Source organism: Caloenas nicobarica, chromosome 10 (genome assembly GCF_036013445.1).
Source record: "Caloenas nicobarica isolate bCalNic1 chromosome 10, bCalNic1.hap1, whole genome shotgun sequence".
In the NCBI taxonomy this organism is placed as follows: Eukaryota; Metazoa; Chordata; class Aves; order Columbiformes; family Columbidae; genus Caloenas; species Caloenas nicobarica.
In genome coordinates this window covers 15,314,060-15,451,464 of record NC_088254.1, presented here as the reverse complement: position 1 = coordinate 15,451,464, position 137,405 = coordinate 15,314,060, and the positions used below count along the sequence as shown (strand labels likewise).

The window sequence follows — 137,405 nt, the reverse complement described above, 5'->3', positions numbered from 1 at the left end:
GTATATACACATACACATGTGATCAGTCACACAAAGCCCCAGCAACAAAACCTCCGCCTGCTTCTCCAGAAGGAGAGTCAGATCCGCTGCCAGTTACAAAATGTGGGAGGGAAGTGAAGCATGTGGGTGCCAGCGGTGAAGCAGTGGAACAGGCAAATGGAAACACGGAACGGGAGTTGGGGAGACAGAGATAACATGCACTATAAAGGATTTATCAACATTTGCTCAGGATAGAGTTATTAATTACCAATGCAGAGAAATGTCTTTCTACATCTCCAGTGTATGGACCAGTACATAATGTGATTCCAAGAGTGCCGTTATTATCCATCCATCCATCGATCCATCCATCCTTCCATCCATCCCTCTGCATTCTGTAGGTTCATAGGAGAACTCTTTTTACATGTAGGGATGTAAACACCAGTTCACAACTAATTAATTTCTAATCTAAATTAATTTTGCATCCTTTCCCTTAAATCTGCAAGACTTAAGAGCCCACAAACATTTCTTGAGCAGACTGAGAAACTCTCAAATGGGCCAAGATGTCTTTTCTCCCCATGCTCCTGTCTGCCTCTGAGCAGCTGCTGGGTGCCAGAAGAGCAGACGCGAGGCTGCTCTGAAGTCAGGGTCATTTTGGGAAGTTTTGCTGCAGCACAGCATGTCTGCTGTGGCATTTGGTTGGACCCAGCTTCATGCTGACTCCCTTCTGCTTTGCCTTCTCTTCTTTGATGAAGTCCTGGTGGTGGTGGTGAAGGGATGGAGAGCAGGAGCAGACACCATGGTGTGGGGATGGTCCTGCAAGGAGCCTGAGTGGGAGATGGCTTAGTCAGAGCAGCAGAGTGTGGGGTTGTCTCTGGGTGGGCTGGCTGGAGGGGAAAAGGAAGGTCCTGATGAACAAGGTGAGGTGGCCATCAGGTGTACCTCCTCGTCAACCTGCATGGGGCATCTGTGAGGCTTATGGCCCCCAAAATCCTTACTGCCCTTCCAGCAGTAGGTTCAGTGGACAACTCATGAGAAATGTGCAGGAAAGAAGGGACTCCTGTGAAATGCAGGTCATCCAGTTGGAGAACAAAGGCAATTTCATGTGACTTATCAGCAGTGTCTAATTGCACAGGGTGAATAATGAGCAGCCGGGGAGGCAGCACTGCGGTCCCTCCTGGCAGGCTGCAGCCGGTGGCCAAGCCCCATGTCTGGAAACCCCAGGTCGGTGCCAGCAGATTGTGGGTGTCCTCAGAGAGGTCCAGCCCCAGCGCTTGGCATCTGTGCCCATTTTGGAGCCGTTTCAGCACCTCCATTTCAAAATAATTGTGTTAATCCCACATGGACATAAGAGGGGAACCTGTCGTTGGAGAAAGTCACTCTGCAGTTGCTCAGACTTTTTATTTGCTCACAGAGTGAATGAATTGTCCATGCCTGACCCAGATCCAAGGTGGCCTTTAATCACAAAGAACCAGGGACCCGCATCCTGCAAAGGGCTGGCAATTCTCTCCCTGGCCGGTGCCTCATCCCCAAGCAGGGGCCTTGCTGGGGACCCCTTCCCACTGATCTCCCACCCCTCTACCCTCCTCTCCTCTTTGCGCATCCCTGCCTCTCCTTAATTCTGCTCCCAAGCCCCAGGCAGGGCCATGGAAACCGCTTTGTCAGAGCTCCTCGACAGGTTGATCTGCAGAAGGGTTGTTTGTGGGTTTTTTTTCCCCATTGGGATGACTATTCCCACACAAGCAAAGCCTCTTAATGAATCCGTGGCAGCAAAGCAGGTAACATGCTCGCTCTGCCAAGGCTGCTTGGCACAGCTGGAGTCACGTAATCGGGCTGGGCTGCCAGCCGGGGACAGAGCGGGAAGAGTTAACCTGAGGACAGTGCTGGGACAACTAATCCCCAGCAGGAAGAGTAGCAGAGTCTGCCCTGTCCTTCATCATCCTCCCCCCCCATTTACACACTCTTCCTCCGTCTCCTCCACATACAATTTCTCTCTCCCACGTCCTCCCTTTACTTATTTTTTCTTCCGCCTTTCTCATCCTCCTCTTCTCCATCGCTTTCTTACTCCTTCCCCCGGTTTCCCTCTTGCACCCGCTCTCTCCAGCGTTGTCCCCACTCACATGCTCCGTCATGTCTCCAGAGCTGGTTTTCGAGTGGGACTGAGGGATGGTGTATTTTGGGCTGCGGTGGAGGTCACAGCTATATGGGGATTGTTTAAAAGAGATTTGCCCACATCCCAGCCCATGTGACCAGCCTCAGCTGCAGGTCTCTCTTTCTTAATCTGGAGATAAGCGTGATTATCCGAGGAAGGGCTGTTCGGAGCTTTGTAACTGTGACAGGGGAGCTTTCAAGTCGCACTTTGCTGGCAGAGCAGCGTTTAAAGCCGGGGAATCAGATTCCAAGCGTGGCTTTGCATCTCTTTTCTGCTGGGAGCATGGTGCAGGGCTGGTGGTGGGGATGGGAGCTTTATTAAGACTTTGCTTATGATGCGGAAAAGGAGTTAGGGGAGGGAAATGCGGGGAAGAGGGAGGTGAAAAAATCCCAATTTGCCATTTCCTCATCGGTGGTGGCAGAGGAGAGATGCACTGATTCAAGGGGACAGGCTAGACTGAGCCCTGGTGTAGAGCAATAAGGTCCAACAAACCTGGCTTGTTTTTAGCCTGGGGTCGTGTCTCCTTGTTCTGCACTCCCCCGGCTTGCTCCATCGAGCCCTTCACACAAGAGGTCTCCAGGGCCCTGTTTGGAAATGAAATGCTCTTCTAGCAGCTCCTGTGGCACAGCTTCTATGTGTGGGGTGGCAGAGCTGCCTGATAAGCCCATCGTGCCCCAGCGCTCGAGGCAGTCGGCTGCCTGTCCCCATGCAGAGAAGGTTTACTGGAGCTGCGCCTTCACGGACAGGAATGCAGGGACATATAGCAATTGTATAGTCTAATATCCTATCGGTGTCTTGTATTGCTTGAGGCTGAAATATTTAACATCTCAGACAAAGGGCATGGTCCCTGAAGGTTTCTTTCACTGGGACAGGCATCAAAATACGGTTTAGTGGAAATGTTCAGCTCTGCAGCAGGGGCTGCTTTGCTTCTATTTGTAGACTAGAAACTCAGAGCGGAGACTCATAACAGTGCTTCTTTTGATGGAGATGGGTCAAGGAGAAAGAAACCTGGATGCATGCCGGGGCGGGAATCTGGGGCGAGGTTGAATCAGGACGAAGTGCCAACTCTTTGGACCGTCACTTGGGCAGGACTCGCTGTTCTTGTTGTATCCTCCTTGGAAACAGTTCAGCTTCCAGCATGGCAGCTGAGGCCAGCCTGATCCAGAGGACACTCTGCATCCTTTGCACTCCTCTCCACCTCACGCCACCCATTTTTAGCAGGGGGGAATTTGCAGTGAGAACACCAAGCAGCCCCTTTGCCTGGGTTTGGTTGCGGAGGGGCCGTTGCTTGACTGTGTCAGGATATCAAGGGATAGAGGAGATCGCTCTTCTTCCTCTCCTATGAAGGCACATCTCATTTTTGCATCATTCTGCTACAGCTGCTAGCAAGCCTTAAAGCATCCCAGGACTTGTACCTGTACCCAAAGGTACGTGGATTGAAATGTGTGTCTGCAGGGCAGGTAACTTAGTTTATCTCCACCAGTTGAGAAGAGAAGCAGTTGAAAATGCATCATCTTGAGAGCAAGCTCTGAAACATCTCCCACGTTGCCTGCCTGTCCCCAGAGCCCCACACAGCTGCTCTGTGGGTGGAAGCTCTGTTTTCCTTGTGCCCCCATGAACTTTATTTTTCGCTGTTTCTCTTTGTGTGCTGCTTAGATGAATCCTCTTCAGTGCCTACAGCTTATTCCAGGGCTTTACTGAGGATCTGGCCAACACATGTAGCCTTACTCCAGAGCATGGCTCTTGAAGAAACTACAAAATGGACACAGCATCTTTTTCATTTAAGGACTGTAAGACCAAACAGCCCAAATCCCAGCCTGCAGCCGTGTTGCTCAGATAACACCCATGCCCTGGGGGAGAACAAGATTGCCCATCTAGATCCCACATCCTCAGAGCTGGCAGCAGGAGCGTGGGCAGGAACATGTAGGTGTTGGCATGTACAGGCAGGAACATGTGTACGCTGGGGCGAGCGTGCCCATCTCTGCAGGCACGGTCCCATGCCTGCCTGTGTACCAGCCCATCTCTGGGCACTTGCCATGTGTGACTCTGTCCCATACCTGCCCAAAATGTGGGTTTGAGGGTGTAGGGTGACCATGAGGGTTAACGGTAAATTTACCGATGTTAAATAGGTGGAAGAATGGTAGAAGGGATTAATGGAGCAATTCATTTGGGACAGAGTGAGGGAAGGTTTCTTGATGCAATGCACAGCAGAAGGAGCTAAAAAAGGGAGTGGTGTAGTAGGCTGCTCTGGGCCAAGAGGGAAAGAAGGTGGCAGCCAGGAGCAGTTTGTGCTCCTGGGTGTTGGGTGGTGCTGAGGACACTGAAGGAAAAGCACCGGCTGCTCTCAATGAAAGCCATCGAGAGGAGAGACGGGGAGATGGGGACGAGATGGAAGGGACCAAGCAGGGAGCTGTCACAGTGCCAGGGTGGGCAGTTTCCCAAGGGTGAGCTGAGCCCAGAAGCCAGGACGTGACTGAGGTTTCCAGGAGAGCAGGAAGGAGCTCCACAGTTGGATTGGTAAGGGCCAAGTCATTTTTCCAAACGCGCTGTGTTAGGCCAGATGCTGGAGTTTGAGCACGAGCTGGGCAATAACACACTGGAAAGTTAATTTTCCCTCCTGTGCCTGCACAGCCTCCCCAGCATCCGTGTGCCACACTGGGGCTGCAGCCTGCCCTGTGGTACCGGGACTGTCTGGGGGCCACGGAGAAGAGAAGAGCTCTGCCAGCTGCATTCGGATTCTCCTTAACTCACTCGAGTGTCCACCATCACCACACAGGCGGTGAGACCCAGGGGTGAATCAGGCCCTTGATACCGTTGCTGTTGTTCAGGGCCATTTCTTACAAGACCCCCGGCATCTCACTACGCGAGTTCAGTTTTTGTGATTGATTAAAAGCAAAAATCTTGACCAAAAAACCCCAGAATGTTTGCTCGCAACCTCATTGCCATAGTAACAGAGGTCCTGAGGACACCTCTGAAGTAGGTCACCGTGGGCCTTGTTTTGCTGCATCTCCCAGCATGGCACGGCTCTGGTTGGAGGGTGCACCTGCTGTGGTCCAGCCGGGCATCGCCCCGACACAGCTCAGAGCAGCTCGGGGATGGCCAGACTGGAGAGCTGCCCTCCGGTGACAGCACCCAAGGGTGCCAAAGGCTGTCCTGCACCCTGTCATGGGGAAACTTCTGTCCTTCCTGTTGCCCCCATGCCAGTTTGCTGGTGTCCCCCACATCAGGGCTCCCATCCCAGCCTACCCTGTCCCCATCCCCCACCACCTCGCTGCCTCCCTCCTCCCTTTCCCCCGCGCCTCTTCTCCTGCTTTGCATAATTTTCCATTTTCAGTGTCCCCTTTTCTTTTTCTCCTCTCCATATGGTGCGTCCCCCTCTCTGCCTGGCGCAGGAGCCGTCCTTAACAAGCTCGGCAAAGCCCTCTCTCTCAGAGACTGCACATGAAAGATGCTCTGTAAAAACAGAGGCTGGGATGGAGCCCCCCCGCTTTCTCCCCCTTGATTTATATGGGGCTGGGATGTGGGAACATTTCTGGGTCGCACTTTGGAGTCGCCGGGTGCTCGTGACTGTTTTCTCCAGCCATTCAGTGCAGACCCCTAAGGCCAGCTCGTCCGTTGTCTTTGATCTGCAATGCAGGAAGAGAGGCTGGAGCAAGTTCGTGTCCAGCCTGAGCCCTCATTTTGGCTGTCAGAGAGGGATGCCCTGTCCCCACTGCACCCGTGGCCTTTTCCATCCAGCTATTTCGTCTCCCTCCTACAACCCAGGCACCACCAGGACCTTCAGCTCCACCAGGTTCAAGGCGCTGGGTCCTGGCAAAGCAGCAGTAACTCGGCACGTCTGATCCACCACTGCCCCTCTCCTGCTCCACCACCCATCCTTGCCAGCCAGCACCCAGCCAGCTGAGCTGGGGACCGAGCAAAGGGTGGCCGGGGCTGATGACGCCTGCCCAGCATTTGATGGGTTAAGCCAGTCTCCAGCTAATTTCTCCCAGCCGCTCCCCTCCTCCTCCTCCACCTCCTCACACTTCTGTATGCAGCAGGCAGGGCCTCAGCGCAGGTTCCTGCACTGAGCTGTTGCCAGGGGAGTAGTTAGGCGAGTCTGAGCTATGCGGGGAAAAGGCCCGGGCTGTCAAAGTGTCTGAGATGAACCATAGCCCGGTCCCCCTGCAGCTGGGCCCAAGCATGCATCAGCCCTTGTTTGGAGCCTGGGAATGGCAAAGCCCAGGGAGGTTCAAGGGCAAACTTGCTATTCATTAGTCAGGGGTCCTTGACGTTCCCACTCTCTGTCTCCCTTCTTCTTCTTCTTCTCTTTTCTGTCCCTCTTTTGACAGATTCCTGGGTGCTTTTGGGGAAAACTCCCCTCCTCCTCCTCACCCCGGCAAAAGCCCTCCACATAAACTTCCCCAGCAGACAAGGCGGGAGGACAATAACAGCAGAGCCGCGATGCAAACTAGAGCCGGCGGAGCGGCTTCATCCCTCGGGTGTCCTTTCTCCCCGGTCCTCCCCGTGCTGCGGTGGGAGAGCCAGGCGACGCATTCATTTTGCTCAGCTTGCCCATCGCCGATGTTTTATTATCTTGATGCTTGCAGGAAATTGTAACTTGAGATAAGAAAAATGTCAGCCGCCTTCTCCTCTCTCCTATAGCCCAAAGCGCCAAGAAGTTCCTCAGTAGGAAATGTAAATGCTTGTCCAGGTGCACAGGACGAGCACGAGATGGAGGGAACCTTGAGAGACCATGTGAGCATCTCCACCAGGAGATAAAACTCGCAGTGTAGGCGTAACATGGAGCCTCCCCCCCACCCCGCCGAACAGAATATTTCATAGTTCTTAGAAGCCGAAGCTCCCTTGTAATTATCCAAAGCAAACAGCACGTGTTATTAGTTAAAAATGATTTTTTTCTCACCCCCTCCCCGGGCCCCTGGAGCAGAATGGAGGTGTAATTGTGCTAAGGAGTTAGCAGGGGAGAGCACAGCTTTTGGTCACATTCAAGTTGGAGGGCTTGAGCCAGGGAGGTGGTATGAAAGGCTGGTATTTGCATAAGCAGCGTGCATCCCTACAAAAAAAGAAAGATATAAGGGGCTTGCAAAATTCAATCAAGGCTGGGAGTGAAGAAAAAAAAAGGGGGGGGGAAGGAAGGGAGGGGAAAAAAAAATTGACAGTGAAAAAGGTTTTTCTAAGTAACACCCTGGCGAGATTAAATTGTCCAGAAAGTTTCTCTGTGTGAGCTGGTGAAGCGGAGGCTGGGCTGAGGGCAGGGGAGGAGCAGAGTCCCTCCTTCCCAGCCTCAATAGGGGATAGGAATCTGATTAGGCAGAGTGTCCTGCATCCATTTGCCATCATTTGAGGGTTTTTTTTCCCTTCCCACTGCCCACATTAGTTGTGGTGGGGCAGTTTGACAGTGTATAAACCCCAGCACTGGCTTTGTAAGGGCACAGGGAGGCACGGGAGCAAGCGCTGGGAAAGAGTCTGAGCTGTAATTGCAATTGTTTATGCATAGTTTTTAAAAAAGAGAGGGATAATGAATCCACTTGCTATGTTGGACAATGCTTTCCCCGTGCAGGGTGTGGGGCTGGGATTGGGACCTGGCGCAGCCCTATTTTTGCAGGCACCTGCAATGCTAGACTGAACTCTGCCTACCGAGAAACTGCATGCAGGAGGCTTGGGCTTTCCTGAAGCTTATGTCAAATCATCTGGGTCAGTCCAGCCCCCCCTGCCCCCAGTTACCAAGTGCTGGAAGGTGCAAACCCACCAGGCAAGCAGGGCATCATTTTCAGGGTGGACCGATGTCTTGTACCAATGAGCATCCTCTCTGTCTGCACCATGGATGAGTTTCTTTGTAGGTCACAACAAGCTCAGCTTGCCCAGGGCAGGGGTCTTCACCCTGCAAGGGTTTTGCCTGGCGAGCACAAGGGTTCAGCTTCCTCCTCTTCTGGGCTTGGGAAATCAGCCACCACCATTCAGATCTCATCTAACCTGACCTCAACATCCTTGCCAGCCTTGGAGGGACATTGGGGATGACTCCTAATGTAGGATAAAGCAGTGCTGAGCCCTGGCTTCTTACAGCCTGGGTTTTCCTACACACACACCAGTGTGGGGTCTGTCCTCTCGGCATGCTAATTCTCCAGAGACATGCTGTGGTCCTTCCCAAAACCCATGCAGACAGGGTGGGTTTGGCTTCTGCCTCTCTTTAAGTTTTAGGCTTGCTTCAAAGTTGCAAAAGGGAAGGGATTTTCCTCGGATTCCCATCAAGTGCTTTATGAATATTGCAATAAAGGGGTTACAGAAGATCTATTTTTAAGAGAGAGAAAAAATACCCATGAAAATTTCAGCCTGGACCCCAGAGTGTAGAGTATTTGCACAGTTCAAAGAGTTACAGTGGTTCATCCAGTCGCAGCCCAGGAACGTCGTGGTGCGACCTACAGCAGATCACATGCCAGCTGCTCCCAGGGCGGCTCATTAGAGAGCCACACAGAAGATTTATCTCTTAAAATGGGCTTGCAAATATTTTATAAAATTTGCAATATTTTATAAAATTACAATGTGGTGCAATAAAAAGAATAAATTAGCCAGCTGATGGTTCCTTTTGCAGTCTGGATCCTAGTGTATTCAAGAATTAGTTATATTAGTCTTTACTCCTTCCAGCATAACAGTTTATAAGCAGAGTAAAGGGATGATGGCAAAGGGATGGGACTGGATTTGGAGGCTGTGCTAGGGGATCTGCGCTCGCCATGGGGAAAGTGCAAAGGAAATAGAGAAAAAAATAATCAGGGAAAAGGAAGGAGAACTTGCTGCAAGGTGCAGGATGTGTGGGGCAAACCCCAGGAGGTGCAGGGAAAGCCGAGAATGGGACTTTCACTGAACGTCACAGCTTCAGCTGTATCTCTGTGGTTTGGTATCACTTTCTCCAGCCAGCCAAGGGCGCCGAGGGCAGGGAAAGTTAACATGAAGATTAAAACATCAGAGGGCTGTGCCTTTACTGGCTCTGACATGCAGAGTAATCCCATGCCCCAAAGCCTAGAGAGGAAGGACAAGCGGCAAGCCCTCCCCTGGCTGGCGGTGTGCAGGGCAGGCAGAGGTAGGGGATTGGAGCAGCCGCAGGGGAAGCTCAGTGTTTTGAGGACTGTGGCTTTGCCGATCGGGAAGGGGAGAAGGTGTCCAGGAGCTGTGGGAAATGTGTGGTGAGAAGGGAAAGAAGTCTGGAGCTTTGCTCCATCAGTGAGCCAAGTTGGTCTGTTCTCATCTGAGTCCTGCTGGATCGTTTCCCTGCTGGAGATTGTAACTGCTCCATTTTTTGGTTTGTTTTCTTCCTAGATCCCAAGGAGTGGAGAAGGGACTTTTCAAGCCTGGGAGTTCCTTCTTGCAGTTGTCTACCACCTGCCTGGACTTGCCATCTGACATCTCCGCATTTCTCCAGGAGGGTCCTGACCTGCTTCTCCGATGGTCCCAGGGAGGAGGCGACTTTGGCTCATGGACACAGAGGGTTTCTGCACCATGCTGGTTCAGCCATGGGGAGGGAGCCAGGGCAACACAGTGAGCCAGGGGATCATCCCACATCACTCCTGTACGTTGTCTTCGGTGCCCTGAATACCCCAGAGCAGGACCACAGTGCTTAGGCAGAGAGATTTGAGCAAGCCACCATCTCACTTGGCGAAATACTGGATGTGCGAAGGTTGGAGGGAGCTTTTAGCGCTGGGCTTTGCTCATGGAGCAGAGCTCAGCCCTCGCCATTCTTCATCCCTGGGTGTGCAGAGGGGCAGGAGCACAGCCATCCTGATGGTGCTGTGCTCGGGGCCCAGAGGACCATGAGTCTGCCCGGGCCAGGCAGCCCTGCTGCTGTTTTATTGCACCCTCTCTGTTCCTGTAAGAGAAACATACTGGCTGTAATTCTCTCCCATTAAAATCCACCCCACACCCCATGAACTGTTGAAAATAAACTCTCCCTTTTGCAAAAGTGAGCTGTGTGATTTGGTGCAGTCTCGGGATGGAGGAGGTAACGGGCACAAAATAAACTCAGGCAAATCAACAGGGAAGCAGGAGCAGCTGAAAGCCAAGCAGCCGGGCTGCACCATGCCCCGCATCAGGCACATTTCCCTGAAAGCCCAAGCGAATCCCTCGCCGCTAAATGATCTTTATTTGGTCTGAACCCCGTCTGGGAAGTAACCACTAAACCCAATGCAAACAGACCCCCGTGAAAGAATATAATGAATATGTCTCTCAAATGATTTGGAGCCCTTCTGCCTGCAGAGCAGGGTTCCCCATTGTGCCCGGCTCCCGGCGTGCTCGGGGCAGGCTGCGCGAGGTGGCCGCTTTCCCAGCTGAAATCCAAAAAAAAGCAAACAATGGGTCAAGGCCGGCATTGTGCGAGCCCAGGCAGGCAGAAGGAGCGCAGCCCGGCATGGCCAAGTTCAAGGCTGGGCAGGGGGCCGGGCGTGCAGGGATGCTAGTGGGGGCTGTGCGGGGGCTGCGGAGGCGCGGAGCAGTGGGGCCAGGGGCTCTGCGTGCCGTTATCCTGTGCGGCCGCCAGCACCCATAAAACACCTTATGGAAAGGCAATGGGACTTGATTGTCCGGTGCAGCAAGGGGTGCTGGGGGCACTGCTGGGACTGGGAGAGGTTGGGGTTGCTGGGGAGACTGATACTGCTTGGTGGGCTGGTATTACTGTGGGGGATCAGTATTACTTGTATGGGGAATGATGTTACTGGGGACAGACTGGTGCTATTAAGGTGTTACAGGGAAACAGGTGTTGCTAATGGATATTACTGGGGGAACTGGTGCTATGGGGGGGATGCAGAGGGAGATGATGGCACAGTGCAGGGCTCTGCTTGTGCAATGTACATCCTGCTTGGTGGGGGTCTCTGGATTTGGGAGCCCCGCAGGGGACACAGCCTCTCTGACTGTTACACACAGCTCTGCCCGGTGCTCCAGGCCCAAGCAGGGACCCCCCCACACCCACTCGTCTCCCTGCCGCTCCTCTTGGCGCAGCACATCTCCCCCCTCCCCGGATGAAGTGTGCGGAGACAGGCGGAGCGGCCCGTGGAAAAACACCATGGAGGGCCCTCACAAAGGGGGTTTTATTCAAATTTGTTTAGAGTTTAGCGGATTTGCATGAAAAATGTGTGAGAAAAGCCGGCTCCAATGACCTCATCCCCAGCTGCCATTAATGTTCAATTAAGTGCTGAATAGCAGCAAAGGGGGAACCGACCGGGACGTGCAGAGAATCCAGGCTCGGGCGCAGACTGTGAGAACCGGGCGGCCCCCCCGGCCGTCTGGCCCCGGCCAGCCCCAACGGGGTCCCCCCGCCGCTGCCCCCCTCCTCATCGGGAGGTGCGCTGAGTCCGTCGGGTCTCAGTCCGTCTGGGTTATCCCTCGGATCACTCGCATCCTAAAGAAAAGCGGACACCCCCCGCCCGGCCAAAGTGGGTGTTTGGGGGGGTAATGCCCCCTCTCTCTGCCACTGAGACTGTTGTCACCCCCCTTGCTACCCGGCTCGCCCGACTCGGAGCCACTCTCCGCCTGGCAGACGGTGTCGAAGCCCAAGTTCAAGTCCATGCCGAGGGGCTCTGCCCCGGGATTCCCAGCTCCTTTCTATCCCCGCCTTTTGTTCGCCTCTGACAATTGCTCTTTATTTCTTACACACCCCCAGCCTCCCCCCCCCGCACCCCTCCTCCCTCTCTGCCCGCACTTGGCACCGTTTAGCTGCCTGCCTGCAAACTTAACAACCCCGGTTCTTGGTATAAGCATTCAAATTACCCTTCTTTCTACATATAAACACGGCCCGGGGTGTGCGGCTCTCCCCGGCCGCGGGGTCCCCCCGGCGCAGCCCAGTTCCCCCGCACCGGCCCAGGCCGGAGGAAGTTGCTGCTGCGGGACACGGCCGGATCCAGCACCCTCCCTCTCCGGGGCTCCCCCGGGCCAGCTCTCAGGTAAGGGAAGAGTTCCCCAATTTGCTTTGGGGGGGCTGCTTCTGCTGCGGAGCGCGATGGCACGGCAGGTTTTAGGGGGTGACAGGGAAGGTCTCTCTGCAGGGGGTCCCGCATCCTCCCGCCAGACCAGCTCTGCCCTGGGCACGCTGATGCGGAGCCCCGACCCGGCCTCCCCCGGGGGTGCGGACCCCCCCCAGCAGGCGTGCGGGGGGGACTCTGCCTTGGCGGGAGCAGTCGGGAAGCCAGGGGAGGGGAGCCTTCCCAAACTTGCCTCTGCCCCGGCCTGCCTCTCTCCGCCCCTCTTTGGAGGGGAACACCCACCCGGGAGCCGGCCGGGGAGGACCCGACGGGCCGGCACCCCTGGGGCTCCCGGGGACCGACGCCGCCGGGCCCGCTATCCCCCGAGACAGGAAGGGGGGGCACGGGGCTTCAGGGGCAAATCCACCACCGTGGGGGGGCAACGGCAACATCCCTGCTGAGGGCACACCCACCTCTCCATAGGTGCGATACATGGGGTTGGGGAAGCCATAAGGATGCTCAGGAGGGCTGGCTGACTCGCCAATAAATCCCCTCCCAGCACCTGCGGCTGGGCAGTGCTGGGATAAACTGGCCGGGTCAGGGAGAGTCCGGTGGGCTATGTCTGCGCGGAGGCCTCGGGCACAGGCTGGCAGATTTGGGGTTTCGGCTAATTTTATTTTTTTCTGAGTGAATTTCGGGTGAAGGAAAGGGAATAAACCTTCCCCCTCACAACCTCGGGGTTAGACTAGCGATAAGGGACGGAGACAGAAAAAGCACCTTGACTGGCGAAAGGGAGCAAGATTTGGGGGAGGGGGAGAAAAAAAAAAGAGGATAAGAGGCTGAGAAGGGACGGAGAAGGGGTGGGATGCGGGTGGGGGGGCAGCAGTGGTCCGGTCCTGCGGGGGTGCTGCGACCTGGGGACACCGCGGGGACCGCGCCCCGGGTTCCGCGCTGCCACCCAGCACCGCGTCCTGCGGCAGCCGGTAGTATGGCACGGCGCCGTAAGTTATAGTGTGACGTATCATATACGTGTTTTATATATAGTATGGAATGTATATATCACTGTATTGCATTACAGCCGTGCGCCGTCCCCCGGGGTCTCCACCGTGTCCCCGCCGAGGGTGCGGTGGGGTCGCCGCATCCCCGCTCAGGCTGCGGGGACCCCTGACCCTCTCCCCAAAACAGAGCCCTGAGCTCCAACGGGCGTGTTTGAAAATAGCAGTGCGGGTGCACCTCAGCGCAGTGGGAGAGATCGCTTTATATCATTATTATCGTTATCATTCTTATAATATTTTGGGGAGTGGCTATTTTAAAACCCCACACGGGTACCACTGCCTCCAGTGTCCGTCCCATCCGTGGGCCCACACGTGTGAGTGTACACACGGTTGCTTCTCCTCACTAGTGCCCGTGGACACCCTCCATCCCCCTCAGCAGAAGAACCGAGGTCTGAGTCCCTCCGGGGCACCCACCCGAGGCTCCGCGCCCACCGGGAGCCACGCGCGGTGCTGGACGACCCACGGTGGTCACGAGTTGCCGGGCTCTGAGCGGCTAGGCCGGCGCCGGACCCCTCGGAAGCAGGGAGGAGACTTTTCTCCCGGTCGGTGGGAGATCAGAAATGCCTCCGCGCGTGGAAAAAGCGAAGATTCGAGGATTTGGCTCTGGGCGTGGGGAAGGCAGGATGGATTGGGGGAGAAGGAGCGATGGAGGATGGAAAAGGAGAGATGGAGGTGAAAAAGGGATGGAGGAGAGAAGGGTTGGAGCTGGGATGGAGGGATGGAAGGGGAGAAGGAAGGATGGAAGGACAGAGGGAAGGACAGATGGAGGAAAGGGCGGGTGGCGGGTGGAGAAGAAGGGATGGAGGGTGGAAAAGGAGGGATAGAGGTGGGATAAAGCGGGATGGAGGTGGGAGAAGGAAGGATGGAGAGGGAGAAGGAGGAATACAGGGTGGAAATGGTGGGGGAGAAGGAGGGAGGGGGGGAAGGGTGCCTAGCCCCCGATTGGCTGCTAAACACAAAATCCGGCTCTGTGTTTGAGGGGAGGGGGCGCGGGCGGGCCAGGGGCTGCTGGGGGGGCAGAGGTGGGCGCTCGGGCAGCTCGCAAGGCCCCCCCCGGCAGCCATTTTGTGGCAGTGCCTGCCGTCGTGCCAGGGCTGGGCGGTGGGGACAGAGGTGCGATCTGCCCTCCCCGGCCCGGCGGGGCGGTGAGGGGCGCGGGGTGGGGAGAGGCCTCCATGCCACGGTGGGAAACGTATTACCTCGCCCGCCACGCTTGCCCATTGACAGAGATAAACATGCAAATGAGTCGCTTTGCATGTCATTAGCATACAGGCAGATTGAGGGGGGAGGGGCCGCCTGTGTGCGCACTGCAGCGTGCTTTAATGCAACACCCAAACAGCCATTGCTGGTGTCTCCCGCAAGCAGCACCTGCGGCTCCCCAGGCCCCCCGCCGCGGGCAGCGGGACCCACATCACCTCCCCTGCACCCCCCCGGCCCGCGGAGCCGCCACCGGGGCTGCCCCGCCAGGTACCCGGCTCGTCCAGCCCGGCTCGGGGCTGAAGGGCGAGGGGACAGGCAAGAATAAATAAAGCCAGACCTCGGGCAGCGCTCTTTTGGTGCTATTTCTGTGTTTTCACCTATTTCTGTGTTCTTTCACCTTGTGCAGGGGAAGAGAGCGGGTGGAGGGGTCCTTACCGTTCCGCCGCCGCCTCTTGCAGCCCCGCTCCGCCGCCGGCTTCAATTGCGTGGGGTGGGGGGAATGAGGAGAGAAAGCTGGTGAATTTGGGGAGACGAGGTGCAGGGGGGGGAAGCACGGCCTGGCCTGGGGGGTCCCCAAGGCTCCCGGAGCTGGGGAGCGGCGGGGGTGCATTTGCAGACGGCGGGTGTGTATCTGGTGCCCGCGTCCGTGTGGAGACACGGGTGTGTGCACGACCTCTGCATGTACCGACCCCTGAGTGTCCACACACGCGTGTCGCATCCCCCTCGCCCCCTACGCGTGTACCCACTCGGGCGGGTGTGCAACTCGGCGGGTATCCGACCTGCTGGTGTGTGTATGGGACCTGTGCGTGTGTCCGCACACGCGTGTGTATACCCGACCCGACTGTGTCTGCACATACCGGCTGTACCCGCTCCCCGGGCACACGTCGGATGCATCCCGCCGCGGGCTGAGCACCGCACCCACGGCCGGGGGATGCGGAGAAGGCCGCCGCCCCCCGCCCGCTGCTGAGTCGGGGGCACCCCCCCGGCCAGGCTTCCCCTCCCCGCCGGCCGCCGTGCGGTGAGGGGGGGAACCACAGGGGTCCTGCCATCACCTCCCCGGGTTTTCGTTGAAGGGGGAGTAGGTCTGCCGTCCCTGCGAGAAAGGCAGGCGAAGCAGCCTGCCACGGGCCGCGGGGCGAGGAAAAAGCATCCGGGGGGAGAATCCATCCTCCGCGGGTGGGGAGGGCACTTCCCGGGTACCTTCTTCCACCCAAAATCCCCGCATGGCTGTGGTGAGACGGAGGGAGCGGGGGAAGCGCCCGGGCAGCACCGGATGCGGGTTTGGGGCAGGGCCCCGGCGGACCCCGCAGCGGCCGCTCTGCAGCCCGGGGAGACCTGCTGGGGCGTGAACCCCATTTAGAGGGCACTCAGCAGGGAAATCACCCCCTTTTCGTGCCTCCCCCAAACCACAGCACAACCCTTCGTCCTACAGCTCCCAAAGCAGCAGGTCCCCGTTCTCGCAAAACACCCCGGTGTTTATTCGTGTCAATAAACCCGCTTTTTATTTCTGTAAATAAACGCGCGTTTTATTCCTGTAAATAAAGCCGAATTTTATTCATGCAAAGAAACCCACTTTTTATTCTTGCAAAGAAACACGAGAATTTTTTTTTCCTTGCTAACAAACCTGATTTTATTCTAGCAGAGAAACCCATTTTTCTCCGCCTCGGCGGTTTATTTCTGGTCGGGAAGGACAGGGCGGGGAGAAGGTGCCGTGGCCGGACCGGGCTTTATTTTGGGAAGGGGAAAACCCAAACTGCGTCGGGCGTTGAGAAAAAAAATCGCGCCGGCTCGTTTCTGTGTCCCACAGCAGAGAAGATAAAAGCGCCGGCGAATTTGTTTTCCAAAACAATTTTAAAAATCTCGTGTATAGCTTTCCCCCGTGTTTCCTAGGGATAGCGAAAATTCACGCAGTAGCCCCGTAATGAATTATTTCTGCTGAAAATGATTCCCAAATCCAGTTAATAGATTACTATTACAAATAATGCTGCTTCTTTTTTTAGCGACTCAATTTACAACTGAATATTCGAAACACCGTGTTTTTTGTTTTACTTTGTTTTTTAAATGTGTGTGGAATTTTTTTTTGTAATGTACTTGAAATATTTTTTTTAAGCTTAGGCAGCGCTGCATAACAGCCCGCTGGGTAAAATCCGGAGATTCTGCCTTTAAAAACGACAAAAGTATTGGGTGAAGGGTCCAGGAGAAACACCGTGGCACAGACAACGCCGATGAATCTGTCCGGCGTGCACCACTTACGGGAATCATCCTTTTAATTTCAGTCTCGAGTGAGAAAATTTAGAGAGTAGGAAAAAGCGATTTATGGACACCATGAGACCTGCGGCCACGGAGGCGGCCCCGGCCCGCACCAGCCACCGGACCTGCTCTCCATCTCCCCGTGTCCGACTCCTGCGGGCGGCCGGTGGAATCCAGGTGGCAGGAACAGCCCTGGGCTGAAGCGCAAAGTTTGCAGCGCTTGGCAGAATTATTGCAAGAGCAATGTGGGGCGCAGGATCCGGCCCGGCTCTGTGGAGCCGGTCCCGGTCTCTGGATGCGGGGCTGGTACCGCCTTGTCCCGCCGGCCCCAGGCACAACCGTCACCGGGAGCACCTCTAGCTCCGGCTTTGGGGCCAGCCGCAGGCGAGGAGGAGGGCGAAGCGGCGGTTAACGAAAGAGGGGTGTTTTTCTGGCAGCAAGGCCGGCTTTTTGTCGCTGGGACGGGGCAAGGCGACCCCGGAACTTTGCCACCCGGTTTTGCCGTCAACACGGTCCCCAGGACCGGGAGCAGCCCCGCATGTCTGGCCGAGCCGCTCAATATTCATTAAAACAGCTCTTCAGCTGCATTTTCGTCCTCTATACACGATTTCTCCGCACAGGCGGGTGCATTTGCTTTGGGATGGGCTCCGACCCGCAGCCAAACCGTGGTCGGCGCCCACAGCACGGCCCCGCTGCTCGGTGGCCCCTGCGGGGTTTGATCTCAGCCCGGTAGCCTATGGAAAAGGGGGAGAGGGGCCAGGATCGGTCCCTCCTGGGGAGGAAACCCCCCCGCGGCGCGGCGGGACGCGGCCGGGGGACGCGCGGGGACCCAGCGGAACCGCGCCCCGACGGCGGCCCCGCCCCTGTCCAGGGTCCTGAAACCTCCCGCGGCCGCTGCGCCCACCGAGCCGCCAACGGGGCGGACCCCGGGTGGGAGGTGGCGGGAGCCTGCGGGGTGCAGGAGGGACCCATCGGGTTAGGGGTGGGACCCCTCGGGTGCGGAGTGGGAGTCGCCGGGGCTCGGGGCTGGAGACAGGCCTCTCACCGGGGAGCCGGTGGCTGGGATGGCAGAGAGAAGGGGCGGCAGCTGTAGGGCTGGCGAGCGGCCTCGACGGCGCATTTCCATGCGCTATTCTTCCCCGATTTACTGCTTGTCACCGGCAGCTCAATGGGGGTCCCCCCTCTCCGGGACCATCGCTGCCTCCCCCCACTACCCCGGCCCCGGGTCTGCGCAAAGCCGACCCTCCCTCTTCCCCCCGGCACACCGCGCTGGCGGCGGATCGCTCCCCTGCGCGGCTCCGGAGAAGTTCAAGAAGTTGGCTGGCGCAGCTCCTTGCGCGCAGAGCCAGCCAAAACACCAGCGCCTGCCCCGGAATATTTCAGTGCCGAGCAGAGGGAAGGGAGGGGGGAAACAGCTTAACCCCCCCCACCCCAACCCCTCGAGCTCTAATCTCCCATGCATCGTTACAACTGTCCGCAATGAGGCGGGGGAGGCCGGGCTGCAATTAGCTATAGAGCTGCTCGCCTTGCAAACAGAGGGGCTCGGATTATTGCAAATTCATTTCTATTTTCCAGGCCAGCGCTTGTATTCTCTGTTAGCATAAGAATAGAGCCAGGCCCTGTGAACTCCTCCGACCTACTGACCCTTCTCCCCAGAAATGAATAGCAGCACTTTCCGTCCCCCTCCTCACCAGCCTCTCCAGCAGACTCGAGCCACTGCCTAAATTCCTAATCAGGGTAATTTAATATATCTTAAGCCCCTGGCTGCTTTATTTTCGCTCCTTTTTTTTTAGTTTGTTTTAGGCATTCACTGGCTCTCACCCCGTCATTAGAGATCCTTATTTGACGGATATAAGAAGCTGTTATGAGACTACAAGTCTCTTTTTATCTTCTAAATAAGATGTGCTTCCCCGTAATTAGAATGGTGTTCCCAGCCTTTGAGGCCTTTCAGGGCCGCCTAACAAAAAACTTGCAGGAGATGAATAATCCCGAAGTACAAACTCCACGGCCCAAGCAAAGAGCCGGGACAGAAAAGCCGCACCGGGCTGAGGTTCGGGGGAGGGGCGGGTAGCGGCGGTGGCACCCACGCGTGGGCCACCATGGCCCCGCCCGCGCTTGTGGAGGGGCGGCTTTGCCCGCATCCTCCCGGCTACCGACGTGTTGGGCTTTCAGTGTGGTTGGGGCAAGCCCTCGCCTCTTGTTTGGGGCTCTGCCCCGCGCACCTTTAACCCTCCACTCCCCTGCGAGGGTCTCGCGTGATCACGGGGGCAGCGTGACCCAACCCCCCACGCGTACCCCTGGCGCTGCCCCAGCCCTGTGCCCCCCCACACCGGGGGATGCGGCCCCGGGGTGCCCGACGGAGCGGGGCGGGGTGGGGGGGGGTCCCGTCCCGCCCCACGTGCTCCTCGAGCCGTCGAGGGGATCCCGCCGGGGCCGCGCCGCTCGTCCCTCATTGGTCAGCGCGGTATGACGACATGCGACGAGGCCTTGCGGATTGGTTGGCAGGGAAGTCGGGATTGATGGCGTCACGGCTGCTCGACGGGGCTCCCCCCGCCCCTCCCGCCGCCTCCCGGCGCTGCTCTGCCCGCCAGGGCGGGGGGACACCACGGTGATGGGCGCGGAAGGCGCCGTCCCCCCTTCCCCGCCCGGTGCGTGTCCCTGCGGAGCGGCAGCCCCTGGTATTTCGGAAGAACATCATGTGTATATCCATAGATATATAAAATAGATGTGGAAATGCGGGGAAAGTGGCTTTGGGATAATTAGCCTTCTTGATGTGGTTGGAGAGTTATCTAATCCAGAGAAGCCTAAAGGCATCATTACGGAGACAATATTTCAGGAAATCCAATTCATTGGAGCAAAAATATGACATTCATTTTGCTGGTTATGTTATTACAAATATCCTTCAAAGCCGACATTTCACGCCCCCCCCCCAAAAAAAAAAAAAAAAAAAAAGAAATAAAATAAAATGACCAGACTAAAAGCCCCAAAGCTACGGACAAGAAAAAGGAGGATGAGTCCGGCGGCAGAGAGATCACCCCTCGCCTGGGTGTAGCGGGCTGGATGGCAGGGGTGTTCTTGATGCTGGAGAGAGCTCCGGGGGGAGCAGAGAGCTGGGAGGGGCGGTCAGACAGAAACAGCGGCAATCGCCTGGCCCTAAACGCCGGGCACCAACGCTGCGGCTGCCCGGGGGCTGGAGGATGCTGCCCCCGGCTCGGATTGCGCGGGGCTGCGCGCTATTTCCAGCGCTTCCGCGGGGGGATTGCAGTGCGAGCGGCAGTGGGTGGCGGGCAGCGGGCAGGGCGGCTCTGCCTCGCCGGCAGGGTGTCGGAACCGAGTGGTTCCCGTCCGATGCAGCACAAAACCACGGCCCGGCGGGCAGGAGTTCCCCGCTGCCCGGGCTGCCCGGCGCTCCGCTTCCCGGATATGACAAGTACAAGCGCCACTGGTGCTAGTGGAGGAGCACCTGGCCCGGAGATGCTCTGCCGGGGTTTCCCTGCCTGGATCGGGCCCTTCCCAAAGTCCTTTATTTGGGGTCGGGGCGGTGACAGCGGGGCTGGAGCCGGCGGCTGGGTAGGCGTGAGTCAGTCTCTTCGGCGCCCAGGCTCGCCGGAGCAGCACCTCCCAAAGCCCCTTCAACGAAATCCGCCCCCGGGAGCGTCCCCCGCTTCCCTCCTGCGCCGCACCTCGCCGGGCAGCCCCCCCGCTTCACGCCGGGGCAAGGACACGTGTGGGCCTTTCTCGCCGTGCGGCGCACCGTGCCTTTTTTTGCAAAGCGACAGGCAAAACGGGGAGGGAAAATGATGTTTCCCAGCCGTGGACGGCAGAGTTCGCGGGGAAGCCGGGCCCCCCAGCCGGCCTCGGCCTCCCGGGCCTCGGCGTGGCTCCGACCGGGGCCGGGGCTCGTCCCGGCGGGGCGGCGGCGGGTGTCGCTCCCAAACCGCGCCCAGCCCGGCTCCTCCAGCTGCCGCCACGTCCCCGCTCCAGCTCGCAGCCTGGTTGTTTTGTTTAATTAAACTCAATGTCAGTGTTAATTTTCCGCCTGGCCGGGCAGCCCTGCCTTTGCCGGAGCCGGCGTGTTGGTTACAGATGTCAACGCGCCCCGTCGGGGCTGCGCCGAGCCCGTGGAGACGCACCATTCCGGCCACGCGTGGCCGCGGGCTGCGGGGCCGGGAAGGACAGGGGCCGGGCTTCCCCGGTAAAACCCCCACCTCCCATCCAAGACCCGGTACTGCGTGGACGAGCAGGGTGGGCAAGCACCGTTGTGATGTGTGGCGTGGAAAGGGCTGTCCCTGAGCGTCTCGCGTGGATTTCCCCGGGGACGCGGGGTGATTGGTGGGATCTCTTTTAGCGGGTCTCTAGGGAAACCTGGAAGTGCATTTTGGGAGGGAGGAGTGGGCCCCGCCTCGGTGCTGTAGAAAAGAGGTGCCCTCCCGAGGTACATCCCTGGCTCTGGGGATGAGAGATGCTCCGGAGATGAGCAGAGGATATTGGGTCACTCCGAACCCATGGCAGCTCCAGAGTGGAGCCATCCCCTCCACAGAGGTGTCCCAGTCCAGGACAGGGGACAGGACAGTGCTCAGGAGGGAGGTGCCCTCCTGCCTGCCCTTACCCAGTATCTGCCTGGCTCCCAGCCCTTCCAGGAGCCAGGCACCTCTCTCCTCTTGATTTCTCAATTACTCTTCCAACCCCTCCAAACTTTCGGTCCCTGCAGCCCCCCAGGTGACTGCCCAAGCAGCTCCCTGTGCTGGGTGTTCAGCTGGTGCATCCAATGCCCTCTGCCTCTTCAACCAGTGAGTAGTAAGTGACCATTTACCTTCTCCCTGCCATTCATGCTCTCTCCGTCCTCCGTCTTCTCTTCCTTGGTCCCCTCTTTCTGCAGGCTGGAGTCCTACTCAGATGGCAGCTATTGCACACCTCCAACCTGGCTCCTTGTGCTTCCCTGATCTCTCCCCAGCCCCGTGAGATCCCCCTGTGGAAGCAGGGACCTGCATGGCACAGAGCGGATCCCTGCCCTCTCCTGACCCATCCCTGCCCCTTCCTCTGGTCTATCCTGAGGCATTCTGACTTGCTGTGCACCTCTTGCCCACTGCCAGCGACCAAGCTGATCTTTCCAAAGTCATATCCACAGCTTGGAGTGCTCATCCTCCTTGGATGTAGCTGTTTCATGGCTGTGTAGGCAATAGATTTGTTTTCTCTGTGCTCAGCATTGAATTCCTCCCTCATTTTAAGGCCAAGTTTTTCAGCACAGTGAGACCCTTCCAAACCCCTCTATACAGTGCTGGGTTTCATCGTGTTGGAGCAGCAGTCGATACTGTCCCATCACTGCTTCCTCCTTCCTCCCCAACACTTCCGAAGGCCTGTCCTCCCGCCTGCCGCGGGGGCTCCGGCATTGACCCCTCTGTGCTGGGAACCCCCTGGGTTTGTTACGCCACTTTGTCTCCTAACTCTTCACTGGTTATTCATTCCCCAGCTGCTTTTCAAACTTCACTTCTCAGCAACAGGCTCAGCCTTATTTACCAAACAATCAGGTTTATTGCTGTTTCTCCCAATTCTTTGTTACTATTTCTATCTGTTTTCCCCATTAAACTCAGGACGTTGTGATTTTCTGGACCCCCTGTAGAGCCCTTTTGGGGAAGTTGGCTATCCTCCATTCCTATTTACAAAGACCGATTCACACAGGAGGCTAAACTCCAGCTACTGAAATAGCCATTTCATATTTAAGTTCTTCTAAAAGCCTTGCCTAAATCCTGTCTTTTCTCACTACTTGTTTTCGTGCACTCAGCTGAGCTGTTTTGCAAGCTCTCCTACCGCTATCTGGGCCTTCAGTCATCCAGCTCCCCGGAAAGAAAACTTATTTTGGGGGAATATCTTTAAGATCACGTTAGCAGTCTACAGTGCCGAGGGGATTCATCCCATTTTCCTCTTCCTCCATTTTCTTCTCCTGCAGATGCTGAGCCCCCAGACATCCACCTCTGGGGCTTTATATTTTTTTTGCTGTCAGCAAATCATTTCTGAAAAATCCCTTTGTCCTGCTTTCTTGTTTTATACCAATATTGGGGAGTTCACCTCAGAGTGGAGCTGAGGATGGGGTTTGGGGGCTGGGCTTTGACACAGGTGACCAGTATAAACCAACCACCATATGCCCTCCCCATCCCAATGCAGGGGGGGATTTACTCTTACCACCTGTCCCTAAACAGATCCTTGTTCTGGGTGCTGCCAGGGTCCAAACACCACCACCCCAGCCCATTCTCCCAGAGGATGGGGAATGGTGGACCAAGGACAGGAGAGCCTGGGGGGCTGCAGAGCCATCCCCTTGGCACGCATCCAGCCCCCACCTTGCTGGAGGTGCAGGTGTGAAGGTGATAGAAGAGGAAAACGGGCCCTGCCTTATTGAAGCCGCTTGTAAACAAAGCCACTTGAGTGGAGAGGATTCAGAGAGCCCAACAGCCGCAGGAAACTATAATTACGTTTAAATATTGTTAGCATCATTATCTTTTATCCGCCATCAGATTAAAACAATTATGGCATTTTCAGGAATCGTCCTGGCATTCTCTTGACCGGCGTTATCTGTCAGGCAGGAAATGTGATTTTTGCTTGGAGAGGCGCCAGCCGTGGCGCGGCCGGTCCTGTGGCCCCTGTGATGCTCCGGTCCCGGGAGAAGCCAGCAGCCGGGGTGAATTCCCATTTTATGGAGAAATCCGTACTCAACCTATTCCCTGTGGTCAGGCATCAGTTGCTGCTTCATCCCTGTCCCTAAATTGCTTTGAGTTTCTACCCATTGGCTTCAGGGTTACCTGGCCTGGTGGTGGCAGGGGGAGGCAAAGGGGGGATGCTGGTCCGTGCCATCACCTCTGCCGGCGGCTGTGGCGGCACGCCGGAGCGGGTGGCCTTGGCAAACACGGCTCCGTGCCTGAAAGCCGCGGTGAGCAATTTACCCGAGGAACTCATTTCAGGAGATCTAGTCTAAGTTAATTAAAGATGGCTGGCTGGGGTCATCGCCTTGGCAACAATTAAGGGCAGGAAAGACGCCTCATTAGTAATAGTTTTTAACAAAAACCATAATTTTTCATATCAAGACAATCCCTGGCACACGAGGTGGAGGGGAGCAGGATACTTGCTTTCTGGCTTTCTCTCTTTCCCCATCCTGGCTGTGGGTTAGCCTGCAGGGTAGGACTGGGAGATGGGAAAATGGGATGGAAAGGAAAAGCCCCTTTGTGGATCCAAAGGCTGGTGAGGGTCCCGTGGCCAGTGCCCGGGCAGCAGTGCTGGAGCTGGCAGGGAAGGGGCCACACAGATAACAGGGGATATCCCTGGAGGGCAGAGGGTGGGATCTGGCTTCTCAGGAAGGGGAGAAGAAGCCAAGAACTGGCTGTTGCCACTGTGCGGGGGCTGCCTGCACATCACGTCCCAGGGAGCGCCATGCCAAGCTGTCACCCCCAACCACCAGTGATGGGGTTATTCCTCCAGCTGTGCCTTTGTTTTTTAATTTCCCCCCTTGTACTCCAGAATCTTAATGCCACTGCCTACTAATGCCAGGCTGGGCAGAGTAGCTTTATTTTCTACTTAATTAACTGTCATCCTATGATTGATCAATTAATGATGGAGCCATCATGGTAATGCTCCGGGAGTCGGTGTGCTGGGGCCAGGCTGAGTCACGCACTCACCTTCCCTCTCCTACCTGCTCTGGCACCCTGGAATGCTCCCCTCAGAGCCAGGGCTGCTCCAGATCCTCTCCTGACAGCAAAGGACAATGTGACAGATGGAAAATCCCTTGCTCCCAGCAAATTTGGCCATCTACAGGGAAGCCGCGGGAGAGACCAGGGACCTGGAGTGATGCTCCTGCCCTAACATCTCTGGCTGGGGTTGCAGAGAGGGCCACTTCCCTGCCGGACACGGTGTTTGCTGCTGTGTTGAGCTCTAGCCCAAGTATTTCTTCTGTTTCCCGCCTTGCAGTGACATTTTGGCTTGGGAGAAAGGACAAGGCTGATATTGCCCATTGGGGTGATGCTCTCACTGCTGAACTGAAGGGGTCAGGGCTCAGCAGAGCCAGCAGCTCTGACAGACCAGTTCTGCTCGTGGCCTCCTCCTCCTCCTCCAAAGTTGCACACATGGCTCAAACAGGAGGGATAAATATAAACTCCATTCAGATATCCATAGAAACAGAGCTGGAGATGGAAGACCCCATGCAGTTAAAACCTTCCTTCTCCTTCCCACGTGCTGCTGTTCCCAGTATTATTCCAGGCCATTTCATAAAACCAGTAGAGCTGGGCAGAGACCAACAGAAATAACCAGCAAGCTGTTGCCGGGAAAATCACAGAATGAGGGGAACACTCTTTCTGCTGAATAATTTATCCGTTAGCATTTAAAAATAAAAAAATCATGATTGTGTTTAAAAAGGGGTGAACCTCCACTTGGCGTGGCAGGGTGTGCTGGTGCGGAAGCAGTGGAAGTCCTGTCACTTAATTACTGTTTCCTTTCCGTGCCATGAAAAGTGCTGAGATACAGATTTGATGTGCTGAAAAGCGTCTGGCATCTTGTCATGCACCAGCCCGTCTCCAGTATTCAACAGCTGGTGAATATACTCCCAGACATATACCTGCCCTACAACATTGCCGCCTATTTATCTGTAAATCGGTCCAAACGAGAACGTGTTTATTCAGACAACTTTGCCAGCTGGTAGAAAAGAAACCACATTGGTACCAAAAGGAACCAGCCGCTTCTCAGGGCTGCTTGTGCAGCTCTTCCTCCCCACCAGCTCCAGATTGAGTTGTTTGTCTCATTGCATCCCTACACGCACACCCACACCCACAAACAGATACATATATAATCCCATGCGTACAGCCAGGATAAAACCTTATATAGTATTATAAACATTACGCTATTTTTTGAATTAAAGCTTAAAACTGTTCATTGGAGATGACACATGTAACACGTTCAAGCCCAAGAACAGGTCTGGAATCAACTCTGGAAAACATCAATAATCACCAGCATTTTCTTACATCCCAAACCAAATCCTACATAATTTCTGCTGTCAATAACACATGTTTACAGGGAAAAGACATCCCAGGAGGCCCACATCTGGAGCTCTGTCTCCCCTTAGGGGTGAGGTTTCTGCACCTCCCTGGGCTGAGGGAAAGATTATTTCTCCCATCCTCATGGCAAGGAGACTGTTTTCTGAATTAAACCCGCTGGGTGTTTTTTGGGTGGAGACTGATGCCTTTTCTCCACCTGCTCAGTGCCCAGAGCTGCACGATCGTGTTGGGTGTGATGTGACCAGTGATGCTTGGGCAGCCCCTGGGCTTGTGCTGACTGCCGAGCTCTCACATGTTGTAGCCATGTGGAGCCTAAAAATAAGCGGAGGCTCGGCTGGCAAGGCGGTTTTTGCAGTGTGCCAAGGTGGGGTGCAAAGTGAGGAGTGTGTGGCAAAGCAAATCTCCCCTGTAGTCATGCAGGAGAGAGCAGGGAGCTGGAGAAATTGTGCATATATCTCGAAAAGTAATGGCTGAGCATCCTCAGCATCTCCCTGGCTTCTCTCCTGCCGGCTGCCGTCATACCCTGGGCAGGAGCTCGGCGGGTCCAGGGGGTTTTGTAGGGCTGACCATGGGGTGGAGGAGGAGGAGAGGCGGGCTGGCCGCTTGCCCCAACAAAGGAGGCCGGGCCGGCGATGCCCAGCATGCCCTGACCCCGTGTGAGGCAGCTGGGACAGCACAGCCACATTGTGACCAGCTCATAAAGATGCTCTGAGACAGAGCTTGAGCCATTTAAAACCAATTAATAAGCTGTAAACTGCCCCGGCCCTTGCCGTTCATTAGGCAACCACAAAGAAACTTTATTTTAGAGTTGCAAGTCTTTTTTTTTTTTTTTTCCAGAGAGAAACTTCTAAAATGTGTAATTGGCTCTGGGAACCAGGACCCAAAGGGGTTGCAAAAGCAAGGGAAGCAATTGCCTTAATCAGTCCAAGATCCCTGATTTATTTATGTATTTATTTTGATTTCAAAGCAGTGACGCTCATCATATCAGGGCCTTTAGAAACACAATTATTCTCTCGACAGAAGACCTAACCTAGGCTGCGATTATTTGCCTTTCTGAAAGGCGGCGGTTCCCTGTCAGCTGTCCTCCCCACGAACGCGCTCCCACTCCCGCATCTCTCTGATCGATTTTAGCATCCAAGAAACATTCCCCTCAGCCTTCCCGTAGCCACAGCCTGAGCACCCAGCCCTTCTGCCGAGCTTCCCAGCTTCAAAGAGCTGGACAAGAGCTCGCTGAATAATGTTTCTTTATTCCTGTTCTTTGGCTGCTTTTCAAGTGGTGGTGGAGAAACGTGCTCATGTCCTTCTGGCTTGTAAAAGGCACCTGAGGTCACAGGTGGAATGACCTGGGCAGTCTCGGCCCTGGGTGGGTTTTGCACCATGGAGGTTTGCTTGTATTTCAGCCCTGATAAATGTTTTATTCTCGGGTTGCATCTGGGCTGGGGTTTGAGGGGGATCAGGGTGGGATTCGGAGGCGATGCTCTGCCGGCCTGCAGAAGCAGAGGGTGTTCCAGCGGTGGAAGGGAATGAGTGGAAAGGCAGGAAAAGAGGGAGCTGCTCTTTGAAAAGAAACCTCTCCACAGCTGTGGAGGGATGCCCAGGGTCAGGATGATACCTCGGCTGAGCCCAAGCCCTGCCTGCCCACCCTGCAGACACCCATCCCCAGGGTGCGCGGGCAGGTTGGGACCCGCAAGGCCAAAGTGGGCAGCAAATCCGAAGGGCTGGGGCAGATCCTGCTGGTGTTTCCCCCACCAGATGCAGATTTTGCTGCTGTAAAAGGACCAAACCCTTTTGCAGCAACAGCTCTGCAAGCACCCCTATCCAAGGGGGCTCAATCGCCCTGTCCCTAGGAGGTCCCCGTGGCTGGCAGCAGTGCCACATTGTGTCCCCAACCCCACCGTGCAGCTCCTCTGCGGAGGAACGAGCCACCCGTGGGCTTGCGAGAAATCCTCGCGTGTTGTGTCCCCCCCCATCCCCGCAATGCATATTTTGTGAAGGTTTAATTGGCTGCAATTATTAACTAGCACGGACACTGGAAACCTGCCAGTCAGGAAAATAATGAACCATTTTAATACACATTCAGCCCATAAACAAACGCGGCTGCTGGGAGAGGCAGTGCCGGTGATAAGTGGGGAGACCATGGGCAGCCCCACTGTCCCCTCAGCACTGGGTGAATGTCCGTGTCCTCGAAGTCACTCCATGTCCCCATGCAAAAGGCCTTGCCCCAAAGCTCTCCCATGGGACCATAATGCCACCCCCAAACAGTAGCACCAATAACAGAGCAGGGGACAAACCTGTGTAGATGTGAGATGCAGATTTGGGCTTTGGGGTAGTTTTGGGGGCATGCATGGCAGGGGAGGGCTGGCAGTGGGGTTGTGCATGGGGGAGCAGGTGCAGGGGGTGCCCCGGGCTGAGCCCCACCAGAGCATCCTTGCTCCCCACCTTGCCCTGCATCCCTTCCTGCTCTCACGGGCCCATCCTCGTACCTCCACCCTCGCTTGCGCGGTCATGGGTACCCATCACAAACCCACCCTCCCTTGGCAGACATCTCTGTCTGCCAACAGGAAAAGTATCTCCCACCCCAGGCTGCCCCAAAAAAGGGATTTAAGGGCATCGGACAAACACGCTCCTTCGCCTGCTGCAGGCAGGAGTGAGAAATTGTGCAACCCCTGAGCAACCCCCGGGCACCAGCATCCCCTGGTCCCCCCCAGCACCCTGGGTGAAAAGGCAGAGCCCCTCCAGCAAAGGATGTTTGTGGGACCCAGACTTGAGATCTTCCGCCCAGGGAAATATTTCTGTCAAGGAGTGGAGGGACTGCTTTTGGTTTATTCTAAAAAGGGCTACAGTTTTCAATGTTATTTTTAATCTTGTCTCCCTTTTTTTTTTTTTTTAAATAGTAAAAAGGGCTGATGGTTCTTTTAAGTTTTAGTAATTTGTGGAAATTAAAAAAAAAAAAAAAGAAACAAAACAATTTGCAATGTGACCCAGATTTTAATGGCACACTGAAATGGATGTCTCTGGGCTTTGTGGTTTGGGGTTTGTGGGTTTTTTTTTTTTTTTTGGATGAACTCGCTCCCTCAATGGTGAGAAATCTCTCAAATCTGGATCATGAAAGTGTTCTGAATTGTTTTCCTGATTTTTTAAGTATTCCTGACAAATTAATTGTTCCGTAGCTGGATGGAGATTAAAATCCTCTTCGTCTTACACATAGCTCGCAGGAGCATATTTTACCATTGGAAAATAAACTGAAATTTTATAAACCAGAGTGATTTAAAATATATAAATTAGTAAAAAGGTGGAACCGGCTCTTTCCTCAGGGCCTTGTGTGTAAAAAGGAATTTTTACATCTTGTCTGGTTTAAGACTGTTGCTGCTTCCCTTCAGAAGCGATTCCTTCCCTTGAATTAAGCACCAAGGTAGTAAAGATATGGTATTTATAAGCCAAAAAATAAAGCACTAACAGTTTATTAAACAGCTACAATGTGACAATAAATAATTTTAATGTCAATCAAAATTGGATTATTGTCAGTGAAATTTGGATTGAAAAGATAAAAGCCTGAAAGGGGGAATTGAAATCCAACCCCGGAGATGATTCCAATATCTCTGTTCCTCGTGGCAAATATTTTGGGTGAGAGTTTAAACAAGCTAATTCTTAATTTTTGGGGAAAAAGGTTGAGTAGGGTAGGCTTTTAAGAAATATAGTAAGAAAACATATTCGTGCTTGGTATTGGTGAGAAGAGGTTTGTTTGTTTGTTTTGTGAAAGCGAGAGAGAAAAAAATATTTTATTTTATTTTATTTTATTTTATTTTACTTGATTTTATTTTATTTTATATATATTTTTTTTTTTAATTTTATTTTTTAAAAACTGCTTGTTTTTAATTTTCTTTTCAGTGTCAGGCAGCAGTGGGAGAGGGATGCTTCTCCCTACCCAGCCAATATTCGTCTTCCTCCTATCTTAGGAAAACGCCAAACTAAGCCCCCTCAGAACGCATTGGCAAAGCTGCTGGTGCTTTGGGACGGGCACTGATCGGTGCAGCCAAAATTCAAATGCCCGGGGAGCCCCGGCTGCTGCGGGGCTGCTCCACTCCCGGCACCGGCCACGGCTCCAGCTCCACCCCTGCCACACCGGGGCCCGGGGGACCAGGGGTCCATCCGAAAACCCTGGCTGAAATGTTCCCCTTTGGTCCCTGAGACATTCAGAGGGGTGACGTGTGTATCTGGGGAGAAAACAGCGCTTTTTGGGGCTGGTAAACAAAAAATAATTCCCCTGGCAGGGAGCTAGATGTGTTGGAGAGCAGAGGCCAAAGACATGGCTCTGGAAGAAACATCCTCATCACCTGTTTTTTAACCCCAAAATAAGGATGACGAGGCTGGTGGGGTGTCATGGGGTGCAGACAGGGCTGCTGGGCTCTGCTTGATTCCCCTGGGGGCTGAGGTCCCCTGGGCGGGGGGGTCCCCTTCTCAACAGCTTCACCCCACTTCTCCTCCTGCACCTCAAGCAGCGGGTCTGCCTTGGCACCGGGTTCAAACGGAGCCTGATTTAGGTCCGTGACCGGCAAACATTGAACCGGAGTGGCTGTGGCAGAAACCCTCTGCGTGTCCCCGGGGCGATATTTTTTATCCTGCATCCCAGTAATGCCCAATTCCTCCTTGAGAGAGAGCTCTCAATGATTTTTTACAAGGATTTAGGGGCATGACATAACTAAATATACTTTTTTTTTTAATGTATGTGCATATCAAATTAACACCCAATATTGGCTTAAAACCCACGGCTCCAGAACATGCATTTATGGAGGTGTAGGCTGGAAGTGGAGTGTCTAAGTTTGTCCCCAAAGCAGCAGGATGGACAAGGAGGAACTAGCAGGGAATGAGAGAGATTTTAATCAGCATGTGTGTGTGTGTGACAATAGTGGGGTGAAGAAGGAGACCTGATACTGGCATCCTTGATTCGTTATAAATCACACCCATAAAAACAGAGAGGGAAAAAAAAAATCTGCAGAATTGTGGTGTTTTTAGTGCCAGCTCAGTCCCCAAGCTGGAACAAAGCTTTGCCAGCCCAGAAATAAATGATGCTGCACCGAATGGCTCTTATCCCTTCCCCGCTGCCGCCGACCAGGCAGCTTTAGGGTTTTAACGATGCTGACACGATGGGAAGCAGCATCTGGGCCTGATGCTGATTTTTACTGGCAAAGGTAGCCCCACCGGGTGGGGTGGAGGTCCCAGGGGACTCGTGGCGGAGGGAGGAGACTCATCCCCATGTCCCCAGGTCCCTGCTCGGCCATGGCTTTGCTGATACCCCACAGCTGCCAGGCTCCTCTCTCTGCTCAATTGCACAGTGCACAAATGGAATCGCTCTCCTCGCTGTGTTTGTGGCCACGGGAGTGGAAGAATTACATTGGGCTGAAAATAGTATTTACTTTTACTGATTGAAAAATAGATGTTGGAAAAAAAAAATAAAAAAAAATAAAAAAGCAGGAATCGAAACTATAATTACAACAAACCGTATGTAAACTCCCAGGTAAACACTGATTATATTGTGTCATTTCAGCCAGACTTTATTAGCGAAGGAAGAAGCGAATCTTCCTTTTCTCTCCACTTGTGGTGGATGCAGCATGAAGGATCCCACCGCCTGCCATTTGCCGAGCACTTTTCACCCTAAAAAAATCTCGTGTTTATGGCCTGATCCTGCATAGCTCTTGTCAGTTTGGCTTCCTAGGCTGAGCCGTGCCGTCACCCTCACGTGGGTGAAGAGTGGGGCTGCTGGGATGGTGCCGCAGGTGCAGGGCTGAGCCGCCCTGGAGCACCTCCTGACCTCTGGGGAGAGGCTGGGAAGGGGTCGGAGAGTGCCAGGGGGATGAGAAACTCGGGGTGTGGGACCTAGCCTGCTCGTTCCTACAGCGGTGTCTCCCTGGGATGGGATGGGATGGGATGGGACGGGACGGGATGGAATGGGATGGGGTGCTCAGCTGCAGCGTCTTTCTGGCAGACAGTTCACAGGCCTGGCTGGGGGAGGATGGGGCTGGCTGGATCCATCCTTGGGGAAAGGCTGGATCGAGTGAGCGGCTATGGGTGTCACCTCTAAGGCTCCAGCTGCAGCCTTACAAGGCTCCTTCTGTGCCCTCCATCAATGCCAGACCCTCTTTGTGGGGACCTGCGTCCCCAGTGCCCAGCACCCCAAATACAGAAGAGGAGCAGGGTTAGCAGGTTGTTCCTGGATCCCTGGGTTATGCAGCATCCCCCTCACTGGCTGGTATGGCACATGGTCTCACAGAGCCTTTGGATCTCTCGTCCCTGCCACGTCCAGCGGAGACAGAGCAATGCCATCGCACTGGTGACATGTTGGTCCCCACCGTCCTCCGTGTCACTCTCAGGACATCCCAGAGAGGATTGCAGCATCCATTCCTCTGCCATGAGGTGCAAGAACCACCTGGAAGCACCATTCCTTTCAGAAGAATACTTGGGGTGTTCTTTCTGCAGTTTTCTTGCGGGGGGCAAAGGGGGAAATGGGAGGGGAACAAGAAAACCACGGCTAACGTGGGTAACGCCAGGTATCGCTTATACAACAGGGCTGCAGGGCCCGTCCGACCTTACAGCTTTGCCATAGTGGCACCCTGTGGCAAAATGCATTACTACAGCTGGCAGGGGCTTCGGAGGGGGACACAAGGCCTGGGGGGACCCTCGTCCTGGAGCCTCGCAGCCCCACGGGGACACACAAGCCCCATGCAGGCAGGGAGAGGATGCCAAGGGCTGAAAAATGAGTGGTCTCCATTGCCACGACATCCCGGTCCCCTGTGGTGGGCACCACCCATCCCCGTGGATGCCCCGGGGGTCAGCTGGGACGCCCAACCAGCCCAGACACCCCCCTGGGTCAGTGCCGGGGTGCCGACAAGCTCACCAGCTGGTCCACGCTTGCTTAGCGCTCGCCGGTGGCACCCGCATGGCCGGGCAGCGTGGGGCTGCGTGGCAGCGTGGCGGGTGGGGGGGTGTGTGTCTGTATGTGTTGTGCTGGTTTTTCTCCTCCCGGAGCAGACCCGGAGTGACAGAGTGAGCTCTTTGTCTGCTCGCGCGCCTGCCTGTCACGGCTCCCGGCGTTTCCCAGCCACCTTGCATGGCGCGCAGCCACTTTGGCAGGAGCTGTCTTGGAATTTTAATGCAGCTGATTAACACACCACGATGCAATCACGGAGCCAGCCGTACCCCTTCCCCAGCCTTGCCTTTTAGGGGAAAAAATAACCAAATGCAACCAGGCAACCCCACTCACGGTGCATCACCCTGTCCCAAACTGAGCTGGGGAATGGGACCCAGCCGGAGACATGAGGTGATCCCAAAGGGAGAAAACCTGATGCTGGTCCTGCCTCAGCCCAGAGAGCTGTGGGGTGTAATGTGGACACCTCTGCCGTCCAGTCCAGGGGTGGCAGAGCTGGTTTTGAGGCTGACACAGGGCTGTGCCAAGGGATGTGGCACTGCGTGAAACAGTAAGGAGTTGCAGGAAGGGTCACCTCTCCCTCTGGGAACACAGGTGAGTGATGGAAAACTCCAGGCAGAAAGGAAAATGGTGAAGGAGAGAGAGTGGAGAGGCAGGAGAAAGCTGCCTGCCAAGCAGGGGGAGGAGATGGGTGAGCAGATAGCCCTGCAGCCCAGGAGAGGATGAGGGGGAGTTATTGACATAGAGGACACGGTGCTAAAAATTAAATCTGTCCCTTCCTCAGGCGGTGTTGACAGAAGAGGATGGGTAGGAGATATCAACGGCAGGCACACGTGTCCCAGGAGAGGGTGAGACATCGGCGGAGATGGAGCAAGAAATGAGCCTGTGTGAGGGTGCTGTGCCTGGGACAGCTGCAGAGAAAGGAGGGAGGCAGCAGCTGCGGTGACAAGGACCACAGCCTGGGCATCCCTGTGCTGGTGACCGGGAGCATGGTGGCATGGCGTGTCGCCTTACCGCACAGATGTGCAAGGGAGGATGCTCGCAGGGGTAGAATCAAGCAAAGGGGGAGAGGCTGGGAGACACTGCTCGGGACCCATCACGCTGCTGGGGTGTGACAATGGGTAGAGGGGGACACTTGAAGGGAACAACCAGATACCCAGGGAATATGATTGCTCCAGTAAAGGCCTGAACATTGAACATATGAACCAAAGGTGGTTTGGACTCAGATGAGAGAGAAAGCCCATCTCTGGAGCACCTGCTCCAGTGGGAGATGCCTTCAGAGAGGTCATGCAGATTTGAACTGGCTGAGGATTTGGGACAGCTTAGGCTGATGTTTCTAACTTGATTGCAACTGAGACAGCTCTTCCAGGGGTGGTTGTGATGTTTATTAATGGTAGTGAAGGAAGGCACCAGCAGATTTCTAGAGCCCCACAAGTGTAAGGAGGGGGAACACGCCCTTTCCTGGGTGTTGACCATGGACCATGACCACCCTGGGGCTTACCAGATGTCAGCCATGTGCCCAAAAATAAATGATGAAGAAAGGGAGAACAAACCCCAATGCAAGTAAGGCAGCACAAGCCCACCCTCTGTCTTTGGGCTGCTCTCGCTAGAGGCTCAATCGACCCCTCTTTGGAGACCGCGAGGCGAACCCCAAATGCAGATCAAATGCCACTTGGCTGAGGTCTCTCATTTTGCCTTCAGACCAGGGACGCCCTGGTTTCCACAGCTGCTGGGTGCAGACCCTCGTCCTACAATTTCACCTGTTTGTCCTGATTGAGAACTTCCTTTGGGAAGATGGTTTCACTCCCATATGCACCTTCCCTGGTTTTCTTTGGGATTGTGTCCTCCCTCCAGCCCCTTGAGCATCCCTCTCCTCGTACCTGCAGACAATATCTGGTCCCCAAGCACTTCCACCTCCCCCCCTTCTCAAAAGCTTCCCTCAGCTGTCTTTAAGTCGTAGCTGAAATCTGCGGTATGTAGGAGGAGAAATTCAGTCTGACAGCAGTTTAAAACACCGCACTACTTGGCAGATTTAAATGCTATTTTAAATATAAGCTATGACACAATGGACAAAAATAGCATTGAAAATACCCTGTCATGTTCCATATTGCGAGGAATAGAGAAGCAGACCAGGCTAGAAAGGAGCAGAGAGAGGGGCCAGATGGAGAGGAGAGGTTATTTTATTTGTTTTAAAGAAACTGGATGAATGTATTTCGTATGTGACTGGGTAAATGTGGTTTATGGAGCATGGAGAAAAAAAAATAAATAAACCTTCTCATGAAAAATCTACACATTTTATTCCATGTGGGATCTGCCAAAGCAGGTTTGCTGGTTAATAATTGGTGAGAGGATATGTGTGTTTCCAGGTTGTTTTGGTGATGCTCAACACCAGCAGCCACCAGCTATTGGAGAGTGCTTTTGAGCCTTTTTCTCCTTTTTATTTATCTATGATTTAACAGGAATTTGGTCTCCTCGAGAAAAAGAAAAAAGCCACTCTAAAATACAGTTCATTTGCGGCTCCTAGCGCAGTGACACTGTGGTGTGCTGGGCCAGGAGCAGGCGCTGCAGGAACTGACGTATCGCGGCTTTGGGCTGGGGGAGTCCCTGTGGGGTCAACCTGTGGGATGAGGAAGGGATGGAGGGATGGAGGGGTGGAGAGATGGAGGGATGAAGGGGTGGAGGGATAGAGGGGTGGAGGGATGCAGGTTGAGCCATCACCTATTTCTCAAGGTGCGTAGGTGTGTGGCTGGAAGATCCCTGGAGCTTGCCTGACCTCATAGCATGGTTACCCACCTGGTGTGGGTAAAAAGTGCCCAGAACATCTGGGTCCCCAGATTGCGGGATTGCAGAGAGAGGTTTCTTCTTCACCTCCTTCCCAAATAAAAGCGCTGCTCCAAGCTGCTCTCTCCTCATCTTCTTTGACATCCCTCGACATGTGCAGGGCAGGAAAAACATCCAGCCCTTCTTTGGGCTTGTCTCAGAGGAGCAGTTTTTGGCTCCTTCCAATCCTCCCAGTATAACCAGCAGCAAGTCTGATGGGAGAGGGTTGACCTGAGGACAGCCAGAGAGATTTGAGGACAGGTCAGAGTGCAAGCGAGCCTCAGGCTGCAGCACCACATGCTGCTCTGGAAAGTCCCAGAGATAAGGGCTGGTGTTCTCTGCCAGGCTGTCCCTGCCTGGGAACAGGTGCAGGGACTGGCACCCACGTCAGAGTGGGGATGGGCACCGTTTGAACTTCATAAAATGGGCTGGAGTGTGGGGTTCACTCCCAGTGCAGGATTTGAGCAGCTCTGGCTGCCTGACTACAATAGCAATTGCTCCTGCTTATGCTGGGGTAAGGATCCCATCGCTTTGCTGTGATACAGCCCAAGTAGCATCAGCACTGCCAAAGCTGGCACTGGGCACTGAGTGCTCCATTCACTGGGTGATTTTCATGCCCCATTCAGAAAAGCAGAACCACTGCTCTGTAAAAGCAGCCTTTTTTGTGCTTGATTTCTATTTTAGATGAAAATGAAAGCGTTTCTGTATCTTTTGATCTGCCTCGCTTCCTTACTGACACTTTCAAGATGCTTACAAGCATTTGGGGATGAAGGGTCCCCAGGACTCCCTGGGGAACCACAGCCATGCAGGTGCAACCCGTAGCAGTGAAGCCAAGCAAGGATGGGGTGCGACCCCAGCCTCTCTCAGCCTTTCCCCTGGCTGCCTTGCCCTCCAAAACATCACCCCCTGTTGCAGTATGAGCCTCGGGGTGTGGAGTTGCTGATGCTTGGGTACATAGCAGGCACAGCCATGGGTGTACGTGGGGCTCCTGCCCACCTGCAGCAGGTATTGCTGGGATGGAGATGCTCGTCAGAGCGGTGGCATTGCAGTCCTGCCTCCTCTTACCGCCCTGCCCAGCTGCGACGGCAGCTCAGCTCCCTCCCTCGCTCTTTGTTAACCACTGAATTCATCTGACAACTCAAAGAGAGAGAGAGAGGGGAGAGACCCTGCGGCCCGCCGTGGCCGGCGCGGTTCCCCGGCTCCCCCTCTGCCCTCATTTGCAATGCTTGAGTGGGGATTTCTCTATTTACTAAGCTAACAATGTGGGTTCCCAGGGCCTGGGCTGATGATGACATCCCGGTGCTGGTGGGTGGTGGGGCGGGGGGGGGGTGGCAAGGGCTTGGTGAGGGGGGGGATTGCATAATGCCGAGGCAGGCGTGGGAAACCACAGCATCTGTGAGAAAAGTCTCTGCCAGCCGCTTTGAGCGTGGCTCAAAGGGCTCCTGGGGAAGCCACGGGGCAGAGGGAGCCCAGGGAACCTGGTGGCAAGGGGAGATGCTCAAACCCACCTCCCACTACCCCAGACCTGCTGCCATGTCCCCACAGAGAGGACAACGGCCCCGCTGCCACTGTCTCCATCCCTGGAAGGGTTAACATGGGCCGCCACGGGTCTGCTCATTACAGGGTTAAGGGGGAGATGGCACTTGCAAATCCCTCAATTACCCGGGCCAGAAGGCTGCTCAGGAAGAGCTTTATTAACGTTGCCGTCTTCATTAACCGCTTCTCCACAGCTGCCTAATTACGGCCGCCATTAGGCTCGCTGGGTCTCCCCACCACCGCCCTGACCCCCCAGCCCTCTGATTAACCTTAATTACATCCCCATCCCCGGGAACCGGGTGCTCACCTGAGCGGGGCCGTGGTCGGGGGGCTGCAGGGCTGCCTATTTGTGGGCATCCCCGGCCGCGCGGGGAGGGGGCTGGAGGCGGCTGGTGGGCAGCCGCCCGCGGCACACCAGATGTTCGCTGCTGAAAAGCAGAGGGGCTGCCCTCGCACTGAGCTAAGCGGCGGCAATGAGATCGGTAGCAGGGCATTGAGGGAGGCGGTGAAAGGGTTTCGCACCTGAGCCGATGGGGCTCGGCCGGGAGGAGAGCGGGGCTTGCCAGCAAGGGAAGGCGAGGGATGAGGGATGAGGGACGGGAGATGCTGCGGGTGCTGCTGTTCCTGCTCCAGTGCCCAGCCCTGCCAGGACACTCAGGACGCTGCCGGGTGTCCCCCCCAGCCTTGTTCCTCTCCTCGGGTTAGGCTGTGCGGTGTTGCCCAGGCTGGATGCGGCAATGCAGGGACGTCCATCCCTGGGTATGGTGGATGCCCACACTCGATATTTCGGGCAAGGCCATGGGCACTATGGAAGGTGGCAGAGACCTTCCTGTCCTCCAGCTCTGCCATCGCCAGCGTGCCACCACTGCTGCAGGACAGCCTGATGTACCACACTGGCCTCCTTCCACAAAGAAGATGCTGCTGCTTTTCTTCTCTTCCTCTCTGAAGAGGGTGAAGCACGGCTCGGTGAGTGCAGGGAAAATGGAGCTTCTTTCTCCTTCTCCCATGCCAAGAGGTGCCCCCACTACCTTCTTCCCCCTCCTCAACACACACCTCCCTTTTGGGAGTAAAAGAAAAAAAAAAAAGAAAAAAAAAAAGAAAAAAAAAAAGAGATAATAAAGTTCTTATTTCCACCACATTTGCCATTTCCTGGTCTAAGTAAAGAGTGTCATAAGAGTGACAAGCTAAAAGCCACTGATTACTGTGGATTCATGGCATTTATTCTCTTCGTGAAAAGAGCAAACATCAGAAATAATGTGGTCCGGCCTGCCTTGGAGCCTAACCCTGCAATTAATCAGCATTCATGTGCAGAAGGTGCACAAGCATCTGATATGCAGAGAGGGAGTAATTAAAGGCAGATGCAATCTCTGCTTCCCGCAGGCCTGGGGAGGGCAACCGCACCCCCCTTCACTGGGGTGCAGCCACCCAAATTCACCACCATCTCCCCTTCCCTCCGGAGCAGCTGGTCATGTTCACCCCATTTGCCTTTGCCGGGTGTGTCAGGGATGGACTCTGCTCCTGTTGCTGGAGTGAGCGGGGTGACAGGGAACCCCTGTCCTTCGGATGTTCGGTGAAGCGAGCAGGAGGGTTTGGGGATGTGGAATTTAGACAAGCTTCCGATGCCTTGAACCCTGACACGGCGAGGTCCCCGGAGAGGGAGATTGCTGCGGGCTGGGGCTTGCCCGGGACTATCACTGGCCTCCTCCCGCCGGGGTCTGCCCTGCTGCTCCCGCTGATCCTGTCGAGACCTTTAATCCGTGGGGGATCAGCAAATTAATCCACTAAAGCATGAAGGGCCTGAGCTGTGTTTAATCGCTCCCTTTTGTGTCAGGGGACGGCTAAATGACCATACAAGAGAAAAACCCACAGAGGGGTCAGAGGGGAGGCGGTGGGTGATTAACCCCCGTCACCTCCCTCCAGGCTGCGGCGCGGGGCGAGACGGGGCCGAACCCGCAGCTGCCGAGGCATCGTGGGCATCATTCGCGCCAGTGTCCCCTTGTGTCCTGATGCCCTGTGTCCCCAGTCAGGGGTGGCATTGTGGCTCACGGCACTCTGCAGCCCCAGCATGGCCAGAGCTGCCCCAGCCATGGGCAAGACCAGTTGTGCGAGGTCTCAGCCCAGCTCCCAGCAGACAAGCTGTTATCACGGCAATTACCCCCCAATATGCCCTTTGGGAGCTATTTCGGCCGAGGGGTCAGCGGTGCTGACAGCGGCCGAATCCTCCCCTTGCCCCCGGGGAGGAGGAGCCGTGCCGGGGGAGGCTGAGCAGAAGCTGTCTGCCTGCTCCAGCACAGATTGTGCCAACGCGTGGATGAGCGTGGCGAACACTCGCAGCCAGCACTCTTCAAAAATATCACTCAGGGAACAAATGACACCACCTCCCCCTCGCCATCCTCACACACCAACGCCCTCGCCACGCCAGCCTGGGTGCTGTGACCCCCTGGTTCCCCCCCCCCCCATTTTCTTCAAAAGGAGAATAACCTGCAATATATATATATATTTCTTTTTTTTTCCTTTCTGGAAACTAATGGACTCCTTAAATAGCAAAAATTGCACCCTGTAATTAAGATCTTGCTTTTTAAATGATTAATCATTCTAACCCCTTCCAGCGGCATCCCACTTACTGCTGCTCTCATATTGAAATGCAGATCTGAGAGGGAGGGAGCCGAGCAGGTCTGCGGAGAGGAGCAATTAAATCTTCCAGCTGTCGCTGGTCCACCCCATCCTCCGTTTTGTGGGGTTTTTTTTCGGGAAGCCCTGGGCGTTGTCTGCCGGGCTGGCTCCGTGCCCTGATCCACATTTCCCCTTTTGATCCTCTCATCTCCGTCCTCCTCCCCACCTCCATCCCTTCTTTTTCTGTTGTCCCTTGGTTTCTGGGCTCAGCGAGACTTTCTCACCACAAGGTCTGACCTTCTTTTCCTTGGAAGTGCTCTCAGCTCCCCAAAAGGCTGCCTGTCCCCCTCTCCGCAGGTGAAAGAATATAACGCAGGGTTAATGTTAACATCAGCCAGGGGCTGCAGAGAACCAGTGATCCCAGTCCAGCCCATAACAACCAGCCTGTTTGGGGACTGGTGCTTTGCGTCTCTGCCTGCGCCAGTGTTTGCAGCCCTCTGCGGTCTCACCCTCCTGTCCTCCTTTTGGCTTTCCCCTGAACCACATCTCATTGTCAAAAATCAAATCCCGCAAAAGACACCCATGAACTTGGTCACCTCCCTGCAAGGGGTTCCCCACAGCCTTGGCGCGTCACCTCCCTCACTCACACTTCCCCAGGACCAAATACAGGTTTCTCAGGATGCTTCAGCAGGAAAAACGCTCAGCTGTGTAGAGGCCATAACCAAAAGAAGCTCCTCTGGCCTAAATGCCTCCTGTAAATCCTCTCCACGTTGGAGGGGATCCTTCAGGTGTTTTCTAGAAGCATGCAGTTGTTTTTTCAGTCCATTGCAGTGAAGCTATGAGTGGATGGAAGTCAGGCAGGGGAAAATACACCCAGTTTCAGTCCCCAGCAGTGTCAGGCTGATGACTTGGGAAGGGCAGGTTCCCTCCTGGTCACCATCCGATAGGGAAGGGCCTGGGATGTGTGTTTCTGTTTCAATTCTCTGCAATAAACCTCCCTTTTTGTCGCTGCCTCAAATCAGTCCCATGGCAGGTCTGCAAGATGGCCAGGAGTCCAGCCCCCATCTCCATCGGCCAAGGAGAACCCTGGTACCCCAGGTTTATTGAATTCAGCACAATAGACACAGAGTTTCTCCAAGGAACCAGAGAAAGGGGTCACTGGAGTTTCTATATCTGAGTGTCTTGTATCTCTCTGTCAGTCTGATTTTTCTGATATGGAAATAGAGAGGAGACAAGAAAATGTGTAACCATGTGAGACGGGGGAAAGGGAATGACAAAGGAGAAAAAAAGAGAGGCTAGGATGGGGAGAGGATGCTCCCCATAGAGTAGAAACGAGAGGAGAAAATGCTTTCTAGAGGTGGTGAGAATGAGAAGCAGGCTCCTGTGTTACTTTTATTCTAAAATGCTCCTGGATTGCACCTGTTTTCTCAAATGTTTCCAAAAAAAACCCCGAAGATTCCCAGAAGATCTGAGGAAGGGAGAGAGATTTGAGCTCCTCTGGACCATCCATCCTGCAGTCACTGCGCAGTGCATGGCACAGCGCTGAGCACCGGGGCAGAGCACAGGAAGGATGCTCCACGGGTCAGGGGAGCCAGGAGTGAGTCTCCTTTGTATTACAAGCAAGACTCTGTTAGCCCTCAGCATCAACACTGTTTCCACTTTGATTTTCAGGCTTATTCCTATATTCTGAGTTGTAATGTCTAGCTATGATGTGGCTGTAGGAGAGGACATTGTTCTCCTTCAGCAGGTACTGACCTCAGCTGGCCAGAGCATCCCAGGACAGAAGGCGATATTGCTGATGAGGCCAAGGGGAGCTCCAGCCCTCCACTTTCCTCCTCTCAACATGGGTATATCCAAGAGGGAAGAAGGTCAGTAGGTACTTCGTCCCTGCTGAAGAGTGCTCTGGTGTTCATGGTCACCAGGATGGCTTTTGATGGCATGGGAAACATTGACCTGGGACTTCATTCCCCCCACGGCTAGAGCTCAGAGGCCTTTTTCCCATGACAAAATGGAGACAATATCAACAGCCACATAACAAGCATCGGGGGACACGAGCTGCCCTCCCAAAGGGGTGACTTCTTGCAGTCCCCATGCTCCTCTGACACTGTCTCTTATACAGTCCAGATTCTCCAAAACAACTGGTGATCCTCCAGGATTTTAAGGTGTTAAATGTCTGGTTTGATGGTGTTTTGACCTTGTCTTTCTGGGAAAACCCCAGCAACCAGCCGTGGAAAGGCCATGCTCCTGGCTCGTACAGCCAGGAGCACCACAAGGGTTAACTGGTGGGAAGTGGAGGCGGGTAGAGAGGAGTCCTGATGGGACCAGATTCCCAGAGCACCAGGAGGAAAGTCGGCAAACCCCACCAAGCTCTCTATTTATGGATCCCTGCTCCTCTGCATGGCCCCTTTCTTCCTCCTCTTTGCTTCCCTCTTTCTACTCCCTGCCCTGAGCTGCAAGGCACAGGACCCCGTCCTGTCCCTGAGCCCTTTCCACACCGTCATTTGCATTTTCACCAGCCTTGATTAATGCCAGAGCTTGTTTATAGAGTTACAATCTCCAAATTAGGTTGCCGAAGGCATCCCGGGCCAGCCTTGGAAAAATCTTGGTGGCTGAAAGGAGCCATAACTAAGCCTCAAGCAGACGTCTTTATTCAGCTGTAATTGACGTTTAACAGACGTCTGTAACTTCGTCTGGACTTATAAAAAAAACACGAAAAAAAGTTCTCCCCTCTCTTTATATTCCCCCCTTTTATCCAGCAGTCAAAAGTGTAGGAGCCCACCACACTGGCCCCACTCGGTCAGTGTGCAGCAGGGGCCGTGACAATAGTGGGGCTGAGACAAAGCCGCAGCCCACGCTGCACACACTGGCGCCTTGTATGTCTATTTACCTCCTAGAGTGGTTTATGCTAATTTATTGGCGAGCAGCGACCACTTCTGCATACTGATGTGCTGCCACTTCTTTCTGAGCGGGGGCCCTCGTCTGCAGAAAGGCCCGTGGGGGGACCCCCTTCCCCACCGGCGGTACCCCAGAAAGGATGCTGCAATGCTCGAGGCTCCCCATGTGCCCCCCAACCCAACCAAGCTGCTGGTTTGATTGCATGACGGCTCTTTATTTCAGACCCCTATGGACACAGGGTGCTGATACTGTTCCTTTGCACTGGGATGTTCCAGGCGCTGGAACCAAACCAAACCCGTAGCCATAGGATAGAGCTAAGGGCGCAGAAACGCTATAGATAGCTGTGGAGACAGCCAGATTTTCATATAAATATATCTCCACTGTGTTCTGCTGACATGTGTGAGTATGGGAGGGTGCTCACAAGTCAGGAAGACACTAGAAATCAGGATAAAATTATTTTCTTCTTTCCTGAGTGCTTACATTGTGTACTATTCTTTGCTGCACAATGGTTTATTTCAGCATGAGGACATGAATTCTCAGATCAGGTTTTACTGACTAGTCCTCGAAGGCAAATTTTCCTTTCTTTCTTGAGAAGACATGGTGCCGCCCAGTCCCTGGGTGGGGAAGGGCCCCTGTGCTCTCCTGTGGGTGATCAGACCACCAGGAGGGCAGTCAGGTCTCTTTCTGCAGACCACATCCTTCCCAGAGGAGGGTTGTATAGAGCATTTTCAATGTAGACACTACCCAGATTTAAAGGGTAAATTGGTTTTAGTGGTTCAGGATTCCCTGGGGAAAAGTGAAGTTGAATGGGGGGCTGGTGCTCTCGCCCACAAAGCACCTTCCAGCATCTGCCAAGCACAAGTCAAGGCGAAGCCAATGTTTGCAGGCGAAGCCAAGGTTTGGAGGAAAAGCCAGTAGAAACAACCGAGGCAAAAGGAATAAAGTCAGGAGCAATTTGTTTTGACACTGACTTTCTGTTTGTAGCACATGAAGCTCCTAGAAACCTGGTCAGTGCCATAATGACGTGAAGGTTAGGGACAGTCAAACACGGGTCTTCATGACCATGGTGTGAGCATTGGATCAAGGTATTGCAAATGTTGAAGTGAATAAGCAGGGCAGTTTATCCAAGAGAAACAGGCTATTTGCAGGTTTAACCAAGAATTGGGCCAGGAAGCTTTAAGATGTCTGTCACAAGTCCTTTGGCCTCCCCAGGAGAGGATGAAGGTTGTGCTCCAGCCCCCCAGCTCTCCCATTGCTCCTCTGCACAGGACATTCCTTGCTGCAGAGCAAGGCAGGAGATCTGTCTGTGCAGCAGAGGATATGTCTCATGGCTAGCAGAGCCACCCAAAAAGAGTGGCCTGCACTACCAGAGGAGCGGTAAGGTCCCAAAGCCAGGAGCTTGTCCCTACTGGGGTGGCCAACAGCTGGGAAAAAAGGGTGACAGAGTTAGTTGGATGGGTGGGACTGTGAGACACAGCTCAGAGGTCAGCAGGTCTCGCCTGTGCTTTGCTGGCTCAAGTCTAGAGAGACATGAACATGCCCTTGAGAAGCTGCTGGCTGGGAGGGATTTATTTGGGGTGGGTGGCCACTGACAAGTGTGGCAAGAAGCCTGTGCAGCCACTGCTATCCATGGTGGGCACAAACTGATAGAACACCTGCACTGTAACACCACCTCCCCCAGAACGCCCAATGTAGGTACTCCTGCTCCTGGGAAGACTAGAGAAAGCCATCATGACTCTGATGTGACTTCAGACAACTTTGGGACACTGGAAATGCCCTGTTGCTGTCCGTGGAGCTGAAGGTGGCCATGGCATTGGCACTGACACTGCTCCTTTGGCTACCAAGGGACTCCCCAAACTGGAGAAGAGCCCAGCTCACCAGAGAAGCCAGTTTTTCAACTGCTTTGTGCTGCTAAAGCTACAGAAAGGGGCTGTATCGCAGCCACAGATCTGGCCTTTCGTGTTTCTAACCTGAAGGCTCAGGGTTTCTTTCCTATTTATGCTGCCTAAAGCAGTTACTTTTGCAGCCCCTCTAGCATCTTTCCCTGGGGCTTTCTGCACCAACCAGGTGCAGGGCATGGCTGTGGGGAGGAAGTAACTTGCAGTGCCATGCTGGAGTGATTCCCCATTCCCGTGGAAAGGGAAACAGCCTCCCCGCGGGACTCTTCCACAGTCCGCCTGCATGTCAGTGCAATGAGCCCTGGTCATCCCTGCCTGCCTTGAGATTAAGGGCTCGCAGGAGTCTGAGATCAAGAAAGTCTTCCCAGGCTGAGGTAGGGACAAAGGGGTTTCTCCAGGGTTCCTACAGCTGTGCAGAGGGTGGATTTCTTGCACTGGGCTGAGCACAGAGCTGCCATGCATCTGTAATACCCAGGGGTGTCTTTGCTTGGGGCCGCCAAGGGAGGTTCGGCAGTGGCTCTAGAGAGTCCCTGGAGGTTTCTATGCACGAAGGAGAGCCTCCAGCCTCCCCAAACAGTGCCCTGCCTTCCAGGGAGGGCAGACAGGGCAGGTAGGGCAATGGGAAGGTGCCAGCCCAGGGCCTGGCAGCCTGCAGCCCTGCCTGCACTGCTGCCTTGCAAGAGAGGCGAGAGATGTGAGCACCATGTCTTAGGCGAGGGCACCTCATGCTGGCAGCTCCAGAAATAGCCTGGAAAGCCTTTGTTTTAGCGATTTCCCTTCCTACTTGCAGGATGGTTGGCCCTGGCTAGGACTGGGTGGGGGCAGAGGTTGTGAGGTTGCAGGGACCAGAAAGCTGGCCCGAGCCTGGAGACCATCCTCCCATTTCCTCTGCCACATGTTGCCTTGCAAGGCCAAGCCCAGAGCCACCCCTGCATGAAGCCAAGCCAGGATTTTTTTTAAGCTACCAGCACCAAGCATCCTCCAAAGCCAAGGTCTTGCTGTACCCCAACCCAGCGGTACACGAGGGCTGTGGGTATGCGGGGGGGCGGGGGACACTGCTCTTCTGCAGCTCGGCTAGGGACACCCCTGTGCAAGGCAGCAAACCCCAAACATTTAGGGCTGAGCCCCAACTCCAACCCACCCTCAAAAGGCTTCTGCACCTTCCCTTTCCTCCCAGGATAAGCCACCTCAGCAGGGCCATCGCTGGGTCTCGCTGGTGAGCAGTTATCTGCCAGTCAAAGGTGGGTGAGAAAAGAAACACCCCCCCCCCCCACCCCAAACCAAGATGTCTGGTGTGAATCTCCTGGTCCTGCTAACCCAAGGGCTCTGCTGAAACCGGCTGCGTGCAAGTGTCAGCCCCGGGTCTCACTTAGCAACAGGGCACGGAGCAGCCAGCTGCTGGCGGGAGTAAAAAGGGTCTTTTCTTGTCAGTGAAAGATTCATCGTTGGGCTGAAAGTGGCCCCTCCCCTCTTTCAAATACTTGTCAGCAGGGAGAATACAGCTTAGATACTGGGCTGATCAGATCATGGCTAATCTGTTATTCCTGGCCGCGAAAACTGCCGGAAGACTTTCAAACAACTTCACTGGGAGCGTGTGCGGCAGGAGGGAGCGGGCAGGAGACACCGAGCTACTGGCAGCCCCGTGCCAGCAGCCCCAGGGCATCCCCTGCTCATGGGGTGCATGGCGTGGGCAGGACCGGTCCCCCACCCCATGCCGGCGTGGCCTGGTGGCATCCTCTGTGCCATGGGCAGGGGTGATGGAGGGGAAGGGGTCGGCACTGAGCAGTGGTGAATGGAGGAGATGGGCTGACCAAAGTGTCACCTGTGGTGAGAACCGGGCCCTCCTAGTTGCATGGCTTTTGTTTCCAAACTGGGTGGTTTGGAGAGGTTTGTCACCGTGGAAGGGCATTTGCCACCCACGTCTGGGAGCCTTGGCACTGTACCAATGACAAGGTGGCCAGCTCGGAGAAAGGTGCTTTTTTCCTGGTTACTCCCTCCCTCTGGGCTGAGATGTGTGCAAGAGAAAAACAGACCAGACAATTCATACTCAGTGGTTTGCAGGAATTTCACATGGTGGCCCAGATTCTGCTCCTGTATGTGGGGGGTATATTAAAGAGATGCCCATTATCAGGAGAGGCAGAAGCACACTCACAAATACCTCCTATGTGTCCTGCTATGCCCAGCACTTGGGCCAGTGCAGGCAGCCAGCCCAGGGGACAGTGGCAATGCATCCTTATGGCCAGGAGCCCACTTCTCCCTGTAAAACCAGGGTAGATGGAGCTGCTCTACCCATTGCCACTGCACACACAGGCAAGACCTGATCCCCAGGCCTGGCACATGCTGCTCTGCCTCTCCCCAAATGCTCTGCATGCCCATGCATCTTGCCCAGGCACCTTACCCTGCTCCCTAGCTCTCTCGCTGCCGCTGCCTTGCCCTACTGCATGCCACTGCCAGTCTGGATTTAGCTCTAAATCTACCACTTCTAGGCTCAACATTAACCATGATTATGGTGCAGGACCTGTCGTGGAGATGGACCCTTGGTGGGACAGCTCTGCCTGTGGTGGAAGGGAAAACTACCCCTAAGTGGCTCAAGTTGATGAAAGTCCATGACAGGAGGACAGATGCCCAGCAAACCTGTGGACTTGCCTGCACCCTGGCAGGCTTCTCTTACTCAGGAATAATTAATTGCCTTCTTGAGGATCTTAGCTTCAGCCCTTCCCTGCTCATGCTCCAACCCAGGAGAGGAGGGAGGGAGGAGACGGCAGTGAAGAGGGTAGAGAATTAATTGGACATTGTGTTAGGAATCGCCTCCTGGTCGCTGTCAATCTTGGGAGTGAACAGCCTCTTGTCTCACTCAATAGGAACTTTATATGCTCCTTTAATCCTTCAGTCCGTATTGTCAGAGCTTCCCCCCTCCTCCTGTCTCTCCTTCCCACCGCAGGACTTTTGATGACCCCAGCTGTCTGAGGCAATACAAAGAAGCCCCTTAACTAACACCCTGTGATCTATACAGGCAATAAGGAGCTCCCCTTGACAAGGATTTGAGGGCAGAATATATGCAAATGCTGGGAGGTGTGCGGGTGGGGAGGTGTGCCGAAAAAGGCGCCGCGCCGCAGGGCATGGCTCCTGGCCCTGGGCATGTGGTGGCCCAAGCGGGGATACAGTGCAGGTGAGGGATGGCTGGAATAAAACAGGTCTGGCTTGGGCTGGCCGAGCACTGCACATCCCATCACGGGCTAAAGCAAACAGGAGTGCTCCGTTCAGCTGGGCTGCAAGCCCAAAGCATCCATGGGCACATAAATGGGGGCTCCTGGCCCATGCCCCCCTGTGCTTTGCTCCTAAACGGCCACCTCCCAAAGTCAGGAGGCCAAGCTCCTTCCCACATTAGCACATGAATGGGGTTAGGGGTGGGGGGAGGCGGGAAGGGGGGCAAGTCCCCACTGTCCACTCAAGCAAACAATTTGGCTAGCAAATTGACATAATTACAAGGGACAGGGAGAAAAGAAAGGCAAGCCCCCTCCCCTGCGCTCCAGAGGGCCCGACCCCTGCCGAGTTACTTAGACCCTTTGTGGAACTCAATGCTGCGTACTGATGAGGGGACGTATGCCCTTTTCAAGGGCCCTAAGCGACCGGCTGCCCTAATCTGATTACAATTTACAGCGCTCCTTCAGAAGGGGCTGGAGCCGTGCTCACACAGGCATGGACACACCGGCTCCGACACGCACACGCTCACACCAGTGCAGAGATGGATGGACGTGCACAGCAAAGGTAGATGGATGCACAGCAAAGGTAGATGGACATGCACAGCAAAGGTAGATGGATGCACAGCAAAGGTAGATGGACATGCACAGTAAAGGTGGATGTATGTGCACAGTAAAGTAGATGGATGCACAGCAAAGGTAAACGGAGGTGCATAGCAAAGGTAAATGCATGTGTGCAGTGGTGTAGCAGCTGGAAGGCTGGCACAAGTGTGTGAGGGCACACCAACACTGCTGGCAACGTGGACAATGTGGTTTCCAGTGCACCATTTCCATGTGGTTAAGAAGGCTGAATGCATATGTGTGGGCACATCACTAGTGGGAGACCTGTCGTGGCTGGTGCCTCACCATGCCATGAGCCCATTTCAGTCCAGATTTGGAGCTTGCACCATGTACCTGCACCCACACACATCAACACACACATGGACGCAGATGCAAGCACACAACCCCGCTCCTGCCAGGCAGGCCTGCAGATGGGGACCCTCTGCAGAGGTGTCGGGGTCCCTGCCAGGGGTGGGGGATGGCAGAGACAAGCAAAGGCCTTTCCCCAAAATCTCTGCAGCAGCTTGCAGGAGTAGGGATGTGAGCAAAGCCTACCACCTACCTATTAAAAGCAGGATTAAATGATGCTGTTCCCCCTCCTTACCCCTTTCCCACTCTCTCTAACATCATCCTTTGGGCAAACCACCACCTTTACATGAGATTTTCCTTTTTTTTTTAACCTCTTTTCTGCTCTGTGCCCCATAGATCCCAGGGGATTAGCAGCCAGACTGGGCCTTCCAGCCTCCTTAAAGGCGGGTTGTTTCAGCCAGCCCCGCCATGGGAACCTGCCCCAGGATAACTCTGGTCAATGCCTCCGGTGCTTCCCAGCCAATTTGTACCACCTAATCCCCACGGGTATCGACAGCTCCTTTCTCACACATCCTCCTGCCTGCCGGAGCAGCCCAATTCTCTGCTCCCCGTGCTCCCCTGTTGAGAAACCCTCTGTCCACCGTTGGGGCCACGACCGCACTTCAAACACGCCAGCCCGACCGCGGTATTGTGTGCCAGGGAATTAAAACTGCGAGGGCAGCCCCAGCGAGTGATTTAGGTACTGAGACCAGACTGAGCCCTGCAAGAGCATGGGCAATAAAATGCTTCGCTGCCCAGCAGCCTGGGCGATTTAGGTGTCTTCCCACGAGGAGGAGGCAGAGCCTGGAGAAGCAGAGAGTGGGGTTGGGGCTCCTTCTGCCAGCACATGTGGTGCTCACAGACTCCACCAGAGATGTGGGCTGGCCACCTCGCTAAAGCAACGCAAGTTGCTCAGTCTCTGCTGTTACTGATTCCCGTGGTCCCTTTGCAAGCTGCTGGGAGGAAAGACCAGAGGCCACAGGTGCTGGACACTGTCTCCCCATGGTGGGACACTGCCTCCCCAGGGACTGACACGGCTGGACGCTGGCTTGTCAGGGACGTGGCCAGAGGCTTAAATGGGTGGGACAGAAGAGCAGCGGTCCGGTGAGGCAGTAGGAAATGCAGTGTCCAAGAGGTCTACCTCTGTTTGCAGGTGGTTTTGAAGGCCTGGGGCAAAAAGCTTAGGACTCCACTTTTGAAATGAGATTGTCTACAGCACCTGTCAGTAAATGTCCCTGTTTCTGACAGGGTCTGTGGACAAAGCTGTGAAAAAAAATGGTGGTTAACATCCTTTCCCCAGTGCAAAGAGGCTGGGAGGAGATCTCCTTCCTTCAGCATATCCCAGCACAGGGAAATGAGGAACTGCCCCCCATTTTCCAAACCCTGCCCTGGGCAAAGGGTGCAGCTCAACATACACTCAACCTCTGCAAGGATCATTCTCTGGAGACCATTTCTAACCCATCAGACATCTCCTTTGCCATCATAAAAGGATGCATAATATACCACAGTATTTCTGAATTTCCCCTTAGCCAACAAACCCTTTCCTTACATCCCACACTGCTGCTGTGCTTGAGACCTTGCCTCTGGAGGATTTTAGGCTTTTTCTTGTTTCGTTACTCTTATTTTTTTAATGGCGAGGTTGTCTCAGGCCAGAGGTAATGCCAGTTCAGAAGAGAGCATCTCCTGCGCCTGGCTGTCCCCATCCCCATGCTATGGTGGGGGAACACAGTGTTTTGGCGCCTCCTCCTCTGTCACAATGTTTTTCAGCTCCACCAAGCAAAGTGTCCAATTAGAGCAGAGCCTCTTACTTCCATCTTTGCCGACATTTAATTAATATGCTGTTGCTGGCAGCCGCTGACAAATTCCAGAAACATGTTGTAAAGGGTTTTTGTCTTTACCCAGCATGGAAAATGAGGGTGTCATATCCCAAGGGGATGTGAATAGCTACTTTTGACTCCCCCCATCAGGTGTAAGAATTACAGATAGACGCAGTGATGAGACCTATCAGCCCTCCTACCTCCTTCCCGCCCCCCTCCTCCCTGGCTTTTCTTCTCCTGTGTCTTGTATCATATCATCCTGGAAAACATGTGGATTTTGGGTCTGATTTTCACTCCTGTCTCCTCCAACTCTGGCTGGAACCTCATGGTCTGTCTAAAAGCCAGGGGCTGTGCTTCGGCTTTGCGCTCTGCCCATCAGGATAGCCCTGCTAAGTGGAAGCAGCGGTTTGATGACACTGGAAGAAATGGCTGAAACCAAAGAAGAGGAAAGGGTCTTGCCAGCCTGCGACGTACGGGCAAACAAGGTTCCTGAGGAACTGGTGGAGACCTCAGTAGAGCAGTTGAGAAGGTGATGGTGGAGGCATGTAAAAGTGCAGCCAGAGGCAAAGCTGACCCTTGGATGGCAGTGTGACATCACCCCCACAAAAAACCACACCAGCCCAGCCTGCGCTTCCCACACAGGCTCAGCCCCTGCCATGGACAGTCTGGTTGCTGCCTTTGGCTGCTGTATTTTAAGGTGCCAGGTCCTGAGCCAAGTGTCTGCTCCCCATTGCCATTGCTTGTGCATCCACTTCGGTCCCTGGGCACCGGGGGTGTCCCGGAGCCTCTGCTTTACCCCCAGCAGCCAAGATCTGTCCCAGCAGGTGCCCTGTGCCACTGGGGGTCTGGGTGACATCCCGTCCCGATCCACTACTCACACAAAAGAGCACAGCTCTGCAAAGAAGAGCACGTTTTTATTTTATTGATAACAGTTCGTTACAAAAGCTGTAGAGAAGGGCAGAGCCGGGTGCCTCGTCCCCACGGGGAGCAAACGAGCCTTCGCCCGCACGGAGCGGGGCCCGAAGTCCTGTGGTGGGGGCGCCCCGCCGCCCCCCGCCCCGAGCAGGCAGAGCCCTTGTCGGGGGGCGGCGGGGGGCAGTGGGCGGCTCAGGGCGAGGCGGGCTTGGCGGGGTCGTGCATGCGGTACACGTCGCTCTCCTCGTCCTCCGGCACCTGCGGCAGAGCCCCCTGAGCGCCGCGGCGCGACAGCGCCACCTTGTGCCCTCCGGCCTCCCCCCAAAACCTCCCCCCAAAACCTCCCCGCGGCGCCTCGGCCCGCGGCCGCCCCCCCCTCACCTCCCAGTAAACGTCGTCCTCGAAGCAGTTCTCGTCGGCGGGGTCGCCCCAGATGGGTAGCTTCAGGATGGCCCCTGGAAGCAGCCGGGCAGCGCGGTGGGCAGGGGACCATAATGCGTGTGGGTTGTAGGCAGGGAGCGGATGGCAGGAGTCCACCCGCCCCGGCAACAAAAGGGACAAACGCACCCTGGCACGGTGCTCGGTGCCCATCTCCCCTTTTCTCCAAACCCATCTGAGCTTGCTCCCTGGTTTCACCAGCTCCCGCGAGCTTTGGCGTGTCCTGCTACAGGGTGTCCAGACGGGAGCAAGCCAGGGGCTGCAGCCCTCGCCATGCAGGCGGGCAGGACACATCCAGCCACGGGCAGCAGTACATGGACACTTCCATTTTAGCAACAGGCTGGATTCAACCCTCCCCTGTCCGTGCTCCCCTCCTGCTTACCCACAAGGGCCCCTCCAGCTAAAGCCATCAGCAGGGACACAAAAATGCCGGCTGCCTGGAACCCTCCTTGGACGCTGGGTGTCCGCGTCGCGTATTGGCCAGTGAAGTCAAATGCCTTGATGAGCCTGCCGAGGGCAGAAATGGCGAGGATTGCTCCCAGCAGGAGATCTTCCCCAGCTCCGGAGGAGCCGTATTGCCCTGCTCCCTCGGGGCCCCCTCCGTCCCCCCATCCCTCTTCTGCAATGGACCAGGAGAGTGTCGCAATGACACAAAAACCTGCTCACTCTCTTCTCCTCTGGCCCCTGGCAAATGGGGGGCCCTGCCTACTATCCCAAAAAATAAACATTTCATTTGTCTTTCAGACATCCAAGCCCTACGTAACCCCGCAAAAACGATGCAAGGATGAAGGGGGGAACACTTCCCCACCCACTGTTCCCCAGAATAATGCCAAGCAGAAGGGTTGTTGCTCACTTTCTGAGGCCACCAGAATCTGCAAGAGATGAGTCTTTTACACTTCAGTAAGCCCGGCACAGTCAGTGCACCCCCCTGTTTTTGAGGGGGAAAGGGGCAACTCTGGACAGTTACCAAGGGCTGTTAATCACTCCTTGCTCCCGGCCCAAGGAGCCCCAGGTAAAATCTATTTTCATGGAAGAGTTTCAAGCTGTCTTACCCTTCCGTTCCATATACATCCTCTGTGGCTGCAGCTGCAGTGATGGCCCCCACAATGCCCCCAATAAGGCCTGGCATGGCGTGGAGGTTGTGTATGCCACACGTGTCCTGGATGTGCAACCTGGATTCCAAAAAAGGCTGAGAGGAAAGGAGGTAGAGAGAGATCAGGGAAATGAGCACAGCCCTGGAAAAGGATTAGTTCCTTCCATGGGGGACTGGAATACACAGAGAAGGAAGAGTTATTATCGTGTCCCATTAAAGAGCCAAGGGCTTTTAGACAAAGATGTAAGCCAAGCTCAAGATAAAACAACAACGTGTCTTCCAAACACTGTCCTGTTGGGAGACTGAACCTTCCTGAGCATTTTGGGGCTATAAATGGAGTCAGAAACGGATGATGGAAAGTAGGAACCCTTAAAGGGAAGTGAATCCATTTCTGGTCTCCTTAGCAGGACCAGGGCTGCAGACCTCTAGAGCAGCACTCACCGTGAGGTAGACATACCCCACCGTGGACACGATGCCACAGATGAACCCGACAATGAGGGAGCCATATGGAGTCAGCATCATCTCTGCGCTGGTGCCCACGGCCACGCCGCCCGCCAGCGTTGCGTTCTGGATGTGGACCTGTAGAAAAAAACGCCCTGTGTTGGCATCTCAGGGAGATTGCAATTACTCAGGGATGGTGCAAAAGACGAAGCGGGAAAATCTGAAAATGTTTCCAGAGGAAATATCAGGGCCCGTTTTTTCCTGCTTGTTGGTGAAAAACAAGAGAAGAACAGGCAGCCTCTGTCTGTAGCACAGGCGCACATAGACTCCCACTCCCCGTACCACACACATTCTTTGCATCCACAAATCTGGATGGGGAGTTGTGATGAGATAGAAATTGTCTCACCCATGTGTCATGCAAGCTCTGCTGTCACAGAGACATGTCACCCACACACATAACACGTACAAGTCAGCCCCCCGATTGCTCACGAGCTGCTGCGCAGCCCCTGCTCAGCCAAACATGGCTCTGCAACATGCCCATCAGTAGCTCTCTGGGCAAGTCCCGTCCCTGCTGTGACTGAGGTCCACCATGTGCGGGGCATCACCCTGCACCTCAGGCACTGCACGACTCACTCCCCACCTGCTTGTTCAATACAGCCTCTGGGTTTCTGGCTGGAGGCTGGTTGCATCATTGTGCCCTGAAACCCAGTATTTGTTCAGCAAAGGACAAGCACCAATTGCTTACTGGACCCTCAGTCAACCTCATTATATGTCCCCTGGGGAGCGCAGGGCTCTGCTCCCAGCTTACCATGTCAAGCTTGCCTTTCTTCTGCAGCATGCTGGAGAAGGCCACTGTGGTGAGGACGCAAGCAGCCAGCGAGCAGTAGGTGTTAATGGCAGCCCGGTGCTGGGCATCCCCGTGCTCAGAAATTGCTGAGTTAAAACTGGGCCAGTACATCCATAGATAGAGGGTACCTGGTGGGATGGAGAGGAGGGGACAAAGAAGAGAAAGGGAAAAGAGACAATACAAGGGGTGAAAAAAACTCTAAATAATATCTTTCTGCACAGGGGGAAATTAAATCCCACAGTCCTGCTGCCCTGGAGCGGCACACCCCATGATGGGACCAGCATCAGGAGAGGCTGGAAGAGAGGGGGAACCAAAATGCATCCTTGACTTCCAAGGTGCTATCTCAGGCCAGCCACTGATGGAAGGAGCTGAGGAGCTCTGAGAGGTAGAAGACTGGGACAGAGAGCTTCTCAGCCCCACATCCTCGTTTCAGTTTGGTTTTCCCAGAGACACAGGAGGGACCAGCCCTCTACAGGCGAGTGGTCTGCATGTACCAGTGCCCCTGAGGCAGGGGCTGACTCACCGATCATAGCGAAGAGGTCGGAGTGGTACACGGAGCCCTGCTTGTCCTTACTCTGCTCCAGGTTGGGTCTGTACAGGATACGTGTCACCATGAGGCCAAAGTAAGCTCCAAAGGTGTGAATGGTCATGGAGCCACCAGCATCCTTAACCTGCAGCCATGGGAAAAGAGAGGTTTGCTTCTGCAGTTGTCACTTGTTTAGGAGCTGAGGTCTGGTTTGCATCATGTCCATCTCATCTGCCCACCCGTTCATCCAGCCTGCACTCAGTCATGGGGAGAGAGAGAGACAAAAATGCTGCATAAAGCCTTACATGAAGCAGGTTGAGGAGGATGTACTCGTTCACTGCGAAGAGTGTGACTTGAAACAAAGTCAAGACAAGGAGCTGTATGGGGCTGGTTTTGCCCAGGATGGCCCCAAAGGCAATGCACACAGAGCCCACACAGAAATCAGCATTGATCAGGCTGGAAAAAGGAGAAGGATAATTGTGGTTAATGAGGGAATACTCTTCTGTAACTCACTCTCATCCACCCCCAGCTCTAGAGATTCCACCTGAAGACAAATGGGTGATTTGGAGCCAGCCCTGGATCTCCCACAGACCCTCCTCCCATTCTGACACACTGCCCAGGAAAGGTGCTTTCCCATAAATTATTTAAAGAATGTGGATTATGTATGTTTTCAGCACTGGCATGCATGGCGCTTGGCTTGGGACTAAGGGGTGACACTCATCTCACATTTCCCTTTGAGCGGTATCAGCACAACAGCAAGTACCTTTGGGCTCAAAGGTGGAAAGCAAGTGGAGGTATGCGGAGGGAAGACAACATTTTTGAGACTTGTTTGCAGGTAACAGAGGCACAGGTGCTGCCAACCGCTCCTGTCCCAGCTCTTCCACAGGCTGGTCAAGAGGTGGCATCCCAGAGCCCATCTCCTCCTTACTTCTCTATTCCAATGAGGATCTTCCCGTTCTCGAAGGAGTGGAACCAGCCTTGCATCAGGAGAGCCCACTGGATCCCAAAGGCAGCGAGGAGGAAATTGAATCCCACGGCTCCAAATCCATAACGCTTGAGGAACACCATGAGGAAGCCAAAACCCACAAAGATCATCACATGGACATCCTGGAAGGCTGTGCAGAGAGAAGGGACCATCAGCTCTGTGGGGAAGGCAGGGCTGCAAGTGCTGTTTGAAGTTGGTGGTGAAAGGAAACTAATCACATCAGTGGCAGCAGGGAGGAAATTCAAGAGAAAATGTGCGTTTGCCCCATGTCCCCACATTTCTAAGTCTGAGAATAGCTCAGCTTTCGGAAACTGGCTTTTGGTTGAATGGCTCAGTCTTGAAAGTAAAAATGTCTATTAAAAGCTGCATGCAAGAGAAGACCAGAAACAATGGAGTGTACAAAAGGTAACATTATCCTACTCAGATTGTTTTTTCCCCTTCTGTAAAAAACTCAGCAAATGTCATGTAAAATAAAAAGTGAAGTTTTGTTAAAAAGACACGAGTGATCATTTTGGGCAGGTCCATCCAATGCAGGGTCCTGGTGATGGCTCAGAGCAAGAAGGGAAGTTTACAAAAGCATTTTTAAATGATGCTGAAATCAGTGGCAAAACACCCTTGTGACCAGGATCCCACCTTGTGAGATTTTGAGTGTTTAAACCACAGAGACCCAGTTCTTCCCACGAATGCTCAGACCTGCTACCTCGAGCCCCTCAGATGCCCTTCCCCGGGGGAAACCAAACCTGCGTGAGCCTCTTGAAAGAACTTCTTGGTGCAGTAAACCTGCTGTACTTTTTAATGCTGCACATTTCTACCAGATAAGCATCACTTCGCAACTAAGTGAGCTGAAACGCTGTGTACTTACAAATTGAACCACACAAACCCTCACGCTGGAGGCCACTCTGCCCATGAAAAATGCAGGAGACCCAAGGCTGGGTTCCCCTGCCGGGAGGCTCTCACCCGCAAACCCGCTCTGTAGAACAGGCAAACACAGCATTGATGGAGCTACGGTGGCAAGTTCTGCATTATGCAGCACACAAACCATCACAGCCACTGTAACCGGCAGCATCTGTGCACCTCAGAGAAGGCATAAGCTCAGGGCAAAGGAAATTCAGTGACTGAGAATCTGCTCTACCCTGAACCTGTGCTGAAATCCAGCAGCCCCAGATCTGCTCCTGCAGTGACAGTGTGGTTGTGTCTGCTGCTTCCACTACGGGCTGGGCGAGGATCTGGGTGAGATGTAGCTCTGCAGAAGCCTTGGCTTTTGTCCTTTGGTGCTTTACAAGATTTTGAAACTTGTTTAAGGACAAGCATTTGGACAGGCTCCAGCAATGTAGTGCCATGTTGCAGACAGGTTAATCTGCTTGTTTTTAAAAATGTCCTCCATGCCTATGAAATCACTTGTTAAAAATGGAAGGAGACAAGATCTCCTTCAAATGCATGTCCTAAGAACCAGTCTTCCTAACTCTGGTTTTACCATACAATCCCACAGACTGTCCCTCTGCAGCTGTATGTGTTCTCCCAACCTCTCTTCTCCAATGTAAGCAGCACAAAACACAGCTAGAATTATCTGCTGCCATTTGCATTATATATTCCCACTTTCATCCTGAAAGCAGAAATACAGAGCTCAGAGTTAAAGCTGCGGACTGTGCGCCCTCTGAAAACCCAGAGGATCTTCACTGTGTGTTAGACCTGTAAAAAGCCAGGAGGAAGGGCAGGTCTTTCTTCAAACTGCACCCAGTCTAAAGCATTTTTCTAACTCTTGCATTTGTTTTCCCTTGAGAAGAATAGTGTTGGCATCGTTCAGAGGCAGCCCAAGTGCTGCCATGCCCTAAAGGTTTTGTAACCTTGCTTTTGTGGGAGGACAATTGTTGTCACTATTGAGAGGCAGTGTCTGGGCTTTGGGAATGCTACCTGTACTGAAGAATCTCATTTATTTTCCCTAGAGAGCGGTGGAGTGACCCATTAGGGAACATCACTGTGTGATTCAAAATGAGAAGGAATTGTCACAAAGACTGGACCTGGCAATGGACACCCATGACACAACCATGCACAGGCTTCCCTCTCCTGCCTTCCCAGTCAGCTCTGGGCTTGGAGGAGCTGTCAGTTTGTCACTCCTATCCCACTGCCATTGCAGACCCATCCTATGGACAACAGCAGTCACAGAAATGTTAATACAAATGATCCTTGAGTGTTCAACCATTGCACTGTCTTCTGCGTGCTGGATGGACACAGGGATCACAATGCCAGCATTTGGTCACCCTGCCATGTTTGTCCCTCTTTGCAGAGAGAGAATATTTCTGATTAGATAATGGAGAAAAACCATCTGTGCTTTTGGGCACATGAGCCCTTCCTCAGGTCTGAAACAGAAACATAATTCAAAGCTAAACTGAGCTAAGAAATTGCTCTTAGGTTGATTTAGTTATGTGATCCATGCAGCCATTTGCAGGGGAATATTTTGCGCTGCAGAGCAGGGGTGGGATATCAGTACAGAAGTCATGTCCTTAGCTCCTGAAGGCTCTTTCTTGGACCTTGCTGTCCTCCCAGCACACCAGTGACAAGAGCAGCCTTCAGGCATGACCTGTGTGGGATTAGTCCCAAGGGCAGATCCCAAGGGTCAGCCCAGGGCAGCCATGGCCATAGACTAAGAGGCTGGCTGAGCAGCAGGTTTCTGTAAGCAAATCCTTTTCTGAACTAGCTAATCCTCAGCAGCTACAGGTTTCTATAGCTCCTTTGATTTAGCAGGTGTTTTTAATGGAAATGTTCTAAATAGATGCATGACTCAGGCCTGTTGCTTCCTTGGAAACAATTGCCTACAGAAGCAGCCTGTTTCCAACGGCTCACAAAGATGACCAGCCCTGGAGATCAAAGCTGGCCAAAGGCACGGCCTGGCCAGAAGAGCTTTAACCACCTGAATAATCCCCCTGGCAATACAATGCAGCGAACCAAGAGCCCTGGGAAGCTGGCAGGTTAGGAGGGCTCTGGCAGCGAAAAGCCAGTAGCTAAAGGGTAATTTACTAGTGAGGGGGAGGACGTAGGAAGGGGAGGAAGATGTCACAGGATCTCGACAGCCGTTCCTCTGCATGCACAGAAAAGCCAGCTCTGATCCAGAGCTGAGGGAGGGGGCAGCAAGCTGAAACTTGCAGGATGCTGGGAACACGTCAGCTCTATTCCTGGAAAAAAAGCCATCACGTACTGGTGTCACAGTGCACTGCTGACAGAGCCCCAAGAGCACTGGAGGGTCATGAGGCTTTTCTCTTGCTCTTTGGTGTGCCCCACATCAGCCTCAAGTCAAGAGCCTCACTTCCCAGCAATGGGTGGAGAAGTCGCCTCTGACAGGCTATGAGATGGGATGGGAAGGGATGGGATGGGATGGGATGGGATAGGATGGGATGAGGACCAGCCCGCACCAGGACTAGGCTTCCCAAGTACTCACATGGGTATCTGAAGTAGAAATCATTCTCTATGTCGCTGGTCAGGTTCATCTTTTGCTTCTCTTCCTCCCAATGTGCATCGGATTCGGGGTTGAAGCGCACAAAGACCCCGAAGAGGACGATCATGGCCACCTCCCAGAGGAGGCACACGAGCGGCAGCCGCCAGCGCATGCATGTGTTCTTCGCCATCCCCTGATGCCTCGGCCGCTCCATCCGCAGGGATCCCTGCGGTCCTGGCAGACCGTGTGAGCCCGCGTCCCCCACACCCGGCCAAAGCAGGTGACATATATAGGTTGGAGAGGGCGAGGTGGGGCCCAGGGAGGTGCCTGCGGCAGGATCACATTTCAGAGCTCAGGAACTTGAGCAGGGTAGCTCCTCTCACCCTCCTTCCTCCCTGGGAGGAGGGACGGGTCTTTCCCCCGAGCTGCTCCGAGCACCTCTGAGCTCTGCCTCCCCGGGGACAAGTAGATGTGGAGGCCAGTGGGAGCGGGGAGTGGAGCCTGGGTGTCCTGCCCCCTGCTCTGCCTGGCCCCGCTCCCCTTCCCTTGCCCTTGCAGGAGCACCCTGACCACCACTATGCCCAGCACCCTCCCTTCCCACACTGGGTGCTCCCCTCACCACCCCCTGGCTCTGCAAGCACCCCTCCCCTGCCGGCACTGAGCAGGAAGGCAGGGTCCCCCTTGCTCTGGCTCTCAGCTGTCCCCCTGCCCACGTCCCTCAGGTCACAGCAGCAGCCCCAGGCAACTCTTTGCCTTGGGGTGAGACTGTCCTGCTCCCCAGCCTGCACCTGGACAGTCGACCACACCGTGTGAGCCAGGGTGGAGGTATGTGGTGACAGGCTTGCCAACCCATGCACAGCAAATCCCAGAGCCTCTTGGGCAACACCAAACTGTCACTAGGGCCCGTTTCCTCCCAAGAGCTTCTGTCCTGGGTGTGGAGATGGGGGGACACAGCCCTGCTGTAGCAGGGGTCTGCCTGGGGCTGCCCACGCCCTCCTCAGAGCAACCGGCTCTGACCCAGAGCAAACAGGGTGAGCTGTGGGGCCTCCCCACATCCCTGCCAAGGCAGCCTGAGTCATTGGGTGCAGGTCCTGCTGTAGGACAGTCCCAGAAGGAAGGTACGTGCTTCAAACCAAACACTCAGATCGTGCACACATGCACAGACAAGGCTACCATGTATCTATACGGATACAGAAGTGACACACGATCCATCATCTCCCAGAATGGTTTACCCAGTGCACCCTTCCATCGAGACAAGCCAGGCTGGGGCTGTGTGAACCAGGGCAGTTCTCTGAGATGGTGCTGGAGATGGCGCAGGAGACCTCAGAGCTGCAGCCTAAATGTCCCCTCCTCCGCTATGGGGCTTCCTTTAATTAATAAACACAATGCTCCTTTCTTCCCATGGTTTTGAACTGTGTGCTCTTTCCCCAAAGAGCCAGATGAGACCTCCAAGTGGATCCCTGCTCCTTCCTCTGCCTGCAGATCCCAGAGATGCCTGTCAGTCTTCAAGAGATGAAAGACTGCAGCCCAGGCAAGCTGCCCAAATTTGCTGATGGCATCTAATTGTGGCCTGCAGGCTGAGCAAGCAACACTGATTTCTGTGTTGATTAGGCAATAATTTGGGTTTATTATTTTTTTTCTTGTTTGCATTCTTCTCGAAATGACAGATGGCAGAAAAATGTTGTGGATGATCTTGAAGAGACTGAAGGCCACACAAAATCCTTCTTCAATCTCATTTGCATCCTGTGCAGGCAGCAGGGCAGAGGCAGCTTTGGGAAGAGCCAGGGAGCTGCAGCTCAGGAGCGCTTCTGTATGGCAGAGGAACCAGCCAGTGATCCAGACACAGCAGGGAGGGTCAGCTGCGAGTAAGAGAGCAAGTGAACACAGACAGCAAGTGAATGCTAGACCATGGGAGAACATCGGGGTGCAGGCTCCTTCCTGCAGCCCTGGGGGAGCACTGGGAGGTCAGGGCCACAAAACAGTAATACACTGGTCTCTGCAAGGGTCCAGACCAGCACCGCTCCCCTCCCATCCGTGCTGGTGCTGAGGAGAAGGGAGCTCCATCTGCCCAGCCCTTTATGTTGCAGGAGCAGAGCTTCAGCCGGCTTTGGCTGGGCCAGGGTCACTCGGTGGGAACACCTAAAACACGTGGATGTTGTTGCTGTCCTGAGGATGGGCACTCCCTTGAGTGATGCTGCTCAGGACCCACCCACTGTGTTTTTGAGTCTCCCATGACACATGGTCTCTGCAGGGCGTTCTCAGCTCTGTGCACCAGGAAAGAAGAGATCTCCAGCTAGAAAGAAGCCGAATTCTCTAAATAATACCTGAGCCCTAATCACTACAAGTACTGTTGATAGTTGCATGTTTTTCCACCTACGTGGTAGGACCAGTCTTCAGCCAGACCTTACAGCAGCTCTTAGACACCTTGAGAAAGAGAACATGGAGACACAGAGGAGCATTTTGTAACACAAGGGAACTTGCTATGACCTGGTAGCGTAGCCACCAGCAATTATGCTCTGTGATCACCCTTTAGCAGAAGAAACCAAACTGCAGGGATTTCCAAGCCAAGGTCTCACTGAAATGGCAGCGTCCCCAGAAAAGCAGCCTGTGAAGCCCTTGCAGAGCCCAGGAGGCAGCAGCTCTGTCCCACCTGCTGTCCCTGGCCCCTCTCCCCTGTGTCTGGAGGCTGAGGACAAAGGCTAACAGCTTTTCGGCTGGCCTGATAGTCTCACCTTGCTGCACCGCTTCGCGCTGACCCCCCTTATCGCCCTGCAGATCAGTTCTTTGCCACTGCAGTCCCATCCAGCTGGGCATGCTTCGCTGGCTGCCACACTGTGAGAACCCATTAAAGGACCAGATTCTCTCCAGGCTCCTTTGCAGGACCAGGGTAACGCTGGAAAGCCTGACAAGGCTGCCAGCAATGCAGGCAGAGCGCTTCCTGCAGTGGGTTACACCAAACCCTTTGTGTCCATCCTACAAGATACCTAACTGCGTGATGGGACGCACGGGGCAGATTTCACCATGCTCCAGTCACAAACGTCAACCTGCTTAAAAGCCCAGCTGGAAACTCCACACCAGTGTGAGCCAGCACAATGCGGGCTGGAAGCAACGCTTCTCTGGTCTACCACTGGATTGGGTACATCGTGTCCAGCACCCATAAGAGCAGCAAGGTTTCCCCAGAAAATCATCGGGATGACGCTGGGGGAAGAGGAGCAGGTACATTTGCCCTCCTGCTCTGGAGATGTGGGACCAGGCTGGCAGCACTCAGGTCTCAGTTGCCTTGGGAAGGCTCTGGGTGAGGGTTGTACAGTACTGGCCCCAGCTGTGTCTCTCTCAGTTTTTCACTTTTACAAGCACTAAAAATACTTGAGAGATGTAAAAACAAAATCTAAAGTGCACAGAAATCCCTCTCTCTTGCCTGGAGGGCTCAGGGCAGCTTCAGTCTGGAGAGGACGGCACAGGGGCTCCTTGGCTCACTGCGAACTGTCTTGGTAGATCTTATTGCAGCCAACACTGGGGTCAAGGCGCTGTACCAGCTCTGAGAGGTGACCCCAAAGCTGAGGACCCCAGAGGTCTGGAGGTGCCGGGGAAGGGCAGAGCTGGAAGCACCATCTCCACCATCTGCAGCATTGCAGGCACTGGCCTAACAGCTCTGCCTGCTCACCCTTGCCTTTCCCTTCTTTATCTCCTGGCAGCTCCAAGGATTCACTGGAGTGAGGAGAACTGGGTGAAACCAGGCAATTCCAGAACTTCTCCAGGGCAGGGATGTGAGGCTGGGCCAGCCCGCACGCAGCGGGCAGCGATCCTTGCTCCTGGCTGGATTTGCCCCAGAGCTCATGCGGGCTAGCCTAGCTCACTGGCGAGCAGAAGGGAAACAGATTGAGTTGTCTTCTGTCAAGACAGGGAACTGGGAAGATGCCTCCCCAGGAGGCACCAGTGGCATCCCACATCATGCTACACCCAGGCCAAAGCCACCTCTGAGAACTTTTAACGTCCAAGAAGCACAGCCAACCCTTCCAGCTTGCTCTCTTCCCCTCTGGCAGCTCCCTCTCTTCTCAGAAAACAGCCTGGAGATCCACCAAGGAGCCCTTTGCCCAGCTTGACTTGCTTTTCCAGAATTAGTGGGCAAATAAGCAGCAGCCACTACCAGTAGCCTTTGGGCACATGGGCACTGGAGGATGATCATATTGGTGGGGTCAGAAGCCTTCATGCAGCACAAGGGAGTCTCTGGGTGTTGCCCAGTATCAAAGGTGACTTGTTGCTTGTGCAGGTCCTCGAGGAGTGTCCTGACAGTAAATCACCTGAGTCAAGTTAAAACAAAGCCCTTTTTTTTGCTGGCTCAGCAGAACAGCAAACAAACTTTCCACCAGGGTGGGAGAGAGTGGTGGTAGAGTGGGATATCAAACAGTTCATGTAGGCCTGGGTTTTCTCAGCCCCCTTTTCAGCCCTCATCTTTAAATATCACTCAGAGAGAAATGTTAGAAAAAGGTCAAAATAAAGCAAAACTTTTTTAAGTTAAAAACCCCTATCTCAGTCAAAGTGCCAGCCAAATGCGAGCCAAATGTATAAATTGTTTTTCTTGTGTCTTCTCCTTCCTCCTGAGAAACTGCATTTGTCAGCAAGTAAATGATTGTCCAAGGGCTCTGTTTGAGACAGAAGCCTGTGTCCTTGGGGAGAAGGCGGAGAGGGCGAATGTCTCTGTAAGCAGCGCAAGTGCAGGGCTGCATGAGAAGCAGAGGCATGACTGTAGCTGGGAAACATGCAGGTCACTGGGGCTCAGCCAGCATCTCTGGTGGCTTTCCTGGGAGCTGGATGGACTTCAAGAGCAAATCCACTGGAGTGGGCAGGAAAGGAGAAGGGGTTTGAGCGGCCAGTGGCAACTTCTGGGTCAGGAGCTGCCAGGCTTTGCTGGGAAACTACCCAGTGCCCTGAGTTTGTTTCTGGTCCCAGGTGGACCGCGACAAGGCAGGTTTTGGTCACACTCTGCTAAGCGTCCTCAGCAAGCTGCTGGGACGGACACCAGTGCTGGGCAATGGCAGTGGGAGCATGACAGGGTTGGCTCTTCTTCAGGGCTTGTGCGGGCGAGTGATTTATTGCCAAGCAGCACGAGATGTCTCGCCAGGCCAAGAACAACTCCCAGCCAGGAGGAGAGACCCAGGACTCCCTGGGGAGCCCAAGTCCCCAAGCTGCCCGCCACCCTTTCAGCCAGGGAGACCCGGTGTCCTTCCCTTGCTCTTGGTGGCAGGTTTCTCCTCGTTCCAGCTCATTAACCCCACTTGCGTTTGCAGTCACCGACAAAGCCAATCAGGTGCTTTACTGCCCGCTTGCCTTTGTTGCTCTGTAAATGCGGCTGGCTGCTGGTGACACTGGTTCAGGCTGGGGCAGTCGAGCTCTAGAGACACGGCTGCGGGCACGGGGGTGGCTCTGAGCCGCACGGCCTCCTCCTCCCTGCGTGGCCCACCCGCGCCCCGACGGCTGACACCGCCCGGTCGGACGTGCCCCAGCAGCACTGACATCATCGTGGCGTCACGGCCCATAGGCCCAATGAGGGGAAGGGACAGAAATGACGTCATCACCACTACGCGCGCCCTGACGGCTTTAAATTTTAAATTGGCGGCGGCGGCCAATCGGCTCGCTCCGAGCGCTGGCCTCGCCCTCTGCGCTCGTCACGGGCGCTCCGCACGCACGTCGCGGCTGGCCAATCAGCGGAGAGCACCGCTCGAACGGCTGGCGCCGCTCCTCCCTTCCCTCCCCCGCCCACCGCCAGCGCGGGCGCCGCAGTGCGCAGGCGCACCACACGGCCTCTCAGCCGCGGCCCAATGAGGAGCGAGGATCGGAGGGGGCGGGCGCTCAGCGGCGGCCAATGAGGACGCGCGAGGCGAGGGCGCCAGAAGTGATCCCGGGCGATGGCGGCGGCCGCGCTCTGACGAGCCCGCGGGCGGAGCGGCCGTTGGGCTGTGCTGAGGCGGCGCGGCCATGGCGTGCTCCCACAGTGTGGTGTTCCTGCTGGACACGGCCAGCCCGGGCCGGCGGGCGCGGCTCCAGCGCGGCGCCCTGCGGCTCCTCAACCACCTGAGCTGCCGCTTCGGCCTGCCCCGCCTCCGCTGGGCCTTCAGGTTCTTTGACTCGCTCGGGGGCCGCGGCGGGGCCTCGCGGGGCGGCGGCTTCCGCTCGCCGGGGCCCCGCGCCTGGGCCCGCTTCGAGGAGGAGCTGGCGGAGCGGTTCGGGGCGCGGGGACCCGCCGCCGTCCTGCCCGGGCCGACTCCCCGCGTCGCCCTCACCCACAATGGCCTCAAGGAGACGCTCCTCGACTTTCAGTGGGACCGCCCGGAGATCGCGTCCCCCGCCAAGCCGCTCCGCAGGAGCCGGGGAACGGGACTGGCCGCCGGCGAGCCCCCCGAGAGCCAGGCTCCCCCCGAGGGCTTTGTGAACGCCGTCTTCCTCTTCTCCCCCTGCCCACACTCGCGGAGGGAGCTGCGGCAGTTCGTGTCTGGGAGCGACGCCCCTTCCTCCCCTTGTGACCCCCCCACGGCACAGGAGCTGGCGGAGAAACTCCTGCCCAAGAGTGTCCAGGAGCTGGTCGTGGACCAGAAAATCACGCTGTTCTGGGTGGACACTGCTGAGTGGTCTCAGGTAATGAGATTATACTGCACTGGTTTCAGCTGTGAGGACTAGCAGGCCATCTTCCACACAGCAGCTTTGTGCCATGGTCCCTGGGGTGGTAGGGAAAGGTCTTTGGTTACTGTCACGCAATCTTGTTCAGCAAGAGACTGAAAACTGGAATGGTAATTCTCCCCGTCGAGATGGAGATATATCAGCAATTAAGTAACTGTACAGTATTTACTAATGAGTCGTCTTGTGCTTTGAGTTAGGTGGGAGTTAAAGCTATTCAGAATTGCAAATAGTAGTCTGACAATTCAGGTGTCTAGATACATGCTCGAAAATATTGGCTACCTCTTAATTCAGTGGGAATTCTTTATTGGATTCTGGTATGGTTAATAAACTCCATAAAAACACATGGAAAGCACTGTGTTAAGATGCTCTGTCTGCATTTCCTATGCCAGTTTTTTATAAGCATGCAATCTCTGTTCAAATGTAAGTTATCTCACTGCCAACATTAACTTGAGACCTCTCTTATTTTATTTCAGCTGATTGAATCCCCAGATCATGTTGGATACTGGACAATGTTTGAACTGATCCGTCAGATGGGTGGCACCATTTTGCCGTCTGAAACCTTAGTGCAATGTTTGAGTCACCACAGGGCAGATCTTGCTCATGGTTTTCTTGGAGACTCAAGTTCCCCGGTGCCACAGACTGTGCCTTGGACCATGCACCTGCCCTTGGATGCAACTTTGAACTGCTTTTTCTCGAAGCCCTCTGTATTTCAAGCAGTATTCCCCCAGCAAGAAGGAACATTGGTTCTCAGCATGCCTGGTAATTAAAAAAAAAAAATGTTAGGTGTGCATAGTAATAACTGTCATCTTTCATGCAGGGTCCTTGATGAGTTTCCCTTGCAAACAGTATGTGTAGAAGTAACTTAAGATATTTAAGAGCCTAAGTCTTAAAAAAAAAAAAAGATAGTCCTGCATGTGCTTTAGTTCCTCTGATGTGAGGGCTATTAACCCATATTTTTGATTCAGTCTCTTCAGTTTTCTGTGGTTGCAGAAGTTTGGGTGTATGAAGAGCTCTTTGCTCGTCTCACCTTATGTAGCTGTATATTCTTATATGTGCTCTGTCTTAGCTTCAGTTTAGCTGAACTAAGAATGCAAACAAAAAGCCCCTTCAAAAGAAAAGAGATTAGCTTTAAAGCAACATGCAGTGTGCATTGGCTCTCTTTAGTTGTCCCTTTGTGCACTCAGCTCCTTTTTGAGGATACTTGTTCTGCAATACACTTACTGTAGAGCTGTTCCCAGTTTAATCTCAAAACTATTTTTTTTTGCATTGAAGTCTCTTCACCTAGATGAAAACCCCATGTTACTTGCTTCAGGACTTTTCCTTTATCTTATCCTTGCACAGGAGGAAAGAAGCAGGAAAGCTGTGCTGTGATCCTGGAACCCCTAGCCATGAGCCAAAGACAACTGCATTCTCCAGTCCATATTTTTCTGAAAGGTAGCTTGACGGGTTGGAGCTTGATGCAGGCTGGCCCCTTTCTCACAGAGAGCTGGGTATTGCAGAGCTCACGGACTGAGCAGGCAGAAGGTGACAGGTCACTGTTTCATCGGCTGTTAAAGAGTCTAGTGACTGAAGAACTCCACATGGTAAATCTTTCTCTTTGCTTTAAACTAATATTTGTTCTGAAATGAGCTGTTATCAAAGGGGTGACAGTGTATCACGTTGTAAAGACAATAATAGTCGTATTTGTTGCACTGCAAATTGGTCATTTGGAGCTAAATTCAGAACATTCTTTAGGAGAGCATGTCAGTCTATAAGCTGTCTGTAAAGTATCTGTACTCCCTAGGTGTCTGCATTTCTAGATAATGTAAACTTTTATCTTTTTTTAAAAAAATGTAGGTTGCTGAGGTATCTCCATCTAAAACTTGGTGCCCCTGCACTGCTGTTTTATCACCACTTTCTGAGTGTGCTGCAGTTCTGACTATACTTGGTACTGAGAAGACTGCTGAAGTTCAGTGGTGCAGCCTTGCAGGAGCTGTAGTGGACAACTCTTCGCAAGACTCTGCTCTTCACCTCCCAGAGATTGTGAATAGTATATTGAGTAAAATTAACACATCAGTGGAAGATTCTCTGGCCGGTATGGGTAGGTGTCAGGAAATGCAAAACTTACCATCTTTTGACCATCCCTAGATCTGATTTGGAATGGAGAAATCTAAAGCTAATGAATTTCTTCAGAGTATCTCATTTTTGGGACTTGTTAATTTTGTCTTGTCTTCTGTGGCTCAGGCCTTGTGATGTGATGCAGAAATCTGCACAGGTGTACCTTTCTGTTTTATTGACAGAGCATTAGTTTCCATTAGCTTGTAGATAAAGCACAGCTGCTTGTGCTTGTGGACAAGTTTCTAGAATGAGGTTTCCTAAAATGTGTCCCATAGGCCATCCCTGACCAGTAAAGCCTTTGTGTGTGGCTGCAAGGAGGCTGCCTTTAGCTCACCTGTTTTGTGTTAGAGTGAATCTTCTTATGAGTCTCCTCACCTGATATATTGGCTATTAAACTGTCCCCTCCTGCCAGGAGCAAAGGTTTGGAAACCCCTGCTTTAGAGTCTCTGAAGGCTGGCACCTTCTGCCACTTCATTTAGTTTCCTTCTGACTTTTTCTTTTTTCTGTGTCTGCTCACAGGAGAAGAAACTCCTGTGCCAGAGTGGGTCCAACGGGAGCTGTCCCATACAGGGGGCTGGCATCCCTCAATGCTTGACACATGGTATCCTGCATCGAATGCTTGTGGAGCAACCTCAGATCTGATGGAGTCATTCAGGTATTTCTCTGAAACACATCTGAGTAATAACCAGGGATTTCTGCCTTCTGTTAAGGGAGTATGGCAGTAGTGTTGCTTGGAGTTACAGAATTAAATGTTTCTCTTAGTCCTTGTATTTCTGTACTCAGTTTACTGTGTGCTTTTGCTTCATTGTGTCTTGGTGTATATGACAAAAGGAACTGGAAACAGGCTGCTTGGGTAGCAATTTGCATGGATTAAGATCTTGACAGTTTGAGGAGTTGCGGATGTGAATTAAAATGACCAAAGCTACTTGGAGAAATGCCAGACTTCACTGTCTTATGGTTCGATAAGATCCATTGCAAGATGCTGAAGACAGTGGTTGTATTGTCACAGTTGGTATTTAGTAGGAATGAATAAGTCTGCTTTTCTTTGAAGAGCTTGCTGAGTGAAACAAAAAATAAAAAGCCTAGTGCAGGATATGATACCTTAGCCCAAAGTTGCTCGTGTGGTTTTGTGGCATATCCATTGTACATCAGGCAACTCTTGTTATGCTTGTTTCCAACTTAGTGTGACCGCTTTAAGAGGGTGGCTTGGATTTTTTGTATCTTTTAAGTAAGAGTTTTGGGGAGCTGGCATTGGAAGAGTAGTAGCATGTGTTGCTTGCACTACAGTACTGTGGGCTGGTACCTAGAAAAACCTGTTTTCTGCACACTGAGAACAAGGGACATGCCTCCCACTTCCATCTTTTTTGATAACTGTACTGAATGGCTCTTTTATATAGGCTGCTGCAGGTTCCTTGTGCTAATGGGAAGGATGACACAGACCAATCTGAAGTTGAACTCTCAGAAAGTCTATCTGAGCTGTACCAGAGAAAATTCAGTGAAACATCTGCTGCAACTGGACCAGGAAATAACAAAAAAAGACGTATGTATACTTTAGGATCATATATGCATGTTGGCAATTAAAGATGACAAATACTTCTCAGCAGGCCTCCTTGAATGCCTGAACCCTAGAGATCTGTACTCTCCTGAGCATGCTTTAGAATTTTTTGAGAGATCCTAATTTACATATTAATATTAGGATTGTCCTTTAATACAACCCAGATAACTCTAATTCAAGGCTATGCAGCGACTGACAAAACTGTTAAAAAGCAGCATGCAGAGCTCTGCAGTTTAACTAGATGTTGAAATAGAGACCACTCCCAACTACTAGTAAATATTGCAACCTCTCAACTTTGTTCTAATTTGGACAAAGAAAACACTTCCTTCTAGAAGAACTTAATCATTGCATTTCAGTACACTAACTACAGTTGCATATATCCTGAGCTTATATATCCCTAAGTCTTGCTCTGTCAGCTGTTTCTGTGACATAAGATTGCTTCATGGATATGTAAATTCTGATTATACCTATATAAGCTCTTACAGAGAGCAAGAGTTTTCACCTGACTTTTACTTAGAGAAGCAGCTGCCTGTACAGTTATTTTGGGGAGAAATACAAACCTTCTGGGCCATGTTTTCCACTAGAAGGTTACTAATTTCATTTGACAGTAACACAAAATTCAGTATTTATTATGCTCTACCTTGGGCAGAGTTTATGCCCCAGTGTGTCTGATGGCAGAACTCCCTTTCTGTGGTGTTGCAGGTGGAATTCCCCGAACTCCAGTCAGGCAGAAGATGAAGACCATGTCCAGATCCCTGCAGATGCTCAATGTAGCAAGACTGAATGTAAAAGCTCAGAAGTTTCACCCTGATGGTGTGTCACTAGCAGTGAATGAGAAGGTTCCACAGAAGCTTTCAGCAAAAAGATTGGATGAAAAGGTGGAAGAAAAGGAAAAGGCACTTAAAATATCAATAGGTGTGTGTTACCAGTCCTGATATTAGTAGGAGGTCATATGGGGTTTTTATGGAAGGGAGAGGGAAGGATAATAATGAAGTATTAGGTGCTAGGGAGCAGATCAATGCTTGGGTTTCTGGATCTTCAGCTTGGCATGGAGTGTGGTTATTTTTTTTCATCTTTCTCCCAGTTTTAGTTTCTATAAATGTTCACAACCTAGTGTTACAACTGCTCCCAGGGTTAGTTTCCTGCCTTGTCTCTATCTGAGAAAAGCAATAAGGAACTCTCTTTTTTCCCTTTTTTTTTTAACCAAAAGAAGTAGAGTCCTATTTATTAATTATGCAGAAGTAAAGTGAATTTCTTGACTGCTGCAGTAATCTGAAAGCTTGCTGATCTACTTGGAACTAAGCTTATCATTTGTCATGAGTCTGAACCTTGGACTGCTTCTGTTGGTGTTCTGTGGTCTGGATGCCTCTTTGGAGAAAATCTATTTGATTCTGCTGGAATGAGTGTTTTATCAGTAAGGTGTGGTGATTGGGCGTTGAGTTAACTTAGACCATTTCCCTTGCAGACTTCAAAACTGAGGAGGAACTGCAGTCCCACTTAATTGCAAGCTACCAGAAGGCTGTTGCTGAGGGAGATATTTCATCTGTGTGTGCCCAGAATATGATCATGGCCATTAAAAAGTTCTTGAAAGTACAAGATGCCAGTGAGAAAGAGGTTGGTAAGAGCATGTGGGCACGGTTGTTACTGATCTGGAAATTAATGTTTTTTGCTATTCCATGCTACCTTTCCGTCATCTTACACGAAGTTTTTAGGGGCAGTTGCACGTAGTCAAAACCATAACCCACTAACTACTTCTGTCTGTGCCAACTCAATAGTGAAAACCTGTAGGTAGTTGCAAAGAGTGTAAGAAAATCCAGTTCAGTTATCAGTTTACACCTTTGCTAAAGATTGCAACAGATATCTTTATGTTGACTCCATTCTGAATTCTAATTTCACTTACTCAAAGACAGTATTTAAAAAAAATATTGCAAACCATGTTTTACAAAATGTGCATCTTCTGGTTTTGCTTTACATAATAAATCTAGACCTGCTACTTCTCCAGGAAAGATAAATAGTTCAAGGTATGTTTTACTTTAAGTCTACAAACAGTGTTAAAGATGGTAACTCACTGAAACCAAAATTGGTAAACTTGTGAACGATTGGAAAAAAAAATACTGTGAAAAGACAAATCCATAGTTCTATATCCATATATAAATCCATGGAAGGCAGCCTGAAGCTGCAAGTGACATTCTCTGCGATTTCAAGCTCTTAAGTTCTATGTCTCATGGAATTGTAACTTTGCTTCTGAAAGAAAAAGATAATTCCTTTCCTTGAAGGAGAAGGAAAAAAAAATGGGTCAAGATAGAAGGGGGAAAAAAAACCAACCTGTCCTGCAGACAGGGAACAGACTTGAAGTTTTTGCTGTAATTCTGTGTCTCTGCAGGTGGCCTGTGTGGAAAGAGTCAGAAACCATCTCCTGAAGACCAGCAAAGTGCTCAGACAACAGCATGGCTCACAGAAGGAGACCAAAGTCAGAGAGTATGAGACACTATTTACTTCAGCTTCTGAGACACTATAGAGTTGGTTGGCAGTTTTTAATGGTGGCTTTTTTATACAAGTGGAAAAGCATTTACATGGGGTAAATATTCTAAGGAGAATATCTGGTCATAGTAAAAACATTCATTACATGCAAATATACATAGGCTGTATGATAAGCATTGCAGCCTATATATAAAATGAGGTATCTCCCCTGCAACCAAAATTAAAAGCCAACCAAATTATGCTGTCAAAAGTAGCCATTTCCCCTCCCATTGCTTTTTTGAGTATACCTTCTGCAGTAAACGTGCTGATTCCACCAGAAAAAAAGGCAGTGAATGACTACTTGTTTTCTTAGGTGCCGACTTCAGGTGTTTTTGCGCCTTGAGTTATGTCTTCAGTGCCCTTCACTGCAAAGCAACACTGATGAAATGGAGCAGCTGTTAGAAGAGGTGAGTAAATTATAGACCAGATTGTGTTTCTGGATGGCCCTAGAAATGCACACCTTGAACCTGGAGTTTTTCCACTGATTTTACTGTAACCTTTTATATTCCTTGCTAAAAAAAAAATCTGGTGTTGCGACTGTTACCAGCTTAATCCGCTTTCCTGCCTGGCTTTCTTTTCCAGATGACAGATATGCTGCGAATTTTATGTCTGACTGAAGACCCAGGGTATCTTACAAAATTTCTAGAGGAAATACTAGAATTGTAAGTTCTTTAGGATGGTTTAAGGGTTACTGGGTACTGTGGTTTCGGTTGTATATCTTTGAGTAAACAGTAATCTACAGGTTTCATTTACTGCATCTTTATAACTTTCAGTTTAGATATGCTCTGCTTGTTCTGCTTGTATCTTGATCAAACAAAAGTAGATAAGGAAGTAAACTCATGAAAAAAGAGTTGATTTTCAGTTGTGGGGGTTTTTTAATTGACACTAGAGAACAAAATTTTCATTCAGACCTTGAGACTGGAACATTGACAGTTTTGTGGGTGATTGCATTTGATGTGGGCTCTCTCTGCTCTAGGTATATGAACTTTATACCAAAGACCCTTGGAGATATTTATTATGGTCTTGGTACACAAATACCCCCAAAGCTGGCATCTGTTCTGCCTTCGGACTTCTTCAGTGATGACTCTGTGACTCTAGATAGCAAATCTCCAGGCCTTCCACCGTCTTTATCATCTGTCTTGACTCCTGGTGCTGTTTGCGTAGGCACTGAGAGTGATCAGCTTGAGGAGCTGCGCACCCGCTCTGCCAAAAAAAGAAGGTAATAATTCCAAACGGGAGACAGCTTGTTGCAGCCTGGGCTGTGGCTGAGGAATTGTCTAAACTATAGCTCTGTCATTTTGTTTCTGTTGCTGGATAGCCGGCTGGGGCAAGCTGGCACTTGCTGACAGTTCTGCAAGCCTGAGAGAAATATTAAGGGCTCCCATTTTTCATTTTAACTTGCCATCGTTGACTATATGAAAGTTTAATCTTGATTCTGTGTGTGTATCTTATGCATAAGTAGAGTTTGTGAGTGTCTTCCATGAGAAGAAAAGGAACATACTGTAAACCTTTAGGCTGGGGATCCTGTGTATGTTTTAACAAATTGTGAAATGAGTTTTAATACCAACCGTAAAGTTAGGTGTAGCTATTTATATTGCAAATCAATTTTCAGTGTTGTAACTTAACTGAGGTACCACTGCAATTTGCAATGTGAATTTAGGTAAAGACTTCCTATGTCTAGAGTCAAGCCTAAGTTTAATTGTCATTAGGTTGATAACCATGCTTCTGACCTTATTTTAACTTAATCTTTGCCTGCTTTCTAAAGGAATAATGTATTAGCCAGACACAGGAGCATGACAGAAGCACCACAGAACTTGCGTCAGATTGAGATTCCCAAGATAGCCAAGAATCCCAGCAGAAAGGTAAAACTTCCAGAAGGATTGTGTGTGAACTTCTTCTGCAGGGGTGCAGCGAAGTTGTGAAGTGACACTTGAGTGCAGAAACTCTTGTGCTGTATTCACTTAGTAGGTATGTCCTGTTATCAGCTGTACAGAGATAAAAGTAGTTTTGAAGGAGAAATTGGAATAATGTGTGTGTGGTTCAGAGCTTACAGTTAATATTCATCATAGTTAAACATAACATTAAATTACTAGTGAGGCTAATTTCTTTTTTGTTTCAGGAGAGCTTGCGTTCTTACCTTGCCACTGAGAAGTCCCAACAGATGCCTTTGCAGAAAGAAGCAGTGCAAGGTATATTGACTTCTAGCTTTTCCATGGAAAGGTGTGTCTTCAGCACATGTTCTTGTAAATTTTAGTGAGCTGTGATGACATTATGCTGAAGCATGCTGGAAATCGAAAGGAAGTTTTGCTGAATTCTGCACAAACTTTGAGGAAAAAATAATCACTCTATTCTGTGTGCGCTAACACACAGAAAACTTAAATCATGTATCCCAAGAAGAAAACCATTCTGTTCTTCCTTGAATCTTGCAATTATTTCTATCTTCTCTTTCCTGAAAACAAGGACAAGAGTGAACTCTTATCTGGAAACAGGATATTTCTCTGCAAAATACTTAATAAAATGAAATCCCACATGCCTTCTCTGAACTAACACATGCTTCAGTTGAGATTTTGTAGCTCACTTAATGTTGGTCCATCTAGGACACTGGCTGCTTCTTCTGCTGTGGCATCTGCTTGTAGCTTATTGCTGAAATAATGCAAAGAATGCCAATTTGTAAGAGAAGTCCAGGATGGATTTAGAGGAGGATATTTCCAGTAGCAGAAAAACAATGCTTTGTGGCCTCTAAAAAGTTGTTTTTCCATGTTGGTGTGTGATATTCCCGTCTCCAGTGGCCAGAAAAAATAATCTTCCAGTGATTTCATCTTTTTTTTCCTTTTAATATGATTCTTTCTTTCTTTTTCTTGCCTCCCAGAGGTTACAAAGGTAAGGAGGAACCTCTTCAATGAAGAGATACTTTCACCATCCAAAAGGTCAATGAAGATGCCTAGAAGCCAGTCAGTGTCTGCTGTGGAAAGCTTAAGATACAAATGCACTGATGAAGGCACTAAAGGTAGAACATGACTTGCACATGTAGGATTGTTGTGGATGAGCTTTTGCTAAAATTCCTATTCTTGCATCTTCAGTTCTATGAAACAATTATTATACTCTTTTAATGAAGACATTTCAGATGATTGCTGTGGTGTTTGTAGGATGAATAAGATATTGAAACTGAAACCTATTTTTTACTGAACTCTGCATCTCATAAAGAAAACTCATGTTAAATGCTTGGTTAAAAAAGAATCTGTGAATGAAAGATGAAGAATGGAATTTACGTTTGTAGGTTAATTATGTCTGACACAAAGTCAGTACTATTAATGACATTGAGGGATTGAGAAGGAAAAGTCGACAATGGGCTCCGAAATGGTCACTTGTGTGCTGAGAGACTGCACAAAGATTCTATATTGGCTGTCATTCTTAAACTGAAGCCTATACAACACCGTATTTATTTATTTGTCCTAACTGCTTTATAACTGTGTGATGTTATAGCTCTTGCTTGATTTTTAGATCATCGGAAGTTGTTGACCAAGAGAGTTGCAGAAACACCACTACATAAGCAGGTCTCCAGGAGACTACTACATAAGCAGATCAAAGGCCGGTGAGTAAGTGCTTTCTTTCTGAATTTCTTCAATAAGTATTGGATGTCTAATTAATGGCTGTGAGCACAAGAACCAGGTATCTTCTTTGTGGTCAAAGTGTCATCCTCACCTATGTCAGCAAGAGAACCAGTGGACGCTAATTTCTGTTGTCAGAGTGAGGAGGAATACTGCTTGCTTCATTGTGTAAGTCAGGGTGCTTTAATTCCTGCAGCTAACTTCTGTTCAGGGTCAGTTGCTGTTTCAAGGGCTTCTGAAGGAAAGGCCTGAGCTGTGTTTTGTGGACTCCAGACTGAAATTTAGCATTTACTTCCATGTGAAACTGTTACCTGTACAGCTAGACAGTTTCTCATACTCAACCATGTGTTAATAGGAGGCAAAGTGCTTACTGATGACTTAGAGTAGCCAAAAAAGCGATGCATTGTAGAATAGACCACTGCTTTTCAGTCTATGTGGCAAGTTCTGTTTTTGTAAATGTGACCGGTATGTAAAGTCCAAAATGTCTGCTGTTTAAGGTCTTCTGATCCAGGTTGTGACACTGGTGTTGTAGAAGAATCTCCAGAGAAGGCCATAAATGGTAAGCACTGTTTTGGTGTGGGTTGTTGTTTTTTCTGATTAAAGGCGGTTTTGCTGTGTTGTATTTTGTAAGATGACCGTGCTTCAATTTAGGCAATTCATGAATGGTCAGTACAAAAGTATTGCACTATTCCGTTGGTGGGGCAGAGCCTCCTCTGACAGAACCACTTGCTGCTCATGACTTTGACAACCCTGTACAGTATAAGTTAAAGGCAGATAGTAACTCTTTTAAATAAAAATGCATGAAGAACTTTAAAGGTGAACAAGATTCTGAGCTGCTATGATTACTGTCAAACCAGTGGGTGCAAGGTGGGTTTTTTTAATGTAACTTCAACATGCTGTGCTGTGACCTGCTCTGATTTTGACTGTAACAGACTCTGTGGAGTGTCTCCATGTTATGTTGACTACTGCTGTTTCTTATCCCCAGGAAGTAGAAAAAGGCATAGTTGGGCAAACAGGAAGATAAAATTGCTAATAAAAAGAGACAGGAGAAGGAATTAATCATTTAACCTGGATATAACTTGAGTTGAACATGGCTTTTCTAGCATTCCTTTCTATGTAATTGCTAGAGAGGGATGAGAGTAATCATGACTTAGAGGAGGGGGCATCATGATTTGGAAGATTTGTATCCATTAATATTCCAAACCCCAAGAAAGCTGAAGCTTTCTTCTTCACACACTTGCCTCCCTACATGAGATAGTTAGGCATATGGAAGTTTTTTAGAGTGTGTTCTTTTCAGTTAGGAACTGTTCCTGAAGATTTCCCCGTTGTTGAGGGAGAAAGAAGGCTCAATCTCCTATGTCTTTACCTTTTCAGAAGTAGGTTTGAGAAGAAGCCCACGCATCAAGCAGCTGTCTTTGAATAGGACCTGTTCTGGTGTTTTCTATTCCACTACACAGCCCAGCTCACGAAATTCACAGCGAGTCCATCAGGGACAAGAAGGGAAGAGCTGTATGCTGCAGGATGTTGAAGGTACTGAATGGGATTTGAGCACGCTGATATCGCTGATTTGAAAAGCTGACACAGATCAAAGTCTGATTTGATTAGTCTCTACAAGAGACTGTAAGAAGCCAAGAGCTATCATGTAATATCTTCTGTAGACAAAAATTCATCCCCAGTAATTATTTTTTGAATTGGGAATCTGAATGTGGAGGATGGTAAGGCAACTATTTCTATGATGATGCACTGCCAACTTAAACGAGTCAGGCCCATCTAATGGAATACCACTGATTGTCAGTCTGCATTCCTTAAATGCAGTGAAATCCCTGTAAAATATGGGACAGAAATTCTAAAGCTTACTTTCAGTCTACTCTGTGGCAGCATAAAGCAATGACTGATGGGATCTTCTTTGCTGGCTGTCTCAGTAGGATTATCAGCTACAAATGGTGACACTTAGTTCTTAGTATTGTACTTACTAGAATCCTTAGTCATGAACCAGAACTTTAAGCTACAAGCTATAAATAGAATAAGAGGCTGAGCTATTTTGTACTTTTTGTCCTGCTAGAGCACTCTTTCTACAGATGGATATTAGTTTCATATTGGGAAATAACAGTAATTCTGGTGAAGCTTTAGCCCTGGCATGTTCTTTTCTAACCAAATGTTATAGGCTTTGTACACTACTTGTCCATACATCTGAAGTGATTGAGACAGTTGTTCGTGGCAGGTTACTTCCTGTTAGTTGAATTGTACTGTTCCACTTTACAGGCATTAAGCAGCATTTAGAGAGCCCCACTGTCCAGACTCCCAAGAGGTTTTTCTTTGGTGCAGTCATTGACATGTGTAGTCCTGCAGTGAAGCCTTCACCTGGAAGGAGGAGAACAAGAAAAGATTCCTTACACTTAGAGGAGCTGACTGCATGTCAGGTAGCAACACTCCCTCTCTTCCCATCCTCTTTTTCTATTCATATTTAGTGAAACCTGTGCATCTTAAATTTAGTGTTTCTGTTAAGTCTAATCAAATGGTTTCTGTGTTTTGACTATTGAGAAGTAAATTGCCAGAGGGATATATAATACCTCTGGAAAGAACAAGCATGATTCTTTAATTTATTTCTCTCCCTCTTCAGACTCCTAGAAAAACTCCTCATAAATTTGCCCAGAAGCTACCAAATTCTGCCAGTAAGCTACCAAGGAGATCACCTCGCATTCTCCACAAGACACCACAGAAGCTGGAGAAGACTCCTTGCAGAAGTCCAGCTGCTAAGCAGACTGCAGCGAAGTGTTTGGGAAAATACTTTTCTCCTCCTGTACAAAGGGTCAAGTCACCATCTGTGTTAAGTGAAAATAAGAGGGTTCACTTGTTGCAAGGAACTTCTAAGGATGGTTCTCCAGCAGAAAGACTTTCCCCTCCTTGCAAAGAGACTGGCTTACAAGTGCCAGAACTTGAAGGGCTCACAGTGCTCAGTGCCTCATTGTTACCTCTGACAGATTCAAATCCAGCTGCCTCTCCCTGCTCTGCTGTCCAGGAAAGATGTTTTGCAGAGCAGCAGACTCCAAGACGTTCCTTGAGATACCTCTCAAAATTAGCATCTCCAGTTGGTACTCGGAGACGAATCCTCCCAAAGGAAATTCAAGTGCAGTCAGATTCATTACCTCAAGCAACTAAAAGTACTCCCAGGAAACCTGAAGATCCAGGTTCAAAACTATATACCAGCCCACTGAGTGCAGAAGTGTCGCCACTTGCTGTGAGGCTAGAGCCTCCCTTCAGTTCTCCTCTCCGTGAAAGTCCCACGAACGCCGTGGCAATCTGCTCTCCTTCCCACATGCAAGCTATGCAGTCTGACTGGGAACCATCTCTTCAAAAGTCTCCAGTTATTACTGGCACTTCACAGAGGTCCCTGCTTCACACATCCAAGGAGGCCAAACGTGAACCAAATTCTGGAGCAGAGAACCTCACACTTGCATGTGCAACACCTTCAAAAAATAAGGACAATCATCAGGATAGTGTTGGTAACTCTTGTGTAGAAAGCCTGCAGCTTTGTCAGTCCCAAGTTACTGAAAATGCCCCTGTATTGGAGAAGAATAAACAGATGGATGTAGCATCTCAAAAGTCTTCTCCAAGAGAGGACTTGGAAAACTTGGAAAAGCAGTTGTCTCCCAAGCCTTCTTCTGGAGGGCAGGTCCATGCACAGAATGCTGAGATAGAGTGTGAGCAATTGATTACAGAGGGGGACTCCAGTGCAAGCACCTCTGTGTCCTTCCTAAGTGGTTCTCAAACAATTAGTGATGACTTGGAACCAAGAACCGGGCTGAGAGAAAAATATGTGGGGCTGAAGGCTGCAAGCCTTAAGAGACACTCCAGATTTGCCCTGAATACTTCACCTCCTGTGCCAAAATCTGCTCCTGCCTATTCTTTACGCTGCACTGCAGACAGGAGACAGAGGGAGGCTGCAGCACGGATGGGAAATCCTCAACTTATAGACAAGTTCTCTACTCCTAAAAGTCGTTGCAAACTGCCTTTGGTTAGCCCACCCACTTACGAAGTTGAACTTGAAATGCAAGCTTCAGGCCTGCCCAAGCTTCGCATTAAGAAAATTGGCTCTTGCTCATCATTGGAAGTTCAACCTGAAGCAAGCGCCAGCAAACCCAAGGGAGGAGAAAGCCCCTTTGGTGATCTTGCTATGACTTGGTGTAGCAAGCACCCAGGAAAACCAGCAGCTGCCTGTGTTTCACCATCCTGCTTTCGCTCTTTCCACAGTACGCCCGGGAAAGGCGGAGGACAGACCTACATATGCCAGTCGTACACCCCAACAAGTTGTGCTTCTAACACCACCTCCCCATCCCCCTTGGAAGCAGGAGTTCCCTGGACACCTTCTCCTAAGCAGAAGGGAAAGACTACCCCTGATGCCATCAATGATTGGCCTCGGAGAAAGAGAGCAGCAGGCAGGACTGCGAATGCTAGCTGTGGTCAGACCGAGAAGAATACTGATGAACAGAAGAGAATGTCCACAGGCGGAGAAGGAGAGGTGAAGGTCTTGGAGCGCTGCAGCAGCAAAGTGACAAATACTCTTGGGGAGTTTGGACTAGAAGGGATTTACAGGCTTCAGGATCAGGCATCTCCTAGTGACTCCGGATTGAGAGCTGTTGAGGATTTTGCCATGGGAGCTTTTGGCTTGAAATCTCGGAAGCGAGTCTTGACTTATCTATCACCACAAAAGGAGGACAATCGTGATCCCAAGAGATCTTGCACTGATAGGTGCAACTTGGATCTCACTGGCTTTTCCACAGATGAAAGCAACAGAAGCAAATCAAGGATGGACTCTGTACCTCCTGAGGAACCAGGAGCATGTGCGCTTATAACTCCTGAGCAGCACGGTTGTGTAGTGGATGACGATGTCTTCCTTTTGTCAGGTAATTAAGTGGCATGAATGACACTCCATTGAAATGAGAGATGGTTAAAAATGTATGGGAGACAAAAACAACAAAAAAACTTTTCTGAAGGAGAATGAGATGGAGGGAGTGAGTAGGTTTTAATTGACATAGAAGTTAATTATGTGGAGAGGCAGATTAGATGTGCAGAGTTCATCAATGGAGTATTAATGATGGGAGAGAGATCAGAGAAATATGAAAGAGCAGGAAGCTGGAGGAATCAAAAGGAAAACTTGAGAACTTGAGAAGGGAGGATCACAATTACATCCACCTGTCTTATAGTCACAACTCAAGAGTCAAAGGTGGTGTAAGGTCACTACAGTACACAGACTGGAACATGAACTGCGACTTGAGGGAAGTGATAGCTCTTCTATTGCAATACATGTTGAAATCAGACCAGGTGATTTATTTGGGTTTGTGGTGATGCTGCCAGCTGTTTCTGCCCAGCATCCAGCACTGAAGTTAACTGTCTTAAGTGTAAAGCTGCTTCAATACAGGCTGGAGCCTTGGGGGAGTTAGTCCTGGGGATGTTGGTATTTACTGGTGCCCCAGTTCCATCTGCCTGTGGGTGTGGGGCCATTCAAAGTGGGTGTCAGAAATTATTGCCTTGCTAGCAGTAATGTTGTGGCAGTAGGTATTTAAGTTTAAACTACCTATTTGCTTTTGCTGTGGGTACAGATGATTCAGCTGACTTTGAAACAGGATGTCTCAGCTCTGTAATCAAGGCCTTGTGAATTGCAAATACTTAATGTACAATTGTTCCAGAAATAACAGAAGTTACAGGGGACTATGGCAGATGTTGTTCTATAGTCACTGCATGCCCTGAAGCTAAGCCTCACTGTCTGTTTCCCCTTGCAAGGAAAGGTTTGTATATAGAGGTGGTGTCTTACTCATTCAACAGGTATCACTGAGAAAAATGGACAAACTTTAAAGCAGCATTAGTCTGTATTCAGGGCATGAAGAATAACAGTATTTAGTCTTAAGCTGGTTCTGTAAGAGATTTTCTGTACCTACAGACGTTGTTTTTGTACACCAGACCATCATAGTTGTAACAACAGTTTTCTTCCAGGACACATAAGTTAACTGAAGAGTAAGTTTAATGAGTGAAGTATTTTTCTACAAAACCACCTAAAAAATTAGCTCTAAGAGCTAAATCCAGACTGCCATTTACCTTTCCTGATGCTAGAAACCCACTGTGCCAGCCTGGATTTTGATTCAGATAAACTCAAAGTATCACTTGTACTGATGGAAGTTTCAAACTAGAATAAAGGCTGTGTATGGGCACTTTTGAGTTGTCAGTTTGCTGCAGCATCTCACTGTGCTTTTCCAGGCTCGACTCCACCACTGAAGAGCACGCTCTCTGCTAACAGCCTTCTAGCGCTGACCCAGTCGCCGCTGCTGTGCCAGGGACAGACACCACCATCTCGGAGAAAGCGTCTTCAAGGTAACCACCTGTGCTGGAAGAAAAGCCTGGGCTTGAGCAGACCAGGTTTCCACTCCACTTGCCTCCCGCTAAATGAGAACAAAAGCATCCTGTGCTAGGGATTGGTCTTTGTGTAGAAAGTGGCTGTATCTGCCACTTCTGTGTGCAGTGTCTCCATCGCACAGGCTTCCAAGAAACTTGCTGTGAATTGGGAAGTTTGGAAGGGAGGGGAGGTAGCAATGAAGAAAGCAGCTAAGTAGGAAGTTACTGTTCTTGTTGTTTCCAGTTGGTATCTTGCTTCTTGGAGTCACCAGTAAACTTTAGCAAACTGTAGCTTAATTTATTCTTTCTGTTTTGTAGGAGAGGAATCTGATGCCTTCCAAATTACTGCTGACAAGGAGCTGTCTCCATTCCACATCATGGCTGCCAGAAAGCATCCCCTTAGCAGGACTTACTCACGGAAAAAGCTGCTCAGCTGAAGTTTGGAGCCAGAACGATATGGAAAACTTTGCATTATTCCAGCTGTACAAGATGCTTTTTAACCAGGACCTTATGTTTGGTGCTGGACTGGAGCTATCTTGTGTTGGTAGGAAACTGGATGCAAGCATATGACAGTGGAAATGAGGACAACTCTAAAAGGGTTTGGTTTTAACCTCAATTGCAGCACCTCTCCATATGTTCAAAGCCTAGCTCCGTCTTTCTGGCACTTCTCCTGCATGTGGTAGCAGAGTTCTGCAGTGAAGGTTCAATTCTGCTAGGTGAAGAGGGACAAATGTCACTTTTCTACAGCTTTTGTGTAAAATAAACTGATGTGAATTTTCATTGTGTCACTTAATGAGAATGATGAGCGAGGGCTTCAGGCTACAGGAAGAAGGATGCTGGAGGTGCATGGGTACAAAACAAGCTGTGTGCTCCTGCTGTGGATCTCATCCTGAAACTAAATAAATTTTGGATGAGTAATTACTCAAAAATACTTAAATGCTAAAAGACTACAGAGGACGGAAAGATAACTTAGTTGGGAACAGGGAAGGAGAGGAGTTTGAGTCTTCTGCTGTAGATCACAAATGGTTTGGTGTATTTGCTCTTGGCCACTTCTGGGTAAGCAGAAGCTGATGGAGTAACTTTGTCCTTTTTTTGCAAACTTCCCATGAGCCAGAGAGGATGGGGTGGGTAAACTTCCTCAAGAGGTAAAACTTGATGGAATAACTGGAGATGACAGTTCAAAGATTACCGGAGTCACTGCTTAAATAGTGACTTAGTAGCCTTTGAAATGTGCTTGCATTCTAACCTCATGAAGGCAGCAGGAGCTGTGACTTGGTGCCTGGGATACAGCCTACAAGGGGTTAAAATTGTGCATTATCTTGGAAGGGCTGGGTTTTTCCTTTAGGACAGCGATCTGTGCACAGCAGGGTATTGGAAGTCACCCAGCTGTGCCCAGTGAATGCACAGGAAGCAGAGCTGTGAGGATGGTGTGAGGTCATCCTGAAACCAGGCATGGCAATGTGCAAGTTTGTTACATGGTATTGAACAGAATTTATTTCCTGGCAATGCTATTTATTGTAGGAAAGTTCACTCTCCCTCTGCCAAGAGAGGAGGAGTACAATCTATACCAGTATGTAGTGACAGGACAAGGGTAATGGCTTTAAACTGGAAAGAGAGGAGGTTTACATTAGATATTAGGAAGAAATTCTTCCCCATGAGGGTGGTGAGACACTGGAACAGGCTGCCCGGAGAAACAGTGGATGCCCCATCCCTGGGAGTGTTTAAGGCCAGGTTGGATGGAGCTTTGAGCAATCTGGTCTAGTGGAAGGTGTCCCTGCCCATGGCAGGGGGGTTGGAACTAGATGATCTTTAAGGTCCCTTCCAACCCCAAACCTTCTGTGATTGTTTTGCTTGTGGGAGAGGTGACACCCACTTCACAGATGTGGATTGATACACAAGCGTGGAGCTCCAACGCTACTACTTACTTTCCAAGTAGCATGGATTATTCTTGTCTCTGCTGAAGAACTCTTTTAGCAGCAGAAAATAAAGGCTCTGAACTTAAATCTTGTGCAGCTCAGCCACACCCAGAGCCCTCAGCAATGTCCCACCTCAAAGGCACACACCTACAGGCAAGATCAAGTATGTAAGAGGAAGATCAGGTGGTTCCTATTTCAGATGGCAGCTTTCAACTTGGTGTATGTTATTCCTCAAGTGGTACTTGTGGTAGCTGTGCTCCTCATGATTTCAGACTGAAGCAGGGGCTTGTTTTTGGGGTCAGGTAGCCAAGCTGCTTTTTCCCCTTGTTCTTAAAGCAGGGAGCTGGGCTTTCATTTTTAGCTCTGCCAGAATTAAACTTATGTCCCCCTTCCCGAGGTGGATGGCGTCAGTGTTAAGTTGCAGGATTTTATTTAACCTCCCTTACATCCAGACTGGAAGTTTTCCCAATAAGAAAATGCTGCTTAAAGCAGCTTGTAAGCTGGAACAGAAAATGGCACTGAACCAGGGTTGCTTTTATCCTGGATGCTACAGACAATTCTGCTGCTGTCTGGAGGTGCTTTTCCTGCAGCAACTCAATGTAGGAAGCCTACCAGCTCTGTGAGCACTTAAAAAGCAGTTACTTAAACATTAAGGCAACACTGTGACAGTAGCCAAGCTCCCATGCAGTGAGGTTTAAACAGAACTCCTTTCTACATATGACGAGTAAATGACTAGAGCCTCTGACAAGCGACTGCTTCATAAAAATCACTCTGCTTTATTAGAAAAGTTACAGTAAAAAACCCACGAAGTTACTACAAAAACCTATGTACAAGTTCTGCAGGACTGCAGAGCATCTCCCTCCAGGGCTGTTAGGGCTGAGCAAGACCTGCAGCAGAGGTTTCTGAACTGTAAACAGGTTTTTAGTGTTTAGAGGCCAGGGTGGGAAGTATCTCCCACTTCCCAGTGTTGATGCTGCTGAGGGTGCAGAAGCAAAGGTGTCCAGGCAGCACTTTTTAGACTGGCAGCAACATGGGCAATGTAGGCTGATGGTTATTTCCCTTATGATGAAAACTCATGTCTTTTTCTTCCTCAGGCCTCTGAAATATAACAGGTTTGTAGCCAGGCTGGCTTATGGGGCACAAAGGCTCTTAAACTCACATCATGACTATCTGCTACTCCCTGCCCTGTGCCAGGTAAGTGCTAAGCCTGCATTTAGACTGGGTTTCTCCTCACATCGATCGTTGCCGGGTGGTGAAGCACTGGGGTGACGCTCAGGCTGGCTCTGCGCAGCTCCCGCCGGGGCTTGGCGGCAGGAGCCAGGCTCCGCGGTGGGTGCACCTCCAAGGTCTGCCCCGCTCTCGGCAAGTGCTCGGCGTCCCTCTGCCGAAGGTCTGCGGGGCTGTCGTTGGGCAGGGACGAACGCCGCCACGTCGATGGTAAAGGTGCGTGCACCAGGTCCCTGCTCTCGTCCCTCACCCGAGGGCTTTCTTCCAGGGGCACGGGTTGTTCCCCAAGACTGGGCTCCTCGCAGGTCCTGAGCACAGGAGGAGCTCTGTCCCCAGCCCCGTGAATGCTTCTTTCCATGCCTGCTGGGAAAGATTTGGGGTACAGTGAGATGAGGAAGAATATTTTACAATGAGAGTGGTAGAACACTGGCACAGGTTGCCCAGACAGGTGGTGGATGCCCCATCCCTGGAAACATTTAAGGCCAGGCTGGATGGGGCTCTGAGCAACCTGATCTGGTTGAAGATGTTCCTGTTCGTTGTAGGGGGTTGGACCGGATGAGCTTTGAAGGTCCCTTCCAAACTATTCTATGAGCATCAGGATCTCTTCTCATCAAAATCAGTGCCTGTGGAGCACTTGCTCAAGGCCAACAAAGTCCCACACCACTCCTCACTCTGCTCCAGGCTCTTGCCACCAGGGAAAGGAATTTAAACTCCTTTTAACTCAGTAGGATCAGTAAAGCCCCAGCCCGGGTTTCCTCTCACCTTTGGTCTGGAGGTTCATGTTACTCAGCCTCTGGTTCAGCTCCTGGTTTGCCCACATATAACGGCTCAGTTCCTTCTCCAGCACCTGAATCCTCACCTCGTACTGTAGCTTGCTGCTGGCTAGCCCCTCATCCATGTGCTCTACAAAGAAAAATGAGGTCATTTCAAGCTGTGAGCCCTGTGAAGGACAAAAGCTGTGCCACTGCTGCCCGTTTCGGAGCTGGGTGGTTACCGCGGCTCTGCTGGAGCAGTAACTGCATGTTCTGCTCGTGCTCCTTCTGCTGCAGGGTGAGCTGCCGGTCCATCTCCAGCCGCTGGCGTTCCACAGCTGCCTCCAGCCAGTACACCAGCTGCTGCTGCTCCTCCAGCTGCATCTCCAGCTCCGAGAAGGCAATGTGCTGCCTGTGCTGATCCTCTCGCAGCGTCACCACCTGGCCAGGGCCCAAGAGCAAGAAACATCTCGGCTCCTTCAGAGCCTGGAAGCTTTCCTGCACCACTGAGCCTCATCAAGTTTGATTTTTCGGTACAGCGTACAAAGGTTTGTAGTTCTGGGATGCCACAGGTGCCTCGCAGAGGGAAGAGCAACATGTGGCTGCACTGCCATGGCAGAGCCACTGCAGGGATCCATGCATCCTACCACTAGTTAGGCTTCTCTCCCAGATGTTGGGGACAGGTGGGGATCATGGTGCTGTGGCTTTGTGACCTGACTTTACAGAGTAAAAGTACAGTAGGAGGCAGGCAGAAAGCTTGAAACTGAGGAAAATGAGAATTTGGTCAGATACTAGAACTCCCACCAGCCCAGAGGGCAGTTGTCTCCTACCTTGTCAAAGTACTTGCAGAGCAGAGCTCGAGTCTCAGAGGAGGACAGGTAGCTGAGCTTGGCCATGAGGTTCATCTCGCACTGGGACAGCAGGCTGGCCGAGGCCCGCAGGACTCGTTGCCTGCATGTGATGGACTCATTCTTGTACTCAATGGCTGCATCCAGAGCCTCGATTGCCTCGTCCAGCTGGAACAAGATCCGTTCTTCCTGCCAGGGCAGAGCTGCAGTTACTAGAGAGCAAAGGGTTGGCTCTGTCTCACTTTGCCCTGACCTCCCTTGTCACCTCAGTAGTGCTGGCAAGAAGTTGGGGTATGCACAGTTCGGGGATGTTAGGGAATATCTGCTAACAACCCCATGCTCAGGTTTTTACTTAGAATCATTTAGGTTGGAAAAGACCTTTAAGATAAAGTCCCACCATTAAGCTAGCACTGCCAAGTCCACCACTAAACCACGTTCCTAAGCACAACTACACGGCTTTTAAATTACTTCAGGGGTGGTGATTCCACCACTTCCCTGGGCAGCCTGTTTCAATGCCTGACAACCCTTTTGGTGAAGAAATTTTTCCTAACATCCAATCTAAACCTGCCCTGGTGCATCTTGAGGCTATTTCCTCTCTCCTATCACTTGCTGAGAGAAGAGACAGACACCCACCTCCCTACAACCTCCTTTCAGGTACTTCTTTCTTACTACCTCCTGCTCTTGCAAACAGAGGAGCCCAGCCCAAGAAAAGGTACCTCTGGGGACAGCAGGGTGCCCTGACGCAGCTTGTTGTCGAGTTCCAACCTCTGTTTGAGCAGCTGGTCCTTCTCCTGGCGCAGGCTGTTGATCTCCTGGCGGATCTGCTGCTGGTCGTGGGCACTGCTGTGACGCAGCTGCCCGTTCTTCTCAGTCAGTTCCTTCTCCAGGTGCTCCAGGCGGCTGGACACACGCACTATGTCATCTGTCAGGGCCTGAAGCAGAAGATGCTCAAGGGGATCTGCTCCAAAGACAAGTCAGACCCCCAGTCCCTTTCCATTCCCACCTCTGCTGGAAATCAAGCAAGGGGCTGAGGTGTCATGCTCTTGTCCTACCTGGCTGGAACGCAGCCGTTTGCTCTCCAGGCCGTTCTTCTCCTGCAGCAGGGCTTCCTTTTTGGCCACGATAGCTTCCCGCTTCCGCAGCTCATCTTCCAGCTCATCCAGGGCCCGGCGCTGCTCGAGAACTTTATCCATCTCTGTATCCAGCCACTTCTTCTGTTCCTCGATTTTCTGATGGAAGGAGAGGCAAAAGGCATGTGTGTGCGTGCAGACAGCAGCAGCAACGCCTGCCAGACTGAGGAGCAATGGAGTTGAGAATCTTGAGTCCATCTCTGCTAACACTGGTTTTATCCTTCCAGCTGCTCTGAGAGGCAGAGCTGAGCTACAACCACAGCTGCCAAGGAATCCTTGGGGGCTGCATCTCTCACCACCCTTCTGCTAATAGACAAGATTTCACAGCTTCTCTACCAATGCTAGTATTTAGAAGAGAATCCTGGTCCTTGGGGTAATGTAAGATCTAAGTCCTCTGCTACTAGACACAAGTGACATTCTGGACTGTCCTCAAGGGCATCTCCCACCTCAAGTTAAAGCCCCTGCTTCCCCCCCATCAACCAGCATTCTGCCACAGCCATCCCCTTGGAAATGGAAGGAAGTGGCAGGTTTGCTCTGCCTGTACCTGCTGCTGCTCCAGGCTGATCACAGAGCCGTTGCTGCCACTCCGCCGCTTCCTCTGGAAAGCTGCTATTTCCTCTGTTTTGATGCGCAGGATTTTCTGGTGCTGCTCGTGCTTCAGTTCCAGTTCCTGTAAGGGAAGGAGTAGCTGTGAGCCTTGAGAGGCAGGTTCTGTTCTCTGCTAGCTCTTTGGATACTCCTAAAAAAAAATCCTCTCTCCATCCCCATGCTCTCCAAGACAATCACAGACCCCATCAGAGCTACCCATCTGCCCAGCAGCCTGCAGAGCCCACCCATCATCGTCCTCACAAATACGGTGGTAGCACAACTGCTCCTGCCTGTTCCTACCTTGACTTGGTGCTGCCTCTTATTCACCTCCGTCTCCAGCCGCCGTTTCTGCTCGCTCTCCTCCCGCAGCCGGCGCTGCAGCTGACCCTGCTGCCGCCGCATCAGCTGAATGTTCCTCTCCAGCTCCTGCACTCGCTTCTCGCTCTGGGCTGAGAGTGACACCAGCCTCTCCGTTGCCTGCTTCTTCTTGCACAGAACCTGCCAGAGGGCAAAAGCTGCCCTTGGGCTCGGTGTCCTTTGCAGAGATGTCCCCAGCTCTGCCCCTGCCCACCTCCCTGCGCAGACAGAGCCCTTCCCACTCACCTGTGCCTTGTTCTGTGCGGCGGCCACACGCGTGCGGTACTCCTGCAGCTTGCGCTTCTCCCCGGGGTCCCACGGCTCTTTGTTCTCCAGCTCCTGGAGCTGCTTCTGGCTGTCGCTCAGCTCTGCCCGCACCTGCTCTGCCTCCTGCTCCAGATCACTGATCTTCTGGCAGTACTGCCTGTTCAGAGCCTGCGCGTCCTTGCCTGCAACACATCCCCCCTCTGCTGTGACCTCCAGGCCCCCTTCCCTCACAGGCAGGATCCTGCCAAGCGATGGATCTTTCCTCTCTCTCTCCCCAACTATTTTTGGCTATTGAATGCTCCCCTTCCTTCAGCTACTCCAGGGAAGGGAGAAACCAATGGGAAGGGTCTCAGTTGGAGGGATGGAGACACAGGGCTCTGCTGCCTACAGAAGAAGGGATTGAGCACAAGCAATGCAGACATGGAAGGTGAGGATGGGAGTAGAGATGAAGCACCCCAATTAGGAGATTTCACGGGGAATGGGTGCACATTCCTGCCAGCAGCTCTGCACCTGTCTTAATGAGCTCCGTGATCAGCTCCTCCTTCATGCGGATGTTGATTGCCAGCTCTCGGATCTTCTGCTGCGCTTGCACCAGCCTCCACTCAGAATCCTTCCCTGGCAGGCGCTCCCGCCTCCTGCAGACCTCTGCAACACAGATTCCCGGGTGAGGAAGGTCTTGTCTTAGCAGCCAGTTGACAGAAGAACAATCCGATCTGTAGCCAAGATCTGGCACAGCATTGCTGGGAGTCACCCGCAGCTTTCACCAAAACACACAGCTCTTGCCTGAGCCCCAGCAGTTCAAGTTTCTCCTTAAGAAAAGCAGCTGCTAGACTGTCATCTGCTCCATTTTTGTCCTCTGGGCTCATCCGGGTGAGACATGCTGCCTTCCTATCAACAGTACCCAACGAAGCACCACCAGCCCTAGGAAGACTGTCCAATAACCTACAGCTGGCACTTGCCTTTTGACAGGTCCAGCTGCTCCTCCTGAACTGAGTGGGCATTGCCTCCACTCGGCTCCTCGCTCAACTTGCAGATCTCCTTCTTGCTCCAGCTTCGGATCCCGTTTCTAGAAGGAGCAGCAAATGAATTAGTAGGGTCTGGGTACTGCCAGAGCTGTTCCCAGTAAGATCCACAAGATTCAGAAGGAGACAGAAACAGTAGCTGTGGTCAGGAAAGAAGGTAATTAGCTCCCCAGCAAGCAGGCAGCTGTCTTGGCAGAATTACTGACCCCAGAGGCAGTGTTTGCTTCTACATCCTATGTGAGGGATGGGTCACACGACTGCGAGGGCACCGCACAGTGCTGGGACAGTCTCAACTCACCGGCGCTGGGACAGGGACCGTTTCTGTTCCCACTCCTCCTCCTCTCCCGAGGACAGCTCTGCCGGCTTCTCCGGGTCCTGGCTGAGCTCCCTCCTCAGCACTGCGTCTTTTATCTCTGGATTGCCCGTCGGGCACTGCGTGTGTTTTGGGTGCCAGCTGGCTGGGTCCTCCTCCTGGAAGGAGGGGTTGCTGTCGAGCTGCTGGGGCAGAGAATCAAAAAGAGAGGGAACACGCTGTGTGAGAGCGGGTGGTAGGAAAAGCAGCTGGCTACGACTGCTAGACACAAAGAAAAGCAACACAATGGAGTTGAACGTGTTTTCAGGAGGAATGGTGTGTTGCTAGACCCAGCTGCCTGCCCTCTCGCCTTCTGCTGCTCAGAAGCTGATCAAATCTGAGACCTGCCTGTAACAACCAAGTAAAAGCTTCAGTTTTGAAGCTGGGCTGTTTTTGCCAGAGTTGTGAATTTCTTTGGATGTGAACACTGAGCACAGTCCTCTAGACTACGCCTCTGGCAAGGTTCACATTCAGAGTCAGGGGAAAAAAGCAGTTCCTGTGGTGGAGAGCATCTGAAAAGGCAGCAACTCCTCAATGGCACAGACCTGCACCCTCACCTTCTTGCAAAGGGCTTTTCCACCCTGCTCTGTGGGAAGCAGCCCTGAGGGAGCCCCGCTGAGGCTGTGGGATGGGGCAGCATCCAGTGGGGCCGTGTGAGGTCTCTGGCCAGCAGTCACCAGGTGAAGGTTTTCCAGCAGTTCTGGCACACACAGGTTTGGCATTGCCATCTCCAAGCGCACGTGCAGCTCTGAGATCTGATCCTGCTGTTCCTGTAGCTTGTCACTCTAGGAGGCAACAAGAAAAATGTGGTTTTGTACATGTAGATCCTGGACCTGCTGCAGCGGAACCTGAAAGCTGGGCTGTGCTTTCCTGGGGAGGAAAGGGAGGAGTGGGGCAGGTCCCTACAAAGAGAACAGAGCCCAGAAATACCTGCAGCTTGTACTGCTCCATGGCATCTTCCAGGGCAGCCAAGAAATCCCGGTTCTCTTCCTCCAGGCGCTCCACTTGCCTCTGCAGTTTGGCCACCTGCTCATCTTTGATGGACTCACACCCCTTCTCGCTGTTCACCTGCCCCCCAAAACACAAGAGGGGCAGCATCAGCATTCACCTTTGTTTTTCTCTTCCCATGCTGGACTCCGCAGGGGCACAGCAGGTCTGGAGACCCAGATTTTTCCTGTGAATGAAATCTCTCTGCTACAGCTGAATCCAGCTCTCCCTGCCTGCTCCGAGGACCATGACATTCTGCCTCCCTACTGCCTCTTGGCCAGGCTGCTTCTCCTCTCCTGACCCTTCCACTGGGCTGTACTGAGGCCGCTGTATTCAGTGACCACCAGATGAACCCCATCTTGGAGCTAAACCACCCCAACCCTTACCTGGGCTTTTGCCAGCTTGGAGCCTTGTGCTTCAGGGCTCTGGTCTTCTGCCGAGGTGCTCTCGATGCCGCTATCCAGCCCAGCTGAGGTCAGCTCGCTCCTCTCGCTCTCCACTGCACACAACCACTCCTTAACCCGCAGGATCTGCTCCACCGTCAGGTTACTGTCCTCCTGCAGCTCCATCAGCAGTCGGTACGCGGTGTCGGTGCAGGTCCGGTAATGCGCGCACTCGGCCAGCAGCCGAGCCGTGGGGTCGGGCGCGCAGCGTTTGGCGGTGGCCGCGCGGTTGATGATACGGGTCTCGGAGCGGTGCCGCTGTTCCAGCGCCTTCTGCAGGTTCTTTATCTGACGGTGAAGATCTTCGATGTGCTCTGTCTCCTTGCGGCAGTTCACCACAGCTTTGTTCTGGATGTTTTGAGCCCGGCTGGCGTAGTTCAGAGTATTGAGGCTTTCATCGAAGTCAGCGGAGGATGGGCTGACACAGGCTATCATCACAGTCTGGGCATTCCCCCCCAGAGAGTCTTTCAGGATCCTACGGAAGAGCACAGCAATTCAAATAGCTGAAATACAATATAATACAATATAGGAACCAGAAAGTTTCCAACCCTTTTCAGAATTTAAGCCCAAGGAAAAGGATATTCTCACTCTGCGGGCAGCTCAGCACCAATAAAGTGAGCAGAATGATTATGCAGAGGAATAACAGTTCGGACTGTGGCAAGTTTCTGTCTGCATAATTCCTGAGGCTGGGAGCTCTCCAACTCTGCGATCACCGCTAGGCACACGCTACAAGGGAACCTGTTGGAGATTGCAAAGACCACCTGCTCAAGCTAAAAACTAACTGCAGACCACCAAACAAGCCTACTAGGAGCCTTTCTTATTCACTGCCAGGCAGGAAGGGGCAGGATAACCCACACCGACAACCCATCTCGGCTTCAGCAGCATGACTTGTGCAAGCCTTGTCTTCTGCAGCACCGTGATGAGCTAGTCTGGCATTTCTATCCTGGCCTCATTGCTCCTAAGGCTTCCCAACATGAAAACCTGCAGGGAGGACAGACCTGTAAATTGCTCTGAGGCACCGCAGGTCACCTGGCTCTGTACTGTGAAGCCATCAGTCTGAGAGCCCTGGTATGAATGCAGAAGGGACAAGTGGCCCTGCAAGCTCCTCTCAGCTAGCCTGGGGACTTTGCCACCACCCAACCTGGCAGGCTGGACATGAGAAAAGCAGGGAGAAGCATCACCTCCCTCCTGCTAGGCCAAGAGCCTGTAAGATGTGTGGAGCATGGGGGACCCGGTCCCAGCTGTACCTGGTGATTTTGGAGTCCCTGTAGGGAATGTGGCTGCTCTTCCTGCGAGGGTCTCCCAAAGCACTGATGACGTTGCCCAAGGCCAGGAGGCCACTGTTGATCTGAATACTCTCCTTCAGCCTCTCCCCTGTGTTTCCTGTCTTCACAATTCGCTCCGAGCCTGCCAGATCCACAAAGTGAAACTTGGAAACCAGGACCTGGCCCGAGGCGGGGACGGAGGCAGGGGGGTAGTGGAGGAGCAGGCGGCCGGCCCCGCGCCGCTGTTCCATGGTCACCGTGAAGATGGTGTGCGAGCGGCTCGACTGCCTGTTGACGTGGGTCGCTCCCGTGTGCTTGGCAGTGTTCCCCATCTCCAGCAGGCTCAGCACCTCGTCCAGCCCTTCTACTTCTGCCTCCTTCACACCGCAGAGCACTGCAACAGCAAACAGAGATGTGGCTATGCCCAAGGATGCAGATACTCTGCACAGCCTGGTGCCATCACCCTGCCCATACAGACCAGCTTTTCAACACTGAGCAGGACTAAGCACAGCAACCTGCTGCAGGGGAGGGATGGAGGGAGAAGACCTGGCTCTGCCTTCAGGGACAGATAACCCAACACTGGCCTTAGGCGTGGGGTGAAAAGGGTGCTCGTGAGAAGCCACACATACCAACGTTCCCCTTGTCATCCTCACGGATCTGGATGTCTTTGCTGGCTGTATCCACCTGCAGTAGGTCCCGAAACTCCTCCTTGTACACCTCCAGATAGGACACTCGGACCATGTAGTCGATCAGGTCATTCTCATCGATGAGCCTGAAGGTCTCAGCCATGGCTCGCGGGATGATGCCCTGCTCGTCTTCATTGATGGAAGCTGCCAGAGAGATGCATGCGGTCATGGGGGACAGCGAATGCCCAGGGTGCCCTTGCTGGCCGGGGCCAGAGCCGTGGGCAGGAGCCTGCCCGAGCACACGTCAGCTGGACAGGAGCAGCCTCACAGCCCTCCCACCGCTCAGCCCTCACAGCCTGGATTAAACATCCCCGTGAGTGTTTCTAAGCAAATCCTATCCCACTCCTGTGCTGGATTCCAGCAGTGCTGCTTGTTTCCAGTCCTTCCTCAAGAAGGAAAAAGCATGTTAGCATTTCAGCAGGTAGCAAACAGCACACCTGCAGCTACACCACACTGTCCTTCGAAGCCAGCATGACTCCACAACCTCTCCCAGCTCTGAGAAGTTGTGGGGTTTTTGTGTGTGGTGGGGTTTTTGTTTGTTTGTTTGTTTCGAGCTTGCAGCCTGCTTGTATCTGGCCACAGCACTCTGCTGTCTGAATTGTAAATGGTTTTGCTTTTGTGTCCAACAGTCACGTAAAAAGGCAACCTCCAAATGTGATGTAATGACAGTCTGAACTGGGAAACTGAAAACAGAGGTAAACTGAAAGTATGGAAACAATTTAGTGTTTACAAATTGTGCAATTAACTAAGGCTGACCAAAACATTTACAGTACATCCTGGTAAGATACCAACAATACCACTAAACCAGCACTTACGCTAGGGAAAGGTTTCCTCTTTCCTTCTCTCCTTCACATAAACAAACTAACACGAATACCCCCACACAGTTCCCCCTCTCCTTAGGGCATATTTCAGGACAAAGCTGATAGATTCCAGCCAGGTGAAGGCAGTGGTGCCCTAGGAAGATCACCACCACCTCCAGAACAGCCATGGTCTCTGCAGGTCTTCTCTGCAGTGGCAGAGAAGAAAACCTACACACTGTGATCTCAAAGAAGGTGTTGTCCATAGGGCGCTGGTTACAGCAGTGTGGGTGGTGGGAGGAGAAGCTGTTGGGGTGGGCAGGATGGAGGTGGGTGGTGGTTGGGTTGGGCTATGGGGGCTGGCAGGGTCAAGAGGGAGGGCAAGGTAGAAGGAGCATTTGGGATGGTGATGTTGGAAGTGATGGAGATGGTGATGTTGGTGGGTTTGGATGGAGAGAGCAAAGCTGGTGAGATGGGTGCGGATGGCAGCATTGGTGAGGCTGGTGGGTTGGAAGTGATGGCTGGGATGGTGGCGGTGGTGGCATGAAATGGAAGGATATGGTGATGTGGCAGTGGTGGGTTGCTGGGGAGAGCAGAGGAGGGTGGAGATGCTGATGGGACAGGGATGTTGGTGGAATGCTGGTGGGACTGGGATGCAGGTGGGACTGGGATGCAGACAGGATGCTGGTGGGACTGGGATGCAGGGGGGATGCTGGTGGGACTGGGATGCAGGGGGGATGCTGGTGGGATGCTGGTGGGATGCTGGTGGGACTGGGATGCAGACGGGATGCTGGTGGGACTGGGATGCTGGTGGGATGCTGGCGGGACTGGGATGCAGGCGGGATGCTGGTGGGACTGGGATGCTGGTGGGACTGGGATGCTAGTGGGACCGGGACGCAGATGGGATGCTGGTGGGACCGGGATGCTGGTGGGACCGGGATGCTAGTGGGACTGGGATGCAGGTGGGATGCTGGTGGGACTGGGATGCTGGTGGGATGCTGGTGGGACTGGGATGCAGGCGGGATGCTGGTGGGACTGGGATGCAGGCGGGATGCTGGTGGGACTGGGATGCTGGTGGGACTGGGATGCAGGCGGGATGCTGGTGGGACTGGGATGCTGGCGGGATGCTGGTGGGACTGGAATGCTAGTGGGACCGGGACGCAGACGGGATGCTGGTGGGACTGGGACGCAGGTGGGATGCTGGTGGGACTGGGATGCAGGCGGGATGCTGGTGGGACTGGGATGCAGACGGGATGCTGGTGGGACCGGGATGCAGGCGGGACCGGGATGCAGGCAGGATGCTGGTGGGACTGGGATGCTGGTGGGACTGGGATGCAGGCGGGACCGGGATGCAGGCGGGCACGGTGCCGCGACTCACCGACGCTGGCCTCCCCGATGGTGTAGGTCTTGCCGGAGCCGGTCTGCCCGTAGGCGAAGACAGTGGCGTTGATGCCGCGGAAGAAGGCCCGCAGCAGCGGCTGCACGCAGGCCCGGTACACAGCCGCCTGCCCCGCCGCCTCGGGCAGCACGGCGGCGAAGCGGAAGCGGCGGCGGCCCAGCGCCACCTCGCCGGTGGCGGCGTCGCCCCGCAGGCAGGGCCGGTGTCCCCGCAGCGCCTCCCGGGGCAGCAGCGGCCGCACCCGCACCGCCACCCGCACCGCCGCCCCCTCCGCCGCCATGGCGGGGCGGCCCCGGGCAGCGGGACGGGCCCGGGCAGCGGGACGGGCCCGGGCCGGCGCGCAGCGATGGCGTCAGGCGGCTCCGCCCGGCGCCGCGGAGGGGGAGCGGCCAGCGCAGCCCCGCCGCGCCCGGGGAGCGGAGCTGGGAGGGGAGCGCTCGGCCGAGCGGCGGCCGCGGGCCCTTGGGCAGAAAGGAAACAGCCCGGGAGGGAGCGGGCGGAGTGCGCGGCGGGGCTGGGGCGGCGGCCGCGGACACGGGTGGGCTGCGGGGGTTAAGGGGTGGGGTGCTGCCGTGCTGCTCCATCATTCGTGAGACAACGCTCGGTCGCTGGTGACATGCTCCATCATTTCTGAGGTTCTCCATCACTTGTCAGACAACACCCTGTTGCTCTTGAGATGCTCCATCACTCGTGAGACAATGCTCCGTTGCTTTTCAGATACTCCATCACTTGTGAGATTCTCCCTCACTTGCGTGACAATGTTCCATCACTCATAGAACGCTCCATCACTTGTCAGACAATGCTCCCTTGCTCTTGAGATGCTCCATCACTCGTGGAATGCTCCATCACTTGTCAGATAATGCTCTATTGCTCTTGAGATGCTCCATCACTTGTGAAACAACGCTCGGTCACTAATGACACACTCCATCGCTCCTGAGATGCTCCATCGCTTGTTTGACAACACTCCATCACTTGCACGATGCTCCATCACTCGTGAGACAACGCTCCGCCACTTGTGAGACGCTCCATCCCTTGTGAGATAACACTGCGTCACTCGTGAGATGCTCCACCACCCCTCGCAGACAGCCCTGCAGTTGCCACAGGAAAGGGACAAGGGGTGCGTGGCCCTGCCAAGGGACAATGCTCCTGATGTGAAGATGTGGCCAACCTGCTGGGACATGGTTTGCAGAGCAGCTGGTGCAGACAACCGGTGCTTCCCGGCTGCCTACCACGCTGGGGGATGGTGGGGCCTGCTGACGTATATTTGGGATGATCTGAGTGATAACAGAGTTTTTCATCTGGCCGCCTGCAGCTCCCACTGCGCCGCCCCTGCAGCCGCGGGGAGGGGGATGGCCCTCGCGGGTCCCCTGGGTGCCGTGGGAAGCGCTGGCTCCTCGGCTGCGCGGAGAGGAGCCGCACACGCCGCTGGGACCACTGGCAAGTCATGGCTGCGCTCGGCATGGGGCTCCGGCTCCCGCTGCGCCGCAGTGCCAGCTTCACCCCTGACCACCCTGCCCTCGTGGAGATGCCTGGTCCCGCCACTCTGAAGATGGAAGCAAATGTCCTCATTATGGGAGCGGACAACGTGGGGAAATCAGGTAAGAACCGACTGTGGGCTGGGAGCAAGGGGTTCCCAGGCAGGGAGACCTGTTTTCCACCCCCCCCAAAAAAGGCTGAAAACTGCAGCAGTGTTTGGAGAACAAACTGCAGAGAACAGCCCCATGGAGCGAGCTGGTGAGATGAGGCTGAGCTTTCTGGTAGGATGGTGATTCGAGGTGGGGAAGCTCAGCACAACCTCGCGGGCAGCAGGCGAGCAGCTGGGGAAGGTACTTTCTGCTGAGCTGTGGTTTGCTGGTGCTCTGGTTTGTGCTGTGCCTCTGCCCTGCTCACAGACAGGGAGTTAACAGGGAGATAGTGCCTGACTCTGCTCTGGATTAAAAAATGTAAATCCTTCAGGTTTAGGGTTATTCTGATGATGCTTATTCTCCCCTCTGCAGCTCTGACTGTGCGTTTCCTCACCCGGCGCTTTATCGGGGAGTACGGAGACATGGGTGAGTGCCAGGCCAGGGCCAGGTGGTTCCCATTAGGGATGGGGGTCAGGAGGCGAGCTGGCTCCTGCCTGCGAGATTTCAGTACTTTCCATCCTTTCCTGCCTTTTTCCAGAGCCTTTGCTTGCTCCTGGGGAGCTCGATGGTTGTATTTGTTCAGTGACTCATCTCTTTGGGGTGCAAAAGGTCCTGGGTGGCAGCTGGTGTCACTAGTGTGCCTGGGGACTACACGCTGGGGTGGTGACAGCCCTGGAGGCCACCATGCGCTGCATAGGTGTTGCTGTGTGAAAAGAGTCTGCAGACCTTGCCTTGTAGAGCATGGTCTACCAGGGTGGACATGACAGGTTTGTCCCCATGAGGAGAAGACCTGGGTTGAACGAGCTCTCTTTTGGGTCCGTGAAGATGATGATTTTTCTCATTTTCTTGGCAGAATTCATTTACAGCCACAACCTGACTGTGGATGGCCGTGAGATTCTCTTCCACATCTGGGATGTCCCCAGTTCCCAGGTGAGAGGGCTCCTCTTCCATCCCTTGTCTTCACTCTGGGGAGAAAAAAGAGGTCTACTAAAAGTTGCATAGGGGGGGACCATAGACATAGGCAAAACTCTCATGTCAGGTGGTCTGCAGGTAACTAAACGCTTGCCTGCAGCAGCCTTGCTGACAGGGTAGCAAGAGCCACCATAGCACGTGGTCCTCTGACTGAGGACGTTGGGGCTGAAGCACGAATGTTGTCAGCCTGGATTGAAGATCACGGCACCCTGTCCTAGCAGGCAGGTATGAAAGGAGGGAGTCAGATAAAAAAACCTTCCTTTTCTCCGTCCCCAGGAGCAGGCAGAGGAGGGTTCCTCGGAGGAGAAGCGAATCCAGTGGGCAGACTGCTTTGTCCTGGTCTACAGCATCTGCGACCGCGCAAGCTTCAACATCCTGCCTCTCAAAATCCAGTTCATCAAGGCAGCCAAGGAGGGGCAGAGCCAGGAGAAGGTGCCTATTGTCATTGTGGGCAACAAACGGGACCTGCACCACCAACGGGTGGTGTCCAGCGAGGAGGGTCGGCTCCTGGCCCTCTCTTTAGACTGTGGTTTCTACGAGGTCTCTGCAGCTGAAGCTTATCATGGGGCCCTCATGGTCTTCCACGGACTGGCTGAGCGCATCCCTGACACCAAACTGGCGCTGAAAAAGGAGACGGGGATTCGTGGCATTGTCAAGACCATGTCGGCTGTGTTTGCCCGTAAGCGAATGGATTCACTCTGAGCTATGGCATGGGTGTTGCTTGTCTCTGCAGTGACTGGCTGGACCAAGCCTCCTCCCTGGATGCCCGTGGAGATGGTGTGTATTTCCATAAGTACAATGGGTTCCTTGTTGTCCTCCTAACGTCAGGATCTGGGTCTTCTGCCATACACAGCCAGTGCAGCTGAGGACTGTAGTGCCTTCCTCTTGGCTCCATGATAGGACAGAGTCTCTACTCTTTGCTGTACCAGCTTTTTAATTGCCTTCTGCTTTCTCCTTTTATCCTCCAGCGCTGGAAACCATCAGGTGATTTTTGCCACTGCTCCAGGCAGCATCATCCTCAGCTCCTTTGGTGGGAATTGCCTGGCTTGTCAATGAGCAGGGAGGACATGCTGCTTCTGCTCAGTCACCTGGCTCCCTGTGCCCCTGCTCCTACCCTGGGATCCTTATTCCTGTCTTCTTGCTGGTAACCCTGGAGCACCCATGAGCTGGCAAGGTGGGAGTTTCTCCACCAGGGAGCCGCACCAGCTGACTTGAGAGGACCTTGGTGAGGGCTGACGCCTCCCATCCCACCCACTTCGCTTTTGAACTGCCCTGCTCATGGTTCTTTCGCCCACAGCCTTTCAGCAATCACAGCAGTTTCCTTTGTGCAAGTGTCATACGGGCCCTGCCTGGGAAAATCCAGGCGCATGGCTGGTTCCCAGGATGGGGATTGCACCATCCACCTTCACAAGCTGCTCCTTCTGCAGGGCTGCCTGTCCCCGGGGAGGAGATGAGGTGGGGAAGGGGTTGCCAGGCTCACCGCTGAACCCTTGTGCTGCTGGGAGGATTTTCCCTGCCTGTCTCCAAACCCTTCCCCTGATTTGCCTGGGAAAGCAGCATGTTGGGCATGTGTGTGCAGTACAGTGATTGCTCTGCTCTGTTCTGGAAATGCAATAAATCATCTTTGGCAGGAGGTCCCCAGCTCCTCACAGCTGTGAATTTGTACTCAGAGCGTGGGAAAAGACACGTATTGTGCTGGCACAAGCCCCCGCCATCCCTGCAGCAGCGACCTGAGGATATGTTTCCCATAGCCACTTCCTTGGCCCTGGTTTGGGTGTCTTGCCTCACTCTGCTCCCTCCTTTTGGTCCTAAAGCAGCCAAGCAGACCAGGTGAGTAGCAGGATGGGAAGGTTTATTTATTATTGCAGCAGTTACAACAAGGTGCTGCGGGAAGCCAGGCTGTCCTGTGGGAGAGAGGGGCTCCAGGAGCTCCACTTATTCTCACCGGTCTTCTTCCTGACCTCACCACCCGTCCCACCATCAGCTGGGGGTGGGTGCCCAGGGCTTTCCAACTTGTGAGCCCTGCTGCTCGATGGGGACCTTCAGCTCGTCCACGGGAGAGCAGTCTGTGGCCAGGGATGGGCCCTGCGAGGGGGGATGGACAGAGGAAGGATGGGGAACCGGGCTTGCCGTGGTGATGTCTGGTGGCTTTGCTGTCCTCCCTGCTCTGTCTCAGCATGAAGCCCATCTAAGTCCAGGCTATCTGTTCAAGAGGGACCAGGATAGCCTAGTACCAGGCCTGGTTGATCCCTTTTTCTCTTTTCTGGTCTCACCATTCTTTCCACATCTCCTTTGCCTCTGTAGTCACTTCTGGTCCCACCTCCCTCTACCTTCTCCTTCCACCAACAGGGTTTTTGGCTGCCTTTATTCCCCCATCCTGGCCCTGATGCACTCCAGAAGAAGACATCCCATGGCAAGTCTACCACTTTGAGCTCCTGTCCTGGTACAGGGGTGCGTGTGGGTGGCTGGTGGGGGCCCGAGCAAAGCGTGCTGAGGGGGCTTAGAGGGGGACTGGGATGTGCTCATCCTCCCCGTGGCTTAGTCCTTCTTGAAGGCTGGGCTGTAGAGGTTGGTGTAGTAAGCCCGGCTGTACATGGCCTCAGGGCTGAAGCGGTAGGAGCCCTCGCTCACCCGCCTGTTGTAGGGGGTGAAGGCGGATTTCCGCGGGAGGGGGCACTCGGGCTCGAAGGCTGGGCTGCGGTAGAGGTTGTGCCGCAGGAAAAGGGGTTCCTCGAGCCCCAGGAAGGAGAGGGGGTGATGGCCGCGGTACAGCCGCCAATCACCCCTCAGCTGGGATTTGTCCTCGGTGGAGGGGCTGTCAGGCTTGGTGTCCTCCTCCTTCTGCTCTGTCTCCGGGCTGGGTTTGCTGTTCCCAGCGGCCTCCTCTTCCTTCACCGACTGCCTGCGGAGCTGAGGGCTGGGGTGAGCACCCGGCCGGGCTCTGCTCTCCCTCTGCTGCACAGCCCCCCTAAAACTGCAGAGACTGCAGGACAAGCCAGTGTGGTCCCCAGTGGAGGGACTCTTGGGCAGCTGCAGTGGAGAAATGGTCCTGGGGGAGCAGTGGGGTGAGGGGAAGGAAAGTGTGCAGAAGGAAGGTCTCATCCTGAACTTTCGCTTTCCCAGGAATTTGTGGTTGCATCCCAGCTTAGTCATGAACCATATGGAGATGCCACCACCGGCTGACCTGCCAGCTCTATGGGGAGCACTTGCTGTCACGGCTTGGGGGATGCTCAGGAGGAGGGTGGGACTAAGGCGTCCCAAGAGCACCACACCTCTGCGCTCTGGTACCTCCTGGCACCACCTCGCTCATAGAAGAAGGTTGGGTAAAGTGGGGTTTGTTGGAGGTGGATGGGACCTGGCTGGGGACAAACTCACCGGCACATAGCTGTACAGGGTGCCCAGGAGATGCTTGGGGGCACTGACGAGGGTGCCCCCGAGGGCATCCACTGTCTCCATGGCCTTGGACAGCCTGCGGGGGGTGAAGAGGATCAACCCCTCTGCTGCATCCCAGGCCACAGCCGGGACCTTCTTCACGCTGGAGATGCCGGAGGCACAGGCGCTTTGCAGGTTATGAGCCACACTGCCCACCAGCCCGGGGCTGTCCTCTGCCTGTCGAGAGACACCATGAGCTGGACCTGGCCCTGCCACCCCCTCCAGGCAGGATGGGGCTGGCACTGGGCTCCCCATCCCCTCTGCAACCCAAAGCCTGAACACTTTCAGCTCACTGCTTGCAAAAGCCACCGTGGCAGGGTCGCTCCCTGTCCCCCTTCTCCATCTGCCCCCTACTCCCAGGCCTCCGGGGAACCCCCATCCCCAGCTGTGCTTCCGCTGCACGCAGAGGCGAAGGGCAGCGACCCTGACCTGCTGCTTCCCGTCCCCGTGTCCCAACGGAGCTGCTGCTGGGGACAGTTCCCAGCCCCGCCAGCTCCCACCGCTTTTTGCTGCTAGGACCATGGAGGGAGGATTTTTCAGGGGCGTTCAGGGGCTATGTGGGGCGTGCAGTGCTGAAATCCCACAGCAGCAAAGGAGTCTGGAATATACAAGCCAGGGTGACTGTGCCTGGCACAGAGGCTGCCAACAGCCCCCAGTTTTAGGGGATCAGGGAATGGGATTGTGCACACTTCCCCTGCCACCCCCCCTCACCTCCTCCAAGATTCAGAAGGGATGGGAGCCTGGTCCCCAAGGGTGTGGTGGAACATCCCCTATGCCAACATGGTACGTGGGCAGGAGTATGCTTTGGGGCACCCCCAGCTCACTGCCCCCGTTTTTCTCCATACCTCCTTTGAGTGGTTGTCATCTTTCTTCCCTGCCTTCTCCTGCTTCTGCTCCTGCACCTTGCTCTGCCGCCGGCTCATCCAGCCGGCCCTGGTGCTCTCCCCATCACCGTGGCCCCGCGGTGCCTCGGGCATGCTTGGCTTGGCCAGGTTGCCCTGGGAGGGAAACAAAAAGCCACTGCTTAGGGGAGCTGGCAGGTCCCATCTGCCCCATCCTGCTCATCCTGGGTGTTTCACAGGGGCCCTGGGGTGCCCAGGGAGCAGAGGGGTTTGCTGCTTTGCACGTGGGAAGAAATCCCGAGGGCAGCTGGGAGCTCTGGGATTTTGGCACAGGCCAGGGACGGGGTTCCCACCGCAGTGCTGGGTGGGAGAGGAGAGGTGCCTCCTTCTCCCCATTCCCTCCGGGCCCCTGGAGAGTCTTTCTGTTTCAGGGAGGATGTTATGGTAAGGCCATAAATCAACAATATACATCGGGAGACGGCTAAAAATAACTCATCCTTCTAACATGGTACAAGGCTGTGTGTGAACGTGCCACGGGAACTGCCAGCCCCGGCTTGTCCTGCTGAGCGGGTACAGCAGCATTGCCCACCACTCTGCTCTCAGATGTGCTCCAAGGAGCCTGAAATATCTCATCCAAAAGCAAAATTGGCCCAAAAGAGGGAGGGAGCAGGGACCCGGGGGGGCAGGTTTTGTCACTCACCACGATGGGGATCCAGATGGCCAGCTCCTGCCCTTTGGCTTTGGCGCGCTGGAGGCCGTGGGTGGTTTGCTGGTAAGCGCGGTGGGAAGCAGTGCTAACCAGGGTACTTATGCGGTCCAGGGTGCTGGGAGCACTGGGAGTGCTGGGAGCACTGGGCTGTTGCTGGGAGACCTTGGCTGCTGACGCACGCTTCTCTTTGGGCTTCTGATCTAAAGGCAGAACAGCACAGACAGAAGAGCAGTGGGGGATTATGTCCCAGTGGGACAACCCTCCTAAGCAGCCCTGTGCCAAAATCCAGGGGCTTCCTCCTGCCATGTGCACCCCATGAGCGAGGTTCCACCCCACATGTGGCCAGCCCTCCCCAGACACCTTCAGATGGGATTTGGGTGTCAGGACTACCTGCTTCTTCATCCTCCTCCGGCAGCAGGTACTCCACCAGCTTCTCCAGCCCTCCCAGGGCCGTGTCGACCCCTGCAGCTGCCATCTGGCTCACCGAGTTCCTCCTCGTGTACTTTGCTGTTGTTTCCACAGTGTTCTTGGTGGCCTCATAGCCTTCTGCCGCCAGCTCCTTGATCTTATCCACGGAGCTGCCAATGGTGCTTTTGGCAGTTTGGAGCGGGGAGGAGATGGTGTCCTTCAGTTCAGATGCGAGCTGTGGATGAAGAGATGGAGAATAAGGCTGCCACTGTGCTTGGGGCAGAATGGGACAACCGGAGGGATCGCGGGGACACCGGCCATGGCCATGCTAGCAGACAGCCAGAAGAGGTGGCTGGAGTTAGCTGGCAGGCATGGGACATAGGATGCTGTTGACCTATATTTGGGAGCACCCCAACCATCCCCTGGATTGCAGGAGGCCCTGGAGGAGCCTCTGCTTGGAGGTGCTGCTCATCACCATCAGAAACAAGCCCAGAGAAGATGTGCTGTGGGCTCTGCAGAGGGGTCAGGGGGTCCCAGACTGTCCCACCTGTGACTTACCTTGTCGACAGGGTACTGGAGGGCAGGGATCTTCTCCTCCAGGTGGTCTAAGCCCCGGCACGCCAGGTTGTTAGCCACGGCAACTGCCTTGGGCAAAAGCATGGAGGTGGGTTGGTGAGAAAAGCTCCTGGGCTGTGCCAGGGGGTCCCACCAAGGGAGGCTCTGGTGGATGGACTCACACTGGGGCTCCAGCCTGCGCACCACGGGCTCCACGCTCCACATGGCCAAGGCACCGGCACCCTGCACCCCCCGCTCGTAGACCTCGCACACCGAGGCCATGAGCGGGTGGGCTTCCTTGGTGCTGGTGTAGGTCCGCTGGAGGCTTTCACAGGTCGAGCTCACCACCGGGAGCTGCAGGACCCTCTGCAGCACGTTCTCCTGCACATGGCAGATGGACATTGATTAGCCAACAGCCTTTCCTCAAGGAATACCCCATCACCCACACACTGGTGGCATTTGGTGTGTTGCAGCTACCACAGAGGACCTCAGCTCATGCTGGAGGAGGAGGAAGGCATTTCTCAAACCCAACTGAGCATCTCTCAGCTACATTGCATATGGCACAGCCATGGACAACCAGGCTGGCTGCTGCCACTGCAGAAGCAGGGACACCACAGGCAATGTTGGAGAAGTGATGGTCCCCACTACCCCCATCTCGCAAGCCCGACTGTCCAGGTTCTCCCTCTGGCTTTCCACCCTGCTCTGCTGCCTCTTCCGTCTGCCCCAGCCCTTGCTCCTGGCCTGGGACCAGCAAAGTCCATTTTCCCTATGTGGCACTCTGTCCTGTCACCACTGTGACAAGCAAGGGACACAGACCTCATAAAGGATTCCCCTGCTAGAGCCTGTACAGGCTACCTGGCCCCCTGGGCACACCTCTGCCCTCCCCTCTCTCCCTCTCCCCGCACCCACCTTGGCACTTCCATTCTGCAGAGACTGAGTCTGCTTTGCTGTCATCGCGACACGTCCTCCTGCAAAGAAAAGTTGGGAGCTGCAGACCCCACTGCGAAGGCAGCACTGGGCTCGGGCTCCCCCCTCACTCCTGCACCCCCTGAGCACGGCGGGGCCGGGAGCTGGGCTGAGACACACACCTCCTGTGGGTGCAATGGATGTGGCATTGCCTAACGCTTGACTTTTTACCAGTTAAGCTGTAAAACCAACGACTCCACACAGCCCCCCCCGCAAGTGTGTCTTAACACCCAAAAATGCAAAGAATTAACTGAGAGGCATCTATTAATAGTTTGGAGGAGCTACAGTGCAAAGCAGGATAAAGAGCACTGGCAGAGCTGTACAGCAAACTCGGAGTAACCAGGATACTATAGATGTGCATGGGAGCCGGGCTGAGAGATGCAGGATGGGAGGTGCAGGATGAGAGTACAGGATGAGAGGTGCAGGATGAGAAGGGCTACAAAGGCAGGACAGGAGCAGAGAGAGGAGCTGTGGGTAGGGATGTGGTGAGCTGCGCAGCCGTGGTCTGCATCCCCTCCCCGCAGCTGTGCCGCTCACAACGCCAGTGCCCATGCCGGTGCAGCCCCAGCTGGATGCGAGCACCACAGCACACCTGTTTCCACCAGTCCCAGCTGGGTGACACCTGAAAGCACAGATCCAGCTCCCAGCCCTGGCACACATCCCCTTTTCTTAGCCACAGATGAAATTCAGGAGATTTAGAGAAAGCAGGTGATCCCTGCTCTCATACCCCCAAAGTCCCCGGAGCACCAGTGGGGACAGGCTACTCACCGAGGGGCAGCTTGTCCCCAGCAGAGCAGGAGCAGAGGGTGGTGGCTGCTCTGTCCCTTTGCCCAGGTCCTCTGTGAGCGATGCCCGGTGCCTTGGCCACTACCACCACGAGGTCCCGCCTCCCAGTTGCGCAGGTTTGGGAGCTGGTGGGTTGTGGTGGAAACTGGCCAAGAAGCCACTGTAACTTGGAACAGATGACGGCAGAAATTCCCCTTCGTTTTCTGCCCTGCTGAGGCCAGGGATGCACCAGGGTTTAATCTTCTGCATGAGGAGAAGATGAAAATAAGCTGCCCTTGGACCTCACCACCTCAAAAGCAACAGATCACAGGCAGCCAGGGAGAAGGTGAAGGGTCAGGCAGGGTTTCCCAAGAGACTAAAACTTTCCTGCATTTCTGTAGCCCCTGTGATCCCCTGTGCTGGACCAGGACCCTATCTTGTTGGGAAACGCAACACCAGGAACATAGTTTCTCCCCAGGAGAAACTTGCTAAGCACAAGGAGCAGAAGGCAGACATGGAGGACACATCCTGCATAGAATAATTTAGTTTGGCCAGGTCTGCAATTTCTAGGAGAATTCACTGAGGATTTTGGTGAGGAGGCTCTTAGCTGAGGGTCAGGGCACACACTGTATTAGGAAAGCTCCAGGCATTTGGAGGAGACAGAAATGGAGGAAAAAGGCTGGAAGTGATCTGGATGTCACCGCATCTGACTCTTGCTCGAAGCAGGGCTACCCTCAAAGCTAGATCAGGCTGCTCAAGGTCTTGTCCAGTCTATCTCCAAGGATAGATTCCCATCTCTCTGGGGCACAGCTCCAGCACTAATCATGCTCAAGGTAAACCACTTTTTCCTTACATCTGACTGGAATTTCCTCTGTTGCAATTTGTGCTCGCCATCTCTTAGCCCCGCTCTGTGCACCTCTGAGCAGAGTTTGTGCCCCAGTCGGTGCTGGTACAGCGTTTCCTCCGTGCCCCAAAATGTCTTACCCTCTTAACAAGCCTCTGCTGGACTCTAGTCAAGATCTCACCTGTGCTGGTGGGGCCAAAACAGGACACAGGTCCCCAAATGTGGCCTCACAAGTGGTCAAGGAAGAGCCACACTGATCAGATGAGGACAACATAGTGACAAGAGGACAAATGTCAGAGGATAAAGGAATAACTGAGGGGATGGGGGCAGAGGAGGGAGGCAGGCAGCCTGCTGGCACAGGGCTGCTGGTGTCCTGGACCCCCCGACATGGGGCAGGGAGACCCTCGGCTACAGCTCAGCATCGGGGAGGCCCAAGCAGCAGAGCCGAGTCCTTGAACACCCACAACTGCCTGATGTCCCCATGCAGGACGTGGAGGTGTGCACCCAGTGTGTCTGCATGGCGCCCCGCTCCTGGCTGCGCTGCTCATACGTGGGGGTGGGAGACATCCCAGGGGTGTGGGAAAGGCACACACAGGAGGAAAATACCCCCTTTCCTCCCCAAAATCCTGGAGTTCACTTCCAGCCCCAGGCTCTGCAAAGCTCCCAGACCCACCTCACTAGCTGGGTACAGCAGCACGTGGATGTCCTGGGCTGGCTCCAGCCCGCGGTGGGGTGGGTCACTGCTCTCCAGACAGCAGGACAAAGGGCAGCAGCCTGCTCTAAAGTTTGCTCTCTTGGCACCCAGACTTTTTCCAGCCCCGCTGGCCGTGCTGAAGTGCAGGGGGCATGCCAACCTTCCCTCTGCCTTGGCAGGAGTTGGGATCGACAGAAAACAGAGCCTTTGCCCTACTGTTGCCTCCGCTCATCCCCCCCTTCCCCCTGGGGCAAGGGCTGTGCCAGCCCCCGGCTCTGCAGTGCAAAGGTACCACCGCCTCCACCCCACACCAGAAATACTTTCTGTGTCTCTGCAGACAACACTTAGAGCTCACTGGGTCAGCTGGGTACAGGGAAGCACTTTTACACCCTTGTCTCTGCAGTCTGCTCCACAGCCATTAATACACCACGCTGAGGGCATGAGCCAGATCCCCAAAGCCCTGCATGGTACCTTTACACTCAGGTCTGGGAGGGAGCTGGAGAGATAACTAATTCATTTCTGTGGCCTGTGGCAGGATCAGCACTCCATAAACCACTGCTGGCAGATTTCTGTCCAGTTTCTTTTTAAGGACTGCCTTCCTGGGCAGTCCGCTCAGTCTTTTATTTTACTTACAGTTCAAAAAACGTCACTTGTGTGACTTTATTCTCCTTTGCTGCAATATAAAAGTATTACCTCTCGGATGGGTTTAGAGACCGATTTATTGCCTTCCTCTCAGCAGTCAACCTTTTAGACACTGGGAGATGTCTCACCCTCCCCCAGGCACCTTTCCTCTACAGAACCGGTTCATTCAGTCCCTCCCTGGAGATGTTGGTTTTTAGACCTTTTATTGTTCTTGCCACTCACCTGGGAATCCCAAATGGCTCACGCACTTCTTGAAATATCATGCCAAGCATGTTATTAACATTAGGAAGGCCTCGTCTGTAAGCAGAGTAGAAGATTACTTTGCATATCTCACACAGACCACTCTCCTGTTAATTGTTTCCATTACGAAATGTGCATGAGACCAGTAATTCAGAAGGAAACCCTTGCTAAATCATTGCTGAATGCAATGCTTTATGTATTGTTCAGGAACTGACATTTTGGAGCTTCCAAGTTCGCAAGGCTCTTACTGCAGTGGATAGGAGCTAACAGTAAGCTCGGTTTTAATCGTTATCCTGACTCCATTCCTCCCTTCAGAAAAGCCAGAGATGGGAGGGAGGATTCCTCCTTCTGCATCTCTTTTTCTCACCTTCTAAGTTACACAGACACAGTGTCACGCTCATCTCAGTTTATTTCTTCTGTTCAAACAACTGTATTCCAACCGCTGTACTAGAAACAGATACAAAAAAAAAAAAATAAGGCACTAAAAGGATTTTCTCCATTTGATCAGGATTCTATGGCTTCGGTCATTACGTTACAGAACGTTAAATTGCTAGCCTCCAGCTGGGGAGCAGAAGGCAAACATTAGTGCTTAACATCCAGTAAAGAGAGCTACTCCTGTATGCTCCAACCCAAGTCATGTAGAAAGGGACAGGTAAGGCTGAGACAAGGTGAAAATTCACTGCCCCATCTCCCAGGTTAAGTCTGTACTTGTTAATCCACACCAGGAGAAACATCAAAGCCTGGCTCACGGCTTTGCACGGTGTTTGCCTGGCACAAGGGTAAAAAACACCCTTCTCCCTCCGCAGCGCACAGGGAGGTATATCTGGCTAGAGGCCACATCAGTGTGTTAATGCATTTCCCTTTACTTACAAACTACAAGGGAAAAAGATAAATTAGCTCACAAACCAGTGAAAAAAGTATGTTGTATCTGAGAGCACTCCTGAGAGGAACTAAAAATGTGTATTTTTTGCAAGAAGATGAAATTCTGTAGACAAAGGGTGGCCAAACCTCTGCTGCCAGATCATCAAGACTCCTGTTCCTTCCTTACAGGTGTTGCTACACACAGGGATAATGACCAAATATGACCAAGGGAGGGATGGGCCCCACATTTCCAGGAGCTTAAAGGCAAATGGAGTAAAGAAATAAAAAACCTCCATTGTTAAAGAGGAGAGTAAGCCCCTGAAGACAACACACCCCATATGTAATGCTCCACCACAGTCTGAACTGCCAGTATGCTCTACTTTTAATGGTATTTATTTCTGCATTAAAAAGAAGAGCTGCTGCAGGCCACATCTGGTCTTCAAGCACACTTACTCAGCCTGCCCAGCAACATCTTTTTTTCAAACACTTCACTGGCAGGTGAACACTTCAGATTTAAACTGGAAACAATTCCAAGCCTGACCACAATGACTTAAGGTAAACTGGGGCACTGCCTTACTGTGCCTACTCAGTTCCACAGCCTTCTCCTTTTAATAATGGAGAGCAGCACCTTTTAACTTTTTTTGTTTTCAGACGCTATCAGAAATAATAAGAGAGTACCTTGGTCCAGGTTAGAGCAGTCTCTGCTCATACCTTCTGACAGATTAAACAAGGAGCCCTTGCACCAGAAAGTAGCAGAATACACAGGCCTAACTCTGATGAAGAAAAATTATAATTTTAACCCTCATATAATGTGCAAATTTTTCTCAGATGGTGTCAGAACTGGTACTCTGCAAAGTCAGGAGCAAGAAAGACTGCATGCCATGTAACTGTTCGACAGCTGGACACAGCATTTCTCCTTTAAGCTAGATTACACTGCCAGGCAGTCATTCCCAGCGAGGTAAGTGATGAGCAATAATGCAGTTGCAGGGCAAACACAAGGCATTTTCAAATGGTAGAACCCACTCAGCCAGCGAGGGAACACACAAGAAATCTCGTGGTCATGGGAGGGAAGGATGGGCAGGACCAGGTAAGAAAATCTAAACCATGAATGCCCAAGTCCAGTAATAAGCTTTTCTTCTCACAAGGGATTCTGATATTATCATGATCAACTCCATTCCCTTCTCTCCGGAGCTTACACAACTAGAAACACACCTTTTTCTGACCTGACGAGCTCTGAGCCAGGCTTCTCTCCTTAACTGCAGGTTCCAAAGCTCCTTATTATACTGGAATTTTTCACGTAAAATTAAAACAGCAAAATACGCTCCTTGTCACAATACGATTAATGGAAAATTGTTGCACTTGGAATCACAGGGGTTTGGGAGTTAAGATGCGTGTGAAATGGGAAATTTAGTGCTTGTGAGTGGTTCCAGATTCACAGCTTTGGAAACTCAGTTCCCTACAAATCACAGCATCATCAGCACCCAGACAAGCTCCTCCCACGCTCTGTCCTTCACCAAAACCCTCAGCCATGGCTTGCTGGAGAAGTCAGAGTGGGTGGCAAACAGTCCTTGGCTCACATTATCGAAGGAAAAAAGGAAAGTGCTGATTTCCCGGGACACGAGTTGGCACTCACTAGACTACAGGTCCAGCGTCACCAGTGCTGGTTACAGAGTTCATCGGAAGGTTAAGTCACACCACTCTTCACTTATCATCACGCTGCATTCAAACCACTGCCTACAGATAACAGGATCCAGTGACCCAAACCCATCGGAACACTCGTTCAGTCCATTTTAACCACAGCTCCTAACCTGCCTGAGCCCACTATAGAAAATCTGACTGTAGGAACCTTTGATTGGTGAATTCCAGCTTTCCAGTGTAAATACAATTAGTTATGAGTCATACACCTATTACAGTTGCTTATGCAGCTATTTCACAACCCTGTATTAAAACACAGGAACATCAATATTTCCTTATCTTGCATGTTCCAAGTCTCGTTTCTGTTTGTGAAATATTATTCTGCCTTGTCCCATCTCTGCTCCATCAAGGAGTGTGTCATGGCACCAAACTCATCTGCAAAGACACAGGGAAGGAAAAGGGTAGAATTCACTTATTCAGAGGACAAAATTAACCTTGAGGTTAGTGTGAGACATGTTCATTTTGAAAGTGCTGTATGGAAGATAAAAACCTATCAGAGGATCAAAGCTGTTGGCTCACTGCACACTATGCAGCTCTTCTTATGTCACTGTTTCAGCTTCAGATGTGGGCTTGCTAATGTGAGGATCCCCACCAGGGAGGAGAGGACACCACAGAAACCAATCACTCCTGGGTTGGTCTTGTAGATCCCTAGCGTGTCCAAAGGACCTGAGAGATCACAGAGGTTCTTCACCAAGTCCAGCACCAAAGGAGGATGCCTTCTCAGTATCTGAAAGAGGAGGAGGAGAAAACCGTGCAAACCATCACATTTCACAGAGTTTAGTTCCTGATCGTGTTTGTCGCAGAAGAACTTCTCCTTCATCTTTTCTTCCTGTACAGCTTGTTCCAGCCTCCAGGAGATCTCGTACCAGTCCCTGGCTAGATTCAACAGGAGGGAAAAGTAGTAACACTTGGTAGCCCAATTCCGCCACTTTGGCTTATCGATGTCAGGCTGGAGCCCGACGCTATTCAGCCACAGGACCGCATCGCAGACGAAGTAGAGGGCACGGGTCAGGTTGGAGGCTGTAAGGCAGAAGCGAGGAACCACATCTGGCAGCTCTGTAGTTCTCCTGGCTGCTACCAAGGCGTGTACCATGTTGCCCAGTCTGAGCACTGCAAGAAACCCCACAAAGGTTAGCGTGGCTTGGTGTTTACCGCAGAGACAGCTCTACGCAGGACAACTTGGCATGCCACTGTCCACACGTACTTTTCAAAACCTTACCAGGCTTTGGGCATTTGTATGTTCATGCATTTTCTTCTCACAGTGTGAGAAGCTTGTATTAGCAAGGAAAGGTGTAAAGATCTCAGCTCTGTCCTGCAGCAGCCCAGGACCTACACATGAATTTTGTCAATAGCCAGGACTTTCAGCCTTCTCCTGCTGTTCTCCTCTCAGCATGTGGGTGTCCTCTGGACCGGTATCACCCATGGCCCTGAACGAGTCAGTGTCAGCAAAAAAGTGACACAAACAGAGCCTCCAATTTCAGCTTTATGCTACTCTGGGTTTCACTTAACTGGAGAGCAGATGTTACTGCACTAACCCCACTGCAACCAGGAGCTACATTTTTCCTAAGCCTCTGTGAGAGCTGGTGATTCATATGCCCAGCACACAGAGACCCAAGTCCCTCCTCAGCCATCAATTTGTCAGAGGTACGTGTAGCCTCCTGCAAAAAGAAACAGTATATTCTGTTTCAAGCTATAATATATGGCAAGCCTGATTTCATCTGCTGCATTGTTTAGGTTTCACCCCGCGAATGTTAACACAATATTATGCAAAATACTTTTCAGAACCTGCTGCACTGTCACAGTGACAGATGTTGGCAGCAGCCAAGCTTAGTGGAACTGCAGGAGTCCTGAAATTAGGCCTGACGTCTATTAGAGATTCGTTTAGCAGAAGCAAGAGAATTATGGCTATGCTGATAAACCAGCTGGCCACTTTGCTAGAAATTACCATACTCAGGAGCTAACTGGAATAATAAAACAAACCCATGGTAACACATTAAATTAGAATCTTTGCCTCATATATTGAAGTTATTCCAGGATTGAGCAATTGATAAGTAGGTGTAAGATCAACCCGAAAGCAAGCAATACAACCACAGCAATGGCGTAGCCATAGTGGATGCAGCTGTGACACGGAATGAAGTGATGCATATGGTTAGACTGTGAGAAGGGTATGGAAGGGTATATGACTTAGTAGAGTAGAAATGCTAAAGAAAATTAATATGCAAAGTAGGATATAAAAAGCCATATTGAAGGATGGTCCTTCAGAGGTGATTTTATTGGGATGAAGATCTTTAACGTTAGGCCGTCTCAACCCATTAGCTGGAAAGACTAATGAGAGCACAGCAAGCCAGCCTGGCGTCCTAACTTTGTGGTCTGTCCCTGGACGGAGACGACAACATGATCGCTGCAGCAACAGCTGACTCTCAACTTATTTCTCTTGTTTTCCCAGCAATAATTCAGATTGCCTGACTGGAGAGAAGGCTGAGGAAGCCATAAATGTCTATTTGTCCCTGTCTAGCCTGGCAAGGCAAGGTCTATTGACAATTTTGTGAATATACCAAAAGAGGTTTTGTGGCTCAAGGTAAGTTAACCACAGAAAATGTGAGGCCAGGAACTGTTCTGCTGGAAGGAGCAAGTGAAGAAGGACTCATCCCTCTAGACACCAGGTACTTACTTTTCCGGCCAGAGCTCATGCTAGATTCCAACTGCTTGAGTTTCATTACCAGCTTCTCTTTACCAGCCTTACGCTCTATTAAATACCTAAGCAACATGCATGTGTACTGAGTGGCTCTGCAATGGAAAAAAAACGAGGAAAACGATACACGGGTGAAACACGGGCAGTCCGCAGGAACGGCAGCAGCAGGACAGCGTGTCTTTAAGGTCACGCCGGCAGTGCCGGGGCCGGTGACACCCGGGGAAGGGGCACAAGCGCAGACGGGGCGGCCGAGGCCGGGCGAAGCGGGAGCAGCGAGGGGAGGTGCTGGTGCCCGCCGGGGTCCCGGGCAGCGTTCCTAAAGCGGCTGGGGGCTGCGTGAGGGAGCCGCTGCGGGCCCCATCGCCCCACGGGGGTCCCCCAGGAGCCGGCACCCAGGCACGGGGAGGCCGCTTGGCCCCCGCACTCACCGGAAGAGCTGGTCGCGGCCCTGGCTGCGGTTGGTGAAGTCCACGAAGCCCTCCATGGCGGCGGCGGAGGGGCGGCAGCGGCGGGAGGTGTGCGGGGACCGCGGCCGCTCCGCCCCGCCCGGGCCCCGCCCCGCCGCCGGAACCCTCCGCTCCGGTGCGCGGTTCCGGCCGGGCCGCGCCGCCCCGCGCCGTTGCCACGGCGACCGTCAACAACCGGGCGGGTGTCCCCGCTAAAGGCTCCCCCGGCCGCGGCGCCCCGGACCCGCCGGCAGCGGCTGCGGCCGTTCGGCTCGGGGAGGCCGGAGGGGAGCGGGCCGCTCCCGTCCCGTCCCGTCCCGTCCCGTCCCGTCCCGTCCCGTCCCGTCCCGTCCCGTCCCGTCCCACGGCTCCGCTCGGAGGTGGGTCCGCCGTGTGGCGGTGGGTCCGCCGGGAGCTGCCCCGGCGAGAAGGGGGAGGCTGAGAAAGGGACTCGGTGATTTGGAAATGAAGTTTATAACTCCCAGTGAAATCACCTGCTTTGCAAATTATTTGTTGGGATTTTAGCCAGGCCGAGTAAGGTGTTTTGTCGTTGTTGTTGTTTTTTGGGTTTTTTTTTTACTGAAGAACAAGCTAATATTTTTTTGAATACTTTTCCTAATTCTTATACAAACTCATGCCAAAGCCTTTACGCTCCCTTTTTCTGTAGGCAGCCTACAGGTGTCTGTGTGGCTAATATTCCCAGAGCAGGACAAAACCCCTGAGTAACAGAAGCAATGCAGAAAGTAGGAATGAGCTATGTAGAACAGAATTGCTCTGGCTATTTATACTGAAAGGTACCGCCCTTCCCTTTTAGAAATCATTAATCATCTTTTTCTTTTCACTTATTACCTCATGAAAGCAGATATCTCATGATTCTTCGTTCTTCTGCTTCTACCGTGGTTCCTGCATCTGGGGTGTGTTCTGCAGCTGGAAAGGCAGGACCATGGCCGTGCATATCCTGAAGCATCCCCTGGAGATTCCTCCACCATCTGAAAAGGACTGGCTAAAGGATGACAAGGAAGATTTCTTCCTGCAGGATCCCGATCGAGAGCATGATGCGTTGCCTCAGCCCTTCAGGATGGTCAACAAACTGGTCACGCTGGTTTTTGAGAATGCTATGGAAATCATTGAAAGAAGGGAGATGCTCCAAGAAGCGGAGAAACTAAAGGTCCAGCCCACAAACTGCTTTCCTACAGCCGAATTCCAGGTACAGAGCCCCTCACAGTAGAGATAGTTTTTGATGATCCTACGGATCTCTTCCAACTGAAATGATTCTATAAGCAGCACAGCAGTTTTTCTAGGGAATATCCATTCAATTGATTTTACATTCTTCTGTTCATCCCCTTCCTCAGAATCCACCACCATGTCACTGATTCACTTGAAAAAGCTGCAGCTTCGAAGCTTGTCTGACAGGTTCTGCTTCCCACCCATCTATCACACCTCTCTGAAAAGAGAGAAGCAGAATTTAAACAACACTAAGCTCACCTTCTTCTCCTCAGGCTGCTCCACCCTTGTCTGTCAAGGAGAGGTTAATTAGTCGGGAGCATATCGATGGGCAAACCCAGCTCTGGGTTGTGTGAACACCCTAAGGGGAGCAGTGTGAGCAGAAGGGCAGTGCTGCCTTCCCCAGCATTAGGTGAAGGTATCCAGGAGGATACACTGGTGTCCGCTGGGGTTCTGCAGTTGCCTGGAGCTGCTCAGCATCCCATCACAGCTCTGCATTAGCCATGGGAGGACTGAGTACTCCTGAGTTCTTGGCCTTTAAAGCACTTTCTGTTTGTCAGAAGGGGAAGGTGGGAGCAGACTTTCTCATTCCCAACACAGAACAATCTCTGTGACAGAGATGAGATCCCCTCCCCTGCTTTTATGATGAAAGCTCATGCAAAATTTTTTTCCCTTTGTAGAATAAATCAGCCTTTTCTGTTGGTGGATATTGCCAGTATGGCTGATGTATCCTGTTCTGGGGAAGCAGCTAGGTACACTCATGTTTTCCCTTTCTTGGTAGGTGACTGGAAGAGCCAATTGCCTGGCAGTGTCTGGAAAATACATCTTTGTTGGCCTGTCTGAGGGTCTGGCTGCCTTCACAGTGTTCAACTGGGAGGAGGTCTGTGCTTGGGATGCAGTCAAGACGGAGATTTGTGCCATCCGCGCCTTGGATTTGGAGAATGAGCACCACATCCTGCTTGCTGTGGATGAAATGGGTTAGTGTGAAGTGGATTTCCTTGACCTAGCAGGGGATGGCTGTGCTCTGGAGATGCAGAGTTGGCAGCTGTGTTATGGAAGAGTGGCAAATCAGGAGGAACGTTAGAATGGCTGACAGGTTTCCTAGGAAGCCCTGCTAAAAGGGCATTAAATTACAGGTTGTAGGGTGAAAGAATGGTCTTAGGGCCTTGTGATCAGTAGACGGTGTGGGTTTGGTGTCCCCTCTGGAGCAGCAGAGGCAGGTGCAGAGCTGAGAGTGAAGTGCGGTAAATTTTGAGAACACCTTGGACCAGGCAGAAAGAACCATTGCTAGATATGACCTCCTGTCCATGCTTTGTTTCAGCACCTGTAATTGCACAGCCCTGTGGTAGATAGGTTAGTTTGCTGATTCACCTGAAACCTTTCAATTCTGCTGGAGATACTTTTCAAACTGGCTTATCCATCTCTATGTACAACTGAGCATATGGTGGTGCTGGCATAAGGAAGCCAGCAAAAGTCTAGTGCTGGAAGCAGTGGGATAGTCCTGCTTAAGTCCAGGAAAAAAGTGTAGTCCTGTTCACTCTCCTGCACATGTTGTAACAGCCATCTCCCAAAAGCACCACTACTATCTGTTAACTTTTCTCCTACTGCTGTTACTTTTGTATTTCTATTCCAGGGCTTGTCTGGTTCTTCTGCTTTCACAAGGAAAGCTTCCGACTCATTAAAATCCTAAATGAAGTGGTAAGTACAGAGTTAATTCCAAAGATGCTGGGCACAGGCTGTTAAGTAATCAATCATGAGGAGTACTAATAAGCCTCAGGAATTTCCGTCATGGGCAGCAGCACTCCAAGAGTGCTGCCCAATATTTATTATTGTTCTCCCAACAATCTGTCTGGCCTTCACCCTGTTGTGAACTGTCTAAGGCCACGGAGCTCTCTGAATTCGCGATCTTGCTTTGATACCAGCCTGTTGTTCCTGGCAGGAGGACATCAGCAGGCGAAGTGCTTGTGTGGAGGTAGTGCTGTCCCCAGGAGGCGATTACGCAGGATTCCTGCTGCAAGGCAAGTGTGGGAACATGGTGTGTTGGGTGACAGCTGTTGTGTTCAAGCAGAAGGGCCACCAGCAATGCTTTTAAAATGCTCCAAGTGTTCTGGGTTTCCAGGGATCCTCTTCCTAACCCTCCCAGTCCCTTCTTCAGTTTAGAGAGCTGCTCTTGCCGCTCCCTGCCCTCTCCAAAAGGCCTGGCGTGGATCGGTGCTCATCTCAAAAGTGAGCTGTCTGGAGCTGGTCAGTGCTGTTCCCAGCTCCCAGAAGGCTCAGTGAATGCAGGTTTCTCTCTCCAGAAGTACCAAACTCAGTTCTTCCTCTGGCTTGCTATGGCTCACTTTTACACTGCAAAGATGTAGACCTGATGAATTTCCTGTGCAGGCGTACGCCAAGCAGCATAGAGACAGTGTCTAAAAACACTGCAACAAACTCCTTGCTGCAGCGTTCTTCTGTTTCATGGCAGCTGCCTTTGTCAACCCATTTGATGCTGGCAGGTTTTCTGCACCCACGTTTGGTGGAATCTGCATGGAAATATGCTGAGAATGAGATATGTAGCATAGAGACTATGTCACTTTCTACTTTACCTCAGAGGCTACAGCTCAACTTCTTTAACTGAGTCATTTTATGAAATGTCTTTGATGGATGTGGGACCTCGAGGACTTGAGCTGGAAGCTGAGATGTCAGTCTCAGTCAAGCATGTTAAGCCTTAAGTGGGAGGAGATGTAGGCTGCATTGAGTTCACAGGGATTTTATATTCCAAAAAATATCCAGATCTTGTTTTAAGGATGTAAGATAACAGAGGCTGCTTGCTTGAAAGACCTTTTCTCCTCATCTCCAATTGCTCAACACGGTTTCCCAATGCAGACAGTACAAAAGCTTGGCTGGAGATCTACCGATTGCCTAAGGATTCCTGGCTGAAGGAGATGGAAAAGAGCTCAGGGGCTGCAGCGGGGCTGGCTCACTGGAGGAGGAGGTCAACTGCCGTATCTATGGTACAAACTAGTTCCATCTCCCACTGTGCTATTTTTTTTATACCCTTTTGCCTACAAGTCTTTCCCCACGCCCTGCTCCTGCAGACAGAAAGATACAGACTGAACAAGCCTGTTGGCCCAGGGGGCTGGAATATATGTCTCTACAGCTGCCCATCCCACATTTCATAAGGCCTTTTTATTATTGCAACACGTTTACCCTCCCAAGACAAGACTTTCCAGAGAGGTTCCCTGGGTCCCAGGGCTAACATTCCTCCTGCCGCTCCCTGAAACTGGCACCTCCCCTCCCAGCAGTGTTGCCCCATCTGACGAGGCCCCGTGTGAGGATATTCCCACAGGGCTTCTCCCTGATGTCACTGGGGGAAGGTGAAGGAGTGGGAACCCTGAACCAGGGTTTGTGTGTTAGATTGTCTAAAAGAGGAGCCTGGCGGGGTCATGGCTGAACCCCCCTGAGCAGGGCACTAACCACTGCCATCTCTGGTTCTTTAGCAGAAAAGTCTGGAGCTGTGTGGAGACGGTTCTGCAGAGATGGTAACTGGCGTCAATGAATGTCCTGAGCTGTTAGGGGGAATTTTAAATGCTGAGTCAGCGCTTAGCCCTCTCCTGCATTGCTTTCCCCCTGCTAGATTTTACCTCTCAACACACAAGCACCTGCCCAGCACCTCCAGCTAACCCTCTGTGATACCTGCCTCATGACCCTTCCCTTCTCCTTCAGCAGAGACCTTCCTGGCTATTTAAGCAGGAGCTGCTTCTCAGCCCTGTCTTTAGGGCAAACATGCCCCTTAACTTGGCCAAACCAAAACCAAACACCCAGGCATTCCCTCTTTGCTGATTCCATGTAAACTACCCAAGTTCTTGCCTCTTCCTACTTGGGCATGGTTGATTATTTAGCCAGATCTTTTCTATTTAGCCAAGCGTCAACGTGTGTGGGTGGGATGGTGGCTGTGGGGCCACACTGGTGCTAGTCCCCTGTTAGGATTTTCCATTCCTAGCCAAGCATCTACATGACCTCCTCCTGTCCTGGGCTCTCTGAAGTAAAATCTGGTTCTTGTATTCAGCAGCACTCTGCAACCTTTAGTCCTGCTTCTTCTTCTACTTTTTACTTTTTTTTTTTTCTGAGCCTTGCTGTACCCCACCCAGGCCTGTGCTGCAACAAGAGTAATTTGGAGAGATTAGTAGAATCAGAAGTGGAGGTTATTTAGAGCACAAAGACAGGAGGTGTTTGGGCATGTTATCCCTTGTAATGTTGTTGAGAAAGTAGTGACCTCCCTGAACCTTCTCTGTTTTGGCCTAAAGAATGAGCCTAAAACTAGTATCTCCTAGGCAATGTCAACCAACAGCCCAGCTTTGCATACACTTACTTTAGGAAGCATTTGATACCCATGGACAGGTGAAAACATAGTAGCACAATACAGTCCTCAGGCTGATGTTTTTCTGTTGCAGGAGTCTCCTGTGTCTGCAACCAAAGCTGGTGCAAAGCTGAGTCTCCCAGTGCTGCTGCTGAAAGTGAAGCCACCCAAACCCGTTACAGGTCAGCACTGATTCTGTGCTTGCAACCTGCATCCCCCTTCATGTAGCAAAGGAATTGTGGCCCTTATGACTACAGAACAGGTCAGGCGGTTTCCGTATGTGCTCCCTGGTCCCTTCCTGACCTGTCTTTGTAGTTACATGTCATCCTGCAGTGGAAGTTGCTCCTTATCTGACCAGCTCGCATGTCACCTTTGTTAGCACAAAATACTTCGGAGTGTCTCGAAGTGGGTGTTGTACACTCTTGGCTTCATTGTTGCCAGAGAGGGCAGAAGTCGAACCCCTAGTTCACCTCTCTGAGGCCTGGATTCATAAGAAAATGCTGAGGATGAGGAGGGAGGAGACGTCATGCTGGGACACTGTGAGGGAGAATGCCACAGAAAGGCAAAGTGAGCTGGGTCCTAGTCCCTGCCTTCAAACACTGAAAGATGGGCTAGTGATATGGGAAGTCACACAGAATATATCCTTGATGTTTAAATACTTCTACCAGGAAGATGCAGTGTGTCCCTCTCCAAGACAATGTCACCATGAAGGAGGGATGATCAAAGTGCCGCTGAGCACTCCAAGGTGTTTGCTCCTCCAGGGCTGTGCCTTTTCCCTTTGTGTTCCCAATCCAGGCAGTAGTTTTAAAAGCCCCTTGGATGCCTTGAAGAAAGTGGATGATGGCATCATGCTTGGCTTGGGCTACAACCACCTAATCAAGGACTCCCAGTGGGAGCAGCAGGAAGGAATCTTCTGCAGCACTTATCCAGAGTGTCTGGAGGCTGAGGGTGAGAGAAAGAACAAGGAGGAGATCCCCAGGTGAGAGGGAGAACCAACCAGGATTTCAGTCCATGAGGCTTCAGCACAGGGTACTTTTTCAAGTGTAGGTGGAAGCGTCTGTCTTAGCTTTGCCTCCTTCATCCCAAGGCCTCAGGGCAGGAGGATAGAACCATTCCAGGTCTTGTTGCAGTGCTGTGTACTTATCAAGGCCTTTTTTTTTTTTTTCCAGACATGCTACTTTTCATTTTCTTCTCCCTAGCCAGATCCTACAGGTGCAACCAGAAATGAAAGTACAGCCAGGTAATCCGAACGGGCAAAAAGCTGTTAACCTATGAAGCATGTCGTTGTATGACATTGAACTGCAGATAGAGCTCAATGGCTCTGGCTTGGGTTCACTGTATAAATTCCATCTCCAAGGACATAAGCCTGGATAAAAATGTCAGCCCTGAGATTTGTGAGCCAATCACCATCATGGAGTCAAACTTAGCTCCATAGTTAAAAAAACCCAACCAAACAAAAACCCAGCCCTCCCCCCGCAACCACCAAAAAAGATGAGGGGACACATAGGTAAGGTAAAAATAACGGACAAGGGGAGAGTTCGTAGTTTATTTCTGTGTGAGCAGAGTTTCTACAAGTCTCATCAGGGAGACTGAAGGAGTACTAATGAGAGTTTTCTTATGCTGTTTTGGTGTCCTGGATTGTTCCTTTCTTTGTCTTCAGTCTTCTCTCTTTTGTTGTCGCCTTCTCTGTAACAGATGTTCCAGCTGGCATCAGTGTGCACTGGGATGGGAGCCACAATCTCTGTTTCTACTTACTTAACCATCCACTCAAGGATAAAGCGGGTAGGAAAGTCTTGCTTTCTCTAGCAGAGTACTCTGTAGGGAGTGGGAGTGTTCAGTGGCTGTCATTGAGCCAGATCTTCATGATTCAGGGAAATGAGGAATGGGAAGGAGAGCTGCCCTGTATCGTGTGAGTTAGGCTGGATTGTAGGGCTCCATGTTGCACGGGTTGGCAGTATTTTTAGTGAAGCCACTCTGGCAGGAGACCCCAGAATGGTGCATGTTTTATTGGGAAACTAGAAGCTGGTACCATGAGGGAGAATGCTCTGCGCCTTCTTACAGGTATCTCTCTTCATGTCCTTCTGTATAGATTCTGATCCAAAACCTGGAGTTGTGTGGCCATGTGCAGCTCCAATTGTGTGCTCAGCTGTCAGCTCCTGCTCCAGGTACCTGGCACTGGCGTATGAAGATGCAACAATAACTATTTGGGATACACACCTAGGTGAGCTTGCCCTTTGGGACTGTGTATTGGGATCACAGTGGGTAAATTGCTCCCTTCCCTAGGAGTCTGAGATTCTGCCTTGGTGTGAACAGGGACTGGCAGTGAGTTTACAAGCAAATCTGAAAATCGTTAGGACTCACTTCTTTGTGGGATGCTTGGCCAGAAGTTGCCAAGGCAGCATGACCGCCTTAGCCGTGGCAGGACCATTCCCATGCACAGCAATGCAGGGGCTGTGAGCCGCTGCAGAGAGTGCTGGTGCTTGTCCTGCCCTCAGGCTGTGAGACAGTCACTGCTTGGCCACTGCACACTCGGGTCATCTTTGAGACTGTTGTGGCATCACAGTCCAGGCTGCCATCACTGCTACTGTCATCCTGCTATGATGCAGGGATTCTCCTGGCAGAAGAATCTTCCGCCATCAGGATTACTGAGCAGGCCACAGTCCAAGCTCAGCTTTTCTTGGATAAACTGCCTGTTCCTTTTTCTTCCCAAACAGTTGTCTTGGATTTTTTTTTTCCCTCCCTCCCCAGGATACCCACTGTCTGTGACTGCCATTCTAGAGGAACGTCTCATCCGTAGCATCCACTTCTTGCAGAGTTCTGCAGCTGCGAGTGATGAGACACCTTGCCCTGGTACAGACCCTGCCTGTCCCATTGTGCAGCTTCTAGTGCTGTGTACAGACAGCTCTTTCTATTTGGTGAAAACACCCACGGCTGGGAAGTCCAGCATCACGCTCCTGGCAGACAGGTGAGCTAGACTCTGACAGACCTTCCTCCAGCCAAAGCAACTGTGTGGCACAGTGGTCAGCTCCAGCAGGGAGCCACAGATTTCTGTGGGGTAGAGAACTTTCTGCTCCTTTTACTCAGATAGCTCTGCCTTGCTGCTGTCAGCAGCAAGTGTGGTTTTGCTAGGAGCCAGTTCCAGTGCTAAAATCCAATGGTTATGTCAGAATTAGGGGTGTTTCTGGGTTCTTCTATGCACTAGAGAGCAAGTGCTTGTAGCACTGACCCAGGGCTGATGTTCAGCTAGCTTGGTTACTGCCAGGTTCCCAGGGGAACTTCTTCTCTTCTGCCCTTGCCAGAATAACTTCCCCATAGAAGTCAGAAGCAGCATTTCTTGCTATCTTTCTATCAATTTAATGTTCATTTGTCACCTTGGTTTGAGGAGAAGGGTCAGCTTTGGGGAAGCCGCTGCTCTGAAGGCTGTGGTTTCATGCCTCCATGGCAGGCAGGGACTTTGTATCTCCAACATAGTTCCTAGGCAGGTATGCACAGGGGCTGGCCTTGGGGATTCCATCTCAGGAGAAGAGAGGCTTAGTCTCCATAGGGAAGGTGCTTGGCTGGAACTTTACGCCAGCCTGCGTGCCACAAATGACCATTGTCACTATTACAGCCTCTCAGTACATGACAGGTACATGAAACAGTGGCATAAGCCTGAGTCTGTTTTACAGGCCTGAAGATCCGAATCTTGCTGTCAGTGCTGTGGTGCCCGTCCTGGCGTTCCCCAGTGCAGTGAGTATTACTGCCAGCTCTCTTAAGAACTGGGTGAGAACACAGGTCCATCTGGCCTAGGATCCTGTTTCCAGTAATGACTGTAACTGGATGCCTGGAAGATAAAGAACAGGGCGATCAGATACAGTGCTGCCTTCACATCCTTTCCCAGCTTCCAACTGTTTTTAGCGTGGGGACTTCCTGCACCAGTTACAGACCTGTATGCAGCTGGTAATTCTCAAAGGATTTCTCTTCTATGATCTTACCCAGTATCCCCTTGCACCCATGTCCCCTAATTGGCTGCTGAGTTGGGAGGCACTGGAGGCCCTCTGCATATGGACAGGTCCATCTGCAAAGGTGAGAAGGTCCAGGCACAAAGCTTCAGGCATCAGGGTCAAATATGAGAGGGCATCATGGTGAGGAGAAGTTGCAAGCACAAATCCAGCCAGACCTTTCAGGTGGCCTCAGAAAGTTTTCAGGCATGGTGAGAAAAAGAGTAAAAGCCGCTTGCCAGAGCCAGCCATGCAGAATTCTGGATCTAATTCAGTTCTGACCTGCACAGTTGCCCCTTCCCAATCGCAGCCTGCAGAAATTCCAGTCCAAGTTCCCTGCACAGCCTGTCCTTGGTCTTCTGTGGCCCTATGACTACTGAACGGGCAAAGAAAACAGCACCATTGTCGGAGAGGTGAAGTCCTGAATGTCATTCCATGTCCTTTCCAGGAAATACTTTCACCTTTCTTATGTCCATTTCTAAGTGTCAACTTGCTGTTTCAGGCCCTGGTCTTCTTCTGGAATGGCACAGTGTCCCTGATGAACACTGCCACATCACAGATTGTTTACTGCTTCAGTACTCCACCTTCTCATGCTGTAGCATCTCCCTGGCAGCCAGTGTTCACAGTGGATAGTGTGAATTGGTGCCTGCTGCTTCACGGTGGGTAACACCTTGGAGTGGTCGTAGGTACATGGTCACTGGGTGCATTCAGCTGTGCGCTGCTCCTTGATAGTTTTGTTTTATTGGATGACTCCTGATGCAATAGCCCACGGTTCTTGTTTCTGTCTAGGACATAAGCAGCAGCAGAGAGGTGCATTGGCAGAGACCACAGCCAGTCACAGCAGCATCTTTATTTTTGATTTCGACTCCTACCCATTGAAGGAGGCTTTCCCGAAGGAACCCAATTTGCCACTCAAATCCTTGCAGAACCTGCCATGGGTTGAGAGATGTAACATTTTCTTACATGAAAGGTAAGGTTCTCCTTCTGCCCCATAGGTAAGTGCACCTGCGTTATTGTCAGCTATGGTGTTTCTCAGGTCCATGCAAGGTTTCACCCTGGAGCTTCTGGGTTTTTCTGTGTGCTGTGACAGATTTCTGTCTGGGTAAGATTGATGTTGAGGTAGCTGGTTTCCCGAGAGCCACCCAGCGCCCTTCCTCCTCTCCCTTATCCTTCCTGGAACAACTTAAGAGCTGTAAGTCAGGATGCCTGGGGCAAGCCTGTCGTTCCAGGTAGAGAGGGCTTGCTAGTTCTGATGTGCCTTTGTACAACACAGATTGTGCAAGTTTGTCAGGGAATACGATCCTCACTTAAGTATCTACCTCTGTCTTCTGACCCCATAGCCAGGCAGAGCTGGGATCTCTCTGTACCTTGCTCCTCCCCTCCATTCCTGGGTTCGTTTGATGTTTAAACAGATTAGTGTTGAATGTTTCTGGGTTTGAGAAGGTTCCCAGCACACTCAGGCCGGTTGCAGGGCTTAGCTGATGCATTGAGTTCATGCCGTCACTAGGTGGCAATGTGACATCTCTTATTGGGTGACCTTTTCCTTGAATTACTTCTTTTGGGAACGTGGAGCCAGATCCGTGTCAATATTGTTGTTGTTGTTTTTCTTTCTTCCCTATGCCTTAATTCTCCAATTTGGAGTGGAACAGGTGGGTGTGGGTCTGGCCTTGCAGCACACGTTTGCTGGTAGCCTTCTCTAATTTCTTGTCTCCAGACTGAATCCCGTGGTGTTGTCTGGCTATTTAAGTGCAGAAAAGTTTCATTGTATGGTGTCAGCCACCAGTTCTGTCCCTCCTTCTCATAAAGCTGGAGAGGAGACTCTTGTCTGCCTTGCAGCCAAAATCAGGGAGACATCACCTGCAGGGGTATCTCGCTCCCCGGTTACTGAGAGCTCAGGCCAGAGTGCAATAGATACAATTGCGGTGAGACCTCTGTCAACAGGCAAAGAGAAATACAGAGGTCGTTGCTGTCAAGAGCAGTAAACTGGAGTGTGCTGAGTGACAGGAAGGAATCACTGAGGGTTTTGGACATGAAGTCTGAACTGCTTAATTTGTAGTGAGCCCCAGGGACCCTTGCGGGGTTGTCTGAGCACCAGGGGAATGGCTGGGATTGTTTTAACCACCTTTTCTTCCCTCATTAGGCAGCAGAGCCTGCCAGCACCCAGGGAGCTGTTGCCTGAATACTGGAGTCGGCTGCAGGCACAAGCAGCTGCCATGGACAAGGAGAGACAGAAGGAAAAGGGACAGAAGCAGCTGTAGTCAGCCTTGCATGCTGAGGGCCAGGCTCTGCACTATCACCATCCTGCAGACCCAGGATCCAGCACTGATATTTTGACAGTGACTCTATTCAAATTTATCCTGCTGCTTACCAGCCTGGGACAATTTGTTATCTGAAAGAGCGGCTTGTCTGCCACTGCTCAGCCACAAGGCTCTGTGCCCTGCCTCTCTCCTCTCCCTCAGCCTGTTCCAGCAGGGTTCAGCCCCTCCTCATCGGAGACAAACATTGCTGATGGAGGAGTCTTGGGGTGGGAAAGGCTTCCCATCGAGGTGGCAAGCCTGTGTGGCTCAGTGAAGGATTTGTGCTGGATCTCTGAGTCCTTCCAGAGACCTGGAGCATCAGAGCAATGTGGTATGTTGCAATGTCCCTCATTAATAAAGCCTTTTCTCCAGTAAATGTCTCTTGCTCTTCACAGGACCGGCATTTTGATTCTGATGTTCTGTCTTTGTGTTGCTGGGGCTCACCCGTGTGTCTCTTCTTCTCTGACCCAGGTGGGCAGAGAGCAACATCCTTGTGCTTAGCAAGAGACCTGGTCTTTTCAAACCAGGCAGCAAATCAGCCACGAAGGTGGCATCGTCCAGAGCACAGCAGCGCCAAGCAGCTGTGACACTGCGGAGTGTTATCAGGCCTGACCTAGGCTGTTCCACAGTCTAGTTGTTTCTTTTGAATTCAAAGCAGGCAGCTTTGGGATAAGACTACTTAGGAACTGAAGTCTGCAAATGTGCAGGCAAGCTCACTGGGTTAAGGTCAGGCTAGAACTGCTGTTAGAGCCAAGAATTAATGTCACTGAGGAGCAGGACAGAAACAGGGGTTTTGGAGAAGTCAGAGCTGTGCTTAGCCAAAAACAGGCCAGGAGCATGGCCAGCACATTGTCAAAAACAAGCGTCCCTCCTACAGGCAGCACAGGACACAGAACTAGCAGTGGCAATGCGAGGCCAAGCATCCACATATTTGTTTCTTACTCCAGAAGTGTATTAAGTTAGTAGCTTGCCCTGTATACTTCGAGAGATGGGGCAAAAACCAATGTGGGCTCTCTGGTCAGTCTTTCACCAGTCAGTATTTTCAGGTCCACAGTCCTGTGGCAGACTGGCAGCATCTAGACATGAGCTGCAGGGTTCGATTGCTCTGTCAGGGGCTGACAGCATAACAGCATTTTGCATGGGGCACTTTTGCTGCTCTTCAAGCAGTCAGGGGTTTGCTGGAACTTGATGGGCTTTAGGGGAGGTGACACATAACACCCATTTTCGAGCATAGCAAATACATGCTTTCTCAAGCATAAAATCCATGAGAAAGCCACAGTTTCTTGACAACTGATTGTGCTTCCAGGATGACTGCCTAATCCACAAAGAATCTGACAAATCTGCCAGCAACCAACTCGATCTGTGTGCATGGGTGAGTGGTATTTTTTTCCAGATCTCCCTCTCATGACTCCCTCAAAGATTCCGCAAAGCATCGACGCAGGGCGCCAGGGATTCAGCACAGACGGAGCTATGTAGACACTCCGTTTCTCATAGCAAGTTGTTTTGCTTTGGATTGAGTTTTGATGAGAGGTCTCAGCTCATCCTCTGGAAATAAAGTCACCCAGTCTTTTGTGGAGGTAGGAAAGGGGAGAAGCATTCCACTTGTTCCAGTCTCAGATGCCTGGTTGGAGAAGGACAGCTATTTGAATTAAACCTTCCTATTTGTTACCTTTGTGAGGGACTTTGAGGGCCACAGTAAAGCCTTTTGTGCTGTCATTTTCCATCTGCCACCGACTACAGCTTTGCAGCTCATCTGATTGTTATGGATATTGCTACTGGGTTGTGTGAGCACTTGCCATCTGCTTCAGTGCAAAGTCAAGTGGGTTTGCTCAAACCACCTTCAACGCCTGTTTAAACTGAGCCACCTGGTTCAGCACTGAGGTGAACAAGGAACAATCCTTGATTCTTCTGTTCTTGCTGTGGTGGCAGTAACAACTTAATTATTTTGTTTCTATGGTACTTTGAGAAACGATGGACCTTCTGCCATAGCTGGGCCTAGGGTATTACTCAGGGCAGCAGTTCCTATTCCTGTATTGCTTCCCATGCTGCAAAGAGCCAGCACAATTAATGTGTGACCCATCGAACAGCACTGGCTCTAATTCTTGCTATTTTTGCAAATGTAAAGGGCTTGCGGATCTGTTCCCTAAATCCTGCCCCATCTGCTTTCCATCCAGGAGAGAAGCAGGGCTTGCCTAGCATCAGAAGAAGAGACAGTACAGGATCTGCTAAACAGTTAGAAGTACTGTGCAGCCACCAGTTTGTGTGTATTCATTTCAAGATGTGCTTGTTTGTTTGCAGTTTGAATTTGCTCTAAAACCCTAATCATGTGCTTGGCCAAGATAACCAGGAGCTGGCAGGCTCCACTGAGAAAGGAAAACAACAAGCATCTGCAGGAGGCTGATGAAGAGCCTTTGTTTTTACTCATGACTTCAGCAGGGGACCATTTGTTTCCTGCTTCTTTGAAGGGATACAGAAAAATTGGTATGCTCAGTGTGTTGACATGCGTGTTGGTGATGGAGCTGTGTGCTGAGCTCCACAGCATGTTCTAGAGAGGACCAGGGACACCTGGTTGCTTATTCCAAAGACAATGCCCTTGCCAGCTATTATCCATTCCTGGTCACTCTGAGCCCATGGCAGCTGAGCCAATGTGAGCTATTCTGCTGCTGGAAACTATAGAAATGCCTTTAAGAGGTATCATAAATATCACCATCAAAAGATGAAACTGTTAGAGTTTTGGCTGGGCCAACTCCTAGCTCAGTGCCAAGTTCAGTGAACTCAGAGGTGCTGCCTGGTTATAACAGGAGCAATTTGGCTCTGTATTAAAAATAAAATGAAATAAATAATAATAAGAAAATCGTTTGGTGGATTGAGGATTGTGAGTGAAGAAGAGGAGCTCAGATCCACAGAGAGGCGCTGGAGCAGCGTTTTTCCAGCAGAGCCAGTTTCTGCCCAGCCCTGCCGAGATGTTCTCTGCGGGAGATGAGGCTGTTCTTTAATCTTGCTAAATTATCTGCTGTTCTCTGCAAGAAGCCAAATGTCATCTTACTTCTTTGCATACTTGCTTGTGCTGTGGAAGGAGAGGAAATCAGAGGCTGATCTGATAAGATTCCCCCACTCCTGAGGGCCAGCAAAGGTTCTGGCTGTTTGGGTAAGCCACGTCTGTGCTGTTGGAAGGAGCGTAGTCCTCAGAAGAGCTGGAGCACTGTGTGCTCCAGGAGCTGCACTCCTTGCACCCATACTGTCAGCTTTCATGCAACAACCCACATATCCCATAGTGCCTCACCACGTACAACCTGAAGCCATCCTAAGGAGGAATCTGCAAAGACATCTGTGTCCTATCTGGGGCAACTAATGTCCCTGCAAGACACTGTGGGACATGCAGTGGTTCCTGGGGCAGGGCAATTCCAGCAAGTGCTTGCTCTGTTTGCTCTGAAGGGAGGGACACACTCGGGTGTAGGGGCAGCACAAGCTCAGGCATCCTCCCCTGCTTTACAAATTTGTATCTAGATACAGGTGAACCACTCCTAATTGCTCAAATTGCTCTTGTTGTCCAAACTGGTGTCACCTCATTACCTCTTATGCCAGTTCCCTGTACCAGGGAACGGTTTCTCGTCTTCTTTTGAATCCGGGCTATTGATGTTGAGTTGTGCTGTTCAGCCAAGCTATGCAGATTAACTCTTTTAATCTTCCCTAATGCATTGTGCCAGACATCTCAGTCTGGTTTGAGATTTCTTCAAACCCCTTCCAGTTTGTTTCTGTTCCAGTTTGTGGTTGTCCAGTATTTCTGGCACTGCTCTGCTTAGGATCTGGTATTATACAATATTGATATATGGTCACTTGCAGTGACTAGTTCAGCTGGCCTCCATACCTGGTTCTGCAAGAGCAGGACATCGGCTGGGATGAGAAAAGAGCTGTATTTTTGAGACCAAAATAAAGGGGGAAGTTGGCTGAGGGTGCTAGAAAGAGATTTGCATGATGACTAGGGTGATGCTGTGTTTCAGCTATTCACAGGCACTTCATGCAGCTGAAGACAGACAGGGCTCGTGCTATGAAGAACTTACACGCTGTGTAAGCCAAGTGCTGGGGTTGGAGAAGGCTGGTTGTGCAGTAGGAGAGGATTTGTCATCGTAAGGGTCGGGTCTTCCCGTGTCACACCTCTGTGCGGTGCCATGTGCTGGCTGGGCCCCAGGAAAGTCCGAGCTTTAAGAGGAGGGGAAGGCGAATGACTCATGTCACTGCAGGGCTGCTGGTGAGGCGGCAGGGAAAATGTACAGGATCTGAATGGCAAATTGGCCTGGGCTGCCGAGTGTGAAACACTTCGACTGCCTTGAGCTCGTCAGGCTGAACAGCTCATTCTGTTAGAAACTTCGAATCAGACCACTTGAGCAAACGGCAATTCTTCTGCTGGATCGTTGTTGGGGGAAGAGGTGTATGTTGTGAGTGAGTGTGCATGGAAGGTGGAGAGCTATGGGGAAAAAACAAGTCCCGCACTGAGCTATGAGGAAGAAATGCTAATTAGGCAAGGAAGAGGAACCTGCCAGGTTGCAATCCTGACCTAACAACCAATTATAGGATAATATAGTGCAGTAATGCGGGGTAAACACTTGGAGGATGCTTCTGAATTAATTCCTTTTTCAAACACCGTGATCATTTAAAAATATTGGCCATCCTAATTTTAAACTGCCAGTCATACATGCCAGCACAGCCTGTGGTAAATTGTCCCAGTTGTTAAAATACCTGTGTTGTTTGAATTTGCACCCTGTTGCTAATCTGAATAGGCCACATTCCAGTGTCCAGTCACTGGACCTTGCTGGATCTCTGGGAGATAGAAGAGCCCGCCAGCAAAAGGTTTGTGTAGGAGGACTTAGAAGCCATGTATGTGTGCAAAGCAGATGTAGGGAGACTAAACAGTTCTCAGTGTCCATGGTGGAGCAAAGTAGTGGGTTCAGGTTAGGTGTGAGGAGGAATTTGTACTGGCCGTGGAGGCAGCATTAGAGTAGTTTTTCTGGGGAGTCATGCAGTGTCCATCGATGGAAGCCTTCTCAACATCTGCCAGGAATGACATCGTATAGACCTTGCCCTGACCAGGGAGATTCACTCCTGTAGGGGAAACTCTTGAGTTCTTTCTAAGCCCTGTTTGCTGTGATTCTCAGTTTCTAAAAGTGAAATGGTCTGGGTTCCTGAAGCCTTCCCCATACATTCTGCACTCAGATCCTTTCTTTCCATGGAGGCTATAACATACTTCTAGTGTGGCAGAGGAAAATGAGAAAAGTGTGTCACTCAATTCTTGGGGCAGTGCAGAGAGGCAACAGGAGAGGGGAGACAGACCAGGAAAAAGATTTGTAATTGCCCAAATGGGAATTGAATACTCAGTTCCATTACTAGTAGCGTTTGCTCTTTATGGATTCTCCCCATGACAGAGTCCTGGCGGAGACCGCGTGGTGATGGTGGATGAGACAAGACTGAATATCTCCCAGGTTGTGCTTCCCTCCCTTTCAACAGCTCTTACCTTTCACAGCGCTACTTCGCAGTGGGTAAGCAGTGGATACTACAGTTTTGTCATCTCTTTTCTCCTGGTGCTGTCTCTGTGGATGCTATATTTTAGCAGTTCATTTTCTTAAAAATATTTCTGCCAAAATCATTACCAGAAGGTCCCTTGGCACTGGTAAATGTTTGCAAAGGCTGAATTATGTTGATCAGCATTGCGGACAAGCACCTTTCCTGCAGATTAAATCCAAGCAGGTGCTGCTGAGAAGAGTAATAAGAGGTAAAGCAGGTATGAGTGACAAAAGGAGGAAGCCCTGAGTTATTTTGCTTTGCTATGATCACTTTAATCAGTGATTTTCAGGAACAAGTGGTATTTTTTTTTCAGTGCACATTACCAGTGTTGTAAATCATCATTCCTCAGGGATCAGAAAGGTTGAGGTTATTTACTTGTTGGCACTAGAATGAACAGATAAAGATAGAGACTTACACATTTCCTTTACAAAATGAATCTTAATCAAAAGCTTTCCTCTGTATATTCTCCACCTCTTGAGGGAAAACCTGACATCCAGATCTGGATTTTACACTTGTGTCTCTCTCTGACCACACTGATCCTAATCTTCCAGACTGGGGAAGAAGATACAGAGCCTAACTGTCATTTAGGCTACCTGTTCTGCTTCCGTACTTCCATTTAAGTCAGTCTTAAAAACAGTGTCTCTCACTGAACACATTAGGGCAGCCTCATTATAACATAACTATTTTGCTGAAAAACATGCGTCTTGTTGCCACATTCCAGAGCTTCCAGAGGAAAAACAGTTTGCAGTTTGATTATCGTTGTAGTAATAGTTGTTTTCCCATTTAATTTTGACTTGCTTTTATTCTTTGGGAACAGGGCAACTGCTAGAGCCCCTCTCCCTCTTTCAGAGATGCCATCCTGCAGCTAGGAAATATTTAGCAAGGCACTGAGGCAACAGAACAGACACATAAAAGGCACATAATAAAATATAATGAATTGTTGGTGAAAATGTCAACCAATTAATGCTTTCAGCTGTTGCAGTGCAAAGAAGACATATTCCCTCCCCAAAAGGTAGATCACACACTGTTATGAATTCCTAAAGCCTCTTTAGAGAATTTAAGTGTATCTTCCAGCTCTAAGCTGTAGACTCACGTAGCATTCCAGCAATAATATTTTCCCAAGGATGAACTGTTCCTGAACAGAATGGCCACTGAAGTGCATTTCATTTTGTGAGGGATTTCAAGTTAGCAGTATCTAATAGTTCTATAAGGCATGTACCATCTGTTGGAAACCTAAGCACTTCCCCAAGAAGTTTGAAAACAATCCTGTGAAAGATGTTTTCAAATTTTGGGTACAAACCCAGTATTTTTTTGCCTGTTTTTATTATCTAATCAGAGGCACAGGGTGAAGAAGGAAGAAGAAACCTTGAACATTAAGTTCTGGGTAAACCGTGAGCTGAGCCCTGCGTTTGCTGCAACCCCTTGGGCCAAGGCAAGGGTCTGGAGTCAGAAAAGCTGAGCAGGGCTGAAATCGTGGACACATCTGCAGTTGTTGTGCCCGCAGAAGCTCTGTGCTGGTGACAAATGGCTGATGTGAATGAGACTGTGTCTGATGCAGGCAGTGCCCAGGCAGGGGCAGGAACCTGGAAATTGCCTCCCACTGACAGCATGTTGCTGAGAGAGGAAGGGAATTTTGAACTAAATCTGCTGGAGACTCAGGAGCCTTCTGGGAAGGATGCTGAAGAGTGCAGGGAGCTACAGGCTATTCTCTTTTTCAGGAGCAAATGCCTTTTATGCAATCATTTTAGGCCCCCTCTTGGCTTCAGTGCCCTCCCCATGACAGTGAGGCTGATTATTTGTGCTTATGTCCTCATCTCTGGTGAACAATATTGCTGCCATATTTAATATGAGAGAAGGTTATTACAATATTATCTAGGATGAGCCATAACCATTATAGGTTGCTCTGTATCTCAAAGCTGGTTTTAATTAAAACTGCCAATAACTTTGGAGTTCGTTGACTGCTGGAGTTGAAGCAAAGGAACAAGATGCTCAGGTCGTTTCATTTTATTGTAGAACTGATTATTAGAAGGGTGTAATCGGGTTGTCTGGCAGCTGAGCCCTGCAGTTTCCATGCTGTGAGAGCCCATCAGAGCCTGCTTAGGTTGACCTTCCCAACACATGTGTATCATCCATGGAAGCAGATGTTATCCTCTCCCACCCCACTCATCTCAATTTTTATTATGAGCCAAAACTATGGGAATTCATCTTGCCTGGGATGCTGTTTGATCAAACACCCTGGTAACCTGAAATAAAGAACTGGGTCCTCAGCCACTGTTCGGTCTGGAGTAAATACAGAAGGTTTTCCTGCTCCCTCCTGAGCTTCAGCAAATCTAGATGTAATATCTGCGTGTGACAGAATATAAGGTCATGCCTCCCTTTACCTGCAGAAAGTAGAAAAGAGCCTCACAAGTGCGATATCAAAAGACTGAAATGAATGCGCAATTGGAGATCAGAGAAGTCTTCTTGCAGGAAAGTGCTAATTAGTCCAATCAGAGATTTGTGTGTCTCTCTTTCCCTGTGCACATCAGAGTTCAAGCTTTTGATAGTCACAGTAAACTTGGAAAATCCATTTATATCCAACACTTGACAGCTTGTATAAGCTACATAATTCATCTTCTTTACGTAGACATTTGCCTATGACCTACACGCGATCAATACCCGAAGGCAGCAGAGGTGAGCTCGGGGCTGTAGCTGACGCTGAAGGTGGTTTGCAGTCAGATACACTCATTGGTCTGAAGCAATTCCCCCTTTTACCACATTGCTCTTCCACCCTCTCACCCCGTGAGACTGTGGATGTGTTTGAGAAGTTACCCGGGGCAGCTTTCTAGAAGGGAGAGGGGAAAAGGACTGGGATTTCATGCCCATTAATGCGGCTTTGTGAGGAGGGGACTGCTTCAACCCCAGAATCAAAGGGGCATAACAAAAAATTAAATGACCTTTTCCTCCCAGTTCCTCTGCCTGTGCTTCATCTCCTGATTTTTCTCTCATGTTGTCAGTCAATTGGCAATTTCCCCACCTCAGGTACTGATGGGTTTTGACTATTGACTGACACCTCCCATATGCTAGTACACTTAGTGCTGTAATTGCTACCTCCAGGAGAAAAATCATCCCAGAGTTACCCTTATAGGAGATTTACACTCAGATTTACATCCTGTCCCTTTCCTTGGAGCATAGAGACAATCCTGCACAATTACATGGTTTGAATAATCTGGAATCCCACCAAATCATCCATCCCCTTGCTGCAATGATATGATTAGAGGCCTTTGTAAGAAACCGTGTGTACTTTCGCTTTATTTTGGTATCTAATCAGTTCGCATTGAATCAGAATTAGCACTGTAATATGAGGAAAAAGACAGCCTATTTGTTTGGGAAAATAAAGGCAGGCAACAAGGGTATGTGTGAGTGATATTCCTTCTTAGCTATGCCGTGAAACCATTTTTTTCTCAGCCTGAAACTTCAGTCTCGATTTCCTTAATAGCCAGCTCTTTCATTTTGTTCTCCTTGTTCAGCCTTAAAAGTTATTTACAAGGTACTTCTAAAAGTGGGTGATTTAGGCTGCTCTAGTGCTTGGTTTGTTTTTGTCTCATCAAATTGCCTGCTGACCTGCAAGCAGTGGGCAAATCAGACTGAAATTAAAAAGGTGGTGGAATATGCCCCAGTCTCTGCTCAATCAATACCAGCCTAAATTACTGCAAACCTAGAGCCATGGTGCATGTAATACATCATTTTGTAACCCCATAAATTGCTTTTAGCCAGTCTCTTCTGATTTCTTTTTAATGGCCTTTCAGCTAAGATCAAGTGTAGCATCAGTTTCACATCAGCTGTGTACCCTGCCTGGGGACCGTCTCACAATGGCAACGGGACGAGCTCAGCCAAATTGTTGTAACTCCTCAATGTTGGTCATTTGGAAGTTGCTCTGAGGTGTCTCTCCTTTGCGATTCGCATTCAGACAGGCAGGACTTGTCTGACACGGACTGCGAAGTCCTGCCTGGGCCTGGGTTGTTACTTATCTCATCCTTGTTTTAAAGAAGGAAGGGAGGTGGAGAGAGGATATCGGAATTTGGGATTTAAACCCTGGGTTACGTAGCTCCAAGGCACTAGTTTTTCCTATGTTTTCATTTGGCCAAATGGAGTGGTTTCAATCCCCAGTGGGGACCCCCAAAAGCTATGGTCCTGCAGACCTCTTGCCACGGCCTCCAGAGACCACAGCTGGGGAGGTGGTGCCCTGGGCAGCGTGTCTCTTGCTCTTGTTGCAAATGCTTCAAAAAACCCCAACCGTGCTCAACAGCAGACAAAAATGAAATTGATTATGACAGATAAGAGGACAAAGGACTCACTCTGGGACAGAGCTCTGAGGGTCACACTCACCCACGCATCTTCCCCACGACACCCACCCACCCTCCCTGAAACACCAACATGCTCCCACTTGCTTCTGGCGTGACCCGCTGGGGACTGACTGCTCCTTTCTTCAGCAAATACGGTATAAGGAAATTGGAAAGATTTTCTAGAGCTCCACTGAAAAGAATTATGGGGTTTTTTTTAAGAAAGTAATGAGAACTTTAGAAAGGAAATGTTTAACTTTTAGGAAGAAGAGATCATTTGTCTGTGGGTACTTGCTGAACTGCTGACTGTGCTTGGCACTGACAGCAGCTCCTTTCTCTTGGCTTTTCTGTTCCACTTTTCCCTGGCGATTGTCTTAAAGGGCTATTAGAAAATCTTGGAAGAACCATGGAAGTACCTGTAATTAAAGTACAGCCTTGGTGTGCGTTGGCGCAATGTGCAAGTGAAGTGATTCCCTGGGCTGGGAGACACATAATAAACTGAACATAAGATGCTTAAAATTTGTTTACTCGATCTGTGCAACTTGTAGCACCCCGAAACAAGAATGTAGGCTGTGTTGCAAAGAGTTCAAAACATTTTCAGATGTTCAGAGATGGTCAGAGATCAGATTTTCCTATGAATCAGAAGTATCAACCACCCCCTCCTTCCACCAAAACACAACCTTTTTTCAAAACATCTTAATAAGAAAACTATGCCTGCTATTGGAGGGCAACAATGCAGATGTCCTATTTCAAGTTGGCATTTTAAAATGAAAATTTCCTTTTTCGCTTGTTTCCATTTTTCCCAGGGGGAATGCCAGCATATTCCCACTGGAACTGCCAGCCTATTCCCACTGGAACTGCCATCTTCCTTTCAAATGATTTTTAGTTGGTAAGAAAATTAATTTTTCCCTCGAGACAGTTACAGGGTCAATCTCAAAGGAAACAAAACACTTCTGAGACTCTGGGAAAAAATACCATGTTTCCCCCGTGTGCTAATGCCCCTTTTACTGCATAAGCCACTTTTATCCTTTTCATAAAAGAAACATGCAAAAGGCAGCAGGTGTGTTGGGGGAAGACAAGTGCAAGCAGTGGCAGAGCAACCCATGAGTAACTGGCCTTTATTTTTCTAGGACCTTAAAACTAGATGCTACCCCAGGGCAACCCAAAGCAAACCAGGGTGGGATTTCCCAGCTCTGGCTGCGAAGGGAGAGAGCAGCGTAACCACTTTGAAGCTGCTTTGAGGTTTGCTGTGCTTCTGCTGCCTTCCATCAGAAGTGGACAGAAGTTTCAAGGTGACACGGAGAGGCCATTCCCGTGGCCTTTTCCTCTCGATGGGCTTCGAGTGGATTAACAGCTGCCCAGAAGTCACGGCAGTGTGTGAGTGATGCGGTCCTGCGTGTACAGCCAGGATGTTGCTGGCAGCTTTGGAGGAGGGTACCGCTTATCGCTATTGTTCTCAATAGGGAGTCTTAAAGCTCCTTAGAT

The 137,405-nt window shown here is 51.9% G+C and overlaps 7 protein-coding genes across 12 annotated transcripts; 3 read left to right on the top strand and 4 right to left on the bottom strand.

Annotated features, from left to right (window-relative positions):
* Positions 1-51,362: 51,362 nt before the first annotated feature.
* Positions 51,363-59,144, bottom strand: RHCG (Rh family C glycoprotein). Its single transcript, XM_065641843.1, has 10 exons — positions 58,934-59,144; positions 55,444-55,630; positions 54,821-54,971; positions 54,513-54,660; positions 53,951-54,117; positions 53,143-53,280; positions 52,661-52,797; positions 51,991-52,115; positions 51,552-51,625; positions 51,363-51,428 (listed from the first exon to the last, which is right to left on the bottom strand). Exons 1-10 carry the CDS (start codon positions 59,142-59,144, stop codon positions 51,363-51,365), a joined length of 1,404 nt encoding a protein of 467 aa, XP_065497915.1.
* A 5,699-nt stretch (positions 59,145-64,843) lies between these two features.
* Positions 64,844-82,420, top strand: TICRR (TOPBP1 interacting checkpoint and replication regulator). Its single transcript, XM_065641670.1, has 22 exons — positions 64,844-65,563; positions 66,079-66,364; positions 66,947-67,188; positions 67,442-67,685; positions 68,222-68,357; positions 69,100-69,242; positions 69,960-70,172; positions 70,723-70,871; positions 71,641-71,735; positions 72,091-72,184; positions 72,360-72,439; positions 72,754-72,996; positions 73,543-73,639; positions 73,897-73,966; positions 74,647-74,784; positions 75,279-75,369; positions 75,883-75,944; positions 76,760-76,915; positions 77,648-77,805; positions 78,006-80,289; positions 81,638-81,751; positions 82,091-82,420. Exons 1-22 carry the CDS (start codon positions 64,907-64,909, stop codon positions 82,207-82,209), a joined length of 5,871 nt encoding a protein of 1,956 aa, XP_065497742.1. The 5' UTR covers positions 64,844-64,906; the 3' UTR covers positions 82,210-82,420.
* Positions 82,421-84,450: 2,030 nt separating this feature from the next.
* KIF7 (kinesin family member 7) lies at positions 84,451-96,090 on the bottom strand. 3 transcript variants are annotated; one of them, XM_065641937.1, is made up of 18 exons: positions 95,788-96,090; positions 93,556-93,756; positions 92,909-93,320; positions 91,605-92,136; positions 91,162-91,299; positions 90,789-91,016; positions 90,178-90,377; positions 89,817-89,923; positions 89,368-89,502; positions 88,837-89,039; positions 88,534-88,731; positions 88,190-88,315; positions 87,568-87,744; positions 87,232-87,447; positions 86,498-86,704; positions 85,910-86,108; positions 85,678-85,818; positions 84,451-85,278 (listed from the first exon to the last, which is right to left on the bottom strand). In XM_065641937.1, the coding sequence occupies exons 1-18, from the start codon at positions 96,086-96,088 to the stop codon at positions 84,902-84,904; spliced, it is 4,098 nt and encodes a 1,365-aa protein (XP_065498009.1). In that variant the 5' UTR covers positions 96,089-96,090; the 3' UTR covers positions 84,451-84,901. The 3 variants fall into 3 exon arrangements, with proteins under 3 accessions (XP_065498009.1, XP_065498011.1, XP_065498010.1); XM_065641939.1 differs by having other exon boundaries at positions 84,451-85,275; XM_065641938.1 differs by having other exon boundaries at positions 90,178-90,374.
* Positions 96,091-96,420: 330 nt separating this feature from the next.
* On the top strand, positions 96,421-100,148 carry LOC135992604 (ras-related and estrogen-regulated growth inhibitor-like protein). Of its 3 annotated transcripts, XR_010606752.1 has the most exons (5): positions 96,421-97,406; positions 97,806-97,859; positions 98,287-98,363; positions 98,682-99,389; positions 100,076-100,136. XR_010606752.1 is itself a non-coding variant. In XM_065641893.1 (4 exons), the coding sequence occupies exons 1-4, from the start codon at positions 97,253-97,255 to the stop codon at positions 99,105-99,107; spliced, it is 711 nt and encodes a 236-aa protein (XP_065497965.1). In that variant the 5' UTR covers positions 96,421-97,252; the 3' UTR covers positions 99,108-100,148. The 3 variants fall into 3 exon arrangements, 2 of the variants coding, with proteins under 2 accessions (XP_065497965.1, XP_065497966.1); XM_065641893.1 differs by having other exon boundaries at positions 98,682-100,148; XM_065641894.1 differs by lacking the exon at positions 97,806-97,859 and having other exon boundaries at positions 98,682-100,148.
* A 92-nt stretch (positions 100,149-100,240) lies between these two features.
* On the bottom strand, positions 100,241-106,265 carry PLIN1 (perilipin 1). Of its 2 annotated transcripts, none has more exons than XM_065642047.1 (9): positions 106,086-106,265; positions 105,261-105,319; positions 104,534-104,732; positions 104,355-104,437; positions 103,779-104,031; positions 103,380-103,588; positions 102,683-102,835; positions 101,781-102,014; positions 100,241-101,315 (listed from the first exon to the last, which is right to left on the bottom strand). In XM_065642047.1, the coding sequence occupies exons 2-9, from the start codon at positions 105,303-105,305 to the stop codon at positions 100,944-100,946; spliced, it is 1,548 nt and encodes a 515-aa protein (XP_065498119.1). In that variant the 5' UTR covers positions 105,306-105,319; positions 106,086-106,265; the 3' UTR covers positions 100,241-100,943. The 2 variants fall into 2 exon arrangements, with proteins under 2 accessions (XP_065498119.1, XP_065498118.1); XM_065642046.1 differs by lacking the exon at positions 106,086-106,265 and adding an exon at positions 105,910-105,993.
* A 2,681-nt stretch (positions 106,266-108,946) lies between these two features.
* PEX11A (peroxisomal biogenesis factor 11 alpha) lies at positions 108,947-114,249 on the bottom strand. Its single transcript, XM_065641558.1, has 3 exons — positions 114,179-114,249; positions 113,730-113,845; positions 108,947-112,168 (listed from the first exon to the last, which is right to left on the bottom strand). The coding sequence occupies exons 1-3, from the start codon at positions 114,232-114,234 to the stop codon at positions 111,603-111,605; spliced, it is 738 nt and encodes a 245-aa protein (XP_065497630.1). The 5' UTR covers positions 114,235-114,249; the 3' UTR covers positions 108,947-111,602.
* Positions 114,250-115,117: 868 nt separating this feature from the next.
* WDR93 (WD repeat domain 93) lies at positions 115,118-126,000 on the top strand. The gene is made up of 16 exons (XM_065641556.1): positions 115,118-115,403; positions 116,202-116,397; positions 117,054-117,118; positions 117,360-117,438; positions 118,289-118,416; positions 118,906-118,944; positions 119,857-119,944; positions 120,558-120,741; positions 120,932-121,002; positions 121,458-121,544; positions 121,852-121,983; positions 122,511-122,727; positions 123,431-123,491; positions 124,245-124,401; positions 124,532-124,712; positions 125,883-126,000. Exons 1-16 carry the CDS (start codon positions 115,140-115,142, stop codon positions 125,998-126,000), a joined length of 2,067 nt encoding a protein of 688 aa, XP_065497628.1. The 5' UTR covers positions 115,118-115,139.
* The last annotated feature ends 11,405 nt before the right edge of the window (positions 126,001-137,405 follow it).

Excerpts from the sequence above, each read along its gene's own strand:
- RHCG (XM_065641843.1), bottom strand. The coding sequence starts at position 59,144 with ATGGAGCGGCCGAGGCATCAGGGGATGGCGAAGAACACATGCATGCGC. Across the intron at positions 55,631-58,933 it reads TTTCTACTTCAGATACCCAT|CCTTCCAGGATGTCCATGTG; the intron begins GTGAGTACTTGG and ends CTCTCTGCACAG. Across the intron at positions 54,972-55,443 it reads ATCCTCATTGGAATAGAGAA|CCTGATCAATGCTGATTTCT; the intron begins GTAAGGAGGAGA and ends TCCTTTTTCCAG.
- TICRR (XM_065641670.1), top strand. The coding sequence starts at position 64,907 with ATGGCGTGCTCCCACAGTGTGGTGTTCCTGCTGGACACGGCCAGCCCG. Across the intron at positions 70,872-71,640 it reads AAGATGCCAGTGAGAAAGAG|GTGGCCTGTGTGGAAAGAGT; the intron begins GTTGGTAAGAGC and ends GTGTCTCTGCAG. Across the intron at positions 74,785-75,278 it reads CACTGATGAAGGCACTAAAG|ATCATCGGAAGTTGTTGACC; the intron begins GTAGAACATGAC and ends CTTGATTTTTAG.
- KIF7 (XM_065641937.1), bottom strand. The coding sequence starts at position 96,088 with ATGGCGGCGGAGGGGGCGGCGGTGCGGGTGGCGGTGCGGGTGCGGCCG. Across the intron at positions 91,017-91,161 it reads TGGAGCAGTACAAGCTGCAG|AGTGACAAGCTACAGGAACA; the intron begins GTATTTCTGGGC and ends GTTGCCTCCTAG. Across the intron at positions 86,109-86,497 it reads TCTGCAAGTACTTTGACAAG|GTGGTGACGCTGCGAGAGGA; the intron begins GTAGGAGACAAC and ends GGCCCTGGCCAG.
- LOC135992604 (XM_065641893.1), top strand. The coding sequence starts at position 97,253 with ATGGCTGCGCTCGGCATGGGGCTCCGGCTCCCGCTGCGCCGCAGTGCC. Across the intron at positions 97,407-97,805 it reads GGACAACGTGGGGAAATCAG|CTCTGACTGTGCGTTTCCTC; the intron begins GTAAGAACCGAC and ends TCCCCTCTGCAG. Across the intron at positions 97,860-98,286 it reads CGGGGAGTACGGAGACATGG|AATTCATTTACAGCCACAAC; the intron begins GTGAGTGCCAGG and ends TTTTCTTGGCAG.
- PLIN1 (XM_065642047.1), bottom strand. The coding sequence starts at position 105,305 with ATGACAGCAAAGCAGACTCAGTCTCTGCAGAATGGAAGTGCCAAG. Across the intron at positions 104,032-104,354 it reads TCCAGTACCCTGTCGACAAG|CTCGCATCTGAACTGAAGGA; the intron begins GTAAGTCACAGG and ends CTTCATCCACAG. Across the intron at positions 101,316-101,780 it reads CCCTGTACAGCTATGTGCCG|CTCCGCAGGCAGTCGGTGAA; the intron begins GTGAGTTTGTCC and ends CCCAGCCCTCAG.
- PEX11A (XM_065641558.1), bottom strand. The coding sequence starts at position 114,234 with ATGGAGGGCTTCGTGGACTTCACCAACCGCAGCCAGGGCCGCGACCAG. Across the intron at positions 113,846-114,178 it reads GGCCGCGACCAGCTCTTCCG|AGCCACTCAGTACACATGCA; the intron begins GTGAGTGCGGGG and ends TTTCCATTGCAG. Across the intron at positions 112,169-113,729 it reads CATGAGCTCTGGCCGGAAAA|TGCTCAGACTGGGCAACATG; the intron begins GTAAGTACCTGG and ends GGTTTCTTGCAG.
- WDR93 (XM_065641556.1), top strand. The coding sequence starts at position 115,140 with ATGGCCGTGCATATCCTGAAGCATCCCCTGGAGATTCCTCCACCATCT. Across the intron at positions 121,003-121,457 it reads AGAAATGAAAGTACAGCCAG|ATGTTCCAGCTGGCATCAGT; the intron begins GTAATCCGAACG and ends TCTCTGTAACAG. Across the intron at positions 121,984-122,510 it reads TATTTGGGATACACACCTAG|GATACCCACTGTCTGTGACT; the intron begins GTGAGCTTGCCC and ends CTCCCTCCCCAG.